Source organism: Pelobates fuscus, chromosome 5 (genome assembly GCF_036172605.1).
Source record: "Pelobates fuscus isolate aPelFus1 chromosome 5, aPelFus1.pri, whole genome shotgun sequence".
NCBI lineage: Eukaryota > Metazoa > Chordata > Amphibia > Anura > Pelobatidae > Pelobates > Pelobates fuscus.
In genome coordinates, this window is record NC_086321.1 from 14,092,197 (window position 1) to 14,236,375 (window position 144,179).

At 45.8% G+C, this 144,179-nt stretch overlaps 1 protein-coding gene and 1 long non-coding RNA gene across 3 annotated transcripts; both read right to left on the reverse strand.

Moving 5' to 3' along the window:
- Positions 1 to 8,036: 8,036 nt before the first annotated feature.
- SCAMP1 (secretory carrier membrane protein 1) lies at positions 8,037 to 39,241 on the reverse strand. Of its 2 annotated transcripts, none has more exons than XM_063453595.1 (9): positions 39,113 to 39,241; positions 27,279 to 27,356; positions 25,412 to 25,513; positions 25,165 to 25,276; positions 23,835 to 23,963; positions 20,804 to 20,963; positions 18,502 to 18,603; positions 17,501 to 17,618; positions 8,037 to 13,789 (listed from the first exon to the last, which is right to left on the reverse strand). In XM_063453595.1, exons 1-9 carry the CDS (start codon positions 39,167 to 39,169, stop codon positions 13,625 to 13,627), a joined length of 1,023 nt encoding a protein of 340 aa, XP_063309665.1. In that variant the 5' UTR covers positions 39,170 to 39,241; the 3' UTR covers positions 8,037 to 13,624. The 2 variants fall into 2 exon arrangements, with proteins under 2 accessions (XP_063309665.1, XP_063309664.1); XM_063453594.1 differs by having other exon boundaries at positions 25,394 to 25,513.
- Positions 39,242 to 48,286: 9,045 nt separating this feature from the next.
- LOC134612372 (uncharacterized) lies at positions 48,287 to 63,261 on the reverse strand. Its single transcript, XR_010090927.1, has 2 exons — positions 62,974 to 63,261; positions 48,287 to 48,926 (listed from the first exon to the last, which is right to left on the reverse strand). It is a non-coding gene; the product is annotated as an uncharacterized LOC134612372 (long non-coding RNA).
- Between the last annotated feature and the right edge of the window lie 80,918 nt (positions 63,262 to 144,179).

The window sequence follows — 144,179 nt, forward strand, 5'->3', positions numbered from 1 at the left end:
AGAAGCCCGCACGGGTGAAAGATGCAGAAAGCGCAGGGGGACCGCGACAACGGCTTACCGTGACCTGCTGGAAGGCACACGCGACTACCCCACAGAGGGAATTGGCTGACGACATCGCAGCATGGCAGGGCTTGGGACCACCGCTGGAACTGTGATTCTAAGCAAGCAGACGACCACGCACTGAGCCCTCCAAACCAGAGTGAACTCTTTATACCTTATACTGAAGCACATGCCTAATAGTTCTACTCTGCATCTGAATCTGGTACTTTCCTTTTTGAGCCATACCATGCATAGCTGCATTATATCTGCACCCAGCGATACCGTAACCTAGCTTTGAATCACTAACTTGTCAAACCTACTTTATCAATATGCTGACACTGCCAGTTTCATAGCCTGTTGTAAAACATATACCTAAAGCTTGGCTAGTCTAATGTTAATTTGTTGCTCCACTCTATGCTTAACCCTCTCGTAGAATGTCTCTTCCTACATGTGTCATAGAGGGATGTAACTGCTGTTATCCTTCTTCTCTATATTAAAAAAATTGTGCATGTCAAATATACAGTACAGCTCAGCCAGAGGACTGCCTTTGGGGCACCTCAGGCCTATATGTCATTCTATATTGCACTGCAAAAAAAATAAAATAAAAAAAACAAACAAAAAAAAAACACTCTTCTATAACCTTGGATGTCTACTTTATAAAAATATATACTTTCAAACCATAAATTCTACTTGGGGGATGTAAAAATGCACCACACTCAACATGTGCCTAGCAAAGCAAGCAAACTATATTCAGCCAAAATGGGCAAGTCCAAAATGTGTTACTGTATAATCATAGCAAACCAATGCATGGGGGGCAGAGGTGTACCCCGGGGACTTTGCAGAAAACAAACTGGGGTGTTTTCTGGCAGTAACATATAACCAGCTGGCTAAAATCAAAAGGCAGAATTCAAAAATTACCCCCATGCACATTCTCTGAATTTTTTTTTTAGCACAATGGTTGGGGGGAATGATGTTAAAACACCCCATATACAATACCCTGGCATGTCTACTTTATAAAATTATATACGTTCATGATGGTAACACTAACTGGGGGGATGAAAAATATGCTAAACTGAAGATACCTATATACCTATATATCAAGTTGAAGAACAGACATTCACAAGTCTCGGTCGTGGCCTTTTAGCCCCTAAACAACCCAGCAAAACTATGCATGGATGGTATCACTGTACTCAGGAGATGTTGCTGAACACTTATTGGGGTGTTGTTTGGCAGTAATACATAACAGGATCTGCTAAATCATGCCTAAAGTACGTGTGTGGGAAACAAAACAAAAACAAAAAAATACTACACACAAGTTTGACAAAGGCTGGTGGTAGAACTCAGTGCATGAAAAGTGTTAAAATACCACCATTTAAAATACCCTGGGTTTGATGGGGGTAAAATACATTGGCCCAAATAGGACGTGGGCGCAGGTTGACTACATGTCAAAATTCCCAAGTTGAAAAATGGATTTGCGCACCTGCCAAATAAGGTCTTTTAGTCCCCAGAGAATACGACACACCTGTACATGGGTGGTATCACTGTACTTAGGAGATGTTGCTGAACACATATTAGTGTGGTTTTTTTTGGTAGCAACACATAACAGGGTCTGTGAATTTATTTTTTTTATTTATTTATTACAATGTATGTGAAAAAACAAAAACAAAAAAAACTACCTATGCGAAATTTGGCAAAGACTGGCGGTAAAATGGCTGCATAAAAAGTGTCAAAATATCCTTAGATGAATACCCTGGGTTGTCTACTGTAAAAAAATTGTCAAGTATGTATAGCTGTGTTTATTCAAAGCGTCTGCTGATGACTGTAAGATGTGCATAACAGTCTGCGTTATACTGAGGTGTAATATATTGTGCTGTCGCCAGGCTAGCACAGAAGCACTAATAGTCTTCCTATACAACATGTTTACTTTGCATTAGATTAGACAAAATGTAATAATCCTCCCACTGACTGTGTTTAGCAAGGTAAAATATTTATTGATGGTAAACACGCTAGGAAATGCAGTGTGTAGGCATTATGGATAACAGAAAAGTGTAGGCCTCTAAGTTAAGGCACAGTAATATATATTGTAGCAATCAGACAACTAAGTAAGCAGCATTAAACCACCGTAACAGCGTATATATATTGATTTTAAGAAATTTTTTTCTGAGATTTATGACAGATAACAGTGTTACAATGTCACTATTGATACATTTTAAAAATTTATGTTTTGAAACAGCAATGTCCTACTTGTATTTATGACCCTATAACTTGCAAAAAAAAAAGCAAAAAAGCATGTAAACACTGGGTGTTTTTAAACTCAGGAAAAAATATTAATCTATTTAGCAGTTTTTTTCATTCGTTTATGTAGATGAGTAAAATATTTTTCAAGTAAAAGTCAAAAAACATGTTCTTTTTCAATTTTTCACCATATTTAATTTATTTATTTTTAAAATGACGCTTTTAGTTTGGCTACTCTGGCCTCAAATTTGAAATTCTCCTTAAATTCACTTTGAATTCTAACTTTGGTGAATACCCTGTAAAGTTTGTTTTGTTTTTGCTGTGTTCGCCCACTGCTGCTTAAATAAAGGAAATAAAGAAATATACATGTGAAACGATTTGAAAGTTGTCTCAGCACCTCCTCTGATGTTAATGTTTAACCCCTTAAGGACACATGACGTGTATGACATGTCATGATTCCCTTTTATTCCAGAAGTTTGGTCCTTAGGGGGTTAAGAATGTTTTTTAGACAAATGTTTACTTTCATGTTGAAGTAATTCGAGAAAGGTTTTGATGGTGGATTGTGTAGACTGAGGATCAAAATTGCTCTTTTTGTAAAAAAAAAAAAAAACAGGTGATGTCTCACTCGGAGGCTAATTTTTTTGGTGGGGAATAATATTTTTATTGCAGCATATAAAAATGATACCTACAGGTAGGAGACAGTTCGCCATATTTAAGTGCATTCAATAAGGGTAGGACAGTGGTAGCTGATATAAGACCGCTTAGTGTAACGGTCATGTGACACGTTATCAGATAAGACCATGCACAATTTTAAGGAGAATATAGCAGCTAAATACACTAACACAATCGGTCTCGAGACAGATTATTCACAGGAAATAAAATGAAATAAGTCAATATCAGTAAGTCAAGGAAAGAAAAGCCGTTTTAAAAGCACCATGTGTCATGAGGTGAATTCCCTTGCCATCCTTCTAATCTGGGCTCGTGCCAGTCAACGTCATTGTACCCACTCCCTGTCTTGATTATTGGTAAAATGGCAGAATTTTGTATGTAGACGGATGCAGAAGCTGGGTCTGATGTAAACCTCATTGAGATGTCTGGCAAGGGGAAGCCTAACATTAGGAACCACCCCGTGTCGGACTGATGAGAGAGTTGTATTCTCCAACAGTTTGCTGCCTGGACCTCATCAGTATGAGATCTTGCAATCCCTCAACTACTAAGTCACAGGTCTCCAAGACTGGAAAGATCATTAAAGAAGAAGATGTCAGATCCTTCAAAATGGTAAGTTGGCGATTCCCCAGTAGCAGCCTGTACACTTTGCTTAAACTGAAGTGATTGGAAACATAGCAGTAAGTCCCGGGGGACCCCAACTGGAGCTCTGGGCAACCTGGGACTCTAAAGTGATATTCCAGGAGGAGAGCTTTTGCTTTAGAGAGTGAGAGCAAATAGCTCAGCATCCTTTGAAGATAGTGAGAAACCTCAGTTTCTATTATGTCTTCGGAAACACCCCAAATCTTGAGGTTCCGCTGATGTTTGGAGTCTACCAGCACCACCACCATGCCCGCCATGATAAGGTTAGCTTAGCTTGTCCACCTCCATCTGCAAATCCTTGTGTTTGCCTTTCGCAATGTCGCCATCATCCTCCAGTGCCTGCATTCGGGCTTCCATATCCCCCTTGTTCTCCCAGAAAAGCATGATATACGCTGTAATTCAGGAGATTTTGGATGTCAGCTTTACTTGCAGGTAAGTGTACAGAGGGGAATTGGGGCTTGCCCATTTATCACTTTGCCCAATAGGGGCTATAGAATAATTGGGATTGCTCTCATTAGATGTATAATGAGGGATTTCTCACGCGAGTGGCAGCGGTTTTGCTCCGGCGAGCCTTAGTCTTTTTTCCCCCAAGATATCTGGAGCAACTTTAAGGAGATTATGTTTAGTTTTCGTGGTGACTATGCGTTTATTTTCTTATCTTCTCTCAGGAGCTCTTCGCATGCTTCGATTGGTAGCCAGCTCTGCCACACACACAGGCTAATGTTTTAAAAAGTCCTTCAGCTGCATTTGTTTTCCAAACGTATACAGTTCTATATCCCACTGTAAGGAATACTTAGTAGCTGTGTCTCTGTAATGATAGAACTTGAGGAGAGATTGAACACCGGTATTCTCTGAAACGGCTATGTTTACATGTGAAGGGTTAAAACCTGAGGGACATTGCACCCAGACCACTTCATTGAGCTGAAGTTGTCTGGGTGACTATAGTGTCCCTTTAATGATTTGCATCTGTATCTGCAAAGACGAGTGGGACAAAATCCCTCCTGAGATGTGTGCAAACCTGGTGGCTAAATACAAGAAACGTCTGACGTCTGTGATGGCCAACAAGGGTTTTGCCACCAAGTACTAAGTCAAAGGGGTCAAATACTTATTTCACTCATAGACCTAGAAATCAATGTATAACTTTTATGATACGTGTTTTTCTGGATTTTTTTAAAAATGTATTCTGTCTCTCACTGTTAAAATACACCTACCATTAACATTATAGACTGATCTTTCTTTGTTGGTGGACAAACATTCAAAATCAGCAGGGGATCAAATACTTTTTTCGCTTACTGTATGTTCCAATTCAACAATTCTTTTTCTGATATTATTTTATTATTTATATAGCGCCAGCAAATTCCGTAGCGCTGTACAATGGGTGGACTAACAGAAACTTAATTGTAACCAGACATCTACAAGGCTAATCATTTACTGTACTTGGAATTTGCATTTAGCACATATGTATTGATTGATTCCAGAGCCATTACAATGCTTTGTTTCCTGGTTTCTCGCATGGGGAGTTATATTTAAACTTACGATCAGCCTGCTCCCTTTGGAGCTCTGTACTCTGGCCGGTCCTATAAGAAGCTGGGCGGTGGGCAGTCATACTCGGGCTGCTTGCTCACTCCTCTCCCACGCCTTTTCTCTCTCTTTTGCTCCCTCCCGAACACCTTCTCTCTTCATACCACTTGATCAAACATCCGTTACGTACAACTTGAAAACTGAGCCCGTTACGACTGAGCACGCTAAACTCCCTCTACTTTCCTCCTCCTATACAGCAATGCTATGTCACAGCTACATGTTCTGCTCATAGCGGAGAAAGTCATTAACCAAACAGGGGAACGTCCTACTATGAGCATAAAGAACCACTAACTCAGGGGAAGATTGGGGCAATACTGAGCATCGTGGAAAGGCTGCAGCTGCGGAGGGTTTGATGGAGATCCGAGCAAGGGCCAAACTTTGGAAAAGTTTATTGGGGGACCTAGCAATACAGCTCTTTTAAACGCACAGGCGGGTAACACTACTCTCCACTCACACACTCACTTTAAATCCGGACCTAAAACTCCTCAGGCAGAAGCGAACAGCTCTCCAGTGCCCCACATAGCGACAATCACCAACACACCATGCCCCTGACATAAGGCCAGGCAGCACATACCTGAGCGGTTTAGAATGTCCTCTGTAAGGCCACCTAGCTACGGATTCCCATCATTTCAGGAAATGAAAGGGTTAATCTGTCACGATTCTTTTTCCGAAATTTTACCAAAGGATTAGTAACGAGCAGATGTAATGCAAATATTGAAAAAGGCTTGAATATCACAGCGCAGAAATCACTGGCCCATGATCCAAACGTGTTTTTATGAAAGAGACATTGTTAAACTAAACTGCATTCTATAATGAAGATTTCGATAAAAGTATAGTTCCATTTGCAAGGATGCAATGAACATCACTTGGTTTGGACGAGAGAGCTGGTTCTTAGTTTAAACATGGATTTAAAAGAGTAATCTACAAACCTTTACTTCTAACGTTAGGGGTACGTCCTTACTAGTTATTGCTATTGCTAGCACCCTTAAGTTTTACCATTTGGCCCTTGCCACTCCACCACGGCTGAGATCATCAGTGACGATAATCTCAGCCAATCCAATGCTTCTCCATAGGGGTAGGAAGCGCAACAGGAAGTGCCTCTAGTGGTTGAGAGACTGATTGTCTAGGTGAGAGCCAATAGGTGTCCTTATAGCTTAAAGGGACATTCCAGACCCCATGCTTAGGTGCTTTATGTGTAAAGAGTGTTGTTTCCCCCCCATGTTATTAAAACTGCAGATTTAAATCGAAATTGGCATTTATAATCAACCTTGTCAACCTAAAGTGTTCTAGGGATCTGGAGTGTCCCTTTAAGGGGTTAAACAGTGTAGGAACCTTAATGTACCTTTCTCACACTTTTTTGTGCACGGGGAGCGAGCAAGTGATAGGCTGTGACCGCCAGGCGACACTCTAAGCCAGGGCTGCCCAATAGGTAGATCCTCAGATGTGGTAGAACTACAACTCCCATGATGCTTTGCAAATCTTTAGAATGCCTTTAGAATGACAAATCATCATGGGAGTTGTAGTTATACCACATCAGAGGAGCTACCTGTTGGGTAGCCCTGCTCTAAGCCTATCAGGGGCACTCAGTTCAAGGCTTCCTAATTGAAACCTCGGACCATTGCTGGAAGGACAGGCACCGTCTTTGCAGCTTTAACCCCTTAAGGACTAAACTTCTGGAATAAAAGGGAACCATGACATGTCACACATGTCATGTGTCCTTAAGGGGTTAAACTTCAACCATTCATAAACTTTCTAACTTCTAAAATACAATTTAAATTAATTTTATAGTGCTGAAGTGTTCCTTTAAGAATAAGCCTAAGAACCTCCACCGCATATTGCAGTGCCCTCCCATACTAATATGACAAATGAACAAAAACAAACGCCTGACTTTGTAAACAGGATTTTGTAATGTTGCTTTAAGTTTACCCCCTGATGAACCTATTGCTTTACTGGGAGAAAGAGCGCAAGTAGAGGCCTTTGCCCAGAACCCCCATTCTTTACCCAGGTTTTAAAATATTGCATTTTCTATTTTATTTTAAGTGGATAGAAACATCCCTCTATAAAAGACAAATTCTACATTTTCCTGCAAAATGGACGCCTGCTTAACTCCTCATTTACAGACAGTGATTTACCAGAAATTAAAATCCCAATTTCAGGATAGACCTTACAGTACCAATACTAGCCGCAGGCCAGCATGCGCGATGAGAAACACATGATAACATACTGGGGAATCGACCCCATAGAATTACAGAGATCATTAGACGACCTCCCAGCGTGCCCCCATAAGATGTTCAGCCAAATGGCACAAGTTGCCCAGGGGGTCCCTGCCACCAGCTGGTTACAGACACCACCCCAACAATTACAAGTGTGGATGGCTAAACTATAAGACAACTATTTGATGGACAAATTCACGGTCTGAAATAACCTCTCCTCACAGAATATGGATCAATTATACCTTGGCTAATTGATTACATGCTATTCTTGTATTGAGAGCACAAAGTATATCGCAGTGGATGGGACATCCTGTTTTACCCCTCCATCCCTTTCTTACCCTTTCGTTCTGTTAATGGTCTGTTTTGTTCTTTCATATTGCAAAATTACAGATGATATATGCACATTGTGCTACTATTCTGCATTGGTATGACATGTAACCCAGATAAAAATAAAGGAGATTTAGTAACAGTATATGATCATACATTGCATAATATGGTTTCTGCCCCTCAAAAAAACAAATACACAAGCCAGCAAACCCTTAAAGTAAGAAACATGTGGTCCACCTCCAGTCTTGAATGCACCTTTAAGCAGACTGCATTTCTACCTGACTTGCAGACACCATGATTGACCCTTTAAATAAAGTTGGACAGATACAGACATCAGCAAATATTAATTTTATTCTATGACACACTCTGTGTTAATACAATAAATATACAAAACATCTGAACTACTCAGACATGCAACACAGAGTGGAAAGAGTACATTTGTACAGGAAAATGACTTGCTTTTACCGTGACAGCAGCGCAGTTTTAGTAATTTACAAAATATACAAACACCCTTCAGATAAATAAAGTCCAAGCTTTAGGATAAAGAAAAGAACAGAACAAAATCCCAAAGTGCATACCTTCCAGTGTTTATCTCACTGAGCTGCAAACGATGCAAAAGGAGCATTGAAAACAAATAGTGCATAAAATGGATTTTATTCAACATTTGATGAACAAGGTGTAGCACCGGCCAGTTTAAATAGACATGGATAACCCTTCAGGTACTGAGCATGCTCCTGGCAATCCACAGGCTACATTTGATTTTGCTGGAGTGTACACTATGTATTCAGGGGGCTCATGCAGACCATATGCACTGGGCCCCTACACACTAAGACACGCAGAACATACGAGGGGGGATTTATATAATACTTTATTTATTAAGGTAGGAGATGTAAGATAAGACAAACTGGTATGAAACATAGGGAGGCTTGATTTTGAGATTTAAATAACTTAAGGTGCTGCCTGTCACCTAAAAATGTAACATGGTAAAAACTGACAGGGTTATTTTACCAAAGTGAGAATTCAAAGTCATTTTCAAATTTTAGGCCAAAGAAGCCGAGTACACAATTTTCCCAATTTTGCTATTTTGGTCTTACAATTTAAATTGCGTAAAATTCTCACTGGCTCATGGGAAATGGCGACATGGGTCACATCTAAAAATAATTAACAAATAGAAACACCCCCCATAATAGAATGAAGTCCCTTGTTCTAATGATTCTGATGGCATCTCAATGAAATTCCCACATAGCTTTCCATGGCTTCCCTGAAAGTGACAGCGCAGAGTTTAGCTTCTACTGCTCTAGTGATTGATAAAACACTCCAACCGAGATGAATTCCGGATTGTGGCTAGCATCCTGGTGTAACTGCACATATATCATGCAATCTATACATTAAGCTAATGATCACGCTAGCACAATTTGTTGATTGATTTTAATATTTTAGCAAAATAAAAACAAACAAACCTTATTTAATATTAACTAATGCAGAATGTCAATGTAAAAATACTCCAATCAAAATACTGACTCAATTGCTACAATATATTTATCATCCACAGATACAACTGCATGTGCAAGGGATAGCCGGCTTCATTTCCCATAATGATTTGCAAAGCTATCGTTCATGCAGAAGCTCCCATTATCTGAAAGAACTGTATTTGGAATTTAATTAACACTTCAAGTATTGTAACCACTGCAGTGAGCTGTGGTAGTTATGGTGCCAGGATTGCTCTGAAGTTCCCCAGCGTAAGAAGTCAAACAGTTTTAGGAAGTTGTAACTGCTTACTTGTGGGTATGTCTAAACAAAAGCTCACTGTCCGAACTAAGTCCGGACGAGTTTAGCTCAGATAATGCTCACTGGGCCTAGCTAAGAAGTAGGGAAGCTCATACAACAGTTGAGAGGAGGCGGGGAGCAGATAAGAAGTCAAACCATTCTAAAATGGCTTCACTAATTACACTGAGATGTTTGTGCAATCCTGGCACCATAACCACTACAGCATGCTGCAGTAGTTATGGTGCTTGGAGTATTCCTTTAAGCCCCAGTGCAACTATTGAAGGTTCAGTTTATTTTGCATTTGCAGCTCTAGGCAGCCCTGCAATTGTTAATAAAGTATGATTACTGGTTTGCTGTCAGGTAATGACACGAGTCCTCAAGAAGTTAAAAAGGTTTTCAATGCCAAGAATGCGGACCAGTTGTGTGTATTGATTTACACATATAGCGTCTCCTGCTGCACTAAATTACTCATTGCACCGATATCTCACCAATTGGTGGGGCCTGGTGAAATCCTTATAAAATCTTCTGTTGGGCTTTTTCCAGACAAACGATTTTCAATAAAAACGTATTGTGCTGATGTCTCCCATTACCATTTATAACCATTTCCCAATGATTATTAAAGTCAATACGGCTCCATGATTAGTAACCATGTGTTCCAACCACAGAACAGAACATCCTCCTAAAGTGCTTCACACACACAACTAAAGGAAATGAAAGGATTCACTCCGTTCAGTAAATAACCCCGACAGGCATTTAATGGGTTAAATACATACCACTTCCTTGTGTTTGTTCTGAAAATGTTCTTATAGCAAAGTAAATCTAAGGTTATAGAGCTAAATAAGAATAATACAAAGATACTTTGATCTCGATTAAACATTGTAACAGCTGGATAAAAGACACAAATCGGAACTAACAGAGAGTCCCACATTTGGGTTGTTTACGGAGAATACTTCTGACGGCGTCCATTAGTGATCCAGTTTTAAGGTTAGAAAGTGACACGCAGCATTTAGCTTTCTGGTTCGGTAACAAGAGGAATCACGTACCGTGTCAGGTTAATCACTAAACTACCAACTATTGATAATTACAATAAATTACTAAAATAAGGCTAATTAAGCAGAATTGGAGGGGGAAAAAAATATGTTTCAACTTTTGATATTTTCATCTAAAAATTGAAATGAACTTTGAATTCCAAGCAATTGCCTCTTTAATGACTCTCCTCGGTGACCATTGCTCTTGCTAGCTCGCAGTGTGAAGTTAGTGAAGTCCTGCCCCACAGTCTGGACCGATGGACTCGTGAGCAGCAAAGTTTGATTAATCGTTCTTCCTTTATGAATGAAAACCTGGCAGGCAACCATATTTCATTTAAAACTGCTTTCTAGATGACAACCACTTCCAGTCTGTTAAAACATTGCATCACTTCATCTAATCTTATCTTTGAATTCAGCCATATTCAATACTGCATTTAGATCAATGCTCATAGGCTTCACATTTACATGTAGAAAGAAAACAAAGAATAATAAAATTAAACAATTCATGTCCAATTGTTTGTTCCTTTAAATAAAAATGAATGGACACTTGAATTGTCAAGAGAATGTATGATAAAAAAAAAAAATGTATATTTACTAAATCCCCACCATCCCCACCCAAAACCGAGCATTTCATAACAATAAAATCTTTACGAAATGCTTATAAAGACTGTGTTGTAATTTCATTGAAATTCCAAGTAAGTCAAAGTATGGACTCTGTCTTTTGTTAAATTCTCAAATCGACAAAATGCAGAGCTACTGCCATCAATCCTCGACCCTTTCCCTCAGCAGTCTCAAGTAACGGCTGCAGGAATACAGCAATGTTGCGCTCATTACGAGATGAAATCTGTGGAGGTTCTCGCAGTCCTACAGGATACTCCATAAACAGTAGTGTTGTACATGTGTAAGAATATAACACGGATGTAGGCTCCGCACACATGAAGACCGCACACCACGCTAACCAAAATATACAAAGACCCCAGCGGGTGACAGAGGCGCTTTTATGCCAAAATAGTCGAACTGGATACTCTGGCTCAAATGATAAATTCCTATTTAATTCTCATTTTAGCAAATAAACCTGGAAATATATGATCTTCCAATCACATATTTATAAAAATTAGAGTAGATCACTAATAAGGTATGCAATGTCTTCACTCCTGTGACAAAATCATGTCATTAACAAACCGTTTTGTGCAGCAAGAATTATTGTGAGGGCATATTCACACTACATACCTAACGCAGAACTGCCACTTATCTAATGCAGTGGAGGTAAATATAAAATGTACTTACCCCCTCAGCACTTCCATACATGTGGTGACATAGCAGCCCCATAATGTTCTGGATGCGATCATGTGTGCTTGGGTGTTTGCAGAAAAAATTTTGATTGACCATGTGTGTACGCTGTGTAATTTCTCCAAAAGAGCCATGAGCACACACACAGCAATTTAGGGGGTCAACCTATTTCACATAATATGCCATGGTTGTGTCAGAACAGCCAGACACAGAGTGAAAACAAAATAGCCAACAACACGGCTAACGTATCTTAGCTACAGAGTCGTGTCAAAATCAAATAAGTGACAGTTCTGCTCTAAAGTAAAGGTCCATTTATATTTTTGTGCCAAGTTTTCCCTCAAACATTACACATCCCGGCAGTCAGAACAAAACTGTTTATGGAGGCTGAATGACCTAGCCATATTCGCTCATATTCAGCCTTGACAGCCTTACTGGTTAAGGACAGGAGAGCCGTATACAAGAAATAAAAGGCTTTTGCTTTACAGAATGCAAGTGGTATTTTAAATATGAACTTCAATAAATACATAGTACAGTACGGAGGTTAAACCTGTCCCTTTAGAGTGCTGTTGGAGTTCTATATCCAATATTATATACATTATTTATAACAGATTTCTCATTTTTCAGATGACGTGTAAAGAGAATGCGCTAACTAGATTGTAGATTAATAATAAACAAAAAAATAAAATAGGTTTATGTTTTCCTTTTTGTTTAATATACAAATCCTGGGTTACCCATATAGACAGATAATTCTAGCTGCACAGAACGATTGTGTATATATATATATATAGATTGTATAGATACCCGTTTTTTGTAAGTGTCACAAATGTTTTTCCTGCACTATGCTTAATTTAATGGCTGCTGTATTTATTAATTCATGCACCTAAAATGAATTCACTTCAATGAACAGACGTGGGCTATAATGGGGGAAGCGATCTACATAAAATCAGCTTATAAAATGAAACCAAAACTGCACAACATAAAATAACGAAACTGCAAACAGGAGGTTTTACAACAGCTAAGAAAATGTTCTGCACATACACTACAAAGACACGTCCCTTTCAATTTGCCTAAATTAACTGTACATTGCATTAAACATTCTACATCAGAATGTGTGTACCGACATTATTCAAGGAAGTCTAAAAAAAAATATACATTATATATATATATCATTGTGAAGAGGCCTGCTACAATACACAATTCACACTTGTATGCTGAAATGAGTTTTCAGGAAATGTCACTAAAATTGAGTTAATATAAAAGTAAAAGCCACAATAATTTAAACTGTAGGATCATAGCAATGATTTGTATTCTTGCTTTTAAACAGTGTTGCTAACTGAAAGTCAAATGTCGTGCAAAATCTGATTGGCTATAATTATGTACTTAAAATAAACTGTGTACTGATAAACTGTGAATGCTACTACGCCTAAAACAAAACAAAATTAAAAAAACCTAAAACAAAACAAAACAATAATACACGCAATACTTTCAGGATTCCAACTACCCAGATCCAGCTACTTCATACTCATTAATACATTTATCCATGAGGGTTATTTAAATAATAGGAGGCTGGGGGCATTCTGAAGGAGTGGGTGAGGCGAGGGAAAGGGAAACAGCACTGCTGATTTTGCCCATGCACATTATGTGCTGCAGAACCTCTTATAGAACCACGATGCATTCCAGTCCCCACTGGCACTAATTGGGCTGAATAGAGCAAATACACAAGGCGAGTGCAATTTAGTCTTCAGTGGGTTTTTATAAAAAAATGGCTGAGGGGAAGGGAGAAAGACTGGATGTCGTGTGTTGACAGTGGTCATGGTAGCTTCCAGACGGCTTTTCTTACATCTGGTTAGCCTTAAAGGCATTTTGAGCCGCACTGCTTGCTGCTGAAGTGGCTGCGTTTGCTGCTGCAGTCTGCACCGTCTTGTTAGACATCACACCTGTAGCAAACTCTTGCTGCGCTTTTTCAAAACTGGCCCCTGTTGTCCGGTATAGTCCGTGCACCTGGAATTCAAAACACAGAATCGGTTATCGATCTTTATATTTATTTCTATGCTCCATGCTATTTGTGAACATATCCTGATACAGCACAGCAAGGCTAGCCTTGTGACAAAAGACTATACAGATACAGGGCAGAATGGTTTAGGGACTAGGTAAGGGAACGTAAAAACAAAAAACAAGCTGGAAGCATTTGTTAACAATAATTTAAACAAACATTTGATAGTCTAGAAAATGCACCAGCAATTTCCGTGTTTCTGAAACGCCTTCAGTCAGTGTCTGGTGGAGGAAGGCACCATTCCCTCACCTTTACAGAGGGGAACATGTTACCTGTAAGAGGCCTATTCAATAAGCCTAGGTAGCTCTATAAGAAAGCACAATTCTAACCATTATTACTTTATACAGTGTTAAATGATACAGCCACGGTAGTGTGATACACACCCAACATAGTGTAAAAGGTAAATAGATTTGCAGATACTACAATTGCTTCTAAATAAGACAGACTAATTCCAGTCAGCAGGCATTACATGTCTTTAGGCCATGTTCACCCATTTTTCCCTATGGAAAGCACGGTGTGCCTAGGCTGAAGAATGAAATAAAGCCTGCAGGTCTCCATGTTCAGAGCACATATTATACATATAAAGTGTGCAACTATTACCCGCCTTCTTGTCAAAGCAAGCGCAAACAAAACATTAAAAAAAATTATACAAAACATAGTTTTGTTTTTTTTTTATAGCTTTTTCATCAAAATAGGGCAAAACAAACACTGTATATGTATAATATGTGCACTATTCATTTTGGTTATTTTTTATTTTTTTTATATAGTTTGGTGAAATTGTAGCGATTTATTTCACTGGTGAACATAGCTGTGCGAAATTGAGTCCACAGGTTCTTCTTTAACCCCTTAAGGACCAAACTTCTGGAATAAAAGAGAATCATGACATGTCACACATGTCATGTGTCCTTAAGGGGTTAAACTAATTGTTTTGAGCTCCCAATGCACCTTCTTTTTGGTATTAATGTTTAGAAACACTATGTCCATTAAAGGGCAATCCACATGTATTCATTATAAGTTGAAATTCCCCTCCTGACAGGTATTCAATGGCTTGCAGTGGAGAGTAGCTTTTACAGGGACACTATAGTCACTAGAACCACTAGAGCTTAATATACTGGTGTGTATTGTGACTGACCACCAGGTACCCCAGGACCACCACATTCCTCCAAAAAGTGCTGTTTTACTATAGTTACCCCTCCAGCCCGTGCCTTACAGCCCAGCGACCACAGAAGCAACCTAGGCCCACAAGAAGGACAGAGGCACGACACTCCTGACCGGAAGCAACCTCCAACACTCTTGAAACTTGGATCGCAGAGTAGCTGTGGTCCGGTGAAACTTTCTCAAGAGCATTCTTGGTGCCTGAATCACCTAGGAGAGTACTATTTGGAGGGGTGACAGAGGAGGTAGTGAAGCTTTCAAAGATACCCTGGACTTGAGTGAGCTCCATGTATCCACAGAAAGCACTGTGATTTTTGTTGACCAGGATTCTCCACCCAGCGTCATGGAACTCTGTGCTGGATCAGAGGATAGTCGTTGCCCGCTAAAAACGTGACTTTTTGGACAGAGTGGGCGCTGAGCTTCCTGGGGACACTAGTTGTTTTGGGATGTGGGCATGGTAGCCCTGTATTTTCACTGTTTTTGTTAACTGGTGTTGAAGGGTCTTGCTGCTAATTAAATGATCCATCTAGTGCTTTCAGGGTCAGTGCTGCACAATAAGAAGCACTGACAGAGCGTCTACACACAGTTCATGGAGGCGCTGAACGCTCCCCATAGAAATATATTGATTCAAAAATCTCTCTAAAAGGAAATGATGATTAGCGCAGTGCGGCATTTTGCAGTTTGATGATCTCAGCCAAGGAAGCAATTCACGAGGAGACCCACATGTCACTAGAATAAAGGTGACTAAAATCATCTTTTACTTTAAATTCTCCAATTTATTGCTACTTACAGGTTTTGCAGTCAAAATACATAACTTTATATATTATGAGATTGTGCCCAATTTTACTTCAGATTGTGAGCTGAAGGCTCTTACTACCTCCTTTTTCTGTATGCAAAATGTGATTTGAACTTTTTTCTATGTATTTTGGATCCATGAGACAGCACTGCAGACAGTGTTGGTGCTTTTAAAATAATAACATAGGTTTAGTTTGTGTGTAGACAACAAGACGTTCTCTGAACAAAGAGGCTCACCGATGGCAATGTTAGCAGGTGTATAATTGGCAGCTGCTTACTATGAGTCAGTCTCATGTTCACAGGCAGTGGGGAATATAGCCATGCACAGCAGGTTAGGATCAGGTCAAGAGATTGAGTGACCAGCTGTTTACATAATAAACTGACACAAGAATGCTATAACCTTCAAAGTGTCTTCAACATGTCTCTCTGAACCCCTGGTGGGCCAACTCTAAATACCCAGAGGCGAGCAAAGACTGATCCCAGCCGCTCGCGAACTCTATTTAGCAGACCTTGCGAGTGGCGTGTGAGCTGCTGGGATCAGTCTGTGCTCTGACTGCACAGCTCAGTCAGTCCCCTGTACTAATACTGAGATCCGAAGTGTAACCTCATCCTAGTGGTGTCACTTATTGGGAGTACAGACTGATCACAGCAGCAAACACCTAGAAACCAGGGGTGACGGTCTAAATAAAAATCAAATGTGCGTGCGGTGCATGTAAGAATGTGAGAACGTGTGTGTAAATTAATTTGAGTATGTAGCTATCCATGTGAGTGTGTGTATGAATGTGAGTATATAAATGTAAGCATTTGTCTTTATGCATGTTTGTGTGAGTGCTGTGTAATTTCCCTAACAAACAGGTGACAGGGTCAGTGCAGAGAGAGAAATTTACAGTTTGGTACGCCTCTTCTCCAACCATTTCTTAACTCTCAGCCAATGCCTCTCACTCCAGTATATCTATATCCACCAAAATCCCGAATTTTCTCAACCTACATGTACTCACTTCCATTGACCCATCCTAGCACCACACCACTGACATTTGCAAACAGAGAATCATCCCAAGGTTGCACAGTGGACAAAGTACAAGGATTGGCCACCATCTCAAAATCTCTGCTCTTTTGCCATGTGAAGGGCTATCAGAATGTGAGGTCATACCCCGGTGGGAGTAATTTAACCGAGGCCTGGCACGTCTTCTCAAGACACACGGAGACACAAATCGAGCCATGGTACTCTTCGTCATCATAGAAAATAATTAAGGATGCACACTCCAATAACAATCTAAAGTATAACACTTTATAATAAATCAATAACAATATATACAAAGTAACAACAAATATATGACCCAATACAATGTATCAAAGTGAATATATTTAACATAGAATCATCCTTACCTATTTTCTATTTCGAGTTTTTCAGGCATTTTTGGATTTACACCTTGCTTATGATTATATTAAAGTGATAGATGGTACACCCTCCGTGCTAGATTAGAATTGATATTGATTATTCATCATCATGCCAGGTCCTTGTACGATGCCTGTAGCACGCCCATCCTCTCTCCTGCCCTCCCAGCTAGCACATTGCTAGATCTCACAGCTTCTTCCCCAATCCTGTGCTCAGGCACCTGGGCCAATGGAGAGTTTCTTCAAAATGCACAGAGATATCATAAAAATCTGACTAACATAAATGGCATTGATAAATACAGGGGATCACCTACCTTTTTGAACATCACTAGTGATATTACAGCAGAGGCTGTGAAGAGGGCTGCTATTATGATCATCATTATTCCAATTGGGATATTTTTGTTGAGTCCAGTTAGTGCAGAAATCCATCCACTGCAAACACAAAAATGTATCTAATAAGTACATGTTCAGAAAACCACGTGTACTTACTGGAAGGAACTCTTCCTATATAACCACTCAGTAGGCCAGCTTCTTATGAATGATCTCCCTTTGTCCTACGTCACAGTATGAACACTGCTTTCCTCAATAACAGAACGAGTAGAGGCCTTCACCCTACATACATCACATGCACGGAGAGTCATGTGGACCAAATATAATCTGTGTGACGAGGACAGAAAAAAAGACTGGTGTATGAAGGGAGGAGGGACCTTTTATACACTCAGTCTCCTTTTAATTTTTTTTTTTTTAATATTAAAGAAATACTCCAAACACCATGACCACTTTAATGACTTGAAGTAGTCATGGTTCCTGGAGTCTATATAAGCAGTGCTTCTCTATGAAAATACAGAGTTTTACCTCTGATGATGCCGGAGGTGCAACCCCAACTCTGGCCATGTTATATGCAGCCCAGAACAAGATTTACAAGTGACTAATATGAATTCTTTGCAAAATTCGCACAGAATGCTGGTGCCAGACAGCCAATGGCGGCCACCCCCTTCTAACCCACTCTCCATGACATTTGTCTTACTCCCGTGAGTGGGGGAACCGGAGGGAGAACTTGGCCTAGGCGCTGGAACAGCAGTACATTTTAGTTATGTTCTCTGTTTTTTTGTTGAGTTAACAAGGGTTACTCTAACCACGAAAAAATTTAACGCTTTAAGTGACACGGTAATTTCTCTCATGGGTGTCAACATGTGCAGCGTATTAGAATTTGAATTATTGTGCTTTTTAAACTGGGACTTGAATACGAGCATGGAGAGGGGCTATCCGAGGGTACAGAGGGGCTATCCGAGGGTACAGAGGGGCTATAACTCACCAGTTTCCCCATCCCTGAAAGCCTGCCGCCTGTAGGACGTGCACAGCAAACTGACAGATATACACAAAGAAGAATACAAAGAACCGGAATGAACTGTCGCTCCTAGAAAAGAGAGAGAAGCATCAACAACAATATCTGACAAAACAATTCAGCATTATTAACCAAGGTGAGAATTCAGATTCACTAAGGTGAGAATTCAGATTCACTAAGGTGAGAATTCAGATTCACTAAGGTGAGAATTCAGATTCACTAAGGTGAGAATTCAGATTCACTAAGGTGAGAATTCAGATTCACTAAGGTGAGAATTCAGATTCACTAAGGTGAGAATTCAGATTCACTAAGGTGAGAATTCAGATTCACTAAGGTGAGAATTCAGATTCACTAAGGTGAGAATTCAGATTCACTAAGGTGAGAATTCAGATTCACTAAGGTGAGAATTCAGATTCACTAAGGTGAGGATTCAGATTCACTAAGGTGAGGATTCAGATTCACTAAGGTGAGGATTCAGATTCACTAAGGTGAGGATTCAGATTCACTAAGGTGAGGATTCAGATTCACTAAGGTGAGGATTCAGATTCACTAAGGTGAGAATTCAGATTCACTAAGGTGAGAATTCAGATTCACTAAGGTGAGAATTTAGATTCACTAAGGTGAGGATTCAGATTCACTAAGGTGAGGATTCAGATTCACTAAGGTGAGGATTCAGATTCACTAAGGTGAGGATTCAGATTCACTAAGGTGAGGATTCAGATTCACTAAGGTGAGAATTCAGATTCACTAAGGTGAGAATTCAGATTCACTAAGGTGAGAATTCAGATTCACTAAGGGGAGGATTCAGATTCACTAAGGTGAGAATTCAGATTCACTAAGGTGAGAATTCAGATTCACTAAGGTGAGAATTCAGATTCACTAAGGTGAGAATTCAGATTCACTAAGGTGAGAATTCAGATTCACTAAGGTGAGGATTCAGATTCACTAAGGTGAGGATTCAGATTCACTAAGGTGAGGATTCAGATTCACTAAGGTGAGGATTCAGATTCACTAAGGTGAGGATTCAGATTCACTAAGGTGAGAATTCAGATTCACTAAGGTGAGAATTCAGATTCACTAAGGTGAGAATTCAGATTCACTAAGGTGAGAATTCAGATTCACTAAGGTGAGAATTCAGATTCACTAAGGTGAGAATTCAGATTCACTAAGGTGAGAATTCAGATTCACTAAGGTGAGAATTCAGATTCACTAAGGTGAGAATTCAGATTCACTAAGGTGAGAATTCAGATTCACTAAGGTGAGAATTCAGATTCACTAAGGTGAGAATTCAGATTCACTAAGGTGAGAATTCAGATTCACTAAGGTGAGGATTCAGATTCACTAAGGTGAGGATTCAGATTCACTAAGGTGAGGATTCAGATTCACTAAGGTGAGGATTCAGATTCACTAAGGTGAGGATTCAGATTCACTAAGGTGAGAATTCAGATTCACTAAGGTGAGAATTCAGATTCACTAAGGTGAGAATTTAGATTCACTAAGGTGAGGATTCAGATTCACTAAGGTGAGGATTCAGATTCACTAAGGTGAGGATTCAGATTCACTAAGGTGAGGATTCAGATTCACTAAGGTGAGGATTCAGATTCACTAAGGTGAGGATTCAGATTCACTAAGGTGAGGATTCAGATTCACTAAGGTGAGAATTCAGATTCACTAAGGTGAGAATTCAGATTCACTAAGGTGAGAATTCAGATTCACTAAGGGGAGGATTCAGATTCACTAAGGTGAGAATTCAGATTCACTAAGGTGAGAATTCAGATTCACTAAGGTGAGAATTCAGATTCACTAAGGTGAGAATTCAGATTCACTAAGGTGAGAATTCAGATTCACTAAGGTGAGAATTCAGATTCACTAAGGTGAGAATTCAGATTCACTAAGGTGAGAATTCAGATTCACTAAGGTGAGAATTCAGATTCACTAAGGTGAGAATTCAGATTCACTAAGGTGAGAATTCAGATTCACTAAGGTGAGAATTCAGATTCACTAAGGTGAGAATTCAGATTCACTAAGGTGAGAATTCAGATTCACTAAGGTGAGAATTCAGATTCACTAAGGTGAGAATTCAGATTCACTAAGGTGAGAATTCAGATTCACTAAGGTGAGAATTCAGATTCACTAAGGTGAGAATTGTCAGAACTTCAAAGAGATTTACAATTTAATACCACCAAGTCAGTTATGCTTGCAGTTCGGTTTTTGAATCCACTTTTAACCAAAACTGGAAAAAACAACAACAATGTTATAAAACGGTCCTTACCTGAAGGCGCCGTAGAGTGGTCGGTACCAGCAAACAAAGGAACATGGTGTGAAAAGCAAGAACCACAGGATAGCTAATCCAAAATCAACTCCTCGAGACGAGTCCACAAAGAACCAGGCCAGACAGCCAAAGACATTTACAAAGAGAGTGACCGTATGAACTGCAGGAGAGAGCACAGTACAAAACATGTTCACGTACAGTAATCCGTTACCAGGGCCACTTCCTCTGTAAAACAACCTAAAACGAATACGCCACTAATTAAACTCGGAATTCCCCACTAGCTCAGATTACTCTAACACACAACTTACTGTTAGATTTCAATTAGATCTCAACTAATGTGTCTTGTGGGAAGCCAGTAAATTTCATGTTAAACAAGAAATCCTATTACGGCCCATATTCTAATTGGATGATCAGATTAAAGGAACACTATAGTCACCTAAATTACTTTAGCTAAATAAAAGCAGTTTTAGTGTATAGATCATTCCCCTGCAATTTCACTGTTCAATTCACTGTCATTTAGGAGTTAAATCACTTTGTTTCTGTTTATGCAGCCCTAGCCACACCTCCCCTGGCTGTGATTTGACAGAGCCTGCATGAAAAAAAAAAAAAACTGGTTTCACTTTCAAACAGATGTAATTTACCTTAAATAATTGTATTCCAATCTCTAAATTGAACTTTAATCACATACAGGAGGCTCTTGCAGGGTCTAGCACGCTATTAACATAGCAGGGGATAAGAAAATATTAATTAAACAGAACTTGCAATAAAGAAAGCCTAAATAGGGCTCTCTTTACAGGAAGTGTTTATGGAAGGCTGTGCAAGTCACATATGCAGGGAGGTGTGACTAGGGTTCATAAACAAAGGGATTTAACTCCTAAATGGCAGAGGATTGAGAAGTGAGGCTGCAGGGGCATGTTCTATACACCAAAACTGCTTCATTACGCTAAAGTTGTTCAGGTGACTATAGTGTCCCTTTAAACCTGTTACCCAAACATGAAATTATATTGGGCAATGTCCCTTGGGAGACATGTATCTACACTTTGCTCCCCGTATCTGCCGAAATCTGTGCAGACCAGGAAATTGCACTACCGCCGCTTTAGGTAACACTGACCCAGGCAGGTCACTCGGAATTCTCATCTTTTCTGTTCTTGCTTCAACTCAGACCTTGCTCCTGTATTTTTTGGGGGTGAAAAAAAAAGCAAAAGTCTAATATTTGTTTTAAAAACAAAAGGGGAGTCAAAAATTGGAACTATCCAATTATCCATAAGATCCGTCATGTTGGATAATCTTAAATAGAACATGAATACCCTTAAAGGGACACTATAGTCACCAGAACAACTACAGCTTATTGAATTTGTTCTGGTGAGTAGAATCATTACCTTCAGGCTTTTTGCTGTAAACACTGTCTTTTCAGAGAAAATGCAGTGTTTACATTGCAGCCTAGTGATAACTTCACTGGCCACTCCTCAGATGGCTGTTAGAGATCCTTCCTGGGTCATGGCTGCCTAAAATGCATCCAAACATTCAGTATCTCCTCCCTCTGCCTGCAGACACTGAACTTTCCTCATAGAGATTCATTGATTTAATTCATCTCTATGAGGAGATGCTGATTGGCCAGGGCTGTGTTTGAATCATGCTGGCTCTGCCCCTGATCTGCCTCCCTGTCAGTCTCAGCCAATCCTATGGGGAAGCACTGTGATTGGAACAGGCTGCCACTTTTGCTGATGTCAGCAGAACAAAAGGAAACACGCACAAAGCATGCAGCTGCAGACTTGAATACAAGTAAGATTTACTATATTTAGGGACCACGGTGGCTAGATGGTGGTTTTAACCCTATAGGGTTAGGAATAAATGTTTGTGTTAATGACCCTATAGTGCTCCTTTAATGTTGTATAATGACAAGATTATTGGAACATGAAGTAGTCCTAATCAGGGTCTGTCAGCAGAAATCATAGTATTTTAACCCCTTAAGGGCCAAACTTCTGGAATAAAAGGGAATCATGACATGTCACACATGTCATGTGTCCTTAAGGGGTTAAAGTATAGACTTCCGATTTTCGCTCATACAAGCACACTCTCTGCAATGCTGGGTTGTAGTCGGCCCAGAAATCCATGGCTTCTAAATTGGCTGCAGACAGAATAACTGTTCATTTTTAACCTGCCACTGGCATGGTGATGGCAAGACACTTCCTGTAATCAGGATGGATGAATGTAATCCATATCTATTACTACACAATTACTAACAAACTGTATTTAAACATACATCTAATGGAATAGAGAGATTTTAAAGAGTTATCAATAAAGAAAGAAATGAACATTTACCTAACATAGAAGACTTTAAAGGGAATATTAAAGCCCCTTAATTTTTAACAGAGAGGTCCTTCCAGCCCTCTATGCTGAACTGGAAGTTCCTATTACACTTTAACTGCATCAATTTTATCCAGTTCTGTATGTAATTCAGTGGATGAGAATGTCAGCTGACCCACTATAATAGAGACAAAATTGATATTGGTGAAAGCAGACAGGGGACTTGCAGTATTCTGTGATACTACTAAAAGTGGACGGACATAGGTCAATGTAAAACCAGTGGAAAGGTGTTAGACTCTGTACCGTGAAACAGCATCATCTAAACAGAACTACAGGTTACGGTTTTCAAAACTTCAGAAACTGTTTAGTAAACTGAGCAAATCCCATAGATATTGATTAAACGTGTAGGAGCACGTTACATTAAAACATTTATTCCTAAATACGGAGCGGATTTAGTTAAATCACAAATTTAGGGAGATGGGCGTTTGCCCTCCATCGGCTTAAATCTTAAAGGTCGTTGGTGAATTTATCACATCCTATTTTACTCAACATGACATTTGTATACCGGTATATGTACATACAACCAAAACAGAAGGGAAATCCGTAAATATGTTGCATAGGTAATTGGTGTCCATGAACTTATCAGCCTTTCTGTAAGTACAGGCAGCTACGAACTGGGTGTTTTTTTAAGAAGCTGAATATTCCAGGGGTCAGGGACACTCACACATCCATAGGTAGTACATAATCTTTACAGTCTTCTGAAATTCGATAGGGATGTCTACTGAAAAATCTTGATAGAAACACGGTCCAACAGGAAGATTACTCGGGAGAGGCGGCCAATTATTTTTCCTTCCTAGGAAATAAACATTGAAATTATGTTTAAGGAGCACATCTTCATAATCCAAACTGATACGAAAAGGACTATTTTACTATCTCACATGTTAAACCAGCAGCAGGAAAGAATAGGAAAGGAATAGGGATCATTAATAAAACATTTAAAGGGAGACTACAGTGCTAGGAATACAAAGTAGTATCAATGCTTTCCTATGTGGCTTTAGCCGACTCTGGATATCCTCAGTTAGTTGACCAAAAGTTAACGCTACAAGGTAACTATTGCAGTTTCTCAAAAACGGCAATAATTTCAACTGCAGGGTTAAGGGGACATGGCACTGCACCCAGACCTCTTCAATGAGCTGACGTGGGTAGGGGGTCTGTACTGTCCCTTTAAAGGGACTCTCCAGTGCCAGGAAAACAAACAGTTTTCCTGGGACTGCAGGACCCCTCTCCCTCACAACCCCGGTTGCTGAAGGGGTGAAAACCCCTTCAGTCACTTACCAAAGACAGCGACGATGTCCCTCGTCACTGCTTCTTGGTCCGCTGCCGCTCCTCCCCTTCATTACGTCAGCCGGCGGGGAGACTGATCACGCCCGCCGGCTGGGGAGACCTAATGCACATTGCCGCGCACGCGCATTAGACCTCTCCATAGGAAAGCATTTAAAATGCTTTTCAATGCTTTCATATGGGGATTTTAGCGACGCTGGAGGTCCTCACACAGCGTTAACTCCATGAGTGTCAGTCTGAACTCCTAAACCCTTTACATTACAGAGTATGTTCTAACAAGTATTTTAACCATTTTGTAAATGACAGAGTTAAAATGTGATAAGGAAGAACAGAGGCAGGAAGTTATTGGCTGTTATACAGCAAGCATTAAAGATACAGACTTTAGAAGATACATGCAGGCAGGTCTTGCAGGCAGGTCTCGTGCAGACACTGATGAGTTCAGTCAGCAGTTTAAAGAGCGATTTTGTGCTGTGAATGGAGCAGTGGGTGGTTTGTTGCAAACACTGCACAATTATGGGGTCAATGATCCCTGGATCCCAGAAATATAAAGTGTGGTCGTTCAGTCAACAATGTATTTACAAAGGTTGTTTCATTATAACATTATCACCACTAAGTCTCCAAATTTATAATGCTTGTTTAAATAAGATCAGAAGTGAGCATGCGGTTACTACAGACGCCCAGACATGCCACAAACAAATCATGATAATACTCGCCTCCTGATTGGTTGAGGCTCTGAATTTCACGTTCCCTGCGATCAAGCTCTGCAGCTTTTCTCTCAAGCTCTTCCTGGCGTTTCAGGAGTTCGGCCTGGGCCAACGCGTGCTCCTTAAAAAGAGAGAATAGTCTAGTGTAGAACAGAAAAGTGAACCCAGCATCTGTAACATCGTGCATATCTACATCTGAGAAATGCTTCTTCTGCGCTCAGTCTGAATCCCTGTATACCTGGGGAAAGCTGTGTACCTTTGCAATCTGATTGTACGCTGGGGATTCCTCTGTGGGTTTCATTATTGCTGGCTGGGTACTGGGTGCTGCCGTCGGCATTTTAACTTTTGGTGGTGGAGCCTAGGACAGAAAAATAAATAAATAAATAAAAATCAACATTTTAGCCTAAATATTTGAGGAAAATAAGGATGGATATTTATTGTAAGTAGCTTTTGATAAACGAAATTCCCCTCCTTACCAGATTAGGAAAGTGCTGCTGTTACAGGAAAGACAGGGAGTCAAAGAATGTTATATTTAGTGACTCTAAGGCTGTTCTGAAAAAATTTTTTGGGGGGGTCGGGAGGATTTAAATTAGATTTGTAAAGCCTTGCATCTTTTTCCTCATGATTATTCAAATAACCATAAGCAACATTGGGTAGATGAGGTGATGACATCACGCGCCAAGGATCGTGATGTTTGTGGAGAATTTTAAAAATACGTCTCTCTTAAAAACTAGCTTAAGAGATGCTTACTGCAGGTTGTAGGCACTGTTACATTATCTGCCACTGTATTAATATTAACAATCTCTTCAACAGAGCCCTGAACCACTTAAACATGCAATTTAACATAATGACAACACAGATGCCCATAAAACAGGGACAATATTTAATTTTCAAAAGGGAACTTTTTGCATTACAGCACTTCATATTTTAACATCAGATTCCTCCATGGACCACCATGTTTTTAGCTCTATCAAGGAACTGTGCTCTTTAAACCGGCTGACCATACAGAACTAGGATGGTTCAGCGAATGGTATACCAGCTGTTGATTGATGATATTAGCTACACCAATCACAGCTCTGTATGAGCATACAATGAAAGAGAACAGTTCAATGATAGACAGATACCTTCAACAACACGTCAGGAAAGAGCAGCCAACAGGCAGAATAATGTAGAACTCCTCTAGGCTGGAAGCTCACCGTAACAGGGGCCGCATCAACCTATTGTTCCTGAACCAATTTGTAATGATCTCACTTGTTGATAAATCACTTCAATTTATCATTTTGTAAAGTGCTGCAGAAGAATTTGGTGCTATATAAATCCCAATAATAATATTAATAGAGCACTAGGTGTTAAAACCACCATCTAGCCCCCCTGGCCCTCTCTTGCCTACCTAAATATAGTAAAATCTTACTTGTATTCAAGCCTGAAGCTGCTTGCTCTGCCCCTGTCTGCCTCAGAATAGCAAGCTCTCTGCTGACATCATCAGAAGTGTTGTTCTGAGCCAATTACAATGCTTCCCCATAGGATTGGCTGAGACTGTGAAGGAGGCAGATCAGGGGCAGAGCCAGCATGATTCAAACACAGCCCTGGCCAATCAGCATCTTCTCATAGAGATGAATTGAATCAATGAATCTCTATGAGGAAAGTTCAGTGTCTGCATGCAGAGGGAGGAGATACTGAATGTTTGGATGCATTTTAGGCAGCCATGACCCAGGAAGGATCTCTAACAGCCATCTGAGGAGTGGCCAGTGAAGTTATCACTAGGCTGCAATGTAAACACTGCATTTTCTCTGAAAAGACATCGTTTACAGCAAAAAGCCTGAAGGTAATGATTCTACTCATCAGAACAAATTCAATAAGCTGTAGTTGTTCTGGTGATTATAGTGTCCCTTTAAGAGCAAGGTGTAAACACAAAGTGCTGGGAGAAGAGCTTATTGCTTATGTTTGTTACTCTATGAATAAGCAAAAAGGTTTGTTTTAAAACATAAGGACTACTTTGCTTAACTTAGAGCTTATATTGCTTTTATTTTGTTAGGTAAGTAGCTTATCTCATAGAAAAAATAAATATATATATATAAAATAAACAAGCATTTCCTTTAACATTTTCATACAAAAGAACTTACGGTTTTAGAATCAGAGAACGGATTATATTCTTCTAATGCGGGAGGAACATTTCTTGTCACTTGTGTAACCGAAGGATCCTGAAAAAGAAAAATTCAATTTAGATCGTATGATGTTCTAACCATCGATGGTTTTATTAATAAACACCCCCCACCCCCAGAGTGCTGTGAAGGGTAAATTTAGAGACTTACCTGTCAGTCTCTTCATTTACCTGTCAGAGCACTCTGATTGGTTGGCTTGGAATCAACCAATCAGAGTGCTCTAAGCTAATTGCAGGGATTGGGAAGGCTTTATAACCCTCTTCCTGCCCTGTGGAGCTCAGTCTGTGCTGTGCCCTCGCTGGGTAAAGATGGATTACTTTTTTAGTGTCTGTTTTTTTTTCCGTCTGATTTTTTTTTTTTGGCGCTCAGGTTTTTTATTTTATTTTCAAAGTTCAACGGGTATTATGGATTTTTATTTGGCCTTTTTTTGAGACTGGGGAAAAAAAAAAAAGAAACCTTCTTCCATTGCTCCATGTTCCAGCTCTGACACTCATGTCCCCATTGAAGTAGCTTTCAGGTGTGGACAGGGTCATCATGGGCCCACTGGCCGGTCTGCAGCTACACAGCCCCATAGCAGTAAACTGCAATGCACTTTGAGCTTTTCCACAGTAGCTCTTCTGTGTGATCGGTCATGACGGACTCGCCTTTGCTTACCATGTGCATCAATGAGCCTTGGGCGACAATAACATTGATGCCCATTCTCCGGCTGTCCTTCTTGCAACACTTGCCGTTTTGGAGATGCTCTCACCAAGTCATCTAGCCATCACTATTTATCCCTTGTCAAAGTCAATCAAAACTTTTTGCTTACCCAATTTTCCTGCTTCCAACACATTAAATGCAAGTACTGATTGTTCACTTGCTGTCTACTATATCCCACAGGTGCCAATGCCATTGTAACAATATAATTTATGTTATTCACTACAGCTAATAGTGGTTTTAAAAAGGATTCCTGACACTGCTGTGTTAAAATATTTAGGTCTCCGGCACCCCCTTGCATCGCATGGGAAAAGTGGTATTACGCACCTTTTTTTCCCCTACGCCGGTGTCTCTGCAGCTGTCCATGGCTCCATGGCTGAGATAATCAAACTTGACAATCTCAGCCAAGCCAATGCTTTCCGATAGCAAAACTTTGGGAAGCGATTGTGCAGCAGAACACCATGCTGCCCCAATCAGCATCTCCTGCATATCCATAGGAATTGCGGCCACCCAGACGAACACTTATAACACTGCAGTGGAAATTGCTACAAAGTAGCAATTAGGCTTAACAAGCTCCAGGGTGGTCTCCGGTTTGTGTGGCTGTTCGGTTCCCGAACTAAATATAAAAGCCCACGAACCAAGTCTGTTCACATGATTTTTTTTTTAAAGGGCCCATAGTCTTTCGGTAAGAGGCTGGCCAGCAGGCCCCTCCAAGAACACGTGACGAGGCTCAGTTCGTCACACTATTGTCTGCCCCCACCCATGAGCAGCAGGTGGGGGCCCTAAATGAAAAGGGGGGGAGGGGATATATTGTCCTCCCCCCCTGGCCCCCACCCATGAGCGGTGGGTGAGGGCCCGAAATTACAATAAGGGGGGGAATGGGGGACCTATTGTCCTCCCCCATGCTGTGTAAATTGACAGAGAGCACTCTGATTGGTTGGATTCCAAGAGTGCTGTGACATGTGTGACAACAATAGCAATTACATAAATCACCACAGTTTTCTTCCCCTTTTATACATTCAACAGACCAAACCGAAGAGGCCGGCGCGTTCTACTGGAGCACGCCTGCCTTCTCCTCTAATTCCTGATGTGTCTGCCCAACTAGGACCTATCATTGAACTCTATTACAGCTCACTGAGAAATTGCAATGCCGCACACGCGCAAGCCTGCTGCTCAAAACCAGAGGCTTCTCCAGGAGAAGCATGACTGGCTTCTTTCACGCCACGGCCTGAAGACATTTTTTTTTTTTTTTTTTAAAGAGGATACCCTCTTCACGCTAGCTAAGGTGCTTTGACGTTTGGAGTGTTCCTTTAATTCTTAAAACACATCACAATTGTGTACAGTACTTTTTTTTATTTTACAAAAACTGCAGATTTTCATAGAAATTTAGACTTTTACAAATGACCCTTGCTACACCCCTATGGCTGCCAATCAGATAAAAAGGAGATCAGGGCCATCTTCCCGAAACATGCTCTTCAGTTGTAATCTGAAGGTATTAGCTGAAACCCTCAACAAATTACTGCCTGCTCTCCCTACCATGGAGAGCGTGCAAACATTGATAACACTCTCAGCCTACCCGTATATAGTATGGTGCAAGGCAGAGCTACTCTTATCATACAGTCATTGTGTGTCGGGCTTTAAATGCTGAGCGACCATGCATCCCTGTGAAATGATGAGACAACAATATGATGGAGACGTGGCAGATGGCACCACAACCACTTCAAGACAGCTGAGGCATGCACACATGGGCATCAAACAGAAAATTACATACGCACGTTTCAGAAAGTAACAAAATAAACACACACAAATCCCCCCCTGTTTGCACCAAAACATTAACACTTTAACAAGGTAATTTACTACAGTGTGAATGCAAATTCAATTTCAAATTTAAAGGAACATGTATATCTGTCCCTCCACCCAACTGTAACCTGTGGAAAATGTGAGTTTATCTTTATTCCACCAGCTGCGCTGGCTCCGCCCCCGATCCACCTCTTTGACCAATCCAATGCTTTGCCATAGAAAAGCATTGGAAAGATACTGCGCGTGCACAGAAAAACGCTGAGCTGGCAAATCAGCATCTCCTCATAGAAATGCATTGAATCAATGCATCTCTACAGGGATTGTTCAGCGCCGCAGCACTGACCCAGGAAGCACCTCTAGTGGCCATCTGAGTGACTGCCACTGGAGGTGTCCTTAGGCAGTAATGTAAAAAGCCTGCAGGAACATGCTGCAGACACCAGGACAATACATTAAGCTGAAGCTGTTCTGATGTATAGTGTCCCTTTATGGTCAAAAAAGCCGAAATTCTCTAAGACAGCGATGCCCTCAGTTCAGTTACTCTGGCCTTAAATTTGAATTCTCACTTTAGTAAGTAACCCTGTTAGACTCGCTCTAAACCGTTCTCCCAAGAGGATAACTGCTGCTGTTTATACAAAAATATTCTACTTCAAGAATGGCACAGGTATAAAGGTAAATCAACCGCCATTAAACATCATATTGACATCCAGCTAGATCCTTGCCACGCAAATCTGTGTGGAAAAAAAATATGATGCAATGTAGCGGAGCCCTAGTCCTAGCAGGGACTGTCCTCTGCTGCGTAACCCAAGACTGGCTCAGGAACAAATAAAATACTCCAATAGATCAGTCACATGTAGTTAAGTATTCCAGGAATCTCCCACCTCATCCCCAGCAACAGGACGACACTCAGCTCTGGGGTTATAACTGGTTTTAATAAAGCCACACACAGCATTTTATGTGAATCCCCATGCAAGGGGTTTCCTGATACATATTCCAGGGGCATTCCCCACTGCACCTGAGAGTAGACAGACAAAATACACAACATAATTATATTAACTCTCAGGTCCAGGACATATACAGTAATAACACCCCAAAACATACAGTTAACAAAAAGGTACCCCCTCAAGTCCTATATCCCCGGATAGCCAGGATCTGAGCGCCCAACATACCTGAAAAGCACTCAAATCCCACGAACGCAGACGTAAAGTGCAGGGGTATAGTGCGGTCGGTCTCTTTTTTTGTGAGTACAAAACAAGCTAAAACTAATGAATGAACTGTTCGTGCGTACGCTCATCCCATATATCTTGTTCAGGAGTATGCTCAACCCGAATGCCATTCAGTTTGTATGAATTCAGAACATAACCGGAGGTGGAAGTCCCAGCGATGTTCGCGCTGTCGAGTTCCCAATTTTTGTTCCATACACTCAACGACCAAACACCGCTGCCTGTGTTTGTGACTAAAGATGTTTGCACATACGAACGGCGGACACCCAGCTGACCGCTTAGAATGTTGGTGTTATTGCGGTTTATGGAGGTGTTAACCCGAGGTTACTGAGGTCAACAAGCGGCACACTCCACATATGGATGGTCTGGCGTTCGGTGATTTGTTCGGTTTCCGAACAGAATACTGTTAATATGGGAAGGGGATGCAATTTACCGAACAACCATGCGAATAGGGTAAATAGCTTGATAATCCAGGGCGATCTGACCCCCACACAAAATATTAAGCAAAACATACAAAATAACAGGGAGGGGGGAAATACGGACAGCCCATACAAGGAACAAAGTGTAACGTCCAAAGGTTCATTCCGCTACATGCAACATGCATAGTGCATGGCAAGCCAGCTTTTAACACTGGGCAGGCAAGTCCAGATTTGAGGTAATGAGATCCATAGGATCTGGAGTATTTTCGCTGTAGAAAGACTTTCTAACCATATTGATTATATATCGTATAGTACTTGCATTCAGTAATGTCTAATTCTAGCGGCAGCTTTCCTTCACCTGCATGTTTCATGGCATGGAAAGGGTTAAAAACTCTTTAACTCACCCGATTCCAGTGCCGATCTCTCTTGGCGATCCGCAGAGCGTGAGGATATCCAGCGTTAGGTGACCAAAAGTCAGGTAGCCACCAGGAAGTGCCACCAGTGGCTGTCTGATTGACAGCCACTAGAGGCTGCCTTAGTCCTGCAATGTATTACTTGCAGTTTCTCTATAGCTGCAATTATTTACATTGAATGACTAAGTGTGACAGGGACACTGCACACTGTTTGGGGTGCCTATAGTGTCCCTCTAAGTATATGAACAGGTATGACAATACCAGGAAACAAGAAGCCTCAACTACTTTTGATGAAAGGTAAAGATGTAGGTACGGATGAATGGTCATGGTTCAGGTTATCTCCGACAGTCCATGTTTTGCATGCAGCGTCTGCTCTGCCAAGGGCTGCACATAACATGCTTTACTGCAAAGTTAAAGCAAGTGCTGATTGGAACTGCTCTTAAAGTTAAACTACTTACCTCATAAATTCTGCTGTGGCAGGGTGTCCATGCAACTGCAGGCAGACCCACTAAACAGTGCTCAGAGTAAATGTTAAAGGGACACTCCAGACCCCTAAATCAGTTTAGCTTGCTGAAATGCTTTACGTGTGAAGAGTGTCCCCTCTCTGTTTCATTGTAGAAAAAGTTTAGATTAAAAAAACAAAAACGGTCTCTTTATGAATTAACCTGGTTATACCGCCTGGCTGTCAGACAACCAGTCCTGTTACTCCTGGTTGGTTTAACTCAGTGGAGATAAACACAAAGAGGCAGCAATTGCCCAGAGCACCTGCCTTGCAAAGACTTCTCATTGAGCTGCACTGAGAAGTCTGTGATTGGACAGTCCCAGAAAATCTGGGCGGGTTTAGAAAGGGAGGGCTTGCAAGGGCTGCAGACAAGAGACATGTGCACTATCCCAAATTCATATTTGCAATGAAATAACTGGTGGGTTTTTTTAGAATAAATGTAAGCTCACCTGCCATGGCAAGGCAAAAACTCTTAGAGGAGTCCTATACTAACAATCCACCTTGTTTGGTTAAGCTGAAAGGTAAAATCTCTAATGAGATAGTTTTTAGATAAAGCTACAATGAAAAAATGCAAATAGTGATTAGTTTTTATTTGGGCAGTGGAATATCAGCACATGATGTCTGGATTCATAAACAAAGACTAGCTCTCGATACCTGCATAATCTTCAGACAGATTAGCAGGGCTTCTGACCAAAGAGGACCTAAGATGGCCACTCACATAGAGCAAAGAGATGCAGGATATTCACTGGAGAGAAATTTAACACTGTATACACATTACGATTATCTTACAGGGGGCATTTAGTTTCCAATAGTAGAGGAAACTGTGACATTTTACCTTTAATACGAACAGGAAGGTGAGGTGCCCAGCTTATAATTATATTTTTTTCATATTTTAAATCTATTATTACTGAAAAAACACTGTTTAATTGTAGGACAGCTCACATGGCAGTTAATTTCCAGCCCTTTAAATTGATGCTGTGCTCCTACAGATCAGCCATCTCCCATGCCATGTAAGCTTAATTGACTGTCCTCCGCTGTTGGTTGGAAGTAAACGGGTGAATCCCTTTCTAAACCTGACAATAAAAGGAAAGCATAGCCTAATCCTAATCCCAAAAACATGCATATTCACCTACCCTATAACTGGTGACATAGGCCATCACGGCAAGAACACAGTGAACACACTGGGCAGACGTGCTGGGAGAACTTGCTGGCGACTGTAGGAGATGGTAATGAATGATATCTGAAGCTGGGTTTGCAGGTAACCTAATAGAGGTATTGGGAGGAGTGGAAAGTGACACCGCAAGAGAGAGCCATTGGTGAATAAAGCCTGCGTGCTACATTCTGTTTATAATCATGGTGTATTCTCTGGCCATTGAATGCCAACAGAAACATATTGGGTACAATCCACAATGGCATATTCTATCAGAGGCCTGGGCAAACCATGGGCCAGAGGCTTACGATCTAAAACTATTCAGTCTCCAAACTGCAAGTACAGCCCCTTTCCAAATCGAAACAAATAACCATAAAATATGAATTCTACAAGCAGACAAAACTCTGCAATCGCCAGTATATATAAACTGCAGGATCCAAGTAAAGTTATAGTAAGGGCAATCGTACTAACTTTGTGGAATGAGGGTTTCAAACTACAGAGTTGTTGGAGACATAATTTTGAGACGTGAGTAGGAAAATGTCTACAAAATTAGAATTGGATTCTAGTTATTAAGACCTTTCACTCAGCCAATCTAGTGTGCAATGTCCAGTTTAGTAAATATAACAATACAATGTTTAACTCCATTATGGCTTGCTGTGCTTTAATTGGGTCAATATATATGTTTCAGAATGCATTAAAAATGAACTGGCTCACATGCAAGGGTAAATAAAGGTATTAATTACCCTTGGAAAGCAATAAACACCACTGCCCTGCCATCCACACTTTACACCCTGCTATAAATACCCAACACTAAATCAAGCATTAATAAAATGTTTAAAACAAGAAAACAAATGTTTTTCTGTATAACTTTTACAAATCCAGTGAAACTAAATAAACTATTATCTGTCCTTATTGTTAAAGGGACACTATAGTCACCTGAACAACTTTAGCTTAATGAAGCAGTGTTGGTGTATAGAACATGCCCCTGCAGCCTCACTGCTCAATCCTCTGCCATTTAGGAGTTAAATCCCTTTGTTTATGAACCCTAGTCACACCTCCCTGCATGTGACTTGCACAGCCTTCCATGAACACTTCCTGTAAAGAGAGCCCTATTTAGGCTTTCTTTATTGCAAGTTCTGTTTAATTAAGATTTTCTTATCCCCTGCTATGTTAATAGCTTGCTAGACCCTGCAAGAGCCTCCTGTATGTGATTAAAGTTCAATTTAGAGATCGATATACAATTATTTAAGGTAAATTACATCTGTTTGAAAGTGAAACCAGTTTTTTTTTTCATGCAGGCTCTGTCAATCATAGCCAGGGGAGGTGTGGCTAGGGCTGCATAAACAGAAACAAAGTGATTTAACTCCTAAATGACAGTGAATTGAACAGTGAAATTGCAGGGGAATGATCTATACACTAAAACTGCTTTATTTAGCTAAAGGGATGTCATGTGTCCTTAAGGGGTTAAATGCCTCAAATGTCTAGGGTCTAAATACATTTATGGTAGTTAATGCTAAGCCTATGGATCGATCGGTTCCTGGGTATCCCTGGTACAATCAGGGATTTAAAGTGACATAACCGTTTGGGGACTTTAGAATACTTAAAGGTTCCGACAGTGACATTACCGCTTGGGGTGAACCTGTCCCTCATGGGCATGGCCATATTCTTCCGACGGGCCCTCTTTAGCGACAGAAACCTACGTCTCTGCTGCACTCTCGCGCATGCATTATAGTACACCACTGAAGCCTATGGAGGATCCAGTGATATCCTCCATGGACCGATCAAATTCCCTGCAGCCGTCACCGGTGAAGCTTGTTGGGATTGACACTGTTGCTCTGCCAAGAGTCTAAGAAAGTCAGGCATAGGAAATATATAGAAACAAAGAAGTCCTTAATTTATATATCTATATCTCGACTGGGTTTGAATTTCAGTGAAATTACAACACAGGAAAAATTAGTATTTCATAAAGATTCTATCAACACTGCTGCTTTAACTCTGCTCACACCAAAACGCAAGAACATTCCATCCCTCCTAATGGCATTAAAGCCCACTATTTATAAAAGGGCATGGAACGTCCTCTCTCCCTGCTGCTCTCACACAGACCCTGACCCTCCTCCCTACTTCCCCTTAGGCTGAATTCATGCAGAAGAGATGCCCAGAGGAGTGTTTCCCTCATAACTGACAAGCAGAGCACAGCCTTCTTATCCCTGTGCCAAGCGGCAGATTGAATTGGCTGACAGGAAGGGAGGGGAAAGGGCTGTTGTAGCGGAGTAGTAGTATTATCCACAGTATCTCCGCTGGTAGACAGGATAAGCAGATCCAAAACAGGCAAAATGCAGGTAGCGTAGTTACAATCCCTTCCTCCCAAGAACTAGACGACACATAGCTTGGAGGTCAACTGAGGTTTTTAATTACAGGCACAGTATTTATGTGGTTACAGATGTACAGGGTTTCCCAAATCCCAATGCAGGGATTGTCCAGTAGGGGACTAGGTTTTACACATATATTACCCATCATATATTGCTGTACCAAGGAGATACTTATCCCAGAATGCATTGCTAATGGGAGTATCCCCTGGTACAGAGGAACACAATTTTTATATTAAAATCCGTAACTAACATAATATTTATACTATACAACTGTTTAACCATTTATTACATAGCTGGGACCGGGGCTCACAGTTAAGTGAACTTGCGCTCAGATCCCAGTACAAATAACCGAACGCCGTTCAGTTTCCCTTATCAGGACCAATTCGTTTAAACGATTGCCTGGACTGAGGGAATGAAAGTCCCGAAAACGGTAAACTCCCGAACGGCTTGGAAGTCTAGCGGGGCTTGTGTTGTCGAGTAGCCGATTTTAGTTCCAGGCACTCAACGACAAAACCCCGCTGGCTTTCCGCGAACAAAGATGGCCGCCGCCTCGTGGTTGGTACACGAATGGCGGCCACCCGCAACAAACCGCAATTAGCTTCGATACAATGTTGCAAAGTACCTAATTGGAGACACACACCGTCTATGGGTGGTCTCCCATAACTCACGAACAGTGCGGTGATTCACTGCTCGTGGATATTCAGGTTTAACATTAGCGGTATTCGTGTGCTGTAACACACGAATGCCGCATACATTGCAGAATATAACACATAGCAGGAAAAGTACACCAGTCATTTTAAAACTACAATTTAGATCTCTGAGTGACTGGATTTGCCACAGCTGTTTTTTACGGTCTTATTTTAGAAAATATTAGACAGAAATGTCATTGTATCCTATTGTAACAATTCAATGTTTTGAGGACCCAGGACATACTTGAAAACTAGAGACATCTAAATTTACCTTCCTGGTAAAATATTTTATAAATAAATAAAATATATCTACTAGCACCATGTATAGAATAAATTTTATTATTTGCCATTTATGAGTTAAATTACTTTTGTTTCTATTTATGCAGCTTTATCCACACCTACCCTGGCTATGACTCACACAGCCTGCATATAAAAAGTTTCATTTTCAATAAGACGTTAACTTGCTTTGGAAGTTTTTATCTCCTGCTCGGTCAATTGAATTTTAAGCACACATATTGGGTTTCCTAACTGTTCCTAAGATATCGCCGCCAGGAATTCTGCTCTCTGACCATCCAGCAGGTAATTCAAATGAGGTGCATGCCCAAGGCATCCAATGACGCGATCGTGAGCGTCAACACAGAGCACCAGTGATTTGCCGCTCCCTGAAGTCATGCAAAGTTTAAATGAGGTGAGTGCAGACAACAACAAAATTGGCAAAGACCATAGAGCTTGAATAAAGTTCCACCTTTTCTCAACGTTCAGGTTATACATATGAAAAAGTACCTTTAATTATGTATAACAACAAAAAAATGTAAAATTACAACTTAAAAAGGCATCAATTACATAATAAAGCAAATCGGAAACTAAGTAATGAGGGGTTGTAGATAGGTGTCTGTATAGAGAGGGCGGTAGGTGGGTAGGCGTCTGTACAGAGAGGGCGGTAGGTGGTGGGTGTCAGTATAGGGCGGGCGTAGGTGGTGGGTGTCAGTATAGGGCGGGCGTAGGTGATGGGTGTCAGTATAGGGGGGTGTCTGTATAGGGGGGGCGGTAGGTGGGTGTCTGTATAGGGGGGTGTCTGTATAGGGGGGGCAGTAGGTGGGTGTCTGTATAGGGGGGCGGTAGGTGGGTTTCTGTATAGGGGGGCGGTAGGTGGGTTTCTGTATAGGGGGGCGGTAGGTGGGTTTCTGTATAGGGGGGCGGTAGGTGGGTGTCTGTATAGGGGGGGCGGTAGGTGGGTGTCTGTATAGGGGGGGCGGTAGGTGGGTGTCTGTATGGGGGGGCGGTAGGTGGGAGTCTGTATGGGGGGGGCGGTAGGTGGGTGTCTGTATGGGGGGGCGGTAGGTGGGTGTCTGTATGGGGGGGCGGTAGGTGGGTGTCTGTATGGGGGGGGGGGCGGTAGGTGGGTGTCTGTATGGGGGGGGGCGGTAGGTGGGTGTCTGTATAGGGGGGGCGGTAGGTGGGTGTCTGTATAGGGGGGGGGCGGTAGGTGGGTGTCTGTATAGGGGGGGGCGGTAGGTGGGTGTCTGTATGGTGGGTGTCTGTATAGGGGGGGCGGGAGGTGGGTGTCTGTATGGGGGGGGCGGTAGGTGGGTGTCTGTATAGGGGGGTGGCGGTAGGTGGGTGTCTGTATAGGGGGGGGCGGTAGGTGGGTGTCTGTATAGGGGGGGCGGTAGGTGGGTGTCTGTATAGGGGGGGCGGTAGGTGGGTGTCTGTATAGGGGGGGCGGTAGGTGGGTGTCTGTATAGGGGGGGCGGTAGGTGGGTGTCTGTATAGGGGGGGCGGTAGGTGGGTGTCTGTATAGGGGGGCGGTAGGTGGGTGTCTGTATAGGGGGGGCGGTAGGTGGGTGTCTGTATATGGGGGGGCGGGAGGTGGGTGTCTGTATGGGGGGGCGGGAGGTGGGTGTCTGTATAGGGGGGGCGGTAGGTGGGTGTCTGTATAGGGGGGGCGGTAGGTGGGTGTCTGTATAGGGGGGGCGGTAGGTGGGTGTCTGTATAGGGGGGCGGTAGGTGGGTGTCTGTATAGGGGAGGGCGGTAGGTGGGTGTCTGTATAGGGGAGGGCGGTAGGTGGGCGTCTGTATAGGGGGGGCGGTAGGTGGGTGTCTGTATAGGGGGGGCGGTAGGTGGGTGTCTGTATAGGGGGGGCGGTAGGTGGGTGTCTGTATAGGGGGGGCGGTAGGTGGGTGTAAGTATAGGGGGGGCGGTAGGTGGGTGTCTGTATAGGGGGGGCGGTAGGTGGGTGTCTGTATGGTGGGTGTCTGTATAGGGGGGGGCGGGAGGTGGGTGTCTGTATAGGGGGGGCGGGAGGTGGGTGTCTGTATAGGGGGGGCGGTAGGTGGGTGTCTGTATAGGGGGGGGCGGTAGGTGGGTGTCTGTATAGGGGGGGGCGGTAGGTGGGTGTCTGTATAGGGGGGGGCGGTAGGTGGGTGTCTGTATAGGGGGGGCGGTAGGTGGGTGTCTGTATAGGGGGGGGCGGTAGGTGGGTGTCTGTATAGGGGGGGCGGTAGGTGGGTGTCTGTATAGGGGGGGCGGTAGGTACCTTAAAGGGGTTGTTGAGGTCCGGGTCTACGAACGGGTTGTTGTCGAAATCCGCCATGTCTGGTGCCGGTCTCGGTCTCGGGATCCCGGACACCGACCGCACGAACCGTTAACCCGAGAAGCAAAATGGCGGCCCCGGCCGGATGTGACGTCACTGCTCCAAGCTGGATGCTGACGTCATCAATCCCGGGAAAAGGGGGGGAATACTGACAGTCAGCTCAGACTGGGGGGGGGGGGATACTGAGAGTGAGCTCAGACTGGGGGGGGATACTGACAGTGAGCTCAGACTGGGGGGGTACTGAGAGTGAGCTCAGACTGAGGGGGATACTGACAGTGAGCTCAGACTGGGGGGGGATACTGACAGTGAGCTCAGACTGGGGGGGGATACTGACAGTGAGCTCAGACTGAGGGGGATACTGACAGTGAGCTCAGACTGAGGGGGATACTGACAGTGAGCTCAGACTGAGGGGGATACTGACAGTGAGCTCAGACTGGGGGGGGATACTGAGAGTGAGCTCAGACTGAGGGGGATACTGAGAGTGAGCTCAGACTGAGGGGGATACTGACAGTGAGCTCAGACTGAGGGGGATACTGACAGTGAGCTCAGACTGAGGGGGATACTGACAGTGAGCTCAGACTGGGGGGGGGGATACTGACAGTGAGCTCAGACTGGGGGGGGATACTGACAGTGAGCTCAGACTGGGGGGGTACTGAGAGTGAGCTCAGACTGAGGGGGATACTGACAGTGAGCTCAGACTGAGGGGGATACTGACAGTGAGCTCAGACTGAGGGGGATACTGACAGTGAGCTCAGACTGGGGGGGATACTGACAGTGAGCTCAGACTGGGGGGGGATACTGACAGTGAGCTCAGACTGAGGGGGATACTGACAGTGAGCTCAGACTGAGGGGGATACTGACAGTGAGCTCAGACTGAGGGGGATACTGACAGTGAGCTCAGACTGAGGGGGATACTGACAGTGAGCTCAGACTGGGGGGGATACTGACAGTGAGCTCAGACTGAGGGGGATACTGACAGTGAGCTCAGACTGGGGGGGATACTGACAGTGAGCTCAGACTGGGGGGGGATACTGAGAGTGAGCTCAGACTGAGGGGGATACTGAGAGTGAGCTCAGACTGAGGGGGATACTGACAGTGAGCTCAGACTGGGGGGGATACTGACAGTGAGCTCAGACTGGGGGGGGATACTGAGAGTGAGCTCAGACTGAGGGGGATACTGACAGTGAGCTCAGACTGGGGGGGATACTGACAGTGAGCTCAGACTGAGGGGGATACTGACAGTGAGCTCAGACTGGGGGGGATACTGACAGTGAGCTCAGACTGGGGGGGGATACTGACAGTGAGCTCAGACTGGGGGGATACTGACAGTGAGCTCAGACTGAGGGGGATACTGACAGTGAGCTCAGACTGGGGGGGTACTGAGAGTGAGCTCAGACTGAGGGGGATACTGACAGTGAGCTCAGACTGGGGGGATACTGACAGTGAGCTCAGACTGGGGGGATACTGACAGTGAGCTCAGACTGGGGGGATACTGACAGTGAGCTCAGACTGGGGGGGGTACTGACTGAGCTCAGACTGGGGGGATACTGACAGTGAGCTCAGACTGAGGGGGATACTGACAGTGAGCTCAGACTGGGGGGATACTGACAGTGAGCTCAGACTGGGGGGGTACTGACTGAGCTCAGACTGGGGGGATACTGACAGTGAGCTCAGACTGGGGGGGTACTGAGAGTGAGCTCAGACTGAGGGGGATACTGACAGTGAGCTCAGACTGAGGGGGATACTGACAGTGAGCTCAGACTGAGGGGGATACTGACAGTGAGCTCAGACTGGGGGGATACTGACAGTGAGCTCAGACTGGGGGGGGGGATACTGACAGTGAGCCTAGACTGGGGGGGGGATACTGACAGTGAGCTCAGACCTGATGGGGATACTGACAGTGAGCTCAGACTGGGGGGGGATACTGACAGTGAGCCTAGACTGGGGGGGGATACTGACAGTGAGCTCAGACTGAGGGGGATACTGACAGTGAGCTCAGACTGAGGGGGATACTGACAGTGAGCTCAGACTGAGGGGGATACTGACAGTGAGCTCAGACTGGGGGGATACTGACAGTGAGCTCAGACTGGGGGGTACTGACAGTGAGCTCAGACTGGGGGGGGTACTGAGAGTGAGCTCAGACTGAGGGGGATACTGACAGTGAGCTCAGACTGGGGGGGTACTGAGAGTGAGCTCAGACTGAGGGGGATACTGACAGTGAGCTCAGACTGAGGGGGATACTGACAGTGAGCTCAGACTGGGGGGATACTGACAGTGAGCTCAGACTGGGGGGGTACTGACTGAGCTCAGACTGGGGGGGATACTGACAGTGAGCTCAGACTGGGGGGGTACTGAGAGTGAGCTCAGACTGAGGGGGATACTGACAGTGAGCTCAGACTGAGGGGGATACTGACAGTGAGCTCAGACTGGGGGGATACTGACAGTGAGCTCAGACTGGGGGGGGGATACTGACAGTGAGCCTAGACTGGGGGGGGATACTGACAGTGAGCTCAGACTGAGGGGGATACTGACAGTGAGCTCAGACTGAGGGGGATACTGACAGTGAGCTCAGACTGGGGGGGGGGGATACTGACAGTGAGCTCAGACTGAGGGGGATACTGACAGTGAGCTCAGACTGGGGGGATACTGACAGTGAGCTCAGACTGGGGGGATACTGACAGTGAGCTCAGACTGGGGGGGGGGATACTGACAGTGAGCCTAGACTGGGGGGGGATACTGACAGTGAGCTCAGACTGAGGGGGATACTGACAGTGAGCTCAGACTGAGGGGGATACTGACAGTGAGCTCAGACTGAGGGGGATACTGATAGTGAGCTCAGACTGGGGGGATACTGACAGTGAGCTCAGACTGGGGGGTACTGACAGTGAGCTCAGACTGGGGGGGATACTGACAGTGAGCTCAGACGGGGGGGGGGGTACTGACAGTGAGCCTAGACTGGGGGGGGGGGGATACTGACAGTGAGCTCAGACTGAGTGGGATACTGACAGTGAGCTCAGACTGAGGGGGATACTGACAGTGAGCTCAGACTGAGGGGGATACTGACAGTGAGCTCAGACTGAGGGGGATACTGACAGTGAGCTCAGACTGGGGGGTGGGGATACTGACAGTGAGCTCAGACTGAGGGGGATACTGACAGTGAGCTCAGACTAGGGGGGGGATACTGACAGTGAGCTCAGACTGGGGGGGATGATACTGAGAGTGAGCTCAGACTGGGGGGGATACTGAGAGTGAGCTCAGACTGGGGGGGATACTGAGAGTGAGCTCAGACTGGGGGGAGGATACTGAGAGTGAGCTCAGACTGGGGGGGATACTGACACTGAGCTCAGACTGGGGGGGGATACTGACAGTGAGCTCAGACTGGGGGGGTACTGACAGTGAGCTCAGACTGGGGGGGGTACTGACAGTGAGCTCAGACTGGGGGGGGGATACTGACAGTGAGCTCAGACTGGGGGGATACTGACAGTGAGCTCAGACTGGGGGGGATACTGACAGTGAGCTCAGACTGAGGGGGATACTGACAGTGAGCTCAGACTGGGGGGGTACTGACAGTGAGCTCAGACTGGGGGGGGGGGGGTACTGACAGTGAGCCTAGACTGGGGGGGGGGATACTGACAGTGAGCTCAGACTGAGGGGGATACTGACAGTGAGCTCAGACTGAGGGGGATACTGACAGTGAGCTCAGACTGGGGGGGGGATACTGACAGTGAGCTCAGACTGGGGGGGAGGATACTGAGAGTGAGCTCAGACTGGGGGGGGTTACTGACAGTGAGCTCAGACTGAGGGGGATACTGACAGTGAGCTCAGACTGGGGGGGATACTGACAGTGAGCTCAGACTGGGGGGGGATACTGACAGTGAGCTCAGACTGGGGGGGGTACTGACAGTGAGCTCAGACTGAGGGGGCTACTGACAGTGAGCTCAGACTGGGGGGATACTGACAGTGAGCTCAGACTGGGGGGATACTGACAGTGAGCTCAGACTGGGGGGGGGATACTGACAGTGAGCCTAGACTGGGGGGGGGATACTGACAGTGAGCTCAGACTGAGGGGATACTGACAGTGAGCTCAGACTGAGGGGGATACTGACAGTGAGCTCAGACTGGGGGGGGGATACTGACAGTGAGCTCAGACTGAGGGGGATACTGACAGTGAGCTCAGACTGGGGGGATACTGACAGTGAGCTCAGACTGGGGGGATACTGACAGTGAGCTCAGACTGGGGGGGGATACTGACAGTGAGCCTAGACTGGGGGGGGGGATACTGACAGTGAGCTCAGACTGAGTGGGATACTGACAGTGAGCTTAGACTGAGGGGGATACTGACAGTGAGCTCAGACTGAGGGGGATACTGACAGTGAGCTCAGACTGAGGGGGATACTGACAGTGAGCTCAGACTGGGGGGTGGGGATACTGACAGTGAGCTCAGACTGAGGGGGATACTGACAGTGAGCTCAGACTAGGGGGGATACTGACAGTGAGCTCAGACTGGGGGGGATGATACTGAGAGTGAGCTCAGACTGGGGGGGGATACTGAGAGTGAGCTCAGACTGGGGGGAGGATACTGAGAGTGAGCTCAGACTGGGGGGGGATACTGACACTGAGCTCAGACTGGGGGGGGGATACTGACAGTGAGCTCAGACTGGGGGGGTACTGACAGTGAGCTCAGACTGGGGGGGTACTGACAGTGAGCTCAGACTGGGGGGGATACTGACAGTGAGCTCAGACTGGGGGGGATGCTGACAGTGAGCTCAGACTAGGGGGGGGATACTGACAGTGAGCTCTGACTGGGGGGATGATACTGAGAGTGAGCTCAGACTGGGGGGGTTACTGACAGTGAGCTCAGACTGGGGGGGGATACTGACAGTGAGCTCAGACTGGGGGGGATACTGACAGTGAGCTCAGACTGGGGGGGGATACTGACAGTGAGCTCAGACTGGGGGGGGTACTGACAGTGAGCTCAGACTGGGGGGATACTGACAGTGAGCTCAGACTGAGGGGGATACTGACAGTGAGCTCAGACTGGGGGGATACTGACAGTGAGCTCAGACTGGGGGGGTACTGACAGTGAGCTCAGACTGGGGGGGGGGGTACTGACAGTGAGCCTAGACTGGGGGGGGGGATACTGACAGTGAGCTCAGACTGGGGGGGGTACTGACAGTGAGCTCAGACTGGGGGGGATACTGACAGTGAGCTCAGACTGAGGGGGATACTGACAGTGAGCTCAGACTGGGGGGATACTGACAGTGAGCTCAGACTGGGGGGGTACTGACAGTGAGCTCAGACTGGGGGGGGGGGTACTGACAGTGAGCCTAGACTGGGGGGGGGGATACTGACAGTGAGCTCAGACTGAGGGGGATACTGACAGTGAGCTCAGACTGAGGGGGATACTGACAGTGAGCTCAGACTGGGGGGGGATACTGACAGTGAGCTCAGACTGGGGGGGAGGATACTGAGAGTGAGCTCAGACTGGGGGGGGGTTACTGACAGTGAGCTCAGACTGGGGGGGATACTGACAGTGAGCTCAGACTGGGGGGGATACTGACAGTGAGCTCAGACTGGGGGGGGATACTGACAGTGAGCTCAGACTGGGGGGGGTACTGACAGTGAGCTCAGACTGGGGGGGATACTGACAGTGAGCTCAGACTGAGGGGGATACTGACAGTGAGCTCAGACTGGGGGGATACTGACAGTGAGCTCAGACTGGGGGGGTACTGACAGTGAGCTCAGACTGGGGGGGGGGGTACTGACAGTGAGCCTAGACTGGGGGGGGGGATACTGACAGTGAGCTCAGACTGGGGGGGGTACTGACAGTGAGCTCAGACTGGGGGGGATACTGACAGTGAGCTCAGACTGAGGGGGATACTGACAGTGAGCTCAGACTGGGGGGATACTGACAGTGAGCTCAGACTGGGGGGGTACTGACAGTGAGCTCAGACTGGGGGGGGGGTACTGACAGTGAGCCTAGACTGGGGGGGGGGATACTGACAGTGAGCTCAGACTGAGGGGGATACTGACAGTGAGCTCAGACTGAGGGGGATACTGACAGTGAGCTCAGACTGGGGGGGGATACTGACAGTGAGCTCAGACTGGGGGGGAGGATACTGAGAGTGAGCTCAGACTGGGGGGGGGTTACTGACAGTGAGCTCAGACTGGGGGGATACTGACAGTGAGCTCAGACTGGGGGGGATACTGACAGTGAGCTCAGACTGGGGGGGGATACTGACAGTGAGCTCAGACTGGGGGGGGTACTGACAGTGAGCTCAGACTGAGGGGGCTACTGACAGTGAGCTCAGACTGAGGGGGATACTGACAGTGAGCTCAGACTGGGGGGGGGATACTGACAGTGAGCCTAGACTGGGGGGGGGATACTGACAGTGAGCTCAGACTGAGGGGGATACTGACAGTGAGCTCAGACTGAAGGGGATACTGACAGTGAGCTCAGACTGGGGGGGGGGATACTGACAGTGAGCTCAGACTGAGGGGGATACTGACAGTGAGCTCAGACTAGGGGGGGGGATACTGACAGTGAGCTCAGACTGGGGGGGAGGATACTGAGAGTGAGCTCAGACTGGGGGGGATACTGAGAGTGAGCTCAGACTGGGAGGGGATACTGAGAGTGAGCTCAGACTGGGGGGGGATACTGAGAGTGAGCTCAGACGGGGGGGATACTGACAGTGAGCTCAGACTGGGGTGGAATACTGACAGTGAGCTCAGGCTGGGGGGGAATACTGACAGTGAGCTCAGGCTGGGGGGGGAATACTGACAGTGAGCTCAGACTGGGGGGGTTACTGACAGTGAGCTCAGACTGTGGGAGGATACTGACAGTGAGCTCAGACTGGGGGTGGTACTGACAGTGAGCTCAAACTGGGGAGAGGGAATACTGACAGTGCGCTGTCCCCCGTTTGTTTACTGAACCTGTTTCTGTGTGGCCCTTTGTGTGCACCCTCTTAACAACCCACCACCCCTGGCTGTTAACCACAAATTGATCATTAACCCCTTAAGGTCTGAGCCAAATGTACAAGTTGTGAACAAAACAAAACGTAAACAAAACCTGCCATTTGCGCTATATGTCTGTCCAACCGTAATTCACCTTATTATATATCATTTTATTCAGGGGAAACAGGGCTTTCATTTAATATCAAATATTTAGCTATGAAACATAATTTAATATGAAAAAAATGGGAGAATATAAGATTTTTTTAATTTTTTTAGTTCTACATGACATTTTAACTTTCAATGTCATAATACTGTTTGCATAGGCGTGCGCACGGGGTGTGCCTGGGCACACCCTAATCCCCGCGGCACGCCTATGTATTGAGTCCTGCAGGAAGTCCTGGGGAATAAAGTGTGGGAACTCTTTTCCCACCCCCACCCCCAAAAAAATATACATGTGTGTGTGTGTGTGTGTATATATATACTGACACACAGATATATATACGCGTGCACACACATACTCAGACACACACATACATTCACAGACACACACACAATTACAGACACACACACACCCATACACTCACAGACACACACACACTCACATACCCATACACTCAGACACACACATAATCACAGACACACACTTACAGACACACATACACTCACACACACACACACAGACACACATACACTCACAGACACACATTCACAGACACACACATACATTCACAGACACTTACAGACACACACACATACATTCACAGACACACACATACATTCACAGACACACACACATACATTCACAGACACATACAAATAACTTTTTTTTTTTTATAAAAAAAAATGTCCACCCAGCCTCCCTACCTGGAGTGCTGGCGTGGACTTGTCCCTGGGATCCAGTGGGTCAGGTGCCTGTGTCCATCTCAGATGCGGCGAGGGAGCTAGAGTTCACTCTCCACTGGACCACCAGGGATGGTACATGGCAGCAAGGATCCCCCCTCCCTACATAAGGTAGGGAGGGGGGATATTTACTAATCTGCCCCCACCTCCACAACCCCTCCCAACATACAGCCCACACACACACACAGCACATAGACACATACAGCACGCTCACACACACAGTACACTAACCGCACCCTCACAAACACACACAGCACCTTTACAAACACACAACACCCTCACACACAGCACACTAACAGCACCCTCACAAACACACACACACACAAACAGCACCCTCACAAATACACGACACCCACACACATCACACAAACGCACACATCACACAAACAGTACCCTCACACAGCACAGTAACAGGACCCTAACAAAACACACAAACACCCTCACACAGCACACTACCAGCACCCTCACACACAAACAGCACCCACACAAACACCCTCACCCACATAGCACACTACCAGCACCCTCACCCACACATTGAATGGTGTTCACAAACCAACAAAGGGATCTGAGTGATATTTTCGCAAAGAGTGCGCTCAGAACCAAACTATTCGGTGATATGACTTTTGAGGGGTTCTGAAGTTATTAAAATGGGTATTTGGGGTGTTTTGGAATATTGTATATATTTCTGTATCTGAGAGATAATTGAGTTAAAGCCTTTTCTCACGCAATTATCTCTTAGGCACAGAGTGTAACGGATCGACGGGCACCCCGACTGGGTACCTCCGTTGAAGGATGCTCCTAGTGCTTCCTGAGGACTCCAAGCACTGCAGCAGACACCACAACCACCGAACCGGAGAAGCATACGAATGCTCTCAAGCATTTGAATGCTGTAAACAGCTGAACAGGAAAAGTATACAATCAGCTTACACTCCTGGCAATCAGCATACAATCCAATTCCCCCAATAACGAGACGACACTTTGTTTTGAGGTCAAGCAGAACTGATGTTTAATGGCAGGTACTCTGCTTTTATGCAGTGCTCCCCTACAAGGGAGACGCCCACAGGCAATTAGACATTAACCAGCCATATAACGGTTACATCCCACAGATTCCCTCCCCTCTGCTTGGGAGATAATTTAGTTTCTTACTGTATCTACTCAATTATCTCCAAGCTAAAACTTATACTTTTTTTATCGGGGGATTTTTTTTTTTGCTGGCACGAGCCTAGTATCACTGTCAGTATCCCCCCCCAGTCTGAGCTCAGGTACCCTCTGCCACTTGAGAGGGTTCGTTTTTATTGTGGGGAAAATATTTTAAATAAATACGCATGGAATGCTATGTTTTAAATCAGCAGAAATGTCTAAGGAATGACAATCAAAAAAATAAAAAAAAATCTTGAAGCATAGACACTATTTTAAATCCATCAGTTAACCAGGATCGGGCAACACATGGCCCCAACCAACTAAAAAATGACTGTTAATGACAAGATTACAAGAGGAACAAACCTCCCGTCCACCACAAAACAACTTTCAATTCTATAGCATCACAATAATTATGTCCAGGAATAAAAGCTTGGGGAAAATGGGGGACAAGTAGAACCAGGAATACACATTCACAGAAGGGAGGATTTATTATATTTTTCCATTTTAACCCCTGCCATGTTACCCTGGAAGTAACATGGAAACAAATATTTTGGTAAATAAACAAAACAAATCTTTAAACATATGACTGTTGGCTGCCCATACCAGTTCCTTAAACCATATAAATGACCAAGATGCAAACTAGTTTGGATGTTACGAGCCTAGGCCAATTCGATCGCCATGTCCTCGGTGCAAGAATTGTACGTGATTTAGCGCATGGAGAGCTCGTTTGAAAGCCAGTCAAGTCCTTCATATAGACCGGTTCCTTTGTGATGTAATTCCAGTAAAATACAAGTTTAGCAGGCTAAGATTGCCACAAGGCATATGTATGTATATGTGTTTGTAGTATCAGTTAGTTAATAACACGTAGCTAAGATACTGTCATCACTGTACTGACCAGGTGCAGGAATGTAAGAACTGGAATTACGCGTCCCTCTCCTTTGTATCAGATGAGCCACGTGGTTAGACCGGATGGATGAGTTTAGACTCTATTCATTAAATAGGTTAAGGGTATGTGTGGGTGTAGTTAATTGTGGGAGGAGCTACAGTGCTATATAAGGAATGTACTCTATGTATTCAGTACTCAGACTTTGCTGTATTTTGGTGACGCTAGTCCCTCTGAGTCCCGATCGGTGATCCAATAAAGAATCTCTTCCTTCCTGAAGAAACCTGTGTCCATCTCTCTGTGCTTGGCTTCCGTCAGTTTCTCCGGTATCATTTGGTGCATTGGCCGGGAAGCTCATCGTTCAACGGTAGCTGAGAGGCAGAGGCGTGAGACGGTCTATCTTTGCCCACGTTCTCTACGGCTGCACCCCTGAACTTCTGCGTGGACCTCCCTTCGTCTCGGCGCCACTGGTCTGTTGTCCAGGAGATCATCGGCCTCTACGTGAGAAGTGCTGGGGTGTCCCCGTCGATGAGTGTGAACTCAGGTTCAGGAACGAGGAGGTAAGATAACTGCTGTTTTAGACGGCAGGACCCGCTAGGGGTATACCGATTGTGCGGTAGGCCCAAAGGGGTTTTTGAATCTGTATCTGCCCCCTCTGTCGGAGGGAAGGAGCGAAGGCGCACCGCTCGATCGAACGCTCTTTAGTCAGACCGTTTGATTTGGTTAGTCAGGCGGGGTCCTGGTGTAAGATAGCCCTAGCCGGACACCGGTGTCTTGTCTAGACTAGCGTTCTAGGGTGTATATTACGTTCGCTAGGTCGGAGGGACCGGGAGACTAAGCGGCGCCTGTGTAAATTCGGTTCGCTAGTTCTCATCCTATCTGGGCTAAGTGGGAAGGCGTGTAAATTTGGAACCCACTAGACTTTTGATAGTGCGACTAAGAGGCGCCTGTGTAAATTCGGTTCTCTAGCTCGCTATATATGTGGTGATTGGGCAGTGTGGCTAACCAAAACGGGTGTATATAGTTTTAGGTAGTCCATTCAAGGTACTGGCCAATAGTTTAGTTGGGAATTGTAAATGTGTTAACGATTGTTTTAGTAAAGTGTATATCTTGTTAGATAGCGCGAGCTCAGCCGTCTAGCGAGAGTGTTAATAGTGTGTTGCTGTATTATAGTGCACGGTACCATAACCCTGTATATTTACTGACATTATATAATAAGTACTAATCATTGTCGTCCATTGCATGTTTAACACCATAACCACTAATAATTGTATTGTGACCTTAACTTGTGCTTTGACCTATGCTAACCGTACTGTAACCGCTATTTGTAAAAGACGATGTTACTGGGGTGTGTTATAGACGGGTAATTCGTATATAGAGAATTATAGCGTGGGTGACTGTATAGTTACGCCAAAGGGCATAATATTGATTATATAGTGACTGGTGTAACAGCTGTGTGTGTACGGGAATTCCCTGAGTGTTTATTGTTATTGTGTACGTTTCACTTGGTAACCGTACCACGTGGTGCTGTTGCCAGAGGAAACGGGTGTGACTGTTGAATAGTACGCGTGTATAGTATTCGTTGTCGACGACGTTCCATTGTTAAGTATGGGTGCGTCGCAGTCAACGATTCCGGATCCCTTAGGATGTATGGTTAAGAATTTTAAAAAGGGATTCAAAGTTTGTGATTTTGGGGTAAAGATGTCTCCTGTACGTTTGGTCACTTTGTGTACTAGGGAGTGGCCTACTTTGGTTGCGGCATGGCCGCCACGTGGCAGTTTGGATCCAACTCTGGTACAGCGCTTACACGTGGCTGTATCGGGTAGGCCTGAACTTTACGGCCAGTTTCCTTATATTGACTGTTGGAGACAGGCCGTAAATGACTCGCCAAAATGGCTCCAGACATGCCACGAGGAGCAGTGTCGCCTCATGGTAGCTAGGACTTGCTCGTCCACTAGGACTGGTGTTAGGCCCATTTTGGACACGCCCCCTGAGTCCGAGATCCCTTTGCCGCCCCCTTACTTTCCGTTAAGAAGAAGTGACGCAAACGCAGGAAGTCCTGCACCCCTCCCCTCATTACCCTCATCCACTTCCGCTTCCTCCTCCAGTACAGGATCCACCCCCCCTCGTACTAAATCTCCCCTTCCGGAACCAGAATCCACCCCCATTAGAAACGAATATCCTGATTTGGCGCCACTTCAGACTTCCGGTCAAGCTTCATCTAGCTCGGCTCGAAGTGTTTTATTTACGACCTTTTCCCAAAACCGACCTCCCACATCCCCATACCCTATCTCTCCCCGACCGGAACCCATGACTGACGCCTCTCTACGTAGCCCCATCCAAACCCGACAGTTGACTGGTGCCCAACAATTAAAGCACTATCAGATGCCTCTTCGTCTGAATCCCGGGTCAGCTTATATCGATGCCGCAGGTCAAATGGCACACGCTGACCCAGTCTTCGTATATGTCCCATTTACCACAACCGATCTTTTAAACTGGAAGACCCATAATTCCTCGTATACTGAGAAACCACAAGCTATGACTGATCTGTTCACCTCAATAGTACAGACGCATAATCCGACATGGGCTGATTGCCAGCAGTTACTAATGACTTTATTTAACAATGAGGAAAGGACAAGAATAAATCAAGCAGCCATTAAAGCATTAGAAGATAGAGCCCGTGCTTTGAACCAAGCTAATCCAGCAGCATGGGCCGCAACACATTATCCCAACACTGATCCCGATTGGAACGTAAATGGTGCTGATATGGTTCAACTCAGAGCCTATAGAGACGCTATAATTGCTGGCATGAAAGCCGGAGGAAAGAAAGCCATTAACATGTCGAAGACAGTTGAGGTGATCCAGAAAAGCGATGAAGCGCCCAGTGTCTTTTATGACCGATTATTGGAGGCGTACCGCTTGTACACCCCCTTTAATCCGGAAGACGCAGACAATTCCCGAATGGTGAACTCCGCCTTTGTCAGCCAAGCTTACGGAGATATTAAGCGCAAGCTACAAAAGCTAGAAGGGTTTGCAGGTATGTCCATCACCCAACTAATGGAGGTAGCAAATAAGGTCTATATGAACAGGGATACAGAAAGTAAGAAAGAGGAAGAGCGCAAGATGCGTAAAAAGGCTGATATGCTAGCGGTAGCGATCGCAGGCGTAGATAAACGGGGCCCAGATAGAGGCAATAATAGATGGAGTAGGGAGCCTTTGAGTAGGGATCAGTGTGCGTATTGCAAGGAAGAAGGGCATTGGAGGAACGAATGTCCGCAAAGAGAGCAGTACGAGAGGGTCCTACCCAGGGCAGGCTACGGAAACTTTAGAGGCAGAGCGAGAGGTAGAGGAGGCCCCGGAGGGAGTAATGGTTATAGAGGGAGTAATGGGAACAGAGGAAGTGTTAGGAAAGACAGATATATTCCAGCAGCGCAAAGGTCCCGCGATAGAGAAGGTAGGGACTTCGTAGGATTGGCTGACACGGTCATGGAGGACTATTGATACCGACCGGGCTCCATCCCCCTTGGTCGAGCGGAGCCTATGGTCGATGTATCAATAGGGGGGAAAAGGAGTGCGTTCATGATCGACACTGGTGCTGAACATTCAGTGGTGACTAATCTAGTTGCTCCTCCATCTGGAAGGACTATTACTGTGATAGGAGCAACTGGAAGAAGTGCTGAAAAACCGGTTCTTAAAAGTCGACTCTGTACATTGGGAGGCCACGTAGTAAAACACCAATTCCTTTATATGCCTGAATGTCCAGTCCAATTGCTGGGACGTGATATGCTATCAAAATTACAAGCGCAGATTACGTTCCTACCAAATGGAACAACATCCTTAAAGTTTAATGGACCTTCAGGTATTATGACTTTATCCGTACCAAAGGAAGAAGAGTGGCGACTTTATACAGTGTTGACTAGCCAAAACCCTAGGAGTGATGAGACATTGTTTAACATACCAGGAGTTTGGGCAGAGAACAACCCACCAGGACTGGCCCGCAATATTCCACCAATAAAAATTGAACTGAAACATGGGGTTTATCCAGTGAGCCTAAGACAATATCACATTCCGCAGAAGGCTAAGAAGAACATCCAATCCTATCTGGATAAGTTCATACGGTATGGTATCCTAAAATTCTGTACTTCCCCCTGGAACACCCCATTGCTGCCTGTTCAAAAGCCCGGTACAGATGAGTATCGACCTGTACAGGACTTAAGAGCAGTCAATGATGCGGTTGTTAGCATACATCCAGTTGTACCCAATCCATATAACCTGCTTGCTTTAATTCCGGGCGGGGCTACTTACTTCACAGATAAGGCAATAGAGATACCCCAACCACTAAAAAACAAACAGAGATAGCAAACCTACTAAAAAGTGTGCCCTCTTACAACACCAAAAAACAATAATATAACAAATGAAGAAGTAGGGATGCAAAACCAGAGATACACTTCTAAGGTGCAGATATAAAAATATATATGCATACAACCTTTCAGTTACGAAGTAGGCGATATCTATAAAAACAAATCGCACATAGTGTATTACATAATAAACATAGAGGACACGCAGGATGATAATGTGGAACTCACAAGATTGTAGTGATAATCAAGCCCATCATCCTCAGTCAGAAAGTATCTTCAGAATATATGAGATAAAATCTTCTATTTTTCCTTATAAGGTAAAAGAGACCAAATAATAGTGCAGGTGTAAATAAAATATAACAAAATTTATTATACAATGCACTTACAACAGGGTCCAAATAAAAACGCATGAAAATCCACTCCGCAAGGTGGTAATGACAGCATACAAAGTGAGTCCCCCAAACAGTGTAATCCGACGCGTTTCGTCTAGATGACTTCCTCAGGGATTCTGTTTCTCTGTTCTCAGATCGCCGTTTAAATATGCCGCCAGAATACCGGAATGTGTTTCATCTGTGTAGATTCTCCGTCGCGTGCGTTTCAGTTTGGAACGCACTACCTCCGTCCGGCGTCACTTCCGGTTCCGGTTTAGCGATGTAACACTTCCGTGCGTTCCATATTGGAACGCACAGGCGAAAAAACGGAACATAAAAGAAAAGACCTATTTACATAGTTACAATAAGAATGTCCCATCATGAAAAGATATCCGGCTGTTATTAGTGTGAAAAATATGTGACTCAAAAATGAATAGCTCCAAAAATAAATGGGTAAAAATGAATGAATAAAATAAACTAAAATAAACTGAAATAAAATAAAAATAAAAATGTGATGTATCTAATAATCATGGGACACCTTTTGACATCCATATCAAATAACTATGTATCACAATACTGTTTTCCCAAAAAACATATGTATCTATTATAAATCCAATATGCATATGTATCTATTATAAATCCAATATGTATATATATATGGGCACTACAATACAAATATTTATTAGTTGCTATTAATGCTCCAGTTGGGAGAATAAAAAATATAAATATAAATATAAATATAAAATTGTTGCTCCAAAAGACATCTCTGAAACTTAAGAGACAAGAATTAGAACCAAAAACCAAAAATACATAATTATAAACTAGTATCTAGTATCTAAAAAGAGAAAAAGAGAAAAGGACAGAAAAAAAGTAGCAAAAAAATTAAGTAGAAAAAAATTAATTAAGTAGAAAAAAATTAAATTAATCCTGTAAGATCTATATCCATATTTAGGCCTTGCTTAAGGGTGCCCAAATTATAGATCCACTGTGCTTCCTTTTTATTTAGTAGTATCGATCTGTTACCTCCTCTCCAATTTTTTTCCGCTCTATCAATCCCAAAGGCCAAAAAATTCTCCCATGCAAAAGACGGACAAGTGTTGCAGTGTTTAGGAACACTATGTTCCGTTTTATTGGTACGGATATTATAAAAATGTTCCGCCAGTCTAGTATGTAGTTTGCGTGTTGTTCGTCCTATATATTGTGCACCACAACCGCATTGTAAAAGGTAAATGACAAACGTGGTGGAACATTGAATAAATTTTTTTATATCATACTTTTTATTAGTATACGTACCAGTAAAATCATGTGTGGATCTTTTTTGGAATTTACAAGTGGAGCATTTCCCACAACTAAAAAAACCTTTTAAATCAAATAAACGGGTGTTGACTTTTTTTGTGCGCAATAAACTAGGTGCCAAATGGTTTTTTAGATTTTCTGCCTTTTTGTATATCACCATTGGTTTTTCTGGAATCACTTTTCCTAATATGTCGTCCTTCTTTAGTATGTGCCAATGTCTTTTTAGAATTGTTTCCATTTTTTTGGCCTGAGGATTAAATCTGGTGATGAAAGCATATTCAAATCTGTTGTTAGTTTTCTTTTCTTGAAAAACATCTCGGTTTCTCAATAAAGATTGTCTTTCCAAACTTTTTATTTGTTCCTCATCCTGATTCATTTTATTTAGGTCATAACCCTTTTCATAGTATCTTTTTTTAATTATCTGATTTTGTTCCTCAAATATTGATATATCTGTACAATTGCGTCTTAGACGCATCATTTGGCCCCTAGGGACATTAGTAAGCCACGGACCGTAATGTGAGCTGGACTTGTTAATTGCTGTATTGCAGTCTGTGCTTTTGAAGAAGGTTTTGCTTTTTAATTGTTCTTCTTCAACATAAAGGGTGACGTCCAAAAAATCAATGGAAGTAGGGTGTATGGCTGATGTAAAGTGTAAATTGTAATCGTTATTGTTGATATTATTAATGAAAGATATCAGTTCCTCTGTCTGACCTTCCCATATGATTAGAACATCATCTATGTAGCGTCGCCATAGGACAAGACCGCCCCCGGCCGCTTGATCTATCGTGATGGCCCTGGACTCCCAATGGGACACGTAAAGATTAGCAAAGCTCGGGGCGAATCTTGTCCCCATGGCGACGCCACATAGCTGCAGATAGAAAGTGGAATCGAACCAGAAATAGTTCTTGGTTAGTACAAAATTAATGCAGTCAATCAGAAAATCAATTTGGTGTATGTTTAGTAACTGTTTGGAAACCAAGATCTCTTTTATGGCTCTTAACCCCTTACAATGAGGGATGCTTGTGTATAAGGAGGATACATCTACTGTGGCCATAATATAAGTGGATTTCCACTTGATTTTTTGGAGATCATATAAGATGTGTCTAGTGTCCTTAATGTATGATGGAACCATTAGCACATAAGGCTGAAGGAAAAAGTCGACATATTCGGATAGCCTAGAAGATAAAGAATCAATCCCGCTAATGATGGGGCGGCCTGGCGGGTTAATTTGATCCTTATGAATTTTTGGAAGAAAGTAAAATATTGCCGTTTTACATTCTCTATTAAACAAATAATCAAATTCTTCCTTTATGATTATTTCTTTTTGCATCCCAGCTGATAGGAGGTTATTTAGATCTTGTAAAAATACTTGTGTTGGATCTTTGGATAAGATTTTATATGTGGTGGAATCTCCTAAGATCCTGTTAGCCTCTGTCATATAGAATAATCTGCTCATAATAACTATCCCCCCTCCCTTATCTGCTTCTTTGATGATCAAATCAAAATTATCAGTCAATTGTTTTATTGCTTCTTTCTCTTTCTTGGAGAGATTTGGGGTATATTTATTATGTGAGATCTTTTCCAAATCATCCTGAACAAGTTCATTGAACAGCTCAAGATATTTGTTTTTTTCCATATGGGGATAGAAATTGGACTTGTTTTTTAACTTAGAATGTATTATCGGTATTGTGGGTGATTCACCGCTTTCAGAAGGATCTTTTTTGATAGGTGGTGGTTCCTCTATTTTTTCTCTCTGTCTTTTTTCAAAAAATCTCTTTCTGGTCAATTTTTTTAGAAATATTTGATTATCCAGAAATAGAGAAAACGGTTGTGGATTGGTAGCTGGAGCATATTTCAAACCTTTTTGTAAAAGGGATAATTGATGTGGAGTGAGGTCAATATTGGAGATATTAAAAATACCTTCAACCTTTTTTTTGGGAATTATTTCCTGGTTTGGAATGGAAGAGGGTAATCCTCTGTTTCTATGTAAGGTCTTTTTTTGTTTGGGGATCTTACATTGTGCAGTCGGTTGCGTGTGGGTAGGAAATGGGAAGAACATCCAATCCTATCTGGATAAGTTCATACGGTATGGTATCCTAAAATTCTGTACTTCCCCCTGGAACACCCCATTGCTGCCTGTTCAAAAGCCCGGTACAGATGAGTATCGACCTGTACAGGACTTAAGAGCAGTCAATGATGCGGTTGTTAGCATACATCCAGTTGTACCCAATCCATATAACCTGCTTGCTTTAATTCCGGGCGGGGCTACTTACTTCACAGTCTTAGATCTCAAAGATGCCTTCTTTTGCCTCCGAATTGCCGCAGAAAGTCAATGTATTTTCGCTTTCCAGTGGGAGAACGCTGTAACGGGCTCAAAACGCCAAATGACTTGGACAAGACTGCCCCAAGGGTTTAAAAATTCACCTACCCTATTTGGTTCAGCCCTAAGTCAAGATCTATTGGATTTCGAGTCCATCCCAGGAGAGTGTGTATTGTTACAATATGTAGATGACTTGTTGATAGCAGCAGTTACAAAAGAAATCTGTCAGCAAGCAACGCACGATCTACTACACATTCTCTGGAAGGCAGGATACAAGGTGTCTAGAAAGAAGGCTCAGTTGTGTTTGCCAACTGTCAAGTATCTAGGATTCCATATCTCTGAAGGTCAAAGAATTATGGGGCCAGAGAGAAAAGAAGCTGTCTGCCAAATACCAATACCCAAGAATAGAAGACAAGTGCGAGAATTCTTGGGGGCAGCAGGCTTCTGTAGGATATGGATTCCCAGCTATGCGATACTGGCAAAACCTCTGTACGCAGCCATCAAAGGTACAGAGCACGACCCCTTCTTATGGACCCAAGAACAGCAAACGGCATTTGAAGATGTGAAGAAGGCTTTGATGAGTGCCCCAGCATTAGGTCTACCTGATCACACACGACCATTCTACTTATATGTACACGAGCAAAGAAGAATGGCTGTGGGAGTATTGACACAGTACTTGGGATCATGGCAAAGACCTGTTGCCTACATGTCTAAGCAACTGGATGCAGTGGCCAGCGGACTTCCACCTTGTCTAAGAGCCGTAGCTGCAGCCGCCCTGCTAGTAGCTGAAGCCGATAAACTCACTCTGGGTCAAGAACTTTATGTACGAGTCCCACATGCAGTACAGACGTTGTTGGATTACAAAGGAAATCATTGGTTTAGTAACAGCCGTATGACCAAGTATCAAGCAATGTTGTGTGAAAACCCAAGAGTGCATTTAGAGACTGTAAACACCTTAAATCCAGCTACCCTTTTGCTGCAACCTACTGAAAGTCAACATGATTGTTTGGAAGTAATGGATGAAGTATTTTCAAGTAGACCAGATCTTCGTGATTTTCCCATCCAGAACCCCGATGTTCAATATTACACCGACGGCAGTAGTTATGTGAAAGAAGGGATCCGCTATGCAGGATATGCAGTGACAACAATAGACAAGGTGATAGAAGCTCGGCCACTGGCGAAAGGAACATCAGCACAAAAGGCAGAATTAATAGCACTAACACGAGCGTTACAATTGGCTGAAGGTTTAAGAGTAAATATCTATACGGACTCTAAGTATGCGTTTTTAACCACTCATGCCCACGGAGCTTTGTATAAAGAAAGAGGACTACTGAATTCAGAAGGCAAAGAAATCAAGTACGCAGCTGAAATCCTACAACTATTGGAAGCAGTGTGGGAGCCGAAAGAAGTCGGTATCATACATTGTCGAGCGCATCTGAGAGGAGATGGTGATGTAACCAAGGGAAATCGGATGGCAGATAGTGCAGCTAAGCGTGCTGCTGAATCAGGAAGACAGGAGTATGTGGGGCATATAGCTGCTCTTATACCAACTCCACTGTCCCAATGGACTCCAGTTTATACAGCTCAAGAAGAGGAGTGGTTAAAGACTGAACCGGGAAAGTATCTGGAGAACAAGTGGTATCAGCTAGAAGATGGAAGAATAGTCATACCAGCATCACTAGCGGTAGAAATTGTCCAAAATTATCACAACGGGACACATTCTGGGAGAGACAGTACTGAAGAATCTCTTAGAAAACATTTCTACATACCAAGATTGTCCAACTTGACTCAGGCCATTGTACGCAGATGTGTAACGTGTGCTAAGAATAATGCAAGACAAGGACCAGTAAAGCCACCAGGAGTCCAGTTTATGGGGGGACTCCCCATGTCCGATCTACAAATAGACTTTACAGTAATGCCTAAATCGGGTGGACATCGTTACCTGTTGGTAATTGTGTGCACCTATTCAGGCTGGGTAGAAGCATGTCCTACTCGTACAGAGAAAGCAGGAGAAGTTGTAAGATTCCTGCTACGAGAAATAATACCCCGATATGGACTACCCTGTTCTATAGGATCGGACAATGGTCCAGCTTTTGTTCATCAGTGCCTACAACAACTGACTCATATGCTTGGTATAAAGTGGAGGCTTCATACTGCATATAGACCCCAGAGTTCTGGTAAGGTAGAGAGAATGAATAGAACTATAAAGAACCAGTTGGCTAAAATGTGTCAGGAAACCCAACTTAAGTGGAACGTTCTCTTACCCATAGCTTTATTGCGAATCCGCAGTACCCCTACCAGAAGGATGGGCCTCTCTCCTTTTGAAATCATGTATGGGCGACCACCTCCCGTACTTGGTAACTTAAGGGGGGACTTGAGTCAGTTGGGAGAAGGAATTACCCGGCAGCAGGTTGTAGAGTTGGGTAAGACTATGGAGGAGGTACAGAAATGGGTACAAGATAGATTACCTGTGAATATTTATCCCCCTGTTCATAGTTATCATCCAGGAGACCAAGTGTGGATTAAAGAGTGGAATAATGTACCGTTAGGGCCCAAGTGGAGAGGTCCTTATGTTGTTCTTTTGTCTACCCCTACAGCGATAAAAGTAGCCGAAGTAACTCCGTGGATACATCACTCCAGGGTTAAACCAGCAGCAGTCGATTCTTGGCAAGTTACAGTAGATCCAGAGAATCCCTGCAAGATCCGGTTAAAACGCACTACTCAGTCGGAGTAACGAGGAATTATTGTGGATTACAAATTTTATTGTTACAGGTGTGAGTGAGAAGGCCATAATAAAGCCTGTCCGCTTACCATCACATAGTGTATAAGCCAGGAAAGTCTCGAAGGGACACCTGTGAAGACGAGCAGAACTCCATTCCCTGCAGCCCTCACATCCTGGAAGCTGAGGTTCCATCGCACGGACGAAGACTGAGGATGACGGCGAAAGATGTGCTTTTGATTGTGTTTATTTACATGTGTTTTTATATTCAGGAAGGTAGAGGTACCGACACTCCTAGCTGTGAGGTATGCATTAAGACTACGAGAACAGGTAACCATATTTCCCAAACCCTAATTTGGCATTCACAATACGAGTGTAAAGGAGATGTATCGAGATGTAGATACTTAAATATAGATTATAGTGTGTGCCATTTAGGAGTAGGAGAACCTAAGTGCTTCAGTCCGGAGTATCAACCTCGTACAATCTGGTTGACTCTCAGGAATGGAGATCCTCAGGGGACCCTAATTAATAAAACGGTGTTAGAATCCGTACATTCTTCGGGTGTTCTGCTATTTGATGCGTGTAAAGCGATATCGAGTGGTAGAAAGCCGTGGAATGTATGTGGGGATCTTAGATGGGAGAGGACGTATGGGTCTAACGATAAATATATTTGTCCCAGTAGCAAAAATAAATATGTAAGTCCTAGATGCCCAAATAGAGATTATAACTTTTGCCCATATTGGTCTTGTGTGGGGTGGGCAACTTGGGGACAGACAGTAGACAAAGACATGATAGTGACTAAGTTGCCGACTAGCCCTTATTGTAAGTCTATGGAATGCAACCCAGTCCATATACTCATTAATAACCCCGACAAGTTCTTAGATAAGTATGGAAATTTATTTGGGTTTCAAATATACGGGACGGGTTTAGATCCTGGGACATTATTGTTTATAGGAATAGAGACTGATACGGTATCCTCCCAGACTCATCAAGTATACCATTCCTTTTACGAAGAGATGAGTATAGATAATAAGATCCCCCATAATGCTAAAAACCTGTTCATCGATTTAGCTGAAAGTATTGCCGGTAGTCTTAATGTTACCAACTGCTATGTGTGTGGAGGTACTAACATGGGAGACCAATGGCCTTGGGAAGCAAAGGAGGTAATGTCCGGTTCTGAGGCAGTTGACCAACTAATATCTACACAAGCCGATTATCATTTGAGTGTTAGAGGTAAATCTGAGTGGAGATTAAAGACCTCCATCATAGGTTATGTTTGCATAGCAAGGAAAGGAATAATGTATAATACTTCTGTAGGAGAATTAACTTGTCTAGGGCAAAAAGCTTATGATGATGATACTAAAAATACAACTTGGTGGTCGGCTTCAAATGTCTCAGAACCATCTAACCCGTTTGCTAGATATGCCAGTTTAAAGGATGTGTGGTTTGATTTATCCATCACATCTACCTGGAGAGCCCCAGCAAATTTGTACTGGATCTGTGGTAAGAAAGCCTATTCGGAGTTGCCACAGGACTGGGAAGGGGCATGTGTGTTGGGTATGCTCAAACCATCCTTCTTCTTGTTACCGATTGAAACAGGTGAGACTTTAGGTGTTAAAGTGTATGATGTGAATCATAGGAAGAAAAGGGGACCCTTAGAGATAGGCGCCTGGGAAGATAATGAATGGCCTCCCCAGCGTATTATAGATTATTATGGGCCAGCCACGTGGGCTGAGGATGGTACCTTTGGTTATAGAACCCCTATTTATATGCTCAACCGTATTATAAGATTACAGGCGGTGGTTGAGATTATCACAAATGAGACATCACAAGCGCTCAATCTTCTAGCGAAGCATAACACCAGGATGAGGACAGCAGTCTACCAAAATAGATTAGCCTTGGATTACCTTTTGGCAGTAGAGGGAGGTGTATGTGGGAAGTTTAACCTAAGTAATTGCTGTCTTCAAATAGATGACGAAGGGCAAGCAATAGCTGAGCTTACTAGCCATATGGTTAAACTAGCGCATGTGCCTACTCAGGTATGGAAAGGGTACAATCCAAGTAGTTGGTTTGGTAGCTGGTATGAGTGGTTTGGAGGGCTTAAGGCAGTGGTAGGTGGAGTCCTACTGATTTTACTGTTGTGTCTACTCCTACCGTGTCTTATACCCTTAGTAGTTAGGTCTGTGCAAAGCCTGATAGGAAGTATAGCAGAGAGGAAGGCTGCTGCACAGATAATGGCGATATATAAGTATAAGGCTCTAGATCAGGGAGAACCAATGCAAGAAGATGAATGTTGAAGATTCACATCATAAGATAAGTCTGGTCTGGTTCATGGTAACCTGAGGTATATGCAAACCAAGGTTAAGTGATGCCTCAAGTAATTGTGAAATATCAGAGGCATCAAAGGGGGGAATGTGATGTAATTCCAGTAAAATACAAGTTTAGCAGGCTAAGATTGCCACAAGGCATATGTATGTATATGTGTTTGTAGTATCAGTTAGTTAATAACACGTAGCTAAGATACTGTCATCACTGTACTGACCAGGTGCAGGAATGTAAGAACTGGAATTACGCGTCCCTCTCCTTTGTATCAGATGAGCCACGTGGTTAGACCGGATGGATGAGTTTAGACTCTATTCATTAAATAGGTTAAGGGTATGTGTGGGTGTAGTTAATTGTGGGAGGAGCTACAGTGCTATATAAGGAATGTACTCTATGTATTCAGTACTCAGACTTTGCTGTATTTTGGTGACGCTAGTCCCTCTGAGTCCCGATCGGTGATCCAATAAAGAATCTCTTCCTTCCTGAAGAAACCTGTGTCCATCTCTCTGTGCTTGGCTTCCGTCAGTTTCTCCGGTATCACCTTGAGTCGCACAAGTTGCTTGCACATACCAAATCTTATTACGAAGAGTCTGGAGTGTCAATTTGTCTGTCATTTCACTGATCGCCATGGTGTTGGGCAGGTCTTGCTTATTTGCAAAGACTAGAAGTACTGCATCTCTCAGCTCATCCTCCTGAAGCATTTTCTGTAATTCTTCGGCAGCTTCCTGAATTCTCTCTCTGTCATTACTATCTACAACGAAAATGAGACCCTGCGTGTTCTGGAAATAGTGTCTCCAGAGGGGTCGGATTTTATCCTGGCCACCAACATCCCACAGCTGCTGCTGCTTCTGCCGTGCTCTGCTCGCTCCAACTTATACTTTTTTATGCATTTTTATAACTTTATGATTTTATTAAAGACACGGAGGCGAGTATTATGCATAACTCTTTCTTTATTTCCTCAGCAGCAAAGATAGAGGAATATAAATATTGTCAAAAAATGAAAGAAAAACTGTATAGGCATAACGGGTAGCCAATCACATGGTAGAGGAAGTGGCTATATAAGTCCTGTGTCTCCCACAATCCCCCTCTTTCTTGCGAAAACCGAAGACCAGGTAAGAAGAAACGATGTCCTACTTGATCAGCACAGGAAACAGGAACAATGCGACAACATCAAGCTAAAAAAGACAGAGAAATATGGTAATTTCCAGACTCAAAACTGTAGACTTACCAAACAGCATCATAAGGAGTCACAAACAATAAACTGGATTCTGAAATACAAAAGATAAATAATTAGTTAACATAATAAGACGTACCAAACCATCCAATCATATAAATAAACATATATAATCAATACATACCTATTGAACAGTAAAAAACCCGTAGAGTCTCAAGCATCTCGTATCCCCATTCCACACCGGGAGGGCGGGAGGGAATAATACTCGCCTCCGTGTCTTTAATAAAATCATGACTTTACGTCATGTTACTAGTAAAATCTGGGAATTTTTTATCACACAGGAATAAAACTATATTTTTATGAACAACACAACTTGGGGACAAACATATAAAAAATTCGTACAGGGGGGGCGGGGGCGGTCTGCCATGCTGGTCGGTCGCAAGTCTGATGAGCTCCTGCCTATTCTCACCTAACAAGCTAAAACTAAGCGGAAAACCTGCCTAAATTCACTGGGAAATCTGCCAGCTGACTCACGACGACCCACTGCCTAATCTGCAGACCTCAGATCCGAATGATGTGCACCCCAGCGGGAAGATCGTATGCCCGGGGCCTGCGGCCTACTGAAGCGGGGGGCGAGGCGGACGGCCGCCGTCCCGCTCGACCGCTGAGTGTCTGGTGCGGCTCCCGGATGGATTGTCTCGCTGGCCCTGTCACCCCCTCCTATGGACCGGTGGGGGTTATCCCGGTCCCCGATGGCCTCGCACGAACACCTTCATGGCCTCCGGCAGCTCAACAAAGCTCCTCCACCTCAAGCGAAGTCCCTAACAAGATGGCGGTGGGGCCTACGTCGCCCCCTACATCCGCAACACACGGTGGAGACATCAACACTGCGGTGGAGTGTATACTCACCCGAATCGAAAACAGCTTCCAACGCTTCTGGGCATCACTAGAACAGCGCATGACCTTGAATCCGGTCCAAGTAGAGAGGGAGAAGACAGGAGCTGGGCTGGGGACAGAGCGACTGCTCCCAGGCGCTCCTACTTACCTACCCAGACTGAGGGCCCAAAGGAGAAAGTCCTTAAAGCATCGCCCACCTCGCAGGAAGACCGCCCGCCGCTGACGGCGGATGACCAACTGGGTCTCTCACTGCACCCGATACGGGAAAGCCTCGGACTCTCGTAGCCACCGAGCCTGTGGTTCAATGATGCAACCCTCTCCAAAGCCCTGGGGCCGGAAGAGGGCTCCGATCCGCGTGCAGCGCTCTGCCACCTCCCGTGGCCTGAAGGATCCCGCAGCCACTCTGCCAAGATTAGGCATTGGCTGACATGGACTGGACTCCCAGCCGTGGAATTACACAGAGCTGAAATCACTGTTGTGTATATCCTACCTGCGGCAGTTTACAGCATGCCTTCAACTCCCACGACTCTGTTTTGTGTCACACTTAATTTTGGTGCAGGAGTCTGTTTGAAATAATGGAAGTTACACACTGCTTTCCTCTTTTTGTTTAGTTCTGGGTAGACATGAAACGTTAAAGGAACACTATAGTTACCTAAATTATTTTAGCTAAATAAAGCAGTTTTAGTGTATAGATCATTCCCCTGCAACTTCACTGCTCAATTCACTGTCATTTAGGAGTTAAATCACTTTGTTTCTGTTTATGCAGCCCTAGCCACACCTCCCCTGGCTACAATTGACAGAGCCTGCATGAAAAAACAAACTGGTTTCACTTTCAGACAGATGTAATTTACCTTAAATAATTGTATCTCGATCTCTAAATTGAACTTTAATCACATACAGGAGGCTCTTGCAGGGTCTAGCAAGCAATTAACATAGCAGGGGATAAGAAAATCTTAATTAAACAGAACTTGCAATAAAGAAAGCCTAAATAGGGCTCTCTTTACAGGAAGTGTTTATGGAAGGCTGTGCAAGTCACATGCAGGGAGGTGTGACTAGGGTTCATAAACAAAGGGATTTAACTCCTAAATGGCAGAGGATTGAGCAGTGAGGCTGCAGGGGCATGTTCTATACACCAAAACTGCTTCATTAAGCTAAAGTTGTTCAGGTGACTATAGTGTCCCTTTAACTGCTTGTAAACTGGAATGCTATTGCCACTAACCTTATAAGCAACTTGCATCTAAATTGTGTAAAACTAAAGGCTGGTGATTGCATTGATTCCAACCCACTACAATATACTACTGATAAGTATGCAGGTCTATAATGATCACAAATAATTTTAAAGTATTTAGTATTTTCCATCTTATAGAGTTGCATTGCTTAATTACTCAGCTAATGTCTTGAATAGCGGTCAGACCTGACCAGATGGCAACCACCTCTCCTATTAATGTGATCTTGGTCATCATAAGCATTGTATAATTTGCTGTGACAGTGTGCAGCCGTATATGTCATGGGGTGTCTAGTCTACAGCTGTTGGCCATTGGGTGTTCTCACTTGTTTCGTTTGCTTTTACTCTAACAATATAGTTGTCTAAGCTAGTTAAAAATATAGGAAATGTACGAATTCCCATTCTCTCACTGCATAGGCAAACAAGCAAGATTTAACACTAATAAGTCAATTGTTAGAATGCTCTTGTATGTACGTTCTCTGCACGAGCCATGTTTTTCCTCTTGTGTCCCTCTCCTACCTATTTCTACATGGCATGTGCATTATGCTAACATATTGAAAACTAAACGTCAACCTAAACTATAGTAATACTATAATAACTATAAAAATGTGCCTGTATAACGTATGCCATGACTTGTACTACCTATGTTTATCCATTTTACTGGATGTCGCTGTTGTGGCGCATACCGGCTATCTGTTTATTCTGTGCACACCCAAAATAAAGAATTTAGAAAAAAAAAAATTTGTACAAATCGGTTCAGTGGTTCCAGAGATATTGAAAAAAGTCTCTTTGGACCGACTGCACGCCCGTTTGCATGCCCAAAACAGTTCCACAGATTCAGGCTGTGCGGTCGGTCTATTTCTGCCTTGAAAAATAACAAAGTCCTATCCGAAGGCGGCGCTCGAATAGTCGAACGCACTTCGACTTCTGTCGAAGTGTTGAAGTAAAACGTGGTTAAACTTCCGCGCTGGTCGTTAGTCGAGTGGCAGTCTATTTCACATGAAAACGATGACAAAGTCCCATTTGAACGTGTGTTCGAATCTTCGAATGGGACTTAGTCTCCATCCGCAGTGTCGAAGGGTAAGGAAAGCTACAGGTCAGCGGTGTTCTTTCAAATGTGTGGCTGATTTCTGTTCCAGGGATTTGATGGCACACACCGCTGACCGCGTTCGACTGCATTAAAATGGCCGCCGCCACACGTTCGTTTGTCTAATGGCGGCCACTTCGAGTACTTCGGCTGGATCCGAAGTGCCATATCAAACGTGCCCATTCTTTGTACAACACAGTTAAAGGCCTAGAAACAGCATAATATAAGTCCATAAGCCCCAACTCAGTTCCTTAAAGGGCAATACATCCCAGGGCCATAGTCGCAGGGCAGGAGGCTGGCAAACAGGCCCCTCCAAAAACCAGTGGCGAGGTTACTTTCGCCACACAGAGGATCCTGGGAAGAAAAGCCCTGTATTATTGTAGGGGAGGCCCAATGTAGGGATCTGTGCATAAAAGCAGTGTGTGGTCAGTTGAGTCCCAGACCTATGTTTTGTCTGGTTGCTGGGGTGAAAGGGTCTTGGATTATTATACTGCTTCTTTCAGCTACGAGGACGGAATAGCGGAGATACCTATGCTAGGTATTGGAGCTCCGCTACAGTTGGGAAGTGTGGGCACAGCGCTGAGGGAATCCCAGTGCTGGTGAAAACGTAAGCGGAAAGCTTTGTAGATAGTAAGTGATTCAAAATATTGTGTTCTACACTTACACTGTCCTGATATTTTGGAGCACATATTACTATCTCTGAAGCTTGGTGGGTATTATTTCAGTTTAAATGGACTATCTTTCTTTGGTGGAAAGAACATTGGGATTCCAGAGATACTTCTGAGAGACGTTTTGTACCTTTGGGGACACCAGCGTTCCTGGAGCACAAAATCAGATTCTCCTTTTCTCTCCTCTCTGGGTAGAAAGACTATCTTGTCCCTTGATTTTGGATTGTGTTATTATTTAACTGCACATTTTGAACATTTTGTGAATGAGCTGTTTCAAGGATTTTTTTTTACATTTTTTTTTTTACCTCCTATGCTCTGTATTACGAGTCTTTATTAAGATTTATTTAGAGTAACCCTTTATTTTATATACTCTGCCATCAGTAGCTAATGTAAAGAGGGCTCTGGTGCAAGAATTGTTTGGGGGGGGGGCTGTAGTGCAAGCATGGCCAAGAGGTAGAGCCCCATCTATCGTACAACTCCCACAAAGCTTTTCCAATTGGGAATCTACCATGTGCCCATCTTGGCAGTATGTATTTGGGAGCAGTTTTTGTGTTTGAATGTAATCATGTTTTGTGTGTTTGAATGTATGTATTTGTGTGTAGTGATGGCATTTTAATGCAGCTGTATGTTTGCAGTCGGAGCTAGGGTCTCTAGCACTCTTAGCGAGGAGCTGTATCAGCGCTCCCCACCATACATTCATGAAAAGTTAAAAATAAATGTATTTGCAATCACAGGACTTGCCCCGGCCCAGAGATTGCACTCACTGGACTTACCCTAACACCAGGGCCGTCTATAATATGAATAGGACCCTGGGCAAAGAATTTTGTTGGGCCCCCTCGGCCCTGCGACCCTCTCAATCCACCAACCCCCCAATTACGCCCAACCCCCAATCACTGACATATTGACACATACACACATAGACAGACATATTAAAACATTCACAGATACATACTGACACACACATACACTGACACACAAATATATACTGGCCGACATATTGACACATTCAGACATACTGACACACACACAGACGCACATACATACACACACAGACACATACACTGACAGATATACTGCAACACATACAGACACATACACTGACAGACGTATTGACACACACACACACAGACATGCTGACACACACAGGCATACTGATATACACACAGACACACTGAAACACAGACAGACGTACTGACACACACAGACAGACATACTGACACACACATAAATAGTGACACACACACTGACAGAAGTATTGACACACAAAGAAATACTGACACACACAGACATGCTGACACACACACACTGACAGAAGTATTGACACACACACAGACACACTGAAACACAGACAGACATACTGACACACACAGACAGAAATACTGACACACACAGACACAGACAGAAATACTGACACAGACATACACACACAAACATACTAACATACATTTAGCCACCCTCCAACCACCCTTACCTTTTCTGGAGGGTGGTTTCCCTGGAGTCCAGTGGCAGGCTGAGGTAGTTGGGAGTTCCACTCTGAAACTCCCCTCCTCCCTGCCTTTCTCCTCCTGTGCGGCTCTAATCTCCGGTGGGAGGAAGTGACGCGCGGCACTCACTTCCACCCATCCGGCTGCCGAACAGGAAGGGGCCCGGTCGCGCTGTTTAAGCGTAACAGCGCCCGACTGGGCCCCTGCTGGCACATGCCCCCCGGGTGGCCCTTTGTGCATGGGCCACCCGGGGGCCCTCTTTAGCATGCGGGATGGTGCGGCTCTGTGCAGCCGCACTGCCGGGTCCAAGGGTGGCTGCGCAAATCGCGGGGCCCACGGAGCAGCTGCTCTGGGGCCCTCCAGGAGCAACTGGGCCCGGGGCAGCTGCCCCGTTTGCCCCGCACTAAAGACGGCCCTGCCTAACACCCAGAACTTACCCCGGCACTGAGATTGCACTCACAATACCTTCCCCTGCACCCCAACACTGGCATTGCACCCAGGACTTACCCTAGCACCCCACACTTACCACAGTTCTGATACTGCACTCACAGGACTTACCAAACGATTTGTAACTGCCTCCTGCACGCCTTGATATGGGATTTCCAGTGGCAACAAAGGTGGCATAAGATTGCCCGCACGAGTGCTCTCTCACACTCTTACGGCTGCAGCCGTATTCCTTGAATGCTGTACACCAGGGCAGTCCGGCCCAACACCATATTACAAACCGGCATATTTATTGGTGTTGCTACTTTTTATTTGTTTTTTATTTTTTTATAACTAACAAATACCTTGGTTGCGACCAATTAACTCATGCTGTCTGAGTATAGTGGGGACTGCATATTGGACTGTCTGAGTGTATTTGTTACAGTTTGTATATGATATATTTTGCTTAGTGTAATGGGGACTAAATGTGAAGTCTTGGGTTGTCTGTGGGTGGTAGGAATAGTTTGTGTGTGATGGTATTGGGCTGTGTACATTTGATGGGAACTGTGTGTGATAGGAATAGTTTGTGTGTGATGGTATTGGGCTGTGTACATGTGAAGGGAACTGTGTGTGATAGGAATAGTTTGTGTGTGTTAATGAGCTGTGTACATGTGATGGAAACGGAGTTAGCATTACGCTGGCTGTGTCTGATGAGAATGTGTGTGATCATTTTGTGCTGTCAGTGTGTGATGGGGACTGCTTGTTTTTGTGATGATTTTGGGCTGGCTGTGTATGGTGGGACTGTGTGATGGTAATAACCCCTGATGAGCAGGTAGCATCATGTAACTGCTCATCTGTGCTCAAGGAAGTGAAGATATCACTAAATGCTTAAATAGAATTTGCATTGAAAAAAAAACTTTAAAAAGAAGTGCTCCCTCCAAAAGACACTAAAAAGGAAATATCAAAAAGAAGAAAAGAAAAGGTAGGTACACCAAAATGACATCAAATGTGAAATATGTATAAATGTCAATACAACCTGGATATAATATTCATGAAGTGAACATGGGACTCATACCTGGAAAATACAAGTGTACTAAAGTGGTCTAAAAATTACATATTTTTTAAAACAATTTTGCACTTACAAGAAGGCAGGTGGTACAACGGCATATCTCCACAACATAGTGGTGTCCAAGGCAGAAGCAAAGTCCACTGTCCACAGACGATATTCTGTGAGGATATTTATGTGGTGATAAATATTGAAAATAATGTTATAAAAATTATAAAAAATGTATTTAATAACTTTTATTAATATCAAAAATGTATATCTTGGCACTGTTTCCCCTTGATTGATTTAAAGTAAAGAGTTATCCACTATTTTAACTCTTATAGACCCTGGAGTTGCATGCAAAATTACTAATAATTCCTCTAGAATTTAATCAACAGTTATATCCACATAGATGCAATTTTAACAAGATTTATCACAGAAATCTTTGAAATTCTTTGAAGTCTTTGAAATTCCTTAACACAGAACACATCACAGCATTGAACAGCACAGCTTCCAGTCGTAAAAACTTTTGCTATCAGTTTGAATCACACTGAGTTAACTCCCTCACTGCTGGTTACAATTCTCACAGGAAAAACACTTTTAACATTGCAACTAAAAGATACAATATTTCTCTCACAAGAAGTCAATTTAACTAATTTCCTCCATCCCAATAAGAATAATCAAACCAAATTTTTACACTGCACATGATTAACCTTTCTGATTAAAGATGAACTATCCCTAAATTCAGATAGGTAAATATCTCTGGATAATAGCTTGATATGCTATACCTGACCTATTACCAGTAAATATATTATTCATTTATTCTACATGCAGGAATGGAATGTGGAACCACATATTTCCACAGCAAATTATGATTTCAAAGGTTTGAAATCTGACCAGCCTTATCCAGGTATATTTCTGCTTTTAGTAAAAATGTATTAAATTTAATGAAACCAGCATATGTACCAGCTTTCTTGGTAAAAAGATTCTTAAGGCTTGGAGGTATATTCCATGAAAGGTGGATGCAAGTTTGCGTATGTGTAAATGGGGATTGTGAAAATAAGAAAGTTAAAATTCTTTAATAATCTGAACTCTTGATATCTAAGTCCCAGGATTCAGTGGGAAGAGACAGAGTGTTAGAGTAAGTTTTCAAAATTCCAGAATTTAGTTGGAAAAGATAGTGAGATGTGTCCAGCTTTTGGGTAATGATCCTTAATCCCTTGTATCCGGCTATCTTCAAATTTTAAGCAAAACATATCTTAACTTTCTTTATGTCACTAATTTAAAGTGACCAATGGAATCAGGTGTGTGTACCTTTCTCTATTGATTGTCATATAGACTTTGATCAATAGATGGCTTTGTAACACCACAAGAAATTCTCATTACGAATTCCAACTACCACTTTGTATAGGGGGTTAAGAAAATTTTGTGATGCATTTGACGTCACACATCTTGTCGTTATGGGTACGCTTCATCAAATATATGTCAGTCTTATATTAGACTGACCATCTCCTTTTTGGGCTATAAAGTATGATTTTGACGCGTCTGGACTCTGTTTCACCTTTCTCTTACAATGGATCCTTGTAACATCCATTAAATTTAAAAAGTAAAATTCATCACTTAAGTATTAGCTCTTTCTGGTAATCCTGTGTCTGGTCTTCTTAGTTACTGTCTGATTGTGTGAAAACTATGTGTATTAGTAAAATGTGACATGTGATATATACATATCTTTTACTCACATTTACCTAATATTAGTTTAATAATAACCAATTTTCTTCATTGGGATTCTATCAATCAATATTATTAACATAGGTACTATTTATATATGATTAAATATAATTATAGTTACTATATATGGATATATGTGTCATCCTGGACTCTTTAAACCCTTTGTTCTCACTGAAACCTTATCTCTGGTCAGTCTTTATGTTAGCAGCATTCCTTTGGTTAGTGTTATGATCAGAGAGAAACAAAAGAAAATGTGTCTGAGCTTTTTCTTTTTTGTTACAAAATTGAGTCACATCTGCTAAGTGGTGACTTACATTATACATTTTTAATTTCTATTTTAACACAAAATGTCTGATATAAAATACCTGACAATTCAAAGTAGTGCAAATCAAAAATTAGTTAAAGGCAAAAAAAACAAAAACAAACTCAACCAAGCGAATCTTCATATCCTACGTGGTTTGTCCCGTATAACTTTTTCAGGGAAATATGTGGTAAAGAAGATCACTGAGGATCACAGCTATATCATTACCCTCTGTGGATGGGAGCCTGAATTCCTTTTTATATTTTGAGTGTTCTACCAGCCCTCACTCTGCCATTCTATTGTGCTGTATTGCACTATGTACATTTTCATTTTCCAGGTATGAGTCCCATGTTCACTTTATGAATAGTATATCCAGGTCATATTGATATTTATACATATTTCACTTTGGGTGTCATGTTTATCGTATCGACCTTTTCTTTAGTTTTTTTGGTACTATTCATCTGTGCTACCTGTGACCTGTATAAACTTTGGTGAATCCTAGAGCAACACAACCTAAAATTACTTGTTTCATTCTCACACAATATTTAATCCTGGGTACATAAATATAATTTAAAAGCTTCAGATCAAGTTACTTACTGTCTCAGTAGTAATGCCACTGTCTGGAGTTTACACTCTAGCCCCTCTGCAATCTCCAGGCAGGGTATGGTGTGGATTATCCTGCTTCTACCTCCCTTCCACCCATATCTCTCTTCACTCCCATCCATGTCTCCCTCCAGGGGTCAAGTCCTGAGGAATAAAGTGTAGGAACTCTCCCAAGATTCCCTCTCCCCCCCAAAAAATAATAAAATACACTCATGTATTCGTGTAGAGACACACACACAGACACACACACACACAGACACACACACACACAGACACACACACACACACACACACACACACACAGACACACACACACAGACACACACACACAGACACACAGACACACAGACACACAGACACACAGACACACAGACACACAGACACACAGACACACAGACACACAGACACACAGACACACAGACAGACACACACACACACACACACACACACACACACACACACACACACACACACACACACACACACACACACACACACACACACACACACACACACACACACACACACACACAGACACACACAGACACAGACACACACACAGACACACACAGACACACACAGACACACACAGACACACACAGACACACACAGACAGACACAGACAGACACACACAGACAGACACAGACACACACAGACACACAGACACACACACACACAGACAGACACACACACAGACACACACACAGACACACACACAGACACACACACAGACACACAGACACACACAGACACACACACAGACACACACAGACACACACAGACACACACAGACACACACAGACACACACAGACACACACAGACACACACAGACACACACAGACACACACACACAGACACACACACACAGACACACACACACAGACACAGACACACAGACACAGACACACACACACAGACACACACACACAGACACACACACAGACACACACACAGACACACACACAGACACACACACAGACACACACACAGACACACACACAGACAGACACACACACAGACAGACACACAGACACACACACACACACACACACACACACACACACACACACACACACACAGACACACACACAGACACACACACAGACACACACACAGACACACACACAGACACACACACAGACACACACAGACACACACACAGACACACACAGACACACACAGACACACACAGACACACACAGACACACACAGACACACACAGACACACACACACAGACACACACACACAGACACACACACACAGACACACACACACAGACACACACACACAGACACAGACACACAGACACAGACACACACACACAGACACACACACACAGACACACACACAGACACACACACAGACACACACACAGACACACACACAGACACACACACAGACAGACACACACACAGACAGACACACAGACACACACACACACACACACACACACACACACACACAGACACACACACAGACACACACACAGACACACACACAGACACACACACAGACACACACACAGACACACACAGACACACACAGACACACACACAGACACACACACAGACACACACACAGACACACACACAGACACACACACAGACACACACACAGACACACACACAGACACACACACAGACACACACACAGACACACACACACAGACACACACACACAGACACACACACACAGACACAGACACACACAGACACACACACACACAGACACACACACACACAGACACACACACAGACACACACACAGACACACACACAGACACACACACAGACACACACAGACACACACAGACACACACAGACACACACACAGACACACACACAGACACACACACAGACACACACACAGACACACACACAGACACACACACAGACACACACACAGACACACACACAGACACACACACACAGACACACACACACAGACACACACACACAGACACAGACACACACAGACACACACACACACAGACACACACACACACAGACACACACACACACACACACACACACACACACACACACACACACACACACACACAGACACACACAGACACACACACAGACACACACACAGACACACACAGACACACACAGACACACACAGACACACACAGACACACACAGACAGACACACACAGACACACACAGACAGACACACACAGACACACACAGACAGACACAGACAGACACACACAGACACACACAGACAGACACACACAGACAGACACAGACAGACACACACAGACACACACAGACAGACACAGACAGACAGACACACACAGACACACACACAGACACACACACAGACACACACACAGACACACACACAGACACACACAGACACACACAGACACACACAGACACACACACAGACACACACACAGACACACACACAGACACACACAGACACACACAGACACACACAGACACACACAGACACACACAGACACACACAGACACACACAGACAGACACACACAGACACACACAGACAGACACACACAGACACACACAGACAGACACACACAGACACAGACAGACACACACACAGACACACACACAGACACACACACAGACACACACACAGACACACACACAGACACACACACAGACACACACACAGACACACACACAGACACACACACAGACACACACACAGACACACACAGACACACACAGACACACACAGACACACACAGACACACACAGACACACACAGACACACACAGACACACACAGACACACACAGACAGACACACACAGACACACACAGACAGACAGACACAGACACACACAGACACACACAGACACACACAGACACACACAGACACACACAGACACACACAGACACACACAGACACACACAGACACACACAGACACACACAGACACACACACACAGACAGACACAGACACACAGACACACACAGACAGACACACACAGACAGACACACACAGACAGACACAGACAGACAGACACAGACAGACACACACAGACACACACAGACAGACACACACAGACAGACACAGACAGACACACACAGACACACACACAGACACACACACAGACACACACACAGACACACACACAGACACACACACAGACACACACAGACACACACAGACACACACACAGACACACACACAGACACACACACAGACACACACACAGACACACACACAGACACACACACAGACACACACAGACACACACAGACACACACAGACACACACAGACAGACACAGACAGACACAGACAGACACAGACACACACACACAGACACACACAGACACACACAGACAGACACACACAGACACACACAGACACACACAGACAGACACACACAGACAGACACACACAGACACACACAGACAGACACACACAGACAGACACACACAGACACACACAGACACACACAGACAGACACACACAGACAGACACAGACAGACACACACAGACACACACAGACAGACACACACAGACAGACACACACAGACAGACACAGACAGACACACACAGACACACACACAGACACACACACAGACACACACACAGACACACACACAGACACACACACAGACACACACACAGACACACACACAGACACACACAGACACACACAGACACACACAGACACACACAGACACACACACAGACACACACACAGACACACACACAGACACACACACAGACACACACACAGACACACACAGACACACACAGACACACACAGACACACACAGACACACACAGACACACACAGACACACACAGACACACACACACAGACACACACAGACACACACAGACAGACACAGACAGACACACACAGACAGACACAGACACACACAGACACACACAGACACACACAGACACACACAGACACACACAGACACACACAGACAGACACACACAGACAGACACACACAGACACACACAGACAGACACACACACACAGACACACACAGACACACACAGACACACACAGACACACACAGACACACACAGACAGACAGACACAGACACACACACACACACACACAGACACACACACACACACAGACACACACACACACAGACACACACACACACAGACACACACACACACAGACACACACACACACACACACACACACACACACACACACACACACACACACACACACACAGACACACACACACACAGACACACACACACACAGACACACACACACACAGACACACACACACACAGACACACACACACACAGACACACACACACACAGACACACACACACAGACACACACACACAGACACACACACACAGACACACACACACAGACACACACACACAGACACACACACACAGACACACACACACAGACAGACACACACAGACACACACAGACACACACAGACACACACAGACACACACAGACACACACACAGACACACACACAGACACACACACAGACACACACACAGACACACACACAGACACACACACAGACACACACACAGACACACACACACACAGACACACACACAGACACACAGACACACACACAGACACACACACAGACACACACACAGACACACACACACACACACACACACACACACACACACACAGACACACACACAGACACACACACAGACACACACACAGACACACACACAGACACACACACAGACACAGACACAGACACAGACACACACACAGACACACACACATTCACACACACACACATTCACAGACACACACACACACACACACAGACAGATACTCAGACACTCACACACACACACAGATACTCAGACACTCACACACACACACACACAGAAATGTTTGTTTCTTTTTTATCTAAAAAATGTCCACCCAGCCTCCCTACCTGGAGAGCTGGCGTGGACGTGTTCCTGGAGTCCAGTGGGGCAGGCGCCTGTCTCTCTGTCACACGCGGCGAGGGAGCTGTGTCCTCTCTGCTCCCTCGCGCCGCGCAGGCTGTCTGCTGATTCTGGGAGCCGGAATATGACGTCATATTCCGGCTCCCGGCATCAGCAAATGGCGCGAGGGAGCAGAGAGGACACAGCTCCCTCGCCGCGTGTGACAGAGAGAGAAACGCCCGCCGGGGGGGGGCCACCTCTTGGGACCCCCCATGACAGGGGGGAACACGGGGGGCATTTGGGAGTGGCATGAGTCCTGCAGCAACAGCGGGAAAAGAAAGTGCAGGAACGCCGTTCCCACGCGTTCCTGCAGGACTCGAGCCCTGTCTCCCTCCCCCTTCTATCCATATCTCCCTCTTCCCTTCCATCCGTGTCTCTTCCCCTTCCATCCATGTCAATTCCTACCATATCTCTCTTGCCATTCCATCCATTTAACTTCCCCCGTGTCTCTGATTGCCTTCCATCCATGTCACTTCCCCCGTGTCTCTCTTTCCTATCCATCTATGTCACTTCCTACTAGTGATGTCGCAAACATAAAATTTTCGGTTCGCGAACGGCGAACGCGAACTTCCGCAAATGTTCGCGAACGGGCGACCCGCCATAGACTTCAATGGGCAGGCGAATTTTAAAACCCACAGGGACTCTTTCTGGCCACAATAGTGATGGAAAAGTTGTTTCAAGGGGACTAACACCTGGACTGTGGCATGCCGGAGGGGGATCCATGGCAAAACTCCCATGGAAAATTACATAGTTGAAGCAGTCTGGTTTTAATCCATAAAGGGCATACATCACCTAACATTCCTAAATTGTTTGGAATAACGTGCTTTAAAACATCAGGTATGATGTTGTATCAATCAGGTAGTGTAAGGGTTACGCCCGCTTCACAGTGACAAACCAATCTCCCCGTTTAACGCACCGCAAACAACCGCAAACAGTACATAAACATATACATAGGCAAGAAAAGGAAAATAAAAGGGCAGAGCGTAAACCGGACCTTAGAATGGCCGGACTAATACGCTAGAGACAGAGAATGGTCAAAGGGAAAGCCGAGGTCAAGGAAGCCAAAAAATACACAATACCGTTTACACAAGCCAAGTCAGGGAAACCAGAATTCAGAATAACCAGGGGAAAGCCAAGATCACGATACCAGGAAATCAGATTCACAAATATAAAGCACTCTCAGGAAACCAGGAACAGGAAACCATGACAGGGCAAGGTACTGGGGTGAGCTAGGGATTTAAATATCACGCAACGAGCCGTCAGTCGCGACACCCTGTTACGTCCCCCTCATCAGGCCTTTTTTAGTCGAATGTATCACCCACTGTCAGTCCCTTCGGGATCCATCCCTCATTCATCTTAATAAAGGCGAGGTAATCTAGACTTTTTTGACCTAGGCGACTTCTCTTCTCAGTGACAATACCTCCTGCTGCACTGAAGGTCCTCTCAGACAGGACACTTGAAGCGGGGTAGGCCAGAAGTTCTATCGCAAATTGGGATAGCTCAGGCCACAGATCAAGCCTGCACACCCAGTAGTCAAGGGGTTCATCGCTCCTCAGAGTGTCGATATCAGCAGTTAAGGCAGGGTAGTCTGCTACCTGTCGGTCGAGTCGTTCTCTGAGGGTGGACCCCGAAGGGCTGTGGCGATGCGTAGGACTTAAAAAGCTCTGCATGTCCTCCATCAACAACACGTCTGTAAAGCGTCCTGTCCTTGCCAGTGGCGGATCCGGGGGGGGGCAACGGGGCAATTGACCCCCCGAGATTCTCCCCTGCCGGCTAATGCAGGGCTGACATTGTCCAAGTGCCAGCCCTGCATTGTGCCTGCAGACCGGGGAGGGAGATCAGAGATCTCCCTCCCCGGTCCGCAGGCACATTACTGACAGCCGGCCAGCAGGGGAGGGAGAGAGGACCCGGGAGCTGTTACCAGCAGCTACTCCAGGCCCCTGCCCCCCATACACACACACATTGCCCCTGCCCCCATACACACACACACACACATTGCCCCTGCCCCCATACACACACACATTGCCCCTGCCCCCATACACACACACACACATTGCCCCTGCCCCCCATACACACACACACATTGCCCCTGCCCCCCATACACACACACACATTGCCCCTGCCCCCCATACACACACACACATTGCCCCTGCCCCCCATACACACACACACACACACACACATTGCCCCTGCCCCCCATACACACACACACACATTGCCCCTGCCCCCCATACACACACACACATTGCCCCTGCCCCCCATACACACACACATTGCCCCTGCCCCCATATACACACACACACATTGCCCCTGCCCCCCATACACACACACACATTGCCCCTGCCCCCATATACACACACACACATTGCCCCTGCCCCCCATACACACACATTGCCCCTGCCCCCCATACACACACATTGCCCCTGCCCCCCATACACACACATTGCCCCTGCCCCCCATACACACACATTGCCCCTGTCCCCCATACACACACATTGCCCCTGCCCCATATACACACACATTGCCCCTGCCCCCATATACACACACATTGCCCCTGCCCCACATACACACACACATTGCCCCTGCCCCCCATACACACACACACATTGCCCCTGCCCCCCATACACACACACACATTGCCCCTGCCCCCCATACACACACACTGTAATGATATTGATGTTACAAAGTTTTGGAGTCCAGTAGCCAATGTTTTCTGCCAGAGGTAGCCACTCGTTACCCAGGTGGTTGAGCCCCTGAGCCTTGAGTGGCCTTCTGGTCTTAAGCAGAGATGGGAGACTGGAACAGAGAGATGATAATCGTAGTGAGGCAAGCCGAGGTCAGTGGGAAGGAGAAGCAGCAAAGTCAAAACGGTCCAAATTCAGCAACAGGTAGGAGAAACAGGAACAAGCTTGATTAGAGAGTATAGGAACCACAATAATCTAGCACAGGTACAGAGACAGGAAGTGGCTTTTATAGGCCAAGAACCAGACACATGACCAGACACAGCTGAAGAGACTTGTCACTGATACCAATGCTTGTAGAGTCAAGGTTACCAGATCTCAGGTACATTTGCAAAAGGCAGGCTGGTGTACTGGTAAGGAAGAGGTTTAGCAGCATGTAAACCAGGGTTCGAAACCCAGCAGAGTCAGTTCCTCACACACACATTGCCCCTGCCCCCCCCCCCACACACACATTGCCCCTGCCCCCCATACACACACACACATTGCCCCTGCCGCCCATACACACACACACATTGCCCCTGCCCCCCATACACACACACATTGCCCCTGCCCCCTATACTCACACACATTGCCACTGCAATACACACACACTGTAACTGACACACATACTGACCCACACACACACTGCACCCCTGACATATACTGCAACCTTCACACACACTGCTAATACACACACACACACTGTCCCCCTCACACACACACTGCACCCCTCACACATACCACTGCTCTTCTGTCCTACTACAGCCCCATTTCCCAGAGGACCTCAGGTAAGTTGTCTTAAACAGTTTGACTACTTACTCTGGGAGGGGGTCTTGGCATTATTGGCACAATAACCACTACACTGAGCTGTAGTGGTTATTGTGTCTGGATTATTTATTTAAATAATCTACAAGTCCCCCTCCCGAGATCAGGCTCTGGATCCGCCACTGGTCCTTGCCGGCGTGGTCGTGGGAGGATTACTTTCACCTCTCCCCCTGTTAGATTCCCGTTGTGCTATGACATCACCCTTATACGCTGTGTAAAGCAAACTTTTTAATTTATTTTGGAACTGCTGCATCCTTTCCGACTTGCGGTAATTCGGTAACATATCAGGCACTTTCTGCCGGGGGTCTAGTAGCGTGGACACCCAGTACAGGTCGTTCTCCTTCAGCTTTTTTATACGAGGGTCCCTCAACAGGCACGACAGCATGAAAGACCCCATTTGCACAAGGTTGGATGCCGAGCTACTCATGTTTCGTTCCTCGTCCTCAGTGATCTCACTGAAGGTATGTTCTTCCCCCCAGCCACGTACAACACCATGGTTACCAGATAGGTGACAACGAGCACCCTGGGATGCCTGTTGTGGTTGGTCTTCCTCCTCCTCCTCAAAGCCACATTGCTCCTCTGACTCCTCTTCCTCACAATCCTCGTCCAGCGTTGCCGCAGGTCCAGCAAGCGATGCTAATAAGGCTGTTTCTGGTGGTGATGGTGACCACAATTCTTCCTCTTCACACTCATCTACGGCCTGATCCAGCACTCTTCGCAGGGCACGCTCCAGGAAGAAAACAAATGGTATGATGTCGCTGATGGTGCCTTCGGTGTGACTGACTAGGTTTGTCACCTCCTCAAAAGGATGCATGAGCCTACAGGCATTGCGCATGAGCGTCCAGTAGCGTGGCAAAAAAATTCCCAGCTCCACAGACGCTGTCCTAGCACCCCGGTCATACAAATACTCGTTAACGGCTTTTTCTTTTTGGAGCAGGCTGTCGAACATTAGGAGTGTTGAATTCCAATGTGTCGGGCTGTCGCAAATCAAGCGCCTCACTGGCATGTTGTTTCGCCGCTGGATATCTGAAAAGTGCGCCATGGCCGTGTAGGAATGCCTGAAATGGCCACACACCTTCCTGGCCTGCTTCAGGACGTCCTGTAAGCCTGGGTACTTAAGCACAAAGCGTGTGTACAATCAGATTACACACATGTGCCATGCACGGCACATGTGTCAACTTGCCCAAATTCAATGCCGCCAACAAATTTCTTCCGTTGTCACAAACCACTTTGCCGATCTCCAGTTGGTGCGGAGTCAGCCACTGATCCACCTGTGCGTTCAGGGTGGACAGGAGTGCTGGTACAGTGTGACTCTCTGCTTTCAGGCAAGCCAACCCCAAGACGGCGTGACACTGCCGTATCCGGGATGTGGAATAGTACCTGGGGAGCTGGGGGGGGTGCCGTTGATGTGGAGCAAGACGCAGCAGCAGAAGAGGACTCAGCCGAGGAGGTTATGGAAGAGGATGGAGTAGGAGGAGTAGAGGGGATGGCAGCAGGCCTGCCTGCAAGTCGTGGTGGTGTCACCAACTCCTCTGCAGAGCCAAGCATTCCATGCTTGGCAGCCGTCAGCAGGTTTACCCAATGCGTAGTGTAGGTGATATACCTGCCCTGACCATGCTTTGCAGACCAGGTATCAGTGGTCAGATGGACCCTTGCCCCAACACTGTGTGCCAGACATGCCATTACTTCCTTTTGCACAATCGAGTACAGGTTGGGGATTGCCTTTTGTGCAAAGAAATTTCAGCCGGGTACCTTCCACTGCGGTGTCCCAATAGCTACAAATTTTTGGAACGCCTCAGACTCCACCAGCTTGTATGGTAAAAGCTGGCGGGCTAAGAGTTCAGTCAAGCCAGCTGTCAGACGCCGGGCAAGGGGGTGACTTTGTGACATTGGCTTCTTACGCTCAAACATGTCATTGACAGACACCTGACTGTGGGCAGATGAGCAGGAACTGCTCAAGGCGAGAGACGGAGTATCGGATGGTTGAGAGGGGGCAAGGAGGACAGCAGTGATTGACGTGGCTGAAGATGCTGGACCAGGAGGAGGATGGCGGCTTTGAGTTTGTGTGCTGCTTGTACTCATGTGTTGATTCCATAGGCGTTTGTGATGTGCGATCATGTGCCTTCGCAAAGCAGTTGTACCTAGGTGGGTGTTGGACTTCCCACGACTCAGTTTCTTTTGGCACAGGTTGCAAATGGCATCGCTGTTGTCAGAGGCAGACACACAAAAAAAATGCCACACTGCTGAGCTCTGCAATGACGGCATTCTGGTGGTGGCAACAGCATGCGTTGATTGGCGTGCTGTCTGGCTGACCCCGGGTGCCGATGCATGCTGTCTGATTGTGCCACTAGCTCCTTGCGACGACCTCCCCCTGCTTCCAACTCGTCTCCTCCTCCTCCTCTCTGTCTCCCCATCTGAACTTTCCCCCTGTTCTTCTTCTGTTCTAGCGGGCACCCACGTGACATCCACGGACTCATCATCATCATCAACCGCTTCACTTGTATCTGACAACTCGGCAAAGGAAGCAGCAGCGGGTACAACATCATCATCATCACACCGTACGTCCATGTGTGTAATGCTGCCTGACTGAGACATATCCCTGTTAACTACATCCCCTGGCATCACTCATTTCTACCAACTGATGTGTAAATAACTTCTCTGACATACCAAGTGAAGCGGCTGTGGTGCTAGTGTTGGTGGTGGCGGCAGGCGGGCGAGTGGTAACTTGAGAGGTGCCCGAAGCTAAGCTGGAGGAGGATGGTGCGTCTAGGTTCAGAGCGGAAGCTGTAGAAGATTGGGTGTCCTGTGTTAGCCAGTCAACTATGTCCTCAGAACTTTTCCAGTTCAGGGTGTTATGGTACTTTTTGAAAGTAAACCAAAATGTTCAAATGTCTATCTGTTCCTGTCCAAATCAATAAAATTAAATTGCGTATATACGCTGAAGTAATTAAGTCTGACACGCAAGGTTCAGGTTAAAATAACTTCGAGAATGTTTATTGGCAAGTGAAGAAAAAGCGGGCGCGCAGGCCCTTTTAAGAGGCATTTTGCGTCATCATTGATTATTAGAATATCAGCAAATAAACATCATCAATTGGATTAATTGTTAAGTGACGGGGTTAGTGTCTTACCTATTGGTTCGTAAAATTAAGAGGTTAGTCCCGTGCCCACCCATCAGAGGTGGGATTATTCTGGACACGGGTGGGGATAAGGGGGTCCTAAGCGTCATTTTACACGGTCAATAATATCAGACTTCATGTCCAGGTGCAAGGTCTCTTATGAATAGAACATTTCATTACTACTGTGTTCTGTGGCCTTCAAACTATACTATCTTACAAGTTCTAAGGAGTAGCCAGCAAGTCTTAAGGAGTACCCAGCACCTCCTGGCATTTGTCCTTGTAGGAAAACACAGTCTTTGTCTACTATATTAATTGGGTTGAGAAGTTCAGTCACGTAATGTAGTTTTAAAATGAACAAGTTAAGTCATGAGGACAAAATGGAGGATTTGAAGAAGTCAGGTTAGGAGGACAAAATGGAGGATTGTCACAATATAAGGTTAAAATGGAGTTAGTACAATAATTCAATACAAGTACAATAAGGATTTTCAATAATTCCACATCAGTCCCCCCTATGAAATGTTAGATTCTAAGAGATAAAACTTTATTATGTTAGTATCAGAAGACGTGTTAACCCAAAGGCACAGAAACCCCGTGGCCGCTAGCTAGGTGTTACTGCAAAGTGCAAGTCTGTCCCTAGAACTGACCCTAATAGGCTAACTCATCCATCAGTATGGCTCTCGAACACTTCACACCCATGGGTGTCCCATGGCAGCTAACCCACCACTTCTCCGCACGGGGCCTTTACCATTCACTGACAGATGCTGTCCCTAAGCTAAGCTAGTCCCTTCCTAGAATTCCTGCACTTTATCAACAAAAGGGAATGTTTGCAGCGGCAGACAGGGTGAATTGATGTCTTGGGACTCTTGGTCATCAACTTCGAGATGGGTGAAAGTGGGTGCCGCTTGGTCAACAGTCTTCATGAGGGATTTTCTCAGACATGGGAGGATATAACAAAAGAGAAGAGCAAAAATAAAAAGAAAAATTAGTATAGCCATACCAATCTGCATTAAAGCCTTTTGCCATCCTGTCATCCAACCAAACCATCTTTCCCAGGGATCTTTTATCCCAGAATTCCTTTTTAACTCTTCAGACAGGTCATTTAATTTTTCTATGGCTAGTGTGACTTTACCATTAGGGCCTGTGTTTTCTGGGATGTAGGTACAACATGTCATGGTGTCGGGCAAAATTTTACAAACCCCTCCTTTTTCGGCTAAGATCATATCTAGGGCCATTCTATTCTGGAAAGTCATTTGGGATGTGGCCTGCAACTGTTCGGCCAACCCCTGGAGGGCGTCTCTGGTGTAATTAACAAAACGCTGTTGGTTATAATAAATGTAATTTATCCAATTTAAATTCTTATTTGCGGTAACTATGGTAAAAATTGATTCAAATCCTGCAGCAACTTCATCCCTTGCTTTAAACTCATTGGGCACCCCCCTGGGCACTCCAATGGCATCAATATACACATGAGGATCAAAACTTCCTTTCACTGGGGCGTCACGTTTAACCTTAGTGTGGCTGGACTCATGGGTGTTGAGGTGTGTGTCAGAGATAATGTGTATAGGCATAATGGCCTTAGTCAAAGTACACTCCCCCCACCATTCCGTGTCCATTCTGGATCTTAGCTGTAAATCCCCACACAACCAGTAAATGTCTCCTAGTGACCTAGTGTGATGTTGCAGCAAGCGTACAGGGACAGTTCTGTATGTAGCACAATAACCTTTGGAAAAGTTACCTACAAATTTACCAATACCATCGTACATGGCATAGCAAGTGTAATTACCTTTATATACGGTAATACCATCAGGGGGTTTGACATCTTTGGCTAGAAGAGGATACTCCTTTGTCCATGCAATGCATATGGACCTGTTAAAATTATAGTGATAGGCAAAAAGGCTTAAAACACATTCTTCTATATCTACGGGTAGGATTAAAGGTACGGTACCCAGGTGAGGCCGGGCACCGCCACACACATAACATGCAGTTCTATTATGCTTATTAGCATTATATTTCATCCATTCTAACCATAAATTTACATCATTAAAACCTGTTTCAGCGGCCATGGTATCTTCAAAAGTGGGGTTAGCAATGGCCATCATGTCTTGAAAGGTCTGGATATGAGGTTTTAATGGATTAGGGACCATATGGGTGGCCCCTTGCCACTCAGAAGAGTTGCACATATCTTTGAGGTAGAAATGCCCTAATTTCTGGTAGGAACCTCTTTTCCAATACATTCCCATCACATACTGGTCTGCATCTGTTGGACTTGGATGCTCAATGTTAAGGATTAATTTCATTGGTGTGCTCCCCCCAGGCTTTCTTAAAGTCATTCTCTGGAGAAGCGATCTACCATGATCATCTACTTTAGCTACGGCACTTTTTGGTTTGTAACCCCAGGCAGGCCCGGCATTCCATCCCGCCGCCCCCCAATGGTCACAATTGTGCCCCCATTGCTTGTCAACTACACAAACATATGGGTCTTTCGAATGAGGGATATCTCTATAGATGCTCTGGATTTGTGGTGTGGGAAATGGGCATTCTACAATATCACAGTAGTCAAAGGTATAAGTAGCCACCTGGGTGCATGATGAATTATACCAGAAGGTGTACCCACTAATGTCTTTGGTAATGGCTACTTGCTGGGCCTTCATAAGGCTAATTAAGGAGAAGATGTACCAGAGATACATGTTTGTGCGATATTCGCTTCCTCTGGGGCAGGAGATTTCTTGCAGTGGGAAGCGTGGATCCAATTTGGCCTACCGGCCAATTTGACGGAGGTTGCGGTAATCAGGAGAACTTGGAATGGACCGTCAAATCTCGGTTCTAGGGTATTTTTCCGCACAAACTTCTTGACCAGGACCCAATCTCCGGGAAGTAGGTTATGGGAACCTGTATCCAATTCGGGATCTGGAATTGAAGAGAAAACTTGGGCATGTATTTTGTTTAGGACACTTGCAAGTTCAGTTACATAGTCTACTAAAACATCTGATTGGAGTTGCAACTGCTGCGGATAGTAACAACCTAGCCTGGGTGCTGTCCCAAATAGAACCTCATATGGGGACAGCGAATGCTTCCCTCTAGGTGTGTGCCTAACACTAAATAGAGCTATTGGTAGGCTTTCTGGCCAGGGCATCTTTGTTTCTTGTGACATTTTTAACATTCTGGTTTTTAGAGTGCCATTCATGCGTTCCACTTTACCACTACTTTGTGGGTGGTAAGGGGTATGGAAGGCTAGAGTCACCCCTAGAGCAGTCCAAATTTCTTTAGTCACAGTTGCTGTGAAGGCTGGGCCTTGATCACTCTCAATGACTTCTGGGAGTCCGAATCTACATACAATATCTGTAAGTAGGCGCTTTGCGGTTGTTTTTGCAGTGATATTGGCCACTGGGTAGGCTTCTGGCCAGCCTGAGAACATGTCCACTATTACTAGTGCATATTCATGGGGCCCACTCTTGGGCATTTGGATGTGGTCAATTTGAATTCGCTGGAAGGGGTACATGGGCTTTGCCAGGTGCTTCGCAGGCACCTTAATTGGTCTTCCTGGATTGCATTTTGCACAAATGACACAGGCCTTGCAGAAGCTATTGATCAATGTTGTGATTCCAGGTGCTTCATAATACTTCTGTATGAGGGCGGCCATCAATTCTTTTGACAGGTGTGCAGGCCCATGTGCCCATTGGACAACTGCTGGATACAATTTTCTGGGAAGGCAAAATTTGAGGTTGTTGTAATATATTCCGTCCTTTTGGACAGCTCCTTTCTTTTTCCATTTCTGGATTTCTTCAGGAGTGACTGCAGCTTGCTGTTCTTGTAAAATTCGCAAATCAGTAGGAAGAGTTTGCAGAGCAAAAATAGGAACTTCTTCTTCTTCTTGTCCGGACACTTCTTCATCCACTTCCTGCAGATCCCTGGCCGCTAGCTTAGCAGCCTGATCAGCTAGATGGTTGCCTTTTGCTTCATCTGTATCCAATTTCCCATGGGCCTTGACTTTCAAAACGGCCACTTCTTTGGGGAGTAGGAGGGCATCCATTAGCTCCTTGATTGCAGTGCTGTGTTTGACTGGTGTACCGGCGGTGGTAAGAAATCCTCTTGTCTTCCAAATTAGGCCGAAGTCATGTGCCACACCCAGAGCATATCTTGAATCTGTATAGATGTTGGCACGTTTTCCCTCGGAAATTTTGCATGCTGAAGTCAGGGCCTGTAATTCAGCTTCTTGCGCAGACATTGCTGGCGGTAAGGATGATGATTTGATAACTTCATCTGTTGTGGTTACGGCATATCCTGTGTGATATGTTCCTCCTTCATCGGCATATCTTGATCCGTCCACAAACAGGGTAAGATCCGGATCTGGTAATGGATTCTCATGCACAGTTGGTAAGTGCACTGTTTCCATTTTCATCTGTTCAAAACAGTCATGAGGTGTTTCTGGGTCATAATCATTCTTTATGACCAGATCTTGGAATTCCTTTTCCAGGAAATGGCGTGGCCATGCTTCTAGGAGGTCAGTTGTTGGGTATTTGACAATACCATTTTCCTGTAGCTGTTCTTCATTCATGGTGGCCCATAGTTTTGCCATGGGCCCAAGATCATTCCATGACCTCGTCTTCAACTTAGTAACAGGAATATGTGGGATAGCGGTATCCCAATGGCGGTAGAGGTAGTTAAGTTGTTGAGGTAGCTGGACCAAGACCATGCTATTACCTTCAGAGTCACAATAGAAGTCTTGTGCAGTGAGCTTTACATCAGTCCAGTGGTAAAGCTCGTCTTCATAGCAAGGCTCGGGAGTAATGTTTGGTTTGTACCACATGGTACAGAAGGCGTAATCCGGACCTTCACAAAGAGGTGTTTCATCTTCATAAAATGACAAATGTGGATGCATGACTTTCTTGATACATCCACAGAGCAGGTAAATGTAGGTTTCATCCGTGATAAATCCATAATAGATACCCCCCTCAGGGAGTGGAAGAAGAGTGGACGGATTAAGCACTTGACATCTTTGGATGGAAATGTTGTCAGGCAAAAGAAGATGACACTGGAGGCGCAGGTGTCTGGCTGGAGACACGTGCTTGAGCTGGACTTGGTTGATAATAGCAGAAATGTCATGAGGGGCCAAAACAACCAGAGGGTGGCCAAGGACCAGGTCCGAGGTTCTTTCTATGAGCTCTCTTGCGGCAAAAACAGCCCTGAGACAGGAAGGAGTCCCTCTGGCCACAATGTCTAGTTGACATGAGAAATATCCAATAGGCCTCTGGCGGCCTCTTAAGTCATTCGTTTGGGTGAGAACTCCTGTTGCGTGGCCTTGTCTTTCAGAGACAAATAATTTGAAGGGTTTGGAGTAGTCAGGTAGGCCCAAGGCAGGAGCAGAAGCAATGGCACGTTTTAAAGCACCAAAATTGTCCAGAGCTTCATAGGTCAGACAGAACGGGTCAGACTTAAGAGCATCATAGAGAGGTTGCATAAGCAGAGAGGCTTCCGGGATCCATGCTCTGCAGTAGGAAATGAGGCCTAGGAAGGCATGAAGAGACTTCGAAGTCCTTGGAGGTGGAATATCCAGAACAGCTCTTACCCGGTCCCGAGTAAGATGTCTGGTACCTTGAGATAGGCAATGTCCAAGGAAGATCACTGAAGATTGACAGAATTGTAGCTTAATGAGCGAAGCTTTGCATCCTTGTTCTGCCAAATAGCAAAGGAGACTAAGTGAGCAATTTTTAGTAGTAGGTACATCAGCTCCACAGAGTAACAAATCATCCACATACTGGAGCAGAACAACTTCTGGGTGCTCGGCTTGCCATGGATCAAGGATGGTACCCATGGCCTTTGCAAATTGACTTGGAGAATTTTGTGCCCCTTGGGGCATGACAGTCCAGGTATACTGTTGCATCTCATGAGTGAAAGCAAATAGGTATTGACAGGAAGGGTCCAGGGGGACACTGAAAAAGGCATTGGCCAGGTCGATGACTGTGAAGAATTTTGCAGATGGTGGGACTCCAGAGAGCAGAGTATGGGGATTTGGTACAAGAGGGGTATCCAGGACGGTAGCTTCATTAACAGCACGGAGATCCTGGACCATCCTGTACTTCTCTGGCTCACCCTTTGGAGTTTTCTTTTTCACCGGAAATAACGGGGTGTTGCATTCAGACTTACATTTTACCAGGGCACCCTTCTCCAGGAGTGCCTTGATGTGGACAGAGATTGCAGCAGACTGTGCTGGTTTTAATGGGTATTGTGGTTTCCTTGGTAACTTAGCTCCTGGAATAAGCTTTACCACCACAGGGGGAACATTTAGGTGACCTATGTCCTCTGGGCCTGAGGACCATAACTTGGCGGGCACCTGTGTTTTTAATTCCTCTGGGAAATTGGACCTTAATTCTGCTGCTTTCTCACGGGGCTTTTCTAAATGCAGCATCAAGGGCAGGGAGCATAGGGCTGAGGTGTCTGATACAGATAAAGGTGTGAACATTTCTACTTGCCCGTCTGGGGTGAAGGTGATGGATGCTTGCAGGCGTGAGAGGACATCAGCACCTAACAGGTTAATTGGGCATGTGGAGGATACTACAAAGCGAGCGAGCAGGCTAGAACCAACTCGTAGTGGAGTTGTTAAAGGGCTATGTCTTGGCTGGCCATCCACTCCAACACAAGAGACATCAATATTTGACAGAAAAGATGGGTCCGGCAGGTCTTGTTCTCGCAGAACACTACGGGCTGCACCTGTGTCAACAAGAAATGTGGTGGGGTGGCCTTCAATGGGCAAAGTCACTGTGGCAAGTGGCCCCCCTTTATCCCCTGTAGACACTGCCATTACAGGGATTACAGACACAGGCTTGCCAGCTTCCTAATCATCCGGTTCTTCAACAATTGGAACCTTTTTCTCGGTCCTGGGGCCTGGGGCAGGCTTGGAGAACTTTTTGGGTGCCCCTGGTTCCCTTTTAGGTTCCGGACAGTCACTTCTGTAGTGTCCCTGAGCCCCACAATTAAAACAAATTACATCCTCTAACTTGACTCCCTTGGTGCCGGAGGTGATGGGAGTAGCGCGGGCCACCATGAGGGGAGCTGGATTGGGTCTCCTTGGGGTCTGAACAGATTCCAAACCTCTAGCAACTAAAAGCAGGGTATCCAAGGGAACAACCTTATATTCAGGGCGTGCGGCAATGATTCCCTTACGTATAGTCTTTAACACCTTGGACAAACGCACCTGACAGCATTTGTGAATTAATTTTGTCAGTAAGATCAAATCCTAAATCTGTGAACATTTGATACAGTCTTGCATGGAACCTGTCTACTGATTCTCCTTTATCTTGAATAACATCAGTGAGGCCAGCAGCCTGATCTGCGAGTTTGTCTTTAGCCCATTCTCTTAATTGGGTGCAAAAGGTTACCCCGGAGGGGTAATCAACATCACTGGAAAGCAGATCTGTACTGAGGTGACGGGCCATGCTCGGCCAGTATGCATCCCCTGCTTTAATAGCACAAATGCTCAGCAAATCACGCCATGCGGCGGAATAAGTCTTTTGAATTTGAACTATCCCTCGGTAGAAGGGCATAGGCTGTTTTTCTGGGTCAGGGAGGGATTTCATTAGAGCACTAGCTTGAGTGGGATTGAAAGCAACATATTTAGGAGGGGCCTGTTCTCCCCGACCCTTGTGGCCAAAGGGGTCATCGATAGAACGATGAGTTGGGGCTCCCGCGGCAAGCTCCGATGAGACATGGGACACCCTGTCCATCTCGTCATCATCGAATTCTATGATATTGGCTCTTTTGCGTGGTGCAGGGCCCGCATGAGGTGAAAGGATCGGTGGTTGGGAACGAGCCCCAGATGCAGGGGTGGCTAGCGAGTCATAACCTGGGGATAGGTAGTCACCGGGGATTACCGGCATCAGGGCCGAACTGGGGGCCGCCATATTGGTGGCCGGAAAAGGTACTACATTAGGGTTAAGGGAAGAAGTGGCGGCCATGTTGGATGAGGGCACATCCGGGGCAGACTGTGCCGGACTGGGCATGACCGGAACCTGGGGAGTGGCTTGGGGAAGGGGTAGTGGATATCCGGGATAGGGCAGGGTCATGGGATATTGGAAGGGGTAGGGCCAGGCTGGGGAGGGGAAGGAGGTGGGGTATTGGACTGGGGTGGAGATGGGAGGGGACGGAGAGGGATTGGTAAGGGTGGGTGTAGAGGGAGGAGCCGGGGCAAGGGTGGAAGAGGTGGTTAGCTGGGCGGATGAGGAGGGGAGGGGATCATTAACGGAGAGAGAGCGTAGGGAAGGAATGGCAGATGAAATGTTAGGGAGAGGTACAGCAGGTAGCGTAGGGATGGATGAGGATGATGGGAATGTTAGGGACGGGGAGGGGGAAAAGAAAGATCCATCAGAATTCAGGACCGGGCAAACAGGGGAGGTGGTGGGATGGGTGTTAGGAGGATTGGGAGTGGGGAACATAGTCAGTTGGCTATCACCTACTGCTGACTGAACCTTGGAGATAGACGTCCCCTGGGCGCCACTTTGGGGCGCTGGCTGAGGGTAGACCCCAGCAACACAATTCTGATGATACACAAACAATTTCACACCTTTGTGATTTATTTCTTCCTCAACCCAACCTTCTAACTGAATAGCCTTCGCTACTCTGTACCATGCTTCAGCAGTCTTTAATAAACCATTATCTGTAAGCTTGCCTTTCATTTCTGCCAGTAACTTACGCCAACTTTCTGGTTGTAATCTTCCACCCGTTGGTACGGTAATTTTACATACTTTTGCAATCTTTACAACACCTTTAACCATCTCCTCACCCTCTCTGTTTTCTACCAAATCACGCGCTAACCAGCCCTTACTGGGCTTACCCAAATCCTGCCCCATAATCCCCCTACCCCTATACCAGCGTCCTAGATATAGAGAGAGAGAGAGAAAACTTGAACAAGAATGTCTACAATGCTCGACTGCCACCTGAGAACCGTAGGACTTTCTCAGGTGCGTCTTCCCAAAACGTAGACTAGTCACTGAATCCGTCTACCCGGGGTGGTAGACACGGATTGGAGCGAGGTGAGAAGTGTGTGACCAATCACTTCTCTTTTAAGAGGAATGGGAGTGGATAGTATAATAATATAGGAAGTATAGAAAATATGAAAGGCAAGGAAAATCCTTAGGGACAGACACAGGAGTTCATGAGACTCCTAATTAGACAAACAAGACAACAATACAATTGAAATACAGTGCATGCATCACAGTTTAAATGAAATCAACAATAATCCCTTTCCTTTTACATGTGCTTACTCCAAAGTCACCTCCCTCAACCTCGTAGTGTCCCCACTCGGAGAATGACTTCCTCAAGTCCCACTACCACAATTAAGTCATCAGTGGACCCCCAACTCAACTAGAGCTGGATGGTCCGGGTCAGGACGTCCCCAACTCAACTAGAGCTGGATGGTCCGGGTCAGGACGTCCCCAACTCAACTAGAGCTGGATGGTCCGGGTCAGGACGTCCCCAACTCAACTAGAGCTGGATGGTCCGGGTCAGGACGTCCCCAACTCAACTAGAGCTGGATGGTCCGGGTCAGGACGTCCCCAACTCAACTAGAGCTGGATGGTCCGGGTCAGGACGTCCCCAACTCAACTAGAGCTGGATGGTCCGAAAGCGCACAGTGAAGCTAGCTAGGCTATCAAAGTGACACAAAATTGGATCACAGGAAACTACGATTCTACACAGATCCCACAGTTCCACAAACTTCTTTTTCCATACAGCCACAGCCACGAGGCTCCTAAAAGAAGTAAACAGGCAAAGAAGACCCCCAGGAACACATCCACAGGTCAACCCCCCTCTATCCCAAAAGGGGTAAAATACAAACAGATAGACAGACACACTGAAGACCCAGGCAAATCCCCTCAGGTCCACCCCCCTTTATCCCAAAAAGGGGAAACAGACAAACAATTCAGACACAATTCAAACACACCCAGGCAACAGATAGACTAAAATGCAGGTAAACAAGTGAGTAACGAGACACCGGGCAAGATATTACCTGTCTTTGATGTCCTCCCGGGAAGCAGTCACAGACACGTGGACGGGTCAATCAAAGGGGCCGGAACATACCGGTGGCTCTGCAGAAGTCTCTACCGTGTACCTGGAGGTGATCAATCTCCTTTCCTTCCCCCCGGATTCCTCCGTCCACCCTTGTCTTCCTTAGGACGGCTCACCGGCCGGACATAGCCCGATGCCCCACGTTGGGCGCCAAGTTGTTATGGTACTTTTTGAAAGTAAACCAAAATGTTCAAATGTCTATCTGTTCCTGTCCAAATCAATAAAATTAAATTGCGTATATACGCTGAAGTAATTAAGTCTGACACGCAAGGTTCAGGTTAAAATAACTTCGAGAATGTTTATTGGCAAGTGAAGAAAAAGCGGGCGCGCAGGCCCTTTTAAGAGGCATTTTGCGTCATCATTGATTATTAGAATATCAGCAAATAAACATCATCAATTGGATTAATTGTTAAGTGACGGGGTTAGTGTCTTACCTATTGGTTCGTAAAATTAAGAGGTTAGTCCCGTGCCCACCCATCAGAGGTGGGATTATTCTGGACACGGGTGGGGATAAGGGGGTCCTAAGCGTCATTTTACACGGTCAATAATATCAGACTTCATGTCCAGGTGCAAGGTCTCTTATGAATAGAACATTTCATTACTACTGTGTTCTGTGGCCTTCAAACTATACTATCTTACAAGTTCTAAGGAGTAGCCAGCAAGTCTTAAGGAGTACCCAGCACCTCCTGGCATTTGTCCTTGTAGGAAAACACAGTCTTTGTCTACTATATTAATTGGGTTGAGAAGTTCAGTCACGTAATGTAGTTTTAAAATGAACAAGTTAAGTCATGAGGACAAAATGGAGGATTTGAAGAAGTCAGGTTAGGAGGACAAAATGGAGGATTGTCACAATATAAGGTTAAAATGGAGTTAGTACAATAATTCAATACAAGTACAATAAGGATTTTCAATAATTCCACATCAAGGGTACGTGGCCTCTGAACACTGGGCATTATTCTAGGGTCAAAGGGAATCACAGCATCATGACCACGACGGCCCCTGCGGGGTGGCCTGCCTCTGCCTGTCATTTCTTTTTCTATTAGTGGTACTATGCGTGCAAGCTACTGTGACAACAGATATGAGTGGCACTGTGCAGTGGCAGAAGTTGGCAGAGTAGACGCTGTAGGCCTGACACACGCTTGCAGACAACTAACTGCTATTCAATCTATTACAGTCAATTTTTTTTTTTTTTTAAATGTACACTACTGTTATACCAGATATGAGTTGCACTGGTGTGACACTGTGCCCTGGCAGGCCCTGAAACGCACACGTGTGAAGGAAACTGACTGCTATTATATTACAGTCAAACACAGTGTGCACTTCCTGTTAGTCCGCCGGGTACAGGAAACAAAAGCTCCTTGTACCAGCGGACAGTACAGAGCTCGGCCACGCTACAACACAGGTAGGGGAGGGGGGAAGAAAGAAACAGGGAGGGAGGGGAGAAAGAAACGGGGGGGGGGGGGAGAATGAAACAGGGAGGGGGGGGAGAAAGAAACAGGGAGGGAGGGGGGATAAAGAAACAGTGAGGGGGGATAAAGAAACAGGGAGGGAGGGGGGGGGATAAAGAAACAGGGAGGGGGGATACAGAAACAGGGAGGGAGGGGGGATAACGAAACAGGGAGGGAGGGGGGATAAAGAAACAGGGAGGGAGGGGGGGATAAAGAAACAGGGAGGGAGGGGGGATAAAGAAACAGGAAGGGAGGGGGGATAAAGAAACAGGGAGGGAGGGGGGGATAAAGAAAAAGGGAGGGAGGGGGGATAAAGAAACAGGGAGGGATGGAGGGAGGGGGGATAAAGAAACAGGGAGGGAGGGGGGATAAAGAAACAGGGAGGGGGGATAAAGAAACAGGAGGGGATAAAGAAACAGGGAGGGAGGGGGGATAACAAAACACGGAGGGAGGGGGGATAACGAAACAGGGAGGGAGGGGGGCTAAAGAAACAGGGAGGGAGGGGGATAAAGAAACAGGAAGGGAGGGGGGATAAAGAAACAGGGAGGGAGGGGGGATAAAGAAACAGGGAGGGAGGGGGGATAAAGAAACAGGGAGGGGGGATAAAGAAACAGGGAGGGGGATAAAGAAACAGGGAGGGAGGGGGGATAAAGAAACAGGGAGGGGGATAAAGAAACAGGGAGGGAGGGGGGGATAAAGAAACAGGGAGGGAGGGGGGATACAGAAACAGGGAGGGAGGGGGGATAAAGAAGCAGGGAGGGAGGGGGGATAGAGAAACAGGGAGGGAGGGGGGATAAAGAAACAGGGAGGGATGGGGGATAAAGAAACAGGGAGGGAGGGGGGATAAAGAAACAGGGAGGGAGGGGGGATAAAGAAACAGGGAGGGATGGAGGGAGGGGGGATAAAGAAACAGGGAGGGAGGGGGGATAAAGAAACAGGGAGGGGATAAAGAAACAGGGGGGGATAAAGAAACAGGGAGGGAGGGGGGGATAACAAAACAGGGAGGGAGGGGGGATAACGAAACAGGGAGGGAGGGGGGATAAAGAAACAGGGAGGGAGGGGGGATAAAGAAACAGGAAGGGAGGGGGGATAAAGAAACAGGGAGGGGGATAAAGAAACAGGGAGGGAGGGGGATAAAGAAACAGGGAGGGAGGGGGGGATACAGAAACAGGGAGGGAGGGGGGATAAAGAAGCAGGGAGGGAGGGGGCGGGATAAAGAAACAGGGAGGGGGGATAAAGAAACAGGGAGGGAGGGGGGATAAAGAAACAGGGAGGGGGGATAAAGAAACAGGGAGGGAGGGGGGATAAAGAAACAGGGAGGGAGGGGGGGATAAAGAAACAGGGAGGGAGGGGGGATAAAGAAACAGGGAGGGATGGGGGATAAAGAAACAGGGAGGGAGGGGGGATAAAGAAACAGGGAGGGAGGGGGGATAAAGAAACAGGGAGGGGGGAATAAAGAAACAGGGAGGGGGGGGTAAAGAAACAGGGAGGGAGGGGGGGGATAAAGAAACAGGGAGGGAGGGGGAGAAAGAAACAGGGAGGGGGGAGAAAGAAACAGGGAGGGGGAGGAGAAAGAAACAGGGAGGGGGAGGAGAAAGAAACAGGGAGGGAGGGGAGAAAGAAACAGGGAGGGGGGGAGAAAGAAACAGGGAGAGGGGAGAAAGAAACGGGGGGGAAGAAACAGGGAGGGAGGGGGGAAAGAAACAGGGAGGGGGGAGAGAGGGGGAGAAAGAGTGACAAAGGAGGGGGAGAGAGAGTGACGAGGGAGGGAGGGAGGGGGAGAAAGAGAGTGACGAGGGAGAGAGATTGACATCCATCACACACACACACAATCACACAATCATGCCACCCTTACACACACAGAAACACACAATTCATCCTTACACACACTTAATGCACCCCGTGCACACACACACAATCACACAATCATGCAATCCTTACACACACAGAAACACACAATGCATTCCTTGCACACACTCAATGCACCCCGTACACACACTCAATGCACCCCTTACAGACGCACACACTGCATCCCGTACATACACAGAATCACACCTTGCAGCCCTTACACATACAAACACAGATTCCAATGCATTCCTTACACACATATCAGGACATCCCCTACACACTCCACCCCCTGTGAACAAACTCATTGGTGGAACGTGAAGGTGGACCCTGGGACCCAGACCTTGAGCTGTGTAAAGGGCCCCCAAAAAATGGAGCTGCTTCCCGTTCTCACAGAACATTGATTTTTGGGACTACAGTTACAAACAGCCTCCAGAGAGCCTGTTCTACACCAGACCAGTGGAGCCAGACTGCAGCTAGAGCCCATCATCATCCTCATCTGGTTGTAAGTAGGCAATCTAGCATATTATTCGTGGCACTAATCTCTAATTGACCTCACATTAAAGAAACACTATAGTCGGGGGGCGGGACTTCCGGTCTCGCGGAGCGGACGCATGTAGTGAGAGCTCCGAGACCGGACCGGACTGAAACTACAAAATACACCGGCTAACGGAAGATCAACTGCCCTTACCTGTGTCCCAAACCTGTGGGGATCTTACCCTGCCAGATGGCGCCCCCAAAAGCACAGCGGGCGTCGGATTTTTTCCGACAAGGTAGGAAAGATAAAATGCGGCCGGGACAAGATGGCGGCGGCTCACACTCCCCAACACCTACCTCAGATCAGGGATCCGACACTGAGGCACTTCAGCCTCCCCCTGGGGATATCTCTCTCTCGGAGGCAAAAATGGCGGCAATGCTGCAGGAGCTCCGCTCCTCTATGAAAGAGGACTTACAACTGGCGGTTAATGACATCCGCAGAGAGGTGCACGAGGTGGGGACACGCCTAAACGTCCTTGAGGAAAAAACAGATGACTTATGCCAGGCAAATGACGGCATCTTAGAAAAAATCCGCCTAATGGAGACGGAGCAGGCGCGCCTAACAGCCAAACTGGCGGACCTGGAGGACCGCTCGCGCCGCAACAATATCCGCGTGCGCGGTGTCCCGGAGTCAGTCTCGGGGGCGGATATCCCAGGGTACCTCCAGCAACTCTTCACAGCCATCCAACCAACTCTGGAACTGGCAGAACTGCGCTTAGACAGGGCGCACAGAGTACCCAAGCCCGCTTCGCTAGCACAGGACATACCAAGAGACATTGTCACGAGGCTACATTATTTCAGCGCCAAAGACGCCATACTCACGGCGCAACGGAAAGCTACGGCTATGCCGTCTGGCTATGAAAAGATCTCCCTATATGCTGATCTGTCCCCTATGACGATGGCGAGAAGAAGAGACTTTATAAATGTCACTAAATGCCTCAGGAACCACAAGATTCCCTACCGCTGGGGCTTCCCCACGAAATTGCTGATCTGGAGAAATGGATCCCTAACAAAACTAGATGACCCAGACCAGGGTTTGCACAAGCTGAAAGCCTGGGGGCTCTTCCCGGACCGAGTGCCGCCTGGCAGCCCAGCATCCCCAGGACATGTGGCCCAGGAGTGGACCAAAGTCCAAAGAAAGAAGTGACTGTTTTGCTCTGCCCCCACTGCCGCAGCGGAATGTCCAGGCTGGGCTGCCAAGTCGACTAGTGCCTCGTAAGGTGAAGACATCTCCGCTTCTGTAGCGGTAGAGACTCTAGCTGGACTCACCCCCTTATCCTTTACCTAGGGGAAAAGCCTATTTGGTGTCTGGGTAATGAACCCCCACGTGAGTACATATGACAGGAGGTGGCCCACAAGACCCCCCCATTGCTGACACACTGCTACCCCATATGCTGCACTTTAAGATCTTTGCTACACGCAGCTCCCGCCGGCAATAAAGTTGGCCACAGCCCCTGCATGTCCAGACCAAATAAACCCCTATATAACCCGAGGCACCCAGATGGCAAGCCTAGCGGCACGGCTCATCTCACCAAGTTTGCAAGATTTACCCCCGCATGACACCAGCGGCCCCTACACTTATGGTGGCGAATGGGGTGCCACCTCATGCCCATGTTGTACCCGTAATAGGACTTTTACTTTCCTCTATTCATCTAGTCCACCACCGGTCATGGACCCTTTCCAATTAAGCCCCCCCCCCCCACTATCGAGACAACCCTCTGCGGTGTTGCCTCCCCCCAACGCAATGGGGAAAGAGCACCCGTGGACCAGTCTCCACATAATGCTGTCAAGCTTATTGTATTGTATATACTTTTGTTATGTTTACTGTTTTTTGTTCCCATATTGCATTCTACCCTCGAATATGTACCCCACTAGAGATGTCGCTCACCCTGAACCTCGGAGGCGCTGGGAGATTAGGGATGTAACCCCCCTTTACCAGAGATTACTACCTGAGTCAGTGAACCAGTTTGGTAAATGCTACCTTGGAAACACCGAGGTCCCCCCCGGTCTCAGCTGATGTCTTCCCAACACCAGTTTAATGTTCTGTCCCTAAATGCACGAGGCCTGAACACCCCGCAAAAGCGCAGGCTTGCCTTTTCCCAGCTTCGCTCCACGCATGCTTCAGTAGCCTGCATACAAGAGACACACTTCTCGGCTACAAACCCCCCGAAATTCCTCTCAGCCAGATACCCCGCCTCCTACCATGCCCTAGCGCCTAATAAAACTAGGGGAGTCAGTATTTTAATCCACTCGGATTGGGCCTTCACGTGCACGACAGAGTATAAAACTACTGACGGCAGGCTGTTGATCCTGGTGGGTAGACTAAATGATGTCCCAGTAACCTTAGCAAATCTATACGCCCCTAACTCCAACCAATATGACTTTATTAGGAAATCCCTGAAAACGCTTGATAGGCTAAAGCAGGGCCAAACTTATGTCTGCGGAGACTTTAACTGTGTACTTGACCCTGACCTGGACAGATCAGGCAATCCAGGATCCCACCCTCGCTCTATATCTATTGGTGACAAGCTCTCAGCTCTCTTCCACTCCCATGGCCTTCACGACACATGGCGCTCCTTATACCCGGCCACGAGAGATTATACTTTTGACTCGAAAGTCCACAACCAATATTCCCGCATAGACATGTGTCTGGTGGATGGGAAGTCCCTAGACACTCTGGCTAAGGTTACCATCGACCCAATCACCTGGTCAGACCATGCCCCTTTGCTCTCCTCATTCACCACCTTACACCCGGTGAGAGGCCGAGGTTCGTGGCGCCTCAATGAGTCCCTCATAGACAGTGCTGAACGAGTTGCTGAAATAAGGAAAACCATAGTGAACTACTTCACGGACAACAAGCCCCAAGACACAACCGTAGCCGCGACATGGCTGGCCCATAAGGCCGTGGTACGGGGAGTACTAATTAGGGCAGGAGCGACACTAAAACGCAAACTAGAGGAAACCAGCTGCGCAAAGCTTAGGGAGCTGAAACTTGCAGAGGACCTCCACAAATCCTCACCATCCGACACGAACAGACGGGCTGTTAATAAGATCAGAGATGACTTAGAAGTTCACCAACTCCAGCGAGTAGAGAGGGCTCTCCGCAAACTTAAAAGCGAGTATTACAGACAGGGGAACAGGGCGGGGAAACTGCTGGCCGCCCAACTAAAAGACAAACACGCTCAGATGCGCATACCATGCTTAGTGGCTGATACTGGGACAAAACTGACGAACCCCAAACTGATAGTGGATGAATTTGCGACATTTTACGGTGCCCTTTATAACCTAGCGGAGGACCCCCTACAACACCAGCCGACCCCGGTGGAGATAGCCGCCTACTTAGACAGAGTGGAACTTCCCCAGCTCTCCAGCGTCCAAGCCTCACTACTTAGTAGCACAATCACTCCAGAGGAAATCTCCAAAGCACTTAGAGAAACCCCCCGACATAAAGCCCCAGGACCTGACGGCTTCTCCGTCCACTATTACAAAGTCTTTGAGGACCAACTCCTTCCTCACATGACCTCCCTGTTCAACAACATCATGGAGTCAGGCTCCATACCCCCTGAAATGTTAGAGGCCACCATCATTACTATCCCCAAGCCGGGCAAACCCACGGAATTTTGCGCAAATTACCGTCCTATCTCCCTGCTTAACGCAGACACAAAGCTTTTTGCCAAAGTCCTAGCTAATAGAATACGCCCCCTCCTGGGTACACTTGTCTCCCAGGAACAATCGGGATTTGTCCCGGAGCGCCAGGTAGAGGACAACACAAGGCGTGCGCTGGACATAATGGAACTCCTGACGGTACACAAAACACAAGGACTGCTAATGGCCCTTGATGCGGAGAAAGCCTTCGATCGGCTACACTGGGGCTACATGACGGAAGTCCTCCGTAGATTTAAATTCCCCGACAAATTTCTCAATGGCCTCCTATCATTGTATTCCTCCCCGACAGCCGTGGTTGTGAGCTCCGGCTTTACCTCCCGACGCTTTGCCCTGACGAATGGCACAAGACAGGGGTGCCCGCTGTCGCCCCTCATCTTTATACTGTCACTAGAACCACTATTGCACACTATTAAACAGGAACACCGTGTCGCCGGTGTCCCCTCGCAGCTGGGCCCCCAAAAAATAGCCGCCTTTGCTGACGACATTCTAATATTTCTAACTAACCCGACAGAATCACTGAAGCATCTCCTACTCCTGCTCCATGACTATGGCCAAGTGTCTTATTACAAAAACAATGAGGCAAAAACTCAGGTGCTACCTTTTAACGTGACCCACTCTACCCTTACCGCCCTGCGAGACCAACATCCTTTTGACTGGCGGAAAGACGCTCTCTCCTACTTAGGCACAAAATTGGCACCCTTAAGACGCAACCTTCTCCGACACAACCATGACGTTTTACTGACTAAAACTGAGACGCTGCTGGAGAGCTGGGGGGCAAAAAACACTTCGTGGCTGGGACGTATAAACTCCTTAAAAATGATCATACTTCCTCAAATATTATTCCTCTTTAGGGCCCTCCCCATTGAGATACCAAAGACGCTGCTGCAACGATTCCAGCGTCTGTTAAACGCCCACATATGGAAGAAGAAACCACCTAGGGTATCTATAGCGAGCACAACCCTGGCCATGGGGGGTGGAGGATTGGGTGTACTATATAGCCACAAACATATCCCAAACAGCAAGACTGCTGATGACCCCAAACCGCCCCCCGTGGTACCACTTAGAAACGTCAAGTGCTACGCCCCACGCACTATTAGACTTACTTTGGGTCCCGCCCAAATCGCATCCACGCAACGCAAACATGTTAGTGACCACAAAACACTCTCTCCGCATATGGCACAGGTGGGCCCCGAAACTGCTCGCCCATCCTCTGATGCTATACGCCCCCATGACTAGCCTGAAGTACCTCACACAAGACTTGACTCTAGACGGTTGGACGGCAAAGGGGATAGAGAGGGTGTCCCAAATTATGGAGGGCAATGAGATCAGACAATTCCCGATACTTCAGCGGACCTTCCTCCTCCCAAGTAGGGAACTCTTCACCTACCTGCGTATTAAGCACATAATGCAGGGAATCACCCAGGCAGCGCCAGATACCAGAGAGCCAGGCCCGTTCGACTCACTATGCCTCAGTCGAAAGACCCGAGCGAAACCACTCTCCCTATGTTACCGAAATCTCTTGGAGATAGGCAAGACTGATAAATTAAGCTACATGGTACACTGGGAATCTGAGCTCAATAGCACAATAGAGAGTAGTACATGGTTTGCAGCAATGGCACTGGTAAAACGAGCCACACGCTGCTTAGATCATGTTGAAGCGGCTTATAAACTCTGGATGAGGTGGTATCTCACCCCGCGGAGACTGGCACTTATATACCCAGGGGCACAACAAGTATGCTGGCGCTGCTGCGCACAGACGGGCACTTTGAGTCATATATTCTGGCACTGTCCAGTATTACACACTTTTTGGAGACAGGTACAAACGTTACTCCAAGATAATGTACAGAAAGGGGTACCATTCACTCCAGAAGCCTACCTCCTACACATGCTTCCCAACTCACTGACCCATCCGGAGGCGGTGTTGACCACCCACATCACCCTGGCAGCCAAACACTGTATAGCTTCCCTCTGGAAATCAACCTCAGCTCCGGAAATAACAGTGGTAGTTAACAGAATAAACCACACGCAGCACCTTGAGAAAATAGCGCATACGATTCAGGGCACCCTGGCACGACCTGATCTGGTCTACCTGGTCTGGGCAATGAGACAGAGGCCCATGATGATCTAGGATTGTGGAGTACAAATAGAGATAGGGGACCACCCCACCCCAGTTGTCCAAGGAAAATGACATACAGGAGAGCCGCATGAGCAGCGGTAGCTGGAGACTTGTGGCTCAGCAGACCGTCACAAAACTTAACATGGTGTAGAGACATCTCAGCCTTTCCCCCTATCCTTACCTTTACCCGGTTGTTGCTCCCCCCTCCCCCACCACCCACGCAGACAATGTTGTAGTTATATATCTGTCTGGCAGACGACCCCACTGTTAGCGCCGCACACCGGCCACTACTATACCCCCCTTCTCATACTAAGTCGGAGGCCTGCGTGACACAGTAGGAGTTATACTGCGACCCTCAATGAGAGCGACGACTGTGCTCAGGGGCTGTACAAGCCCACTATCTCTAGCTGTGAATCTGGTGTCACACCTGTGTAGCGCTGTTGCTCCACAGCGCTGCTCAGGATAAAATCTTGTTGTGTCTGCCACAACAGCATTGGTACCAATGGGAAAATTTTATATAACCTTCAAGCCTCAAAAAGTAGTGTCGTAGTGGCTACTCTGTCTGTGATCACTCTAACCCAAAACTTGTTTGAACAATAAAGTAACCATGCCATGTGTCTTACACAACATGTATAAAATTAACCAATATGTTTGTACCCGACAATGTGGTCTGATTGTGTGTAACCATTTACCCTCACCCCATCTTATTTCTGTACCCCTTTGTTTACATTTCCTTGATCAAAACCAATAAATATGAGACAAAAAAAGAAACACTATAGTCCCCAGAACCACTGCAGCTTAATGTAGTGGTTCTGGTGTCTATAGCCTGTCCCTGCAGGCCTTTTAATGTAAACACGGCGGCACTCCAGCACTGGCGTTAGTTAACATGTCAGAAAAATAATTGGAAAGGGTTAGGGGGCTACTAAAAAGGATAGGGGGAGAGGGGTAGGTAGAAAAATAATTGGAAAGGTTTAGGGGGCTACTAATATGGATGGGAGGAGGTAGAAACATTATTGGAAGGGGTTAGGGGAGTACTAATAGGAATGGAAAGGGTAGGGTGGGTTCTAATATGCATGGAAGGGGTTAGGGGGTACTAATATGCATGGAAGGGGTAGGGGGTTAATATGCGTGGAAGGGGTAGGTGGGGTTCTTTTGTGCATGGAAGGGGTAGGGGTGGTTCTAATATTCATGGGAAGGGTAGGGGTGGTTCTAATCAGGAGGATCCCGGCGCTGTATCTGGGTAAGTAAAACCCCTTCTGTAAGGAAACCAAGTTTAACCAAACCGAGTTCGGTAGTTTCCTCCCGGACAGTCAGAGCCTAAGGTAGCGAGAGTCCGGTTCGGTAGTTACAGGAAACGAAATCCATACGGAATATAACAGCTGCATAAGATAATTCCCTTGTTACAGCATACGAATTCCAAATAACAGTCAGAGTCCAGGTTCAGGATACAAGCAGAACTAACGTTTATTCACACACACGGCTTTTTATGCAGGTCCCCATGCAAGGGGACATCCCACAGGGAGGAGTAACATTTATCCAATCCCGAACAGTAAAAATATAAAACACACCCAATACAAACAGGCAATTCCCTCCCCCTAGTCCTGGAGATAATCAGGTCTGATATAGTAACAACCTAATTATCTCCAGGCTGCAAATTCACTATTTTCCCCACTTTCTGGAACACCCCTTTATACCTGGGGTATCCCCACAAATCCTATGTCCCCTGATAGCCCCGATCCGGGTGACCAACATATCCAAATTTCACTCGGATCGGTTCAGGGGTTCGCAAAAAGTATGGAAGTCCTTTGTGACCGGTTCACTGTGGGTGGACTGCCCAAAATAGTTCCAGAGGTTCGTGTGGTTTTGCCGGTCACTTTAGAAAAAGGGAAAAAATGAATAAAAGTACCGAATGAATTCCCCTGGCTCCTAGCAGCGATTGTTCCCCTCATTCGTGTGCATATTTGTACCGAATAGCGCTCTCCTAGCTAATCGGTATCACTAGTTCCAGCGTTCGTATGATTGAGACCGGTGTTTGGGAAGTCGAGTGTCCGATTTTAGTTCCAGACACTCGACGACCAAGTCCCGCTGCCTTTGTTTGACGAAAAAAAAGATGGCCGCGGTTTTCTCTGCCACGTGGCGTTCGACAGTACGAACGCTGACCGCACACATAGAGGGTGAAAGTGATGCCGGCTTTGAAGTTAAGTGAGCCAGGGGTGGTCTCGGTTCGGCAGTCCCATCTGCCGAATGAAAAATACACAAAAAAGCAGGAACTATGCAAAAAAAAATACCGAACAATATAGTCATTTCTTCACACTGCTCCCCTATAAGTCCATAAGTCGGCATACCCGCCTAGACCCTGTCGGGTTGGCTTGGGGATGTCCGAGAAAAGTAGAGGTTTAGGAGTCCAGTTCGGTCTGGCGTGACAGGCCATCCGCATTACCATTTTGTTTGCCGGGCCGGTACTGCATAGTAAAATTATAAGGTTGAAGCGCTAGGCTCCACCGCAATAGCCTGGGATTGTCTCCAGCTACCCGGTTAAGCCATACCAGGGGGTTGTGGTCAGTCATAAGGGTAAATGCCCGCCCATACAAATAGGGCTGTAGCTTCTTGAGTGCCCACACGAGGGCCAAGCATTCTTTTTCTACGGTGGCATAGCTGACTTCTCGGGGTAACAGTTTACGACTGAGGTATGCCACCGGGTGCTCCATGCCGTCTGTTCCCACTTGGCTTAGCACGTCTCCCAGTCCGAACATGGAGGCATCTGTGTGTACAAGAAATTGTTTAGTGTAGTCGGGTGCTGCCAACACAGGAGCCTCACTCAATGCCGCTTTAAGCTTCTGGAAAGCATCCGTGCACTCTGGGGTCCAGGAAACCTGTTTGGGAAGGGCCTTCTTGGTAAGGTCGGTGAGGGGTTTGGCCAGGGCGCTGTACTCTGGGACAAACTTTCTATAATAACCGGCCGTCCCTAAGAAGGCTAGTACCTGGGTTTTGGTCCGAGGTTGGGGCCAGTTCGCTATGGCCTCTACCTTAGCTGGTTCTGGACGCTGTCTACCGGAGCCCACCCGGTGGCCGAGATACTGCACCTCGGCTAGTCCTACGTGACATTTGTCGGGTTTTAACGTGAGCCCTGCGAGGTGAATTCGTTTGAGTACCCTGGACACATGACCCAGATGGTCTCCCCATGTGCGGCTGTAGACGGCAATATCATCTAGATACGCGCATGCGAAGTCCTGAAACCCCTCCAGGAGCCTATCGGCCATCCTCTGAAACGTAGCCGGGGCATTCTTCATCCCAAAGGGCATAACCTTGAATTGGTATAGCCCGAAAGGGGTGACGAATGCCGACTTGGGGATGGCCGCAGGCTCCAAGGGGATCTGCCAATAACCTTTGCACAGGTCCAGGGTAGTCAAGTAGTTCCCCCCCGCCATACGGTCTAAGAGCTCATCTATTCTGGGCATGGGGTAGGCGTCTGTTATGGTACGATCGTTAAGCCTCCGATAGTCTACACAGAAGCGTGTAGTGCCGTCGCGCTTTGGTACTAGTACTACCGGGGAGGCCCAAGGACTTTGCGAGGGTTCTATTACCCCTAACTGTAACATATCCCTTAACTCGGTGAGCATACCCTCACGCACTGCTTCCGGGATTCGATATGGTTGTTGCCGCAGTGGCGTCTCTCCCTGGGTTTCCACGCGGTGTACCGCAGCGGAGGTATAGCCGGGGGTGGCTGAAAACATCTCTCGGTATCTCTGCAGCAGTTGCGTGGCCTCACCCTTCTCTAGGGGGTTTAAATTTTGACCCAAGCTTACTTGGTCAATAGTACAGGGGGCGGTGTCTAGTAAATCTGGGAGGGGTAGTCCCTCACTATCTTCCGTGGCGGGGGCACACACGGCGCCCACATCTTCTGTTCTCTCAAAATATGGTTTGAGCATATTCACATGGAAGGCTTTGGTCAGCCTTTCATCTGAGCATTTGCTCACGATGTAGGTAGTCTCGCTAACCCGTTCTACTACCTTGAATGGTCCCTGCCAGGCTGCTTGCAGCTTATCCTTTTTAACTGGTCTCAAAGCCAATACCTTCTGCCCTAATTCCAGCACTCTATCTTGGGCTCCCCTATCGTACCATTTCCTCTGGTCCTCCTGGGCCGTCTGCAGGTTCTCCCGAACCGATGCTGTGAGCGCCCGCAGACGGTCCCGGAACTCCAGGACATACTGGACGATAGGGACTCCCCCCTCATCTGTATTGCCCTCCCAGTGTTCCCGTACGAGCTCCAGTGGGCCCCGAACTTTTCTCCTGTACAGGAGTTCGAAGGGGGAAAACCCAGTGGAGGCCTGGGGCACCTCACGGTAGGCAAACAGAAGGTGGGGAAGGAACTTTTCCCAATTCTTGTGGGACTCCGTAAAGGTTTTTAGCATCTGTTTTAGAGTGCCATTGAAACGTTCACAGAGCCCGTTAGTCTGGGGATGGTACGGGGCGCTGAACAGGGGTTTCACTCCACAGCTCTGCCACAATTGTTGTGTCAGGGTAGCTGTGAACTGAGTTCCCCGATCGGAAAGGATCTCCTGTGGGAAACCTACTCGGGTGAATATTTGAATAAGGGCCTCTGCCACGGTTTCTGCCTCTATATTGGGGAGGGCGACTGCCTCCGGGTATCTAGTGGCGTAGTCGACCACGGTTAGTAGGAACTTTTTGCCCGACTGGCTGGGTCGGCTGAGGGGTCCTATTAAATCTACCGCTACTCGGTGAAAGGGCTGTTCTATAATGGGCAATGGGTGAAGTTTGGCCTTCCGAAGGTCTCCCCTTTTCCCTACCCTTTGGCAGACGTCGCACGTCCTGCAATAATACTTGAGGTCCTGGGTGACCCTGGGCCAGAAGAATGTTTGGGTTAACCTGTCCCTTGTCTTTTTAACCCCTAAATGTCCTGCTAGGAGAATGTCATGACTGAGCTTTAACAACTCAGCCCGGAATTTACGGGGTACAATTAACTGTCTTTTGATGACCTGGGTGGCCCCCTGTCCCACCCCCTCGGTCACTCTATACAGCAATCCCTTATACCACTCAAACTTTTCGTGCGGGTTGTTCCCTGGGGTAACGGTCGCTGCCTTCCTATAACCCTCTAATGTGGGGTCGGTACGCTGTTCTTGTTCAAACCCCTGGGGGGTATCCCAGAAGGGACAGGGAGGATCGGGTAAGGGGGGTATTTCGACTCTTACCTGGTTTTCCTCAGAGTGCAGCGGAGCTTCCAGTCTGGCTTGAGCTCGGGTGGTAACCGGGTATGCCTCGGCAGGGGGGTCTCGGGCTAGTTGGGAGGTTAAGCATCCCACATCATTTCCCAACAAAACCTCGGCGGGTAGTTCTTGCATAATCCCAACCTCCAGCTGTTTGGACCCAGAACCCCAATCAACAAGGATATTGGCGGTGGGCAGTTTGTGGATAGCGCCCCCAGCCACCCTCACAGCGACTGTGCGTCCGGTGCGAGCTTGCGCTCTGATCGTGTGAGGTTGCACCACAGTCAAAGTAGCCCCAGAGTCTCTCAGAGCCCGGGCCCCCACGCCATCTACGGTAATCCATTGGCGGTGGTGGTCCCGGTTGTCACCCCCAGCTTGCACTGGGTTGACCTCGTGTAACACACTCCACTGTTCTTCTTGGTTAGGGACACTGGTTGTGCTTTCTTGCTGCACACAATGAGCAGCTGCCTTGGGTTGTTGTGGGGGTTGCCTTTCCCAGCTTCCCCGGTTTAAGCGAGGGCACTGATTCTTATAATGTCCTGGTTGCTTGCAATAATGGCACACTGCAGGGGGTCGAGGTGTGTTTGCTGGGTTCGGTGAGGGGTTACTCATGGAGGGTCTAGGAGGAGTAGGGGTTATTGGAGCCGTGTAGTGAGGCTTAAAAGGTGGTCTGCTCACCCCTTGCTCCTTCCTCCTGTTATCCTGGTACTCATCCGCTAGCCTGGCGGCTTCCTCCACAGTTTTTGGTTTTCTATCTTTAACCCAGTCTTTTATGTCCTCTGCAGAGTGATTAAAAAACTGCTCCAGTAACATCAGTTGCAAAGCATCCTCCAGGGTGGTTGCTTGGCAGCCCTTCATCCAATTGCGGGCCGCCCGTTGTAGCCGAAACGCCCATTCCGTATGGGAATCTCTCCCAGTCTTCCTCAGATCTCTAAACTTTTTCCGGTATGCCTCCGGAGTTACAGCATATCTGCCCAACAAAATGTCTTTTATTTTTTCATAATTATGTATGTCCCCCTCAGGTACTGCTCGCAGCGCCTCGGCTTCTCTACCTGACAATTTACTGCTAATGACTGCAGCCCATTTCGTGGAGTCTAATCCCTCCAGTGCACATTGGCGTTCAAAGTCTTGCAAGTAACTGTCAATTTCCATCTCATTGTCATTAAAAGATTTAAAGGCTGCATAATTTACCTTCTTTGGTATTTCCCCAGTACTTCCCGGGGAGTGTAGTAAATCTCCCTGTGACGGTCTGTCCCGGTCCTCTCGCTCTTTTTGCGATTGTCTGGCTTGTGCCATGACCTGCAGAACCGCCTCTGTAGTTGGGTTGGGTCCCAACAGACTGAGCATCCATCGGATGTCCTTTTGCATCACGTTTTCTTCCTCTTGATCCATTTCTGTATTGCTGGTATTATCGCTCTGTATTAATTCTGCAATTAACGTGGCTTTTGTCTTGTTACTTGCCACTCTGCCTCGAGCTTCCAGTAAATCCTTTAGTGTGGTTCTTTTAAGTAGCTGGTACTGCTGAGCCATTCATTCCCTTGCTTGGTTTGCAATGTCCATTTGGGATTCGAATCCCTCCGCTTGCCACCAGTTGTAAGGAAACCAAGTTTAACCAAACCGAGTTCGGTAGTTTCCTCCCGGACAGTCAGAGCCTAAGGTAGCGAGAGTCCGGTTCGGTAGTTACAGGAAACGAAATCCATACGGAATATAACAGCTGCATAAGATAATTCCCTTGTTACAGCATACGAATTCCAAATAACAGTCAGAGTCCAGGTTCAGGATACAAGCAGAACTAACGTTTATTCACACACACGGCTTTTTATGCAGGTCCCCATGCAAGGGGACATCCCACAGGGAGGAGTAACATTTATCCAATCCCGAACAGTAAAAATATAAAACACACCCAATACAAACAGGCAATTCCCTCCCCCTAGTCCTGGAGATAATCAGGTCTGATATAGTAACAACCTAATTATCTCCAGGCTGCAAATTCACTATTTTCCCCACTTTCTGGAACACCCCTTTATACCTGGGGTATCCCCACAAATCCTATGTCCCCTGATAGCCCCGATCCGGGTGACCAACATATCCAAATTTCACTCGGATCGGTTCAGGGGTTCGCAAAAAGTATGGAAGTCCTTTGTGACCGGTTCACTGTGGGTGGACTGCCCAAAATAGTTCCAGAGGTTCGTGTGGTTTTGCCGGTCACTTTAGAAAAAGGGAAAAAATGAATAAAAGTACCGAATGAATTCCCCTGGCTCCTAGCAGCGATTGTTCCCCTCATTCGTGTGCATATTTGTACCGAATAGCGCTCTCCTAGCTAATCGGTATCACTAGTTCCAGCGTTCGTATGATTGAGACCGGTGTTTGGGAAGTCGAGTGTCCGATTTTAGTTCCAGACACTCGACGACCAAGTCCCGCTGCCTTTGTTTGACGAAAAAAAGATGGCCGCGGTTTTCTCTGCCACGTGGCGTTCGACAGTGCGAACGCTGACCGCACACATAGAGGGTGAAAGTGATGCCGGCTTTGAAGTTAAGTGAGCCAGGGGTGGTCTCGGTTCGGCAGTCCCATCTGCCGAATGAAAAATACACAAAAAAGCAGGAACTATGCAAAAAAAATACCGAACAATATAGTCATTTCTTCACACCTTCCTTGTAGTGACCCTTTAATGTTATTATTTAATCATTTATATAGCGACTGCAAATTCCGTAGCGCTGTACAATGGGATAAACAACTCCTAGTTTACGGAATAAGAATATACCCGGCAAGTAAAAATGCTATCCCCCCCAGATTTTTGGGGGTTCCTACACCCATGAATGCAAGCTATTGTGACACCAGTGAGTGAGTGGTGGCACTGGGCAGGCCCTGAAACGCACACATGTGAAGGAAACTGACTGCTATTATATTACAGTCAAAAAAGTTTTTTGTTTTTTTAAATGCAAGCTATTGTGACACCAGTGATCGCGTGGTGTCACTGGGCAGGCCCTGAAACGCACACTAGTGAAGGAAACTGACTGCTACTATATTACAGTCAAAAAAGTTTTTTTTTTTTTAAATGCAAGCTATTGTGACACCAGTGAGTGAGTGGTGGCACTGGGCAGGCCCTGAAACGCACAATAGTGAAGGAAACTGACTGCTATTATATTACAGTCAAAAAAGTTTTTGTTTTTAAATGCAAGCTAATGTGACACCAGATATGAGTGGTGGCACTGGGCAAGTGGGCACAGTATACGCTGTGAGCCTGACACACAGGCTGGCAGGCAGGCATTACATTACATTACATTACACAGAAAAAGAATAAAAGCAGACTGATGTTCTAGCCCTAAAAAGGGCTTTTTGGGGTGCTGTCCTTACAGCAGAGATCAGATGAGTCCTTCAGGACTGTAGTGGACACTGAATACTACCTAGCTATCAATCTCCCTATCAAATAAGCAGCAGCTACACTGTCCCTACTCTCACTAAGAATGCAGCTTAACAATGAATGTAAAATGGATGCTGTCCAGGAGAAGGGAGGGTCTGGGAGGGAGGGTCTGCTGCTGATTGGCTGGAATGTGTCTGCTGACTGTGAGGTACAGGGTCAAAGTTTCCTCAATGTTGACGAATAGGGGCGGACCGAACATCGCATATGTTCGCCGTCCGTGGCGAACGCGAACAAGCCATGTTCGCCAGAAACTATTCGCCAGCGAACCGTTCGGGACATCACTAGTTCCTACCATGTCTCTCTTCCCATTCCATCCATGTCACTTTCCCTGTGTCTCTCTTCCCTTTCCATCCATGTCACTTCCCCCATGTCTCTCTTTCTCTTCCATCCATGTCACTTCCTCTATGTGACGAAACCAACCTCGCCACTGGGCATTGGAGAAGCCTGTTTGCCCGCCTCCTACCTGCTGACTATGGCCCCTTGAAAATTGGTACGTTTAGAGAACTATATTTGGGCATATTGTATTTTATTGTGCGACTGCTGGCCCTTTAAGCACAGTCAATGGTATTTTATTGTACTGCTGCTGGCCCTTTAAGAACTATCCGTGGACCTATTGGGACTTTTGGGATACTGTACCTTTAAGACTGTGGAGCATATTACAGTAATACTGCCTTTAGTCCTTTAATATCATGTATGCATTTATGTGTTCAGTTAACCTGGGTTATATGTATGCAGCATTCAACTGATTGTTCGGTAGAATCACTCCATTCAGTATATTGAGTGAAACTACCGAACAACCAGACCACCCAGGAATAAGTGTGCCTCCAATTACCGTTTGCAACAATGTTGCAAACGGGTAATTGGCAATCAGTGTAATGTATGCTTTGTCCTCTGGGTGGCCGCCATTCAGGAAACGAACACGTGGCGGCGGCCATCTTAAACTCCCGAACAGCGGTGTTTTGCCGTCGAGTGTCTGGAACTAAAATCGGACACTCGACTAGGCAAACACCGCTGAGACCTCCATACTTCCAGAAATTCGTATGGAAACTACCGAATGGCCCGCCGTTCGGTAGAAAGAACCCCACAAACAAGGGAATTCATTCAAACCCTCTCCAGGCTCTATAACACAGGCAATTCGCCTGTTTTCATTCCCTTGTCTGTGACCGACCGCAGGGCCAAAATGCATGGAACTGTTTTCGGATACTTTACCCATGCGGTCGGTCAAATCTTTGGAACCCTCTATCTCCCGAACCGTTTATCCGAATGAACTGATTTTTGGATATTTTCTCCCCCTGAATAAGGGCTATCCAGCGATGCTGGATTTAAAGGTGTACCCCCTGGTTTTGGGGTACATCCAGAACTTGGTTAAAAATGTGTACTGTATAATTGGGTTTACTGTTATCTGAGGGGAGGGGATGTGTGGGCTGAACCATGTATGTGATTGGTTGTTTTATGCCTCCCCCTGGGTGTGGCCTGTAAGTGTACAACTGTAATAAAAACCAGACTGGGTGTGCTAGCACCTCAGATCATCTTGTACCTTCATGAAGTTTCGGCTCATGTTTGGGGGGATTGGAGAACTACACTCTGGGGATTGCTATAATCACTATACTCCCCAGGGTATAATCGCTGAGCTCTGCTAAGAGCTTGTTCCTGTTCCTGCTCTCTGGAATTCGGAGAGGTCCATCTACGGGAAGCTAGACCCTGGTCTTGGGTCCAGAGTGGGTAGCGTGGCGAGACCCCAACCAAGCTGCGGCGGTTCGTGGGAGTCTACAGTGGTTATGGTGTCTGGTGGAGTGCTTGGAGACCTCGGAAAGCACTAGGAGCATCCGTCAGCGGAGGGTACCCGGTCGGGGTGCCAGCGGTTCCGTTACAGTGGTGGTGTTATGGTACTTTTTGAAAGTAAACCAAAATGTTCAAATGTCTATCTGTTCCTGTCCAAATCAATAAAATTAAATTGCGTATATACGCTGAAGTAATTAAGTCTGACACACAAGGTTCAGGTTAAAATAACTTCGAGAAAGTTTATTGGCAAGTGAAGTAAAAGCGGGCGCGCAGGCCCTTTTAAGAGGCATTTTGCGTCATCATTGATTATTAGAATATCAGCAAATAAACATCATCAATTGGATTAATTGTTAAGTGTCGGGGTTAGTGTCTTACCTATTGGTTCAAAGAATTAAGAGGTTAGTCTCGTGCCCACCCACCAGAGGTGGGATTATTCTGGACACGGGTGGGGATAAGGGGGTCTTGAGCGTCATTTTACACGGTCAATGATATCAGGCTTCATGTCCAGGTGCAAGGTCTCTTATGAATAGAACATTTCATTACTACTATGTTCTCGTGGCCTTCAAACTACACTATCTTACAAGTTCTAAGGAGTAGCCAGCAAGGTTTAAGGAGTAGCCGGCACCTCCTGGTGCTTGTCCTTGCAGGAAACACAGTCTTTGTCTGCTATACTAATTGGGTTGAGAAGTTCAGTCACGTAAGGTAGTTTTAAAATGAACAAGTTAAGTCATGAGGACAAAATGGAGGATTTGAAGAAGTCAGGTTAGGAGGACAAAATGGAGGATTGTCACAATATAAGGTTAAAATGGAGTTAGTACAATAATTCAATACAAGTACAATAAAGATTTTTAATAATCCCACATCAGTCCCCCCTATGAAATGTTAGATTCTAAGAGATAAAAACTTTATTAAGTTAGTACCAGGAAGACGTGTTAACCCAAAGGCACAGAAACCCCGTGGCCGCTAGCTAGGTGTTAATGCAAAGTGCAAATCTGTCCCTAGAGCTGACCCTAATAGGCTAACTCATCCGTCAGTATGGCTCTCGAACACTTCACACCCATGGGTGTCCCATGGCAGCTAACCCACCACTTCTCCGCACGGGGCCTTTACCATTCACTGACAGATGCTGTCCCTAAGCTGGTACCTTCCTAGAATTCCTGCACTTTATCAACAAAAGGGATTGTTTGCAGCGGCAGACAGGGTGAGTTGACGTCTTGGAAGTCTTGGTCATCAACTTCGAGATGGGTAAAAGTGGGTGCCGCTTGGTCAACAGTCTTCATGAGGGATTTTCTCAGACATGGGAGGATACAACAAAAGAGAAGAGCAAAAATAAAAAGGAAAATTAGTAAAGCCATACCAATCTGCATTAAAGCCTTTTGCCATCCTGTCATCCAACCAAACCATCTTTCCCAGGGATCTTTTATCCCAGAATTCCTTTTTAACTCTTCAGACAGGTCACGTCACGTTTAACCTTAGTGTGTTTGGACCCATGGGTGACGAGGTGTGTGTCAGAGATGATATGTATAGGCATAATAGCTTTAGCTAGAGTACACTCCCCCCACCACTGCTTGTCCATTCTGGATCTTAGCTGTAAATCCCCACACAACCAGTAAATATCCCCTAATGACCTGGTGTGAAACTGCAACAAGTCCATAGAGACATTTCTGTAGGTAGCACAATACCCTTTAGAGAAGTTACCCAAGAATTTACCCATTCCATCATAATTAGCATAACAAGTGTAGTTACCTTTATACACGGTAATACCATCTGGGGGTTTGACATCCTGGGTTAGGAGAGGATACTCCTTTGTCCATGCAATACATATGGACCTGTTAAAATTATGGTGATAGGCAAAAAGGCTTAAAACACATTCTTCTATATCTACTGGCAGGATTAAAGGCACAGTACCCAGGTGAGGCCGGGCACCGCCACACACATAACATGCAGTTCTATTATGCTTATTAGCATTATATTTCATCCATTCTAACCATAGATTTACATCATTAAAACCTGTTTCAGCGGCCATGGTATCTTCAAAGGTGGGGTTAGCAATGGCCATCATGTCTTGAAAAGTCTGGATATGAGGTTTTAATGGGTTAGGGACCATATGGGTGGCCCCTTGCCACTCAGAAGAGTTGCACATATCTTTGAGGTAGAAATGCCCTAATGTTTGGTAGGAACCCTTTTTCCAATACATTCCCATCACATACTGGTCTGCATCTTTTGGGCTTGGATGCTCAATGTTAAGGATTAATTTCATTGGTGTACTCCCCCCAGGCTTTCTCAAAGTCATTCTCTGGAGAAGAGATCTACCATGATCATCTACTTTAGCTACGGCACTTTTTGGTTTGTAACCCCAGGCAGGCCCGGCATTCCATCCCGCCGCCCCCCAATGGTCACAATTGTGCCCCCATTGCTTGTCAACTACACAAACATATGGGTCTTTCGAACGAGGGATATCTCTATAGATGCTCTGGATTTGTGGTGTGGGAAATGGGCATTCTACAATATCACAGTAGTCAAAGGTATAAGTAGCCACCTGGGTGCACGATGAATTATACCAGAAGGTGTACCCACTAATGTCTTTAGTAATGGCTACTTGCTGGGCCTTCATAAGGCTAATTAAGGAGAAGATGTACCAGAGATACATGTTTGTGCGATATTCGCTTCCTCTGGGGCAGGAGATTTCTTGCAGTGGGAAGCGTGGATCCAATTTGGCCTACCGGCCAATTTGACGGAGGTTGCGGTAATCTCGGTTCTAGGGTATTTTTCCGCACAAACTTCTTGACCAGGACCCAATCTCCAGGAAGTAGGTTATGGGAACCTGTATCCAATTCGGGATCTGGAATTGAAGAGAAAACTTGGGCATGTATTTTGTTTAGGACACTTGCAAGTTCAGTTACATAGTCTACTAAAACATCTGATTGGAGTTGCAACTGCTGCGGATAATAACAACCTAGCCTGGGTGCTGTCCCAAATAGAACCTCATATGGGGACAGTGAATGCTTCCCTCTAGGTGTGTGCCTAACACTAAATAAAGCTATTGGTAGGCTTTCTGGCCAGGGCATCTTTGTTTCTTGTGACATTTTTAACATTCTGGTTTTCAGAGTGCCATTCATGCGCTCCACTTTACCACTACTTTGTGGGTGGTAAGGGGTATGGAAGGCTAGAGTCACCCCTAGAGCAGTCCAAATTTCTTTAGTCACAGTTGCTGTAAAGGCTGGGCCTTGATCACTCTCAATGACTTCTGGGAGTCCGAATCTACATACAATATCTGTAAGTAGGCGCTTTGCGGTTGTTTTTGCATTGATATTGGCCACTGGGTAGGCTTCTGGCCAGCCTGAGAACATGTCCACTATTACTAGTGCATATTCATGGGGCCCACTCTTGGGCATTTGGATGTGGTCAATTTGAATTCGCTGGAAGGGGTGCATGGGCTTTGCCAGGTGTTTCGCAGGCACCTTAATTGGTCTTCCTGGATTGCATTTTGCACAAATGACACAGGCCTTGCAGAAGCTATTGATCAATGTTGTGATTCCAGGTGCTTCATAATACTTCTGTATGAGGGCGGCCATCAATTCTTTTGACAGGTGTGCAGGCCCATGTGCCCATTGGACAACTGCTGGATACAAATTTCTGGGAAGACAAAATTTGAAGTTGTTGTAATATATTCCGTCCTTTTGGACAGCTCCTTTCTTTTTCCATTTCTGGATTTCTTCAGGAGTGACTGCAGCTTGCTGTTCTTGTAAAATTCGCAAATCAGTAGGAAGAGTTTGCAGAGCAAAAATAGGGACTTCTTCTTCTTCTTGTCCGGACACTTCTTCATCCACTTCCTGCAGATCCCTGGCCGCTAGCTTAGCAGCCTGATCAGCTAAATGGTTGCCTTTTGCTTCATCTGTATCCAATTTCCCATGGGCCTTGACTTTCAAAACGGCCACTTCTTTGGGGAGTAGGAGGGCATCCATTAGCTCCTTGATTGCAGTGCTGTGTTTGACTGGTGTACCGGCGGTGGTAAGAAATCCTATTGTCTTCCAAATTAGGCCGAAGTCATGTGCCACTCCCAGAGCATATCTTGAATCTGTATAGATGTTGGCACGTTTTCCTTCGGAAATTTTGCATGCTGAAGTCAGAGCCTGTAATTCAGCTTCTTGCGCAGACATTGTTGGCGGTAAGGATGATGATTTGATAACTTCATCTGTTGTGGTTACGGCATATCCTGTACGATATTTTCCTTCTTCATCAGCATATCTTGAGCCGTCCACAAACAGGGTAAAATCCGCATCTGGTAATGGATTCTCATGCACAGTTGGTAAGTGCACTGTTTCCATTTTCATCTGTTCGAAACAGTCATGAGGTGTTTCTGGGTCATAATCATTCTTTATGACCAGATCTTGAAATTCCTTTTCCAGGAAATGGCGTGGCCATGCTTCTAGAAGGTCAGTTGTTGGGTATTTGGCAATACCATTTTCCTGTAGCTGTTCTTCATTCATGGTGGCCCATAGTTTTGCCATGGGCCCAAGATCATTCCATGACCTTGTCTTCAACTTGGTAACAGGAATATGTGGGATAGCGGTATCCCAATGGCGGTAAAGGTAGTTAAGTTGTTGAGGTAGCTGGACCAAGACCATGCTATTGCCTTCAGAGTCACAATAGAAATCTTGTGCAGTGAGCTTTACATCGGTCCAGTGGTAAAGCTCATCTTCATAGCAAGGTTCAGGAGTAATGTTCGGCTTGTACCACATGGTACAGAAGGCGTAATCCGGGCCTTCACAAAGAGGTGTCTCATCTTCATAAAATGACAAATGTGGATGCATGACTTTCTTGATACATCCACAGAGCAGGTAAATGTAGGTTTCATCCGTGATAAATCCATAATAGATACCCCCCTCAGGGAGTGGAAGAAGAGTGGATGGATTAAGCACTTGACATCTTTGGATGGAAATGTTGTCAGGCAAAAGAAGATGACACTGTAGGCGCAGATGTCTGGCTGGAGATACGTGCTTGAGCTGGACTTGGTTGATGATGGCAGAAATGTCATGAGGGGCCAAAACAACCAGAGGGTGGCCAAGGACCAGGTCTGAGGTTCTTTCTATGAGTTCTCTTGCAGCAAAAACAGCCCTGAGACAGGAGGGAGTCCCTCTGGCCACAATGTCCAGTTGACATGAGAAATATCCAATAGGCCTCTGGCGGCCTCTTAAGTCATTCGTTTGGGTGAGAACTCCTGTTGCGTGGCCTTGTCTTTCAGAGACAAATAATTTGAAAGGTTTGGAGTAGTCAGGTAGGCCCAAGGCAGGGGCAGAAGCAATGGCACGTTTTAGAGCATTGAAATTGTCCAGAGCTTCATTGGTCAGACAGAATGGGTCAGACTTAAGGGCATCATAAAGAGGTTGCATAAGCAGAGAGGCTTCTGGGATCCATGCTCTGCAGTAGGAAATGAGGCCTAGGAAGGCATGAAGAGACTTTGAAGTCCTTGGAGGTGGAATGTCTAGAACAGCTCTTACCCGGTCCCGGGTAAGATGTCTGGTACCTTGAGATAGGCAATGTCCAAGGAAAATCACTGAAGATTGGCAGAATTGCAGCTTGGTGAGTGAAGCTTTGCATCCCTGTTCTGCCAAATAGGAAAGAAGACTAATTGAACACCTTTCAGTAGTGGGTATATCATCTCCACAGAGCAGTAGGTCATCCACATACTGAAGCAAGACAACTTCTGGGTGCTCAGCTTGCCATGGGTCAAGGATGGTACCCATGGCCTTTGCGAATTGACTTGGAGAATTTTGTGCCCCTTGGGGCATGACAGTCCAGGTATACTGTTGCATCTCATGAGTGAAAGCAAACAGGTATTGACAGGATGGGTCCAGTGGGACACTGAAAAAGGCATTGGCCAGGTCAATGACTGTGAAGAATTTTGCAGATGGTGGGACTCCAGAGAGCAAAGTATGGGGATTTGGTACAAGAGGGGTATCCAGGACGGTAGCTTCATTGACAGCACGGAGATCCTGGACCATCCTGTACTTCTCTGGCTCACCCTTTGGAGTTTTCTTTTTCACAGGAAATAGTGGGGTGTTACATTCAGATTTACATTTTACCAGGGCACCTTTCTCTAAGAGTGCCTTGATGTGGATAGAAATGGCAGCAGACTGTGCTGGTTTTAAGGGATATTGTGGTTTTCTTGGTAACTTAGCTCCTGGAATGAGCTTTACCACCACAGGGGGAACATTTAGGTGACCTATGTCCTCTGGGCCCGAGGACCATAACTTGGCGGGCACCTGTGTTTTTAATTCCTCTGGGAAATTAGACCTTAATTCTGCTGCTTCCTCACGGGGCTTTTCTAAATGCAGCATCAGAGGCAAGGAGCACAGGGCTGAAGTGTCTGATACAGATAGAGGTGTAAACATTTCTACCTGCCCATCCGGGGTAAAGGTGATGGATGCTTGCAGGCGTGAGAGAACATCAGCACCTAACAGGTTAATTGGGCATGTGGAGGATACTACAAAGCGAGCGAGCAGGCTAGAACCAACTCGTAGTGGAGTTGTTAGAGGGCTATGTCTCGGCTGGCCATCCACTCCAACACAAGAGACATCGATATTTGACAGGAAAGAAGGGTCTGGCAGGTCTTGTTCTCGCAGAACACTACGGGCTGCACCTGTGTCAACAAGGAATGTGGTAGGGTGGCCTTCAATGGGCAAAGTCACTGTGGCAAGTGGCCCCCCTTTATCCCCTGTAGACACTGCCATAACAGGGGTCACAGACACAGGCTTGCCAATTTCCTATTCATCGGGTTCCTCAACTATTGGAACCCCTTTTTCGGCCTTAGTGGCCGGGGTGGGCCTGGATGGCTTTCTTGGCTCTCTTTTGGGTTCCGGGCAATCATTTTTAAAATGACCTTTAGCTTTGCAATTAAAACAGAAACCATCCTCTGGTGCCTCTGGGAACAGGGGTACTGCGTGATACCATAAGAGGAGCAGAGCTTGGCCTCCTGGGGGTCTGGGTAGATTCTAGGCCCCTAGCAACTAAAAGCAGAGTATCCAGGGGAACAACCTTATATTCAGGGCGTGCAGCAATAATTCCCTTGCGTATAGAGTCTTTAACACCTTGGACGAACGCACCGGACAGCATTTGTGAATGAATCTTGTCAGTAAGATCAAATCCCAAATCTGTGAACATTTGATACAGTCTTGCATGGAACCTTTCCACTGATTCTCCTTTATCTTGAATAACATCAGTAAGGCCAGCAGCCTGATCTGCAAGTTTGTCTTTAGCCCATTCTCTTAATTGGGTGCAAAAGGTTACCCCGGAGGGGTAATCAACATCACTGGAAAGCAGATCTGTACTGAGGTGACGGGCCATGCTCGGCCAATATGCATCCCCTGCTTTAATAGCACAAATGCTCAGCAAATCACGCCATGCGGCGGAATAGGTCTTTTGAATTTGAACTATCCCTCGGTAAAAAGGCATAGGCTGTTTTTCTGGGTCAGGGAGCGATTTCATTAATGCGCTAGCTTGAGTGGGGTTAAAGGCAACATATTTAGGAGGGGTCCGTTCTCCCCGACCCTTGTGTCCAAAGGGATCATCGATAGAACGATGAGTTGAGGTTCCTGCAGCGGCTCCTGCAGCCTCCAACGAGTCTTGGGATAACCTATCCTCTTCTCCCTCATCTAACTCTATGATCTGAGCTCTCTTTCGTGCAGGGCCCGAGTAAGGTGACAGGACCGGAGGATGAGCGGGGGTCCCAGATGCGGGGGTGGCTAGCAAGTCATAACCTGGGGATAGGTAGTCACCGGGAATTACCGGCATCAGGGCTGTACTGGGGGCCGCCATATTGGTGGCCGGAAAAGGTACTGTATTAGGGTTAAGGGAAGAAGTGGCGGCCATGTTGGATGTGGGCACATCCGGAACGGACTGTGTCGGACTGGGCATGACCGGAACCTGGGGAGTGGCTTGGGGAAGGGGTAGTGGATATCCGGGATAGGGCAGGGCCATGGGATATGGGAAGGGGTAGGGCCAGGCTGGGGAGGGGAAAGAGGTGGGGTATTGGACTGGGGTGGAGATGGGAGGGGACAGAGAGGGATTGGTAGGGGTGGGTGTAGAGGGAGGAGCCGGGGTAAGGGTGGAAGAGGTGGTTAGCTGGGCGGATGAAGAGGGGAGGGGATCATTAACGGAGAGGGAGTGTAGGGAAGGAATGGCAGATGAAACGTTAGGGGGAGGTACAACAGGTAACGTAGGGATGGATGAGGATGATGGGAATGCTAGAGACGAGGAGGGGGAAAAGAAAGATCCATCAGAATTCAGGACCGGGCAGACAGGGGAGGTGACGGGATGGATGTTAGGAGGATTGGGAGTGGGGAACATAGTCAGCTGGCTATCACCTGTTGCTGACTGAACCTTGGGGATAGACATCCCCTGGGCGCCATTTTGGGGCGCTGGCTGGGGGTAGACCCCAGCAACACAATTATTATGATACACAAACAATTTCACACCTTTGTGATTTATCTCTTCCTCAACCCAACCTTCTAACTGAATAGCCTTCGCTACTCTATACCATGCTTCAGCAGTCTTCAATAAACCATTATCTGCAAGCTTGCCTTTCATTTCTGCCAGTAACTTGCGCCAACTTTCTGGTTGCAATCTTCCACCCGTTGGTACAGTAATTTTACATACTTTTGCAATCTTTTCAACACCTTTAACCATCTCCTCACCCTCTCTGTTTTCTACCAAATCACATGCTAACCAGCCCTTACTGGGCTTACCTAAATCCTGCCCCATAATCCCTCTACTCCTATACCAGCGTCCTAGATATAGAGAGAGAGAGAGAAAACTGAACAAGAACGTCTACAATGCTCGACTGCCACCTGAGAACCGTGGGACTTTCTCAGGTGCGTCTTCCCAAAACGTAGACTAGTCACTGAATCCGCCTACCCGGGGTGGTAGACACGGATTGGAGCGAGGTGAGAAGTGTGTGACCAATCACTTCTCTTTTAAGAGGAATGGGAGTGGATAGTATAATAATATAGGAAGTACAGAAAAGATGAAAGGCAAGGAAAATCCTTAGAGACAGACACAGGAGTTCATGAGACTCCTATTAAACAAACAAGACAACAATACAGTTGAAATACAGTGCATGCATCACAGTTCAAATGAAATCAACAGTAATTCCTTTCCTTTACTCGTGTGCTTACTCCAAAGTCACCTCCCTCAATCCCGTAGTATCTTACTACCAACGGCCAAGGATAACAGCTAACACCGGTCCGAAATCCATATGCCTCCCTCGTCACAGCAGCCCACTCATAGTGTCTGCGCTACCCTCACCCTTGTAGTGCCCCTATAAAGACCCACTTTATAAGTCTCACTACTCCGTGGTGATGAAGACAGCAATGCCTGCCCGAATTCACACACCACAAAATAAAAATTGGAATGGCTCCAGCTCAGCGCTCAAAGCTGGAGGGTACCACCACTCTGCAAGCAGAGTAACGTGCACAGAGAAGCTAGCTAGGCTATCAAAGTGACACAAGAAGGATCCCCAGGAAACTATGAGTCTACACAATCTCCACAGATCCAACACACCTCTTTTTCCCTACAGCCCCAGCCACGAGGCTCCTAAAAGAGTTAAACAGGAAAAGATGACCCCCAGGAACACATCCACAGGTCAACCCCCCTTTTTCCCTACAACCACAGCACCGTGGTTCCTAAAAGGGGTGAAACAGGCAACAGAAGACCCAGGCAAATCCCCTCAGGTCCACCCCCCTTTATCCCAAAAGAGGTAAAATACAAACAGATAGACAGACACACTGAAGACCCAGGCAAATCCCCTCAGGTCCACCCCCCTTTATCCCAAAAAGGGGAAACAGGCAAACAATTCAAACACACCCAGGCAACAGATAGACTAAAATGCAGGTAAACAAGTGAGTAACGAGACACCGGGCAAGATATTACCTGTCTTTGATGTCCTCCCGGGAAGCAGTCACAGACACGTGGACGGGTCAATCAAAGGGGCCGGAACATACCGGTGGCTCTGCAGAAGTCTCTACCGTGTACCTGGAGGTGATCAATCTCCTTTCCTTCCCCCCGGATTCCTCCGTCCACCCTTGTCTTCCTTAGGACGGCTCACCGGCCGGACATAGCCTGATGCCCCACGTTGGGCGCCAAGTTGTTATGGTACTTTTTGAAAGTAAACCAAAATGTTCAAATGTCTATCTGTTCCTGTCCAAATCAATAAAATTAAATTGCGTATATACGCTGAAGTAATTAAGTCTGACACACAAGGTTCAGGTTAAAATAACTTCGAGAAAGTTTATTGGCAAGTGAAGTAAAAGCGGGCGCGCAGGCCCTTTTAAGAGGCATTTTGCGTCATCATTGATTATTAGAATATCAGCAAATAAACATCATCAATTGGATTAATTGTTAAGTGTCGGGGTTAGTGTCTTACCTATTGGTTCAAAGAATTAAGAGGTTAGTCTCGTGCCCACCCACCAGAGGTGGGATTATTCTGGACACGGGTGGGGATAAGGGGGTCTTGAGCGTCATTTTACACGGTCAATGATATCAGGCTTCATGTCCAGGTGCAAGGTCTCTTATGAATAGAACATTTCATTACTACTATGTTCTCGTGGCCTTCAAACTACACTATCTTACAAGTTCTAAGGAGTAGCCAGCAAGGTTTAAGGAGTAGCCGGCACCTCCTGGTGCTTGTCCTTGCAGGAAACACAGTCTTTGTCTGCTATACTAATTGGGTTGAGAAGTTCAGTCACGTAAGGTAGTTTTAAAATGAACAAGTTAAGTCATGAGGACAAAATGGAGGATTTGAAGAAGTCAGGTTAGGAGGACAAAATGGAGGATTGTCACAATATAAGGTTAAAATGGAGTTAGTACAATAATTCAATACAAGTACAATAAAGATTTTTAATAATCCCACATCAGTGGCAGCGGTGGGATGGCGTCCTAGTGCGAGGTAAAGCAGCTCAGAGACACAGTTCGTTTGGAGTTATAATTGAGGGCACCGTTTGTATTCATACAGCGGCCCTGTTCACAACAGCATGGAGAGAGTTAGCACCCGGGCAGCACTCACCTACGAGGAGGCATTCCTTCGGGAAATGCGATGGCGACTGGCGTATTTTAGCAAGGATGTCCCGGACAGCGTTGTCCGGATACTTGAGGCTCACGTGGCCGAGGACCTGCAATACCAAGCAGAACGAGCCGGGTGGGGGACACCCAAGCCACAGCGGCAGTGTGAGTCCCAGAGAGCAGAAGGTGTCGTCCTTCCTCTCCAGCGGCAGTATGTACCCAAGGGAGCAGAAGGTGCCGTCCTTCCTCCCCAGCGGCAGTGTGTACCCAAGGGAGCAGAAGGTGCCGTCCTTCCTCCCCAGCGGCAGTGTGAGTCCCAGAGAGCAGAAGGTGTCGTCCTTCCTCCCCAGCGACAGTGTGTATCCCAGGGAGCAGAAGGTGTCGTCCTTCCTCTCCAGCTGCAGTATGTACCCAAGGGAGCAGAAGGTGCCGTCCTTCCTCCCCAGCGGCAGTGTGTACCCCAGGGAGCAGAAGGTGTCGTCCTTCCTTCCCAGCGGCAGTGTGTACCCCAGGGAGCAGAAGGTGTCGTCCTTCCTCCCCAGCGGCAGTGTGTATCCCAGGGAGCTGAAGGTGCCGTCCTTCCTCCCCAGCGGCAGTGTGTACCCCAGGGAGCAGAAGGTGCCGTCCTTCCTCCCCAGCGGCAGATCATTAATGTGCAGGGAATTGGGAGCCCAGTCTCCATTCCCCAGCGGCAGAGTGTTCTATCGGGAGAGGAGCCTGTTACCCCCTCTCCCCAGCGACAGCTTAGTGTACCAGGGGGAGACTGTAAGCCCCACAACTGTGCAGATGGGACCGTGGTCTCTGCACCTACAGCACAGGGTGTAAGGACACTCCGTCCTGTCCCCCAGCAACAAGGCTGCTTAGCCAAAGGGGAGACAGTCGGCCTCCCCCTCCAACAGCGGAACTATGTATCTAAAGGGGAGACAATCGGTCTCCAACAGCAGAGCTGCGCAGCTAAAGGGGAGACAGTCGGTCTCCAGTAACCAGGCTCCAACCAGACTACTCCCGTGGTAGTGCTGGCACCAGGGCAGAGTACCGCTGGCTTCTGCCGACTCAGCAACCCACCAAAACAGCCTACCAGTCCCCCACACAGCCGTGGTGAGGAACCTGGACCTGGACAAGTTTTTCCCTTACTCAGGTGTAATAACCATTTATTGTGGGTGGGCTGTACTGCTGTTCCTGTTTTGTGGGTGGGCTGCTGGACTAACAAGGGCACTGACCGGCAGGAGGTCAGATACCCTGTTAGTCTGTTTGGAAAAGGGGAGAAATGTGACGAAACCAACCTCGCCACTGGGCATTGGAGAAGCCTGTTTGCCCGCCTCCTACCTGCTGACTATGGCCCCTTGAAAATTGGTACGTTTAGAGAACTATATTTGGGCATATTGTATTTTATTGTGCGACTGCTGGCCCTTTAAGCACAGTCAATGGTATTTTATTGTACTGCTGCTGGCCCTTTAAGAACTATCCGTGGACCTATTGGGACTTTTGGGATACTGTACCATTAAGACTGTGGAGCATATTACAGTAATACTGCCTTTAGTCCTTTAATATCATGTATGCATTTATGTGTTCAGTTAACCTGGGTTATATGTATGCAGCATTCAACTGATTGTTCGGTAGAATCACTCCATTCAGTATATTGAGTGAAACTACCGAACAACCAGACCACCCAGGAATAAGTGTGCCTCCAATTACCGTTTGCAACAATGTTGCAAACGGGTAATTGGCAATCAGTGTAATGTATGCTTTGTCCTCTGGGTGGCCGCCATTCGGGAAACGAACACGTGGCGGCGGCCATCTTAAACTCCCGAACAGCGGTGTTTTGCCGTCGAGTGTCTGGAACTAAAATCGGACACTCGACTAGGCAAACACCGCTGAGACCTCCATACTTCCAGAAATTCGTATGGAAACTACCGAATGGCCCGCCGTTCGGTAGAAAGAACCCCACAAACAAGGGAATTCATTCAAACCCTCTCCAGGCTCTATAACACAGGCAATTCGCCTGTTTTCATTCCCTTGTCTGTGACCGACCGCAGGGCCAAAATGCATGGAACTGTTTTCAGATACTTTACCCATGCGGTCGGTCAAATCTTTGGAACCCTCTATCTCCCGAACCGTTTATCCGAATGAACTGATTTTTGGATATTTTCTCCCCCTGAATAAGGGCTATCCAGCGATGCTGGATTTAAAGGTGTACCCCCTGGTTTTGGGGTACATCCAGAACTTGGTTAAAAATGTGTACTGTATAATTGGGTTTACTGTTATCTGAGGGGAGGGGATGTGTGGGCTGAACCATGTATGTGATTGGTTGTTTTATGCCTCCCCCTGGGTGTGGCCTGTAAGTGTACAACTGTAATAAAAACCAGACTGGGTGTGCTAGCACCTCAGATCATCTTGTACCTTCATGAAGTTTCGGCTCATGTCTGGGGGGATTGGAGAACTACACTCTGGGGATTGCTATAATCACTATACTCCCCAGGGTATAATCGCTGAGCTCTGCTAAGAGCTTGTTCCTGTTCCTGCTCTCTGGAATTCGGAGAGGTCCATCTACGGGAAGCTAGACCCTGGTCTTGGGTCCAGAGTGGGTAGCGTGGCGAGACCCCAACCAAGCTGCGGCGGTTCGTGGGAGTCTACAGTGGTTATGGTGTCTGGTGGAGTGCTTGGAGACCTCGGAAAGCACTAGGAGCATCCGTCAGCGGAGGGTACCCGGTCGGGGTGCCAGCGGTTCCGTTACACTCTATGTCTCTCTTCCCCTTTAATCCATATCTCCCTTTCCTTTCTATCCATGTATCTTCACCTTCAATCCATTCCTCTCTCCTCCTTTCATCCACGCTTCTTCCTTCCATGTCCCCTACCCCTTCCATACATGTCTCCTACCATCTTCCCAACCCCTTCCATACATGTCAACCTCCACGTCCCTTATCCTTCCATACATGTCCCCCTACCCATTCCATAATTATCCCTTTCCCCTCCATGTCTCCTACCCCTTCCATTCATGTCCCCTTCCAGGTCCCGTACCCCTTCTATCCATGTCTCCCTTGATCTTCCCTACCCCTTCCACACATGTCCCTCTCCGTGTCTTATGATATATAGTGTGTATCACTCAGTGCTGTCCTATGATATACAGTGTATCACTCATTGCTGTCCTATAATATACAGTGTGTATCTGTGTATCACTCAGTGCTGTCCTATGATATACAGTGTATCACTCAGTGCTGTCCTATGATATACAGCGTGTATCACTCAGTGCTGTCCTATGATATACAGTGTGTATCGCTCAGTGCTGTCCTATGATATACAGTGTGTATCACTCAGTGCTGTCCTATGATATACAGTGTGTATCACTCAGTGCTGTCCAATGATATACAGTGTGTATCGCTCCGTGCTGTCCTATGATATACAGTGTGTATCGCTCCGTGCTGTCCTATGATATACAGTGTGTATCGCTCAGTGCTGTCCTATGATATACAGTGTGTATCGCTCAGTGCTGTCCTATGATATACAGCGTGTATCACTCAGTGCTGTCCTATGATATACAGTGTGTATCACACAGTGCTGTCCTATGATATACAGTGTGTATCACACAGTGCTGTCCTATGATATATAGCGTGTATCACTCAGCGCTGTCCTATGATATACAATGTGTATCACTCAGTGCTGTCCTATGATATACAGTGTGTATCGCTCAGTGCTGTCCTATGATATACAGTGTGTATCACTCAGTGCTGTCCTATGATATACAGTGTGTATCACTCAGTGCTGCCCTATGATATACAGTGTATCACACAGTGCTGTCCTATGATATACAGTGTGTATCACTCAGTGCTGCCCTATGATATACAGTGTGTATCACTCAGTGCTGTCCTATGATATACAGTGTGTATCACTCAGTGCTGTCCTATGATATACAGTGTATCACACAGTGCTGTCCTATGATATACAGTGTGTATCACACAGTGCTGTCCTATGATATACAGTGTGTATCACTCAGTGCTGCCCTATGATATACAGTGTATCACACAGTGCTGTCCTATGATATACAGTGTGTATCACACAGTGCTGTCCTATGATATACAGCGTGTGTCACTCAGTGCTGTCCTATGATATACAGCGTGTATCACTCAGTGCTGTCCTATGATATACAGTGTGTATCACACAGTGCTGTCCTATGATATATAGCGTGTATCACTCAGTGCTGTCCTATGATATACAATGTGTATCACTCAGTGCTGTCCTATGATATACAATGTGTATCACTCAGTGCGGTCCTATCATATGCAGTGTGTATCATTCACCTAAGAGGTTTGCCTTGACATGGCAGGAGAGCTTACACTCAAGTGGCCACTAGATTGATACTAAAACCTCCAGTTATTTAAATATGTGTAGAGATTTGTGGTAGTGCACAAGTAACTATTTTCTTTGCTTTTTATTGCTCGTATTGGGGCTGATGTGTACTATAGTCATTGCTGCCATCCGGGAGTAATGGAAATTAGAGTGCAAGATTTATTTTTACATATTAATACATAAATAAGATACATAAGGAAAAAAACAATCAATACAATGTTCTCTCACTTTATTTATTTTAATAGAGATATAATAATAATATAATAGAGGCGGGGCTTGAAGCGGAGCAGAGCGGTCGCACTCACTGAGAGCTCCCCGACACAAACCGCAAATAAAACGCTAAACAAGGCGATTTCCGACGTCCACCCAGGCTCAACTGCTCATACCCGACCCGGGATTAGCCATGGGACGCAAACATAAGAAAACCCGAGCGGATAAAGACCAGACCACCCATGATATCGGGGAACTTCTCCGACGCTCGCAAAAGTCCGCATGGGACAAGATGGCGGCGGGAGACGACGGATACTCACTCTCATCTGATGATTTCTCCATAGACCCCGGAGAAGGTATGGCACAAGCCCCTCCACCCAACCCTAAGCCCTCACATACCCCTGCAGAAGACCCTGTCACGGCCACAATATTTAAGAGCATGCTGGCAGAGCTCAGAACCAACATAGCAGCAGACATGGCCGGTATAAAAGAGGCAGTGGAGGGGGTCACTACCAGAGTCCTGAGGCTGGAGGCCTTAACTACCTCCCAAGAAGCAAGGATAGCATCCTTAGAACAAGCACTAACGGAGGTGCAATCACAACAAAGCATATAAAACGACCGGATAAACACCCTTGAGGACCAACGAAGGCACTATAATCTCAAGATCCGAGGCATCCCGGATTCAATAGGCTAGACAGACCTACCGCACTTCATCAGGCGCCTGCTGGCCGATCTATTGCCACCCAAACAGGCAAAAGCAGTGTGACTAGATGGTATATTTAGACTGCCAAAGCCCACAACGGCACCAGCCACGGCACACACAGACCTGATCCTCCATTTTCAAAACCTGCAAGACAGAGCTGTTGGCGGACGCACGGGGGAAAACCCCTCTGACATTTGAGGGAGCCACGCTGTCCCTCTTTCAGGACCTAACTAAAAGCACCATGGGATGGCGCAAGACCATGCAGCCACTCTTATAACACCTCAGGAACAAGAGCGTCCAGTATAAATGGGGGACACCTTCACATATCAGGATACCACATACCGAGCTCGGAGCTACCCTGAACTGGACTCTCAACTTCGCACAGCGGGCCTACTGTCGCCCCCACGCAGGGAAAGCTCAGACCTCGCCAGACTGGACCCGGCCGCGGTCACTGACTTTATTCCAGGAGCACCCACCCGACCGCCGCACCAACGAAGGATACCCTGAGGGAAACTGCAATAAGGGGTTTCTCCTCAGAACCCCAGAGACTGCTGATAATGCACTCTCCAGGATATGGCCTCCTGCCCAAGATGAAACCGCTCTGCTCACTTGAGAACATACACATGGTCAACACCCAAGTTCCTCCTTCCCATAGAGTTTTTGTTGATCAAAGTTCACTTTTTCCTAGTTAACAAAAAGTCCATATAGGTCTCCCCGAAGTAGATTTTACGCACCCAAGACACATCGACAGCGGCACTCACACCCTATACCGGGGACGCAAATACTCACAACCGGGCTCACTACCGACCGCAACTGCATTTGACCTATCTCCCCACACGAACATGGAAGAGACATATACAAACATACCCACTGTGACAGGAGAGTATCCCTGGCGAGGGACATGTACCATCCTAGGGCACCCCAACCAAGACGAGGCTTATCCTCACACACCGGAGACTAGACGGACAGTCACGTTGGGGGAACCCCCCGGACCTCACACCACACATATAACATACGCCTCCATAGGCCTATGTGCGCCCTAAAGCACAAACACAGGCCGCTTGTATATATATATATATATATATATATATATATATTTACACACACACTGCTGTGTGTGTGTGTGTGTGTGTGTGTGCGTGTGTGTAAGGGCGCTGTGTGTGTGTGTAAGGGCGCTTTTTGTGTGTGGGTGCTGTGTGTGTGTGTGTGTGTAAGGGCGCTGTATGTGTGTGGGTGCTGTGTGGGTGCTGTATGTGTGTGGGTGCTGTATGTGGGTGTGGGTGCTGTGTGTGGGTGTGGGTGCTGTGTGTGTGGGGGTACTATATGTGTGTTTAGGTGCTGTGTGGGTGCTGTATGGGTGATGTGTGTGTGTGGGTGCTGTATGTGTGTGTGCTGTATGTGTGTGCTGTATGTGTGTAGGTGCTGTGTGTGTGGGTTCTGTATGTGTGTGTGTGCGCTCTGTTAGGGTGCTGTATGTGTGTGGGTGCTGTGTGTGTGGGTGCTGTGTGTGTGGGTGCTGTATGTGTGTGTGTGTGCTGTATGTGTGTGTGGGTGCTGTATGTGTGTAGGTGCTGTATGTGTGTGTAGGTGCTGTATGTGTGTGTGTGTGCTGTATGTGTGAAAGTGCTGTATGTGTGTAGGTCCTGTGTGTGTGTGTGTGTGCTGTATGTGTGAAGGTGCTGTATGTGTGTAGGTGCGCTGTATGTTTGTGGGTGATTGTGGGGGGTGGAGGTGGGGGTACATGACTCAATATCCCCCCTCCCTTCTTACCTTATGTAGGGAGGGGGGATTCTTGTTCCTGCTGCCTTCCCTGGTGGTCCAGTGGAGGTGAGGTGCCGTTTAGTTAATATCCCCCCTCCCTTGTTACCTTATGTAGGGAGGGGGGACCATGCTACCGCCATCCCTGGTGGTCCAGTGGAGGTGAGGTGCCGTTTAGTTAATATCCCCCCTCCCTTGTTACCTTATGTAGGGAGGGGGGACCATGCTACCGCCATCCCTGGTGGTCCAGTGGAGAGTGAACTCTACCCTGCGGGGCTAGAGTTCACTCTCGCGAGATTTGAGCGTTGCTGCGGCAACGCTCAGATCTCGCGAGAGGAACCCGGCGGAGCTGCTGGTTGAGCTCCCCGGGTCCTCTCCTGCCTCTCTCCCTGCCTGTGGGTCGGTGGGGAGGGAGGCTGAGAGCAGAGCCGGCGCTCGGATAGCGCCGGCTCTGCATGAGCCGACAGGGGAGATCCTGAGATTTCCCCTGCCGGTCTCAATACATAAGCGGCCGCGGGGATTAGGGTGTGCCCAGGCACACCCGGCACACCCCGTGCGCACGCCTATGAAACAGACCCATAAGACAACACCTGTCCCAGAATCCACCAGGTCTCGGACATGCCCGAAACAATAGACGACAACACAACTACACAATTAATATATAAAAAGTGCTATGTATATAAATATGCCGCTACTGTATTAATATATGTTGCTAACTGCCTGCATGAGCTGTTGTGGCTATGTGGACATTTATGTTGAATCTGCACAACAAAATAAAGAATTAAAAAAATAAAATAATATAATTATGACAAGTTGACAATTCAGAATTGCATTGCAAAAATGGCCGATATTGCCTAGTCATTAGGCTCCAATAAAGAAAAGGACAGGTACAGGTCCGAACTACCGGCAGGTTTATTGGATGAAGATCTGCAACGTTTTGGCTCCTAACAGAGCCTTTATCAAGCTCATTAGGCTGGGCAATATTGAAGCCTGTCGAAATAATTCTCGTGATTTTTTAAAAAGAAGATTTATTTTCTTAAAAACATTTTTTATTGAGTGGTAATTATACATGACGTTCGTAAATAGTCAAAAAGAGTGAGCACATAGAAATCAATGCTGTTTAAACAAGCTGAGTTGACACTGTTTTTTTTTTTGTTTGAAGTATTACAATAGAGTCAACATGGAACGTCATCCCACATGGAAGAATTTCATTAGGCTGGGCAATATTGTAGCCATTTTTGCATTGCAGCACAATAATAGGCACCTGTAACGGAGCTCCCCGTACTCCGACCGAGTACCCTCCATTGATGGACGCTTCCTAGCTTGCACCATGGACCACAAGCACCGCACAAGACACCACAACCACCGCATCAGGAACAAGCTCTTAAAAGTGCTAAGTGATTCAAGCTCAGGGGAGTATGCAGAGCATAGCAATCCCCAGTGGATTATAGCAGCTCCCTCCAATAACAAGACAAGGCTATGTTTTGAGGGATCAGGAAGAATTGTCTAAAACTTTATTTTACTTGGGACTAGCCCATATGGCCATTACATTAACATAGCTATTCAGGTAGTGCATATTCAGGTAGTGCATATTGCTGTTGCTACCAACAGAGGGCACTAGACAAGCTCCAAATCCACCTAGTTGGTAGCAATCCTCAGCAGTACAGGAGAGCAGGCAATACATTTCACAGTACACACACACACTATAAACAATTACATTACACACACCCTGCACCTATAATGGGTACAGGGTGACTAAAACAAAAGAGAAATAAAGCAACCTACATAAAAAGTCTGTCTGAAGGTAGAATAGGGGCTTTAAAGCCAAATACATCAAAGGTCATAGTCACAGGGGAGGAGGCTGGCAAGCAGGCCTCTCCAGGACCAAGTGGCGAAGGGCACTTCGTCACAGCGCCTTTTTCAATTTTTTTGGGCCCGTCAGAAGATTCTTGTAATGTTGTTTTTTTTTTTTTTTTTGTCAATTACATTTTTTATAGAGTAATAATACATGACATTCGTAAATGGAAACCATAACAAGAAACAAAAGCTAAATTAATGCTGTTTAAACAAGTTGACACTATTTTTTTTTAGTACTGCAATTGAGTTAACACATAACATGTTATCCCACATGGAAGAATTTCAGACAGGTGTAAAAATGGTTACTGAGAGATTAATAAGAGGGAACACGTTATTGGGTTTATGTTGGACACTAAACCATGCTACGAGACATATAATGATGGTAGAATAAAGCATGTAAAAGGCTTTCTGTCTACGATTGGAAACAGGCTAATGAAAATATAGCAATAGTGCCACTGGGTGCTAACGGCAAAGATAGAAAAACAAACATACAATACAGCCGCCCTCTAGAAAGTCAGAGACTATTAATCATAGGCGTGCGCAGCCTATTGCATTAGGGTGTGCACCCTAAAGCACAAACACACACGCCGCGTATATATGTGTGTGTATGTATATATATATATATATACATACATACACACACACACACACACACACACACACACACTACAGTGTGTAGGGGGTATAGTGTGTGGGTGCAGGGTGTATAGTGTGTGGGTGCAGGGGGTATAGTGTGTGAGTGCAGGGTGTATAGTGTGTGGGTGCAGGGTGTATAGTGTGTAGGTGCAGGGGTGTATAGTGTGTAGGTGCAGGGTGTATAGTGTGTGGGTGCAGGGTATATAGTGTGTGGGTGCAGGGTGTATAGTGTGTGGGTGCAGGGTATATAGTGTGTGGGTGCAGGGTGTATAGTGTGTGGGTGCAGGGTGTATAGTGTGTGGGTGCAGGGTATATAGTGTGTGGGTGCAGGGTGTATAGTGTGTGGGTGCAGGGTGTATAGTTTGTAGGTGCAGGGTGTATAGTGTGTGGGTGCAGGGTATATAGTGTGTGGGTGCAGGGTGTATAGTGTGTGGGTGCAGGGTGTATAGTTTGTAGGTGCAGGGTGTATAGTGTGTGGGTGCAGGGGGTATAGTGTGTGGGTGCAGGGTATATAGTGTGTGGGTGCAGGGTGTATAGTGTGTGGGTGCAGGGTGTATAGTTTGTAGGTGCAGGGGGTGTATAGTGTGTGGGTGCAGGGGGTTTAGTGTGTGGGTGCAGGGTGTATAGTGTGTAGGTGCAGGGGGTGTATAGTGTGTAGGTGCAGGGTGTATAGTGTGTGGGTGCAGGGTATATAGTGTGTGGGTGCAGGGTGTATAGTGTGTGGGTGCAGGGTATATAGTGTGTGGGTGCAGGGTGTATAGTGTGTGGGTGCAGGGTGTATAGTGTGTGGGTGCAGGGTATATAGTGTGTGGGTTCAGGGTGTATAGTGTGTGGGTGCAGGGTGTATAGTTTGTAGGTGCAAGGTGTATAGTGTGTGGGTGCAGGGTGTATAGTGTGTGGGTGCAGGGTGTATAGTGTGTAGGTGCAGGGTGTATAGTGTGTGGGTGCAGGGTGTATAGTGTGTAGGTGCAGGGTGTATAGTGTGTGGGTGCAGGGTATATAGTGTGTGGGTGCAGGGTGTATAGTGTGTGGGTGCAGGGTGGGTGTATAGTGTGTGGGTGCAGGGTATATAGTGTGTGGGTGCAGGGTGTATAGTGTGTGGGTGCAGGGTGTATAGTTTGTAGGTGCAGGGTGTATAGTGTGTGGGTGCAGGGTGTATAGTGTGTGGGTGCAGGGTGTATAGTGTGTAGGTGCAGGGTGTATAGTGTGTGGGTGCAGGGTGTATAGTGTGTAGGTGCAGGGTGTATAGTGTGTGGGTGCAGGGTATATAGTGTGTGGGTGCAGGGTGTATAGTGTGTGGGTGCAGGGTGTATAGTGTGTGGGTGCAGGGTGTATAGTGTGTGGGTGCAGGGTGTATAGTGTGTGGGTGCAGGGTGTATAGTGTGTGGGTGCAGGGTGTATAGTGTGTGGGTGCAGGGGGTATAGTGTGTGGGTGCAGGGTGTATAGTGTGTGGGTGCAGGGTGTATAGTGTGTGGGTGCAGGGTGTATAGTGTGTGGGTGCAGGGCGTATAGTGTGTGGGTGCAGGGTGTATAGTGTGTGGGTGCAGGGTGTATAGTGTGTGGGTGCAGGGTGTATAGTTTGTAGGTGCAGGGTGTATAGTGTGTGGGTGCAGGGGGTATAGTGTGTGGGTGCAGGGTATATAGTGTGTGGGTGCAGGGTGTATATAGGGTATAGTTTATAGTATAGAAGGGCTGGATAGGGTTAAATAATACATTTTGATTGTTTATGTAAAATAAAATAACCCTACACATTTACTCCCCTTTCCCCTTGTTACCTTACTTTGCAGGGTAAGATGGAGCACGCTGCTGATCATCCCTGGTGATCCAGTGGACTAGTGATGTGGTCTGTACCTCCGCAGGGTACAGACCATGCGTTCCTCTCGCGAGAGCTGGAGTTTCAGAGCGTTGCCGTGGGTTACCACGGCAACGCTCTGAAAATATCGGAGATCGCGAGAGGGCTGCCCTGCGTGCAGCCTGGAGGCTGTTAGCTCCGTATCCAAATGGAACTGAGCTCTTCAGAGCCTCTCTCGGGGCTAATTGGTAAGCTTGAGCCGGCAGGGGAGATTTTTTGATCTTCCCTGCCGGCCTCGATCCATATGCGGCGCGCGGGGATTAGGGTGTGCCCAGGCACACCCGGCACACCCCGTGCGCACGCCTATGCTATTAATATGAAGGTAGTAAGCTCCTCCACCAATACTGTAACTCGTCCTATGCCCATCAAACAGTATGTTCTGCCTCGGTATCATAAATAGCTCGAGTTCCAGTGCGGATTGTGACCAAGACTTGATCTTGGGTTCTTCCATCAGACAGCAGGTTTCCAGTGTGGACCATCCGAGATTGTAGCACATACGGGAATTTCCATGTGTGGACCGTGTCCTAAGAAGGTAGTATCCAGCAGCAGAACTGAGAGTTCAATGTGTAATCGTCCACCTGAACCTCTACTTCCGCTTCCTTATTCTTAACTCCACAGCAGGGCATCACAGGACAGGCCGTGGTTTGCCACGTGAGTATGTGACAAACAAATGCCAGGATCCTTAGATGCTGTTTTCACATTCAGCCAGCTAGCATGGTGGTCCGGACCCATAAAATTTTACAATGCTGGTGTTGAGCCAATGGGACTGAGACAATTTTCTGAGATCTATTTCTCAATTTCACGAACATTCACTTAGCTTCATCGTTTGAGACTCATTCGTGTTAATCTATCCACAAACTTGCGCAGTCGTCCTCCGCTGCGGTCTGATTGCTGGGTGGAGTGGCTGGAAGCTGTGGCTTCGCTCTCCATGCTGCTGCTCATACTGTGCAGTCCATGCTCTTGATCGATGATCTCCTCTGCTTTGCCATCGGTGGAAACCTTCTCTTTCTTTGCTTTCTTAGGGAAGCAGCAACACAGACCCCGAAACATCCGTCTCAGGCGGCATCCTTTCTTCTTTGTCTTCTCTACTCTCTCCCCTTTATCTGAGTCACTCTCGTTCTCCTGGGTGCTCTCGTTTGATATTTCCATCTCACTCTGACTTGGTCTTTCTTGGATGTCAGTATCTCTAGCCTTCGTGTAAAAAGTTAAATATCAGAATTAATTTAAGGAGATCATTGTACAATGCTCTGCATCAGCACTGACGGAAAGATGTGCAGCCTACATTGTACAGTTGCAAGAAAAAGTATGTGAACCCTTTGGAATGATATGGATTTCTGCACAAATTGGTCATAAAATGTGATCTGATCATCATCTAAGTCACAACAATAGACAATCACAGTCTGCTTAAACTAATAACACACAAAGAATGAAATGTTGCCATGTTTTTATTGAACACACCATGTAAACAGAGCAAGGGGGGGGAAGACAGGAGGAAGAGAGGAAAAAGGAAAATTAGGGCACCTTCGGACTGATTTACTTTTTAATTTTTAGGGTAGTGATAAAGGATGATAGAGGTACACAAGATAAAGAGGAAAACAGATACACTAGTAAAATTTAAATTAATACACTTAGAAATGTCAGACAGGAGGTGTTTTGAAGATATTAGTTGGGTTTATTAATTCATTTCTTTCTTTTTTATTTTTTTTATTTGGTTTGTTTCTTCTTAAAAAAAGACGACTCACAAGTTAAAAAAACACTGACTAAATTCGGTGCTAAATTTCACTTATGATGAAAATGTCACGGTCAGGATCCCGCGGGCGGCTGCGAGGGGAGGCTGCAGTCCGCTCGCGGCACTCACCCTCCAGCCGTCCGCGGGTCCTTTCCCGGCATACGCTCGCTGGGCGGCATCCTCCCAGCCTCGGATGCCGCCCGTGTCCTCCTCTCCGTCCCCCAGCGGAAGTATGCATGACGCTGAACGCTGGGGGACTGCACACTCTTATACACGCCGCGGTCAGCCACCTGACCCGGCGTTAAAGACACAGTACGACAATCACAGTGGGAGACATAGATATCTCCCACGTGTGATTGTTAATTCTGATTGGAAGTTATCCAATCAGAATTAACCACAGGGTTTAAATACTTACCTTTCCTGTTCCTCCCTGCCCTGTTGTGGTCTTTGCTTGCTAGTATTGATACTGAACTTGTGTTTTCTGGTGATGTACTCTCTGGCTTGTTAAACTGACTTTGTGACTTTCTCCTACCCTTTGACCTTGGCTTGTTTCTCGTTATCCTGTCTTCTGGTTCCCCTTACTCGGCTTGTCTCCTGACTATTCTGTGTGTGCTTAGCCCGGCCACTCTAAGGTCCGGTACTGCACCTTTTCTGTGTGTAACGGAACCGCTGCACCCCGACCGGGTACCTTCCGCTGACGGATGCTCCTAGTGCTTTCCAAGGACTCCAAGCACTTCACCAGACACCATAACCACTGTAGACTCCCACGCAACACCGCAGCTTGGTTGGGGTCTCGCCACGCTACCCACTCTGGATACTCAAGACCAGGATCTAGCTTCCAGTAGATGGACCTCTCCGAATTCCAGAGGGCAGGCACAGGAACAGCTCTTAGCAGAGCTCAGCAATAATACCCTGGGGAGTATAGTGATTATAGCAATCCCCAGAGTGTAGTTCTCCAATCCCCCAAACATGAGTCGAGACTTCAGGAAGGTACAAGATGATCTGAGGTGCTAGCACACCCAGTCTGCTTTTATTTCCATCTTACACATAAAAGACCGCCCACAGGGGCGGGGTAAAACAGCCAATAGCATAACGGTTGCAACCCACAGGTTCCCTCCCCTCAGATAACCAGTTAACATAATTATTACAGCCAAGAAAACTACATTTTTATACATGTGCTATAACTTTAGAACCGTACATCCAATCTTCATAAACTACATATTTAGAATCAGCACACTTTAAACATAACCCCTTCCAAAAATTAGACAAATCCCTCCAGTGGATCCAAAGTTAGGTGGAAGTCCTTTACGACCGACCGCAAGCACAATTTCCTGCCCAAAACAGTTCCATAGATTTGGGCTGTGCGGTCGGTCAATTCCAAGCAGAAAAACGGCTAAGTCCCATTTGAACGGGCGTTCGAATATTCGAACGGGACTTGGTCTCTGAAGCTGAAAAACGAAGCGTAAAAGAAGGTAAGGGCCAGCGGTGTTCGGTAGAGTGTGTAGCCGATTTCAGTTCCATGGATTTGGCTACACACACCGCTGACCTCGTTCGACGGAACAAAGATGGCCGCCACCACGTGTTCGTTTGTCGAATGGCGGCCACTTCGAATGGCTGCATCCGAAGTGCCCATTTAAAGCTGCAGAATTGTTCCATATTATTTAAAGGTACAGTCTTATAAACTCCAATCTGCTAACCAAGTCTTTAGCAGGTAATACCTTCCAGGGGCCATAGTCTTAAAGGGTATTATTACCCAAAGTCTCAATATGTCCCCAGACAGTTCTTAAAGGGCCAGCAGTCGCACAATAAAGTACAATATGCCCAAATGATGCACCTGAAGGGCCAAATCTCCCAGGGACCATAGTCAACAGGTAGGAGGCTGGCAATCAGGCTCCTCCAACAGCCATGGGTAAAGGGCAGCTGGTCACCAATAAACTCAGTGACGGAAGGCATTTCGTCACACTGTGTGTGTGTGTGTGTGTGTTAGCGTGTTAGGTTCCCCAAATCGGGACATTACAACAGGGCCATAATGGAACCTGCTGACATACCACAGCTCCTAGTTAATCAGGAGGCTAGAATGGATGGCTTGGACCACCGTATGGATCAGTATGCTCAAGCTTTGCAAACCATACTGGCTCGTACTGCACATTTGCAGCCTGCCGTTCAAACCCCATCTATAAGAGAAGTGATATTACAAGTAATTTGGCAAGCAAAAATGGAAAGAGACATCTTAGTGAGCTTAAAAAAACATTACATGCAAATAGAATATTGGGACAACTGGATAGATGAACTAGAATTTTTCTTAAAAATTTCATAAAGGGTCTCTCATATAGAGAAACAGAATGGAACCGGGAAATTGATATAAAAGGTGAATAATATATGTAATGTGGTGGCAATAAGATAGGAACATATGGGTTATTCGGGCGTATAATAAAATATAGATGTGGGGATATTTATAGGATAATAATAGTAAACAGTTGAGAATTGCCCACTATTTCAATTCTCAGATCCCAAAGATCGTTATCGTGTAAGTGAAATGTATTCCATATAAATAAAATCACAATTTGTTATAAAAATAGATACAATTTATTGTGACAAATTAAATAATAATAATATGTAACATGCGTGATAATAATCAATGAATATTCAGTATAACATGGTATGCAATACAAATGCAATACATTCTAATGGCTAACACAGTATGGAATCTACAACATTAGCTGTCAAGAGAAGATTTATGATGGTACTTCACAGAGAAACGAAAGTGAAACTTACACACACAGAGCTTGCAGCTTAAGGCCATAAAAACTTTAGCTAACAGTTAGAATAACCCTTTCAATGCTGGTTAGACCTCCTAGGTAATTAAGATCTATTCTCATGTAATTTTAAATAAAATAACATTTAAACCAGCTCATTAGTCATTTCCTGGAACCATCAAATAAGAGCAATCTACCATGTTCTATAAGCAGAATCTTAACTTGCCTAAACAAATATTTTATCTTATTTTAGAGCAAATAAATACACCTGGATAAATACCACGATATGCTAACATGTGATAAATCACATAAATACAGAATTATTATTTTCCCATCTGCAGATTGGGATGGTTATAACTATATACTTCTTTAGTAACTAAGATTTCTAAATATCAAAATATGATCGTGATTTATCCAGTCATATATCATGCTATTAGAAAATTTTAATTAATTTAGATTAATTTAATGAAACCAGTATAATTACCAGTTAGGTAGATTTTCTCATCATATGAGTAGGTAGTCTCAGGAACTGAATTGATGTCTGATTGGTGTGGAAGAAATTCTGAGTGCCCTGGAGTGGATATCTGTCATGGATTTCTCTGCATTGCCCCCGACTGCTCACCTCTTTGCTTCTTTGCTTCCTTTGCATTCCTCTCTCTTCCCTTTGTCTTTTTTAAAGGGAAAATTCACTAGGTGATAGACCAATAGAAAACTGGAGGTGTGGTTACCTTCCAGATAGCAATTTAAGTATTTGGTCTATAGAGGGCAGTCTCGTCCCACTAAACATTCCTATCCAGGAAAGAGTTAACTTTTCCTGGTGGCTATTTTGACGTCATTTAGCTTATCTTTATGGTTATTTATAATTTAAGTTTTCTGTCAGTTCAAAGAGTTTCTTTGGGTTTTGTTCAGACAGTGTGCCTCCAATTCCTGCTGTAATTTCTAATATGACAGTTCGTAAACTAAGTTTCACCTTTCTCTTACAATGGGATCTTATACAATATCGAAAGTAAAAATTAAATTATTTAATCTTCTCTGTCATAAATGTCTGGGTTTAGAATTAATTATATCCCATTAGCATTTAGACAGTCTGTCCATCCCCGGTTCTCATTTCTTATCAACAGGTTTGTATATACTAAGCATTCCTTTAGCTCTGGCAAAGTGGTTAGTTTTACAGAAGGGATAGAAATCTTGTGTCTTTTGTTAGCTTGAAGATAACAAAATGGAGTCTGCTCTGTTCAGAATGATTTAGGCAATATACACTTTAATTTCTATCATAGCACAATATGTCTGCCGATATAAATACCCTGACATAGATGACAGTAATCTGATCAAAGAGAGGAAAGGGCTCTCTCTCTCCTTCTACAAATAAAGATAAGGAACTATGTATAGAAGAAATATTGTATTAATACACTACGTACACTACGTAATAGTTTTAATAACTATACAATTTTAAGGTATCTATCTGAAATATATATATAAAAAATGAGGGCATGCAATAGGGTGGCATAGCATGCCCTAATTACCATGCCTTCTTCCTCCCCCTCATCCCCCCAGCTCAGATACTCACCCATGCTGCCGATCACGATCGAGGGGGACTGCCTGATAACCCATGCAGAAAATCCTGCCCATCCACATTAACATCCGATAACACCACTTTCACACAGCTCAGGGTTGGCATGATTGACAGATTGGCTGCAGGTTGTCTGGTTTGTCAGGCAGATTCCCCAATGTATTATTAATAAAAATAATGTAATTATACCTCAATTAAAAATGTTTTTTAATTCAAATATATATATATATATATATATATATATATATACGGTATATAAAAATATTAATATCAAAATACACTTGGAATAAAATTATATATATATATATATATATATACATACATATATATTGTAATCAATATATTGTATATTGTAATCAAATGTTATATATATATATATAAACCATTTGATTACAATTACTCTCCAGAACACCATAAAACCTGTACATGTGGGGTACTGTTTTACTCGTCAGACTTTACTGAACACAAATAAAAACAGTAAAATGTAGCATGACGACAATATTATGAGTGAAAGGCAGTTTTTGTGTAAAAAAAAATTGCAAAAAACTAATATTAACGATAACTTTGGCAAGTGTTTGTGACTAAGTGGCTACTAAAAAAAGACTGGACATACCCCATTTCGAATACCTTGGGTTGTCTACTTTTTCTAATGGTATGACACAGTGAGGGTAATTCTCATTCCTGGGCTACTATACAGTCTCAAAGGCAACTTAAATGGGCTAGTCTTATATTGGACCCTGTAACTTTCCAAAACACCATAAACACTGTACATAGGGGGTACTGTTGTAGTCGGGGGACTTCGCTGAATACTAATTGTAACGGAGCTCCCTGTACCCCTGGCTAGGTACCTTTGCCAAGGACTGCGTTCTAGCTGGAATAGGGGACAAACTGCAGCTCTTCTGCCCACAGTCGCCGTGGCTTGACTGGGG

Excerpts from the sequence above, each read along its gene's own strand:
- SCAMP1 (XM_063453594.1), bottom strand. The coding sequence starts at position 39,169 with ATGGCGGATTTCGACAACAACCCGTTCGTAGACCCGGACCTCAACAAC. Across the intron at positions 23,964-25,164 it reads GAGCCTCAACCAATCAGGAG|GAAGGAAAAATAATTGGCCG; the intron begins GCGAGTATTATC and ends TTTATTTCCTAG. Across the intron at positions 18,604-20,803 it reads CCACTCTACGGCGCCTTCAG|GAGCGACAGTTCATTCCGGT; the intron begins GTAAGGACCGTT and ends TCTCTTTTCTAG.